We start from the raw sequence: 144,179 nt of genomic DNA, 5'->3' as shown, positions 1-144,179 counted from the left end.
AAAAAAAAAAGACCACGAATGCATTTAAAACAGGGAGGTGTTGACACAATGTGTGTATGCAAGATTTTAAGGTGCACGTGGGCATGCCAGCACTTGCCACATGAAACCAATTTTCAAAATTAAAACCAAGAAAGTCAATGAAAACGTTAAGTACGCCCCCTTTCGTTTTATTTTTTACTCTCTGGGATCCTCTCGGAAAATGGGTCCTTTTACAATCCCGTAGCGACTTTGGACGTGTTAGAAGCTCTCTTGTAGGCACTAACTTCAATCCGTGTAGAAAACGGACCACAAGCGGCCGCACCTAAGAATCCCTGACAGCTTTCATAACATGCAGGTGTCAGCGTCCCAACCCCGAGCCGTACTTCCGTGGTGGGGAGCGGGGTCTGGCGCAGGTGTTTTCCACACGAGGGCTCCAGCGCCGCCCGAGAGTCTGCTGGCGCCCGAGGGGGCGGGGCCGGCGCCGAGCAGCGCTCCGCCCCTCGGGGTCTCGGCTCCGCCATCCGGCCGCTCGGCTCTGCAGGGGAGCTGGCGGGGCTGCGCGCCCTCCCGGGCTTTCGCGGCCCCTCTCCTGCCTCGCGCCCCTTCCCGCCGCTGGTCCCCAAGTCCGGCCCCAGTCTGCCCTCCCCCAGGTGGCCCCGGCGCGTGGCCGCGGCCCACAGGTAAGCTATCCCGCGACCGGTGCGCGCGCGCCCACCCCGCCGCCTCCCGGGCTTCGGGCGCGGCCGCTGCAGCACCAACCTCCCGAGATGCTATCAGGGTCCGGAGGCCTGAAGCTCGCGCGGGAGGCCCGGGGTTCAGCGCAGCCGTGTCGCCGGACGGCATCGACCATTTGGAGCTCTGTGTCTGTGCCTCGTGCAAAATGGGGAGAGGAATACTATGTTTCAGGTCCTTTTTACGTTTGATTTTCTAAAACTACATCATGCACCAAGCACCAAATGGAACCCTGTTTTCAGAATGCTGGTCTGACTTGGGCCCCACGTTTGTCTCCTGGCAAAAGCGTTCTGGGATCCTAACTCGGAGGGGGAGTAGGTAAATGAGTGGTGCCGAGGTGACGAGCAGCTTGTTATTTCTAGGGGGTAAAAGCCGGGAGGCCTGGCGTTTCTGGGGCGTGAGGTTGGAAGCGGCGGTTCTGAAGCAAGCCCCTTGCTGGACGCTAAGCCCTCGCTGTGAGGGGGTGTGCAGGACAGACCCTGACGGCTGAGAAGGCTGGGGTTAGGTCTAAGGTACCCGCTTTACAGAAAGAAAACTCATTACCCACAAACACTGATGATCACAGCTTAAAAATTGTAGTTGGGTGGTTTTTCACAAGACCCATGGCACATGGGTCACTTGGACACTTAAATTGGAAGACTTAAAATCATGTATTTTAACTAGAACGGTTGTACTAGATAGGTTAATGATTGCTAATGAGATGAGGGGAGTCCAAAATTGAGGAGTCCTATTGCTATTCAAAGGCCTGTTGGGAAGAAAAACTGCTCTAATTTAAGCTCAGTGATTAGAAGCCTGTGAGTTAACTGGCAAAAGACAGATTAACAGGAGCTTATTCATATGCACATGAATCCAGCAAAAGAAGTGGCCCATAATTAGAGGTAGGTGTCTATAACCTAATTTAATAGGGGAAAGGAAGGGGGGAGAAAGGAGCTTCTATGGGAAGATCAAATGGTTTCTTATTTTTTTTAAATCAATTTTCCAATGCAATTGTTTTTTAATTAGCAAATTAAAAAACAATTAAAGTATAGTTGATTTACATTATTCGTTTCAGGTGTACAACATAGTGATTCAGTATTTTTATAGATTTAGGAAAGACGGTGGGTTTTTAGGGGAACAAATGGGAGATAAGAAAGTTTGTGATAATGTTTGTTTATGCAGGTGTGAGCGTTTCCTGTGTTCTTTTGGCCAGTGAAACTCCCCAGGAGAGGGCGTTCATTGATTGATTACAGCCTCGCTCTCAGAAACTTCTGCCTTTAGTCAGATAAGGGAAGCTTTGTAAAAGCTTCTTTTGCATCTATTGAATTTCCAATGTCTTCAGTTTAAAATCATCTTAGTGTCAACTCTGGAGGTCCGAGGGGGTCCCCGCAGATAAATGGCTGGAATGACTTTATCACTGGAACAGGTAACTGAAAGTTATCTGTATTCTGTCCCATTACGGAGTATTATGGAGGGGACAAATTCTTTTGTCTGGTCATTGTTTGTGTTTAGATAAAGGACTTGTCTGTAACTGCATGTACATTCACCTCAGTATTTAATTCTGGCCCCGTAAGGGTCAGCCCAAGTCATGGAGTTTTCTTCTTTGCTGTTACTGGTCAAATCTTTGGTTAAGATGGTTTGAGCTGAACTGTTAAGTATAAGGGAAACATTCCAACTTGTCACCTTCAGTGCAGGCCTGAACCAAGTGAGACTCTTTTTTTGTAAATGGAAGAAAGACTCCCCGGGCAAGTTCTGGCCCCTAAGGCGGGGAGTTGTCTCGCGTGCCTGCTCTCTCCTTTCAAAAGGGCCCTTCTGCTCAATTTCATTACTCATTATTAAAAACAAACAAACAAAAAAACGCAGTTCCAATACATACCCATAAGAAGGACTAAAATTTAGAAGACGGGAAATACTGAGTATCAGGAAGGATCTAGATAAGTGCTGATAGAGGTGTCAAGTGGTGCAACCATACTAGAAAACTGTTTACAAGGGCTGAATGTGTATATCCTAGGACTCCGCCTTTCCACTCATAGGCAGAAGCCCAACAGATGTGTAGCATGTTCCCAAAAGATACTACAAGAAGGATCACAGCGGCATATAGCCCCAATCTGGAAGCTACCCAAATGCCCTCCAACATTAGAACGGATACAGTGTAGTATATCCACAAATGGGACACTGTATAGCAATAAGACTGAAGGTCTACAAGTACATGCCACATTACGGAAGGCCATCACAAACTTAATGTTGATCAAAATCTCCAAAGAGTACATAATGTATGATTCCATTTGTATAAACAGGGAAGGAATAACTGAAAGGGGGCATGGAGGCGGCTGCTGGGCTGCGGGTAACTCTTGATCTGGGTGTTGCATACAAGGTGTGTACGGTTTGTGTAAATTCACTGAGCCATACACTGAGATCTGTGCACTTTTCTATGTATTATTTTGTTCATTTGTTTTTTTGCGGTACGCGGGCCTCTCACTGCTGTGGCCTCTCCCGCTGCGGAGCACAGGCTCCGGACGCGCAGGCTCAGCGGCCATGGCTCACGGGCCCAGCCGCTCCGTGGCATGTGGGATCTTCCCAGACCGGGGCACGAACCCGTGTCCGCTGCATCGGCAGGCGGACTCTCAACCACTGCGCCACCAGGGAAGCCCCTTTTCTATTTTTTAATGGAGCATTAAAACCAAAAAAAAAAAGGAGGGGGGCTCTGTGAAAGGTAAAAGCTGATGCTTGGCACAAATGCAGTTCTTTCCAGGCAGCCTCCATGCAATTCACCGTCTTATTCCTGAACCAGACTTCTTTTCTGGCTGGCACTGCTAGCAGGCGCCCATCCAAACTGGCCTGTTTTCCCAACCACCCAAACCTCAGTCTCCCTGCTGCCCATCTTCCCTGCTCCCGTGTCTAGGCTCCTTTCCACTCTTCCTTAAGCTTACCAACATCAAGGAGGATTTGTTTTGTTTTGTTTTAGTCAATTTGGGAGGAGGGGTGGAATCGAGAAACAGAGTTTAAAAACCCTCCATCCACTAGTCTCTGCAGTTGATGGTAAAGCATCAAACATTGAAAGCCAGTTAATCTCACATGTGCATGTGCTGACCGGCTTATGTGATGTTTAACATTTTACAAGGTCTGTTGGCCCCCACTTCCACATTTATAGCCTGACTGACGTTTTAACATTATACCTTTTTTATTTTTAGGTATGTGTAGATGCAGATACTGTTGTAAGAAATAAGACAGATTCCATGTATTCTTTACCCAGTTTCCCCCTAATATCTTGCAAAATTGTGTTAAATATTACACCCAGAATACTGACATTGATACAGACAAAATGAAAAGCATTTCCGTCACCATAAGAACACCTGCTACCCTCCCTTTCCCACCTCCCTAGAGCCATGGCAACGATGACTAATTTGTTCTCCAGTTCTGTAACTTTCTCATTTCAAGAATGGAATATAGGGACTGCCCTGGCGGTCCAGTGGTTAAGATTCCACGCTTCCACTGCAGGGGGAACGGGTTCAGTCCCTGGTCAGGGAACTAAGATCACATATCCTGCATGCTCCACAGCCGGAAAAAAAAAGAATGGAATCATACAGTGTGTAACCTTTTGGGATTGGCTTTTTTCTTTTTTTTTTAATTTTATAAATTTATTTATTTGTTTATTTTTGGCTGTGTTGGGTTTCCATTGCTGTGCGTGGGCTTTCTCTAGTTGTGGTGAGCGGGGGCTACTCTTCGTTGCGGTGCGTGGGCTTCTCATTGTGGTGACTTCTCTTGTTGCAGAGCACGGGCTCCAGGTGCACGGGCTTCAGTAGTTGTGGCTCGCGGGCTCTAGAGCGCAGGCTCTGTAGTTGTGGCACACGGGCTTAGTTGCTCCGCAGCATGTGGGATCTTCCCAGACCAGGGATCTTACCCATGTTCCCTGCATTGGCAGGCGGATTCTTAACCACTGTCGTACCAGGGAAGTCGAGGATTGGCTTTTTTCAATCATTATAATTCTCTAGAGATTCATCTTGGTGGTTGTATTTATAAATAGTTTTTTGTGGTTTTTTTTTGCGGTACGCGGGCCTCTCACCGTTGTGGCCTCTCCCGTTGCGGAGCACAGGCTCCGGACGTGCAGGCTCAGTGGCCATGGCTCACAGGCCCAGCCGCTCCGCAGCACGTGGGATCTTCCCGGACCGGGGCACGAAACCGTATCCCCTGCATCGGCAGGCGGACTCTCAACCACTGCGCCACCAGGGAAGCCCAATAGTTTGTTCCTTTTGATTACCAAGTATTATTCCATGGCATGGATGCACCATGGTTTGTTTAACCACTTGTTTGAAGGACATCTGGATTGTTTCTAGCTTGGCACTATTAGAAATAAAGCTGATATAAACATTTGTGTACAGGTTTTTGTGTGAACATGTCTTCGTTTTCTCTGGGATAAATGCCCAGGAGTACAATTGCAGGGTCATATGATAGTATCATGTTTAGTTTTTGAAGAAACTACCAAAATGTTTTCTAGAGCCCGGTATACCTTTTTACATACTAACCAAAATGTATGCATGATCCAGTTTCTCTGTGTCCTCTCCGGCATTTGGTTTTGTCACTGCTTTTCAGCTTACCCACTCTGATAGGTGTGCAGTCATATCCCATTGTGGTTTTAATTTGCATTTCTCTAATGGCTAATAATGTTGAACATTTTATCATGCTCATGTTTGTCATCTCTATACCCTCTTCAGTGAAATGTCTATTGTTGCCCATTTTCTCATTGGTTTGGGTTTTGGTTTTTTTTTTTATCATGTGGCTCTTTTTTATTCACTTTATTTGATCACATAGTACAGAGTTCCCATGCACCCCCGTCAGTCCTCTCCCCTCAAGTTCCCCCATTAACACCTTGCATTAGGGTGGTACATTTGTTATAGTTGATAGCCAATATTGATAAATTATTAACTAAAGTCCACAGTTTAAATTAGGGTTTACTCTTTTTTAAATTTATTTTTTATTGAAGTATAGTTGAACTACAGTGTTGTGTTAATTACTGCTGTACAGCAAAGAGACTCATATATATATATATACACACACACACACATTCTTTTTCATATTCTTTTCCATTATGGTTTATCACAGGATATTGAATATAGTTCTCTGTGCTATGCAGTAGGACCTTGTTGTTTATCCATTCGATACATAGTTTACTCTTTATGTTGTACACTTCTATGGGTTTTGACAAATGCATAATGTCATGTATCCACCATTACAGTATCATACAGAATAGTTTCACTGCCCTAAAAATCCCATGTGCTCCCCCTTCCCCCTTGCAATCACTCTTCTTTTTACTCTCTTTATAGTTTGAGCCTTTTGCAAAATGTCATAGTTGGAATCATACATTATGTAGACTTTTCAGACTGGCTTCTTTCACTTAGTAATATGCATTTAAGATTCCTCCAAGTCTTCTCATGGCTTCACAGCTCATTTCTCTTTAGTGCTGAATAATATTCCATTGTCTGGAAGTACCATAGTTTACTTATTCATTCACCTACTAAAGGATGTCTTGGTTGCTTCCTGTTTTTGGCAGTTATGAATAAAGCTGCTATAAACGTCCATGTGCAGGTTTTTGCATGGACATAAGTATTCAACTCATTTGGGTAAACATCTGTGAGCACGATTGCTGGATCATATGGTAAACATAATGTTTAGCTTTGTAAGAGACTGCCAAGCTGTCTTCCAAAGCGACGGTACCATTTTGCTTTTTGTGTGCTTATTTGCCGTCTGTATTATTGTTGGTGAGAAGTCTGTTGAGTTCTTTAGCCTATTTTTTACATTGGATTGACTGCTTTCTTATTGTTGAGTTTTAAGAATTTTTTGTATACACTGGGTACAAGTCCTTTATATGTTTTGGAGATAAAGTTCAACTTATTAATTTTGTCTTTCATGAACCATGCTTTTCATGTTGTACCTAAAATTCGTTGCCAAACCCAGGGTCATCTGTGTTATTTTCTAGAAGTTTTATACTTTTGCATTTAACATTTAGGTCTGTGATCTACTTTGAGTTAATTTTTCTGAAAGGTGTAAGGTCTGTGTCTAGATTCACTTTTTTTGCATGTGGATGTCCAGTTGTTCCAGCACCATTTGTTGAAAAGATCATCTTTTCTCCATTGTATTACCTTTGCTCCTTTGTCGAAGATTGGTTTGACTACATTTGTGAGGGTCTATTTTGGGGCTTTATATTCTGTTCCACTGATCTATTTGTCTATTCTTTTGCCAGTACAACACTATCTTGATCACTGTAGGTTTATATTGTCTTAAAGTCAGGTAGTATCAGTCTCACAACTTTGTTCTTTTTCAGTATTGTGTTGCCTGTTGTAGGTTTTTTCCTTTTATATACAAACTTTAGAATCAGTTTGTCAGTATCCACAAAGTAACTTGCTGGGATTTGGATTGGGATTGCATTAAATCTGCAGATTAGCTAAGGAAGAACTGACATCTTAACAATATTAAGTCTTCTTATCCATGAATATGAAATATCTCTCCATTTATTATTTTTTCTTTTATTAGAATTTGTAGTTTTCCTCATATAAATCTTGCACATATATTTTAGGTTTATACCTAAGCATTTCATTTTTGAGTGCTAATGTTGATATATAGGAAAGCAATGAACTTTTTATTTTTTAGCCTTATATCTTGCAACCTTGCTACATAATCTCTTATAAATTCCAGGGTTTTTTGTTTGTTTTGTCAACTCTTTGAGATTTTCTACACATAAAACCCTATGTCATCTGCAAACAAAGACAGTTTGATGTCTTCCTTCCCAATCTGTGTACCTTTTATTTCCTTTTCTTACTGTGTTAGCTAGGACTTCCAGTATAATAGTGAACAGGAGTGGTGAGAAGAGACATCTTTGCCTTGTTTCCAATCTTACGTGGAAAGCATCTAGATTATTAGCCTTAAGTGTGACGTTAGCTGTAGGTTTTTCATAGTTGTTCCTTATCGAGGTGAGGAAGTTCCCCTCTGTTGCTGGTTTTTATAATGAATAGGTGTTGAGTTTTGTCAAGTGCCTTTCCTGCATCTATTGAGATAATGACATGATTTTTCTTCTTTAGCCTGTTGATGTAATGGATTATACTAATTGATTTTTCACACACACACACACACACACACACACACAGTATTTTATTTTTGCAAGAGATAGGTAAACTGACACCAAGCATTGTAAGTGGATGACCACAACAAAAGCAACAATGATTGCAATTACCGAACACGAAACACACTCACACTATGTCATGATATTGACATTCAGTCCAGTAACCCTCCACTGTAACAGCTCCTTTACTTTGCAGTGAAAATTGATTTGTATATTTTTTGCCCCTGAGTCCTTGTGGGATTTTTTTTTTTTTTTTTTCTTTTTGCGGTATGCGGGCCTCTCACTGTTGTGGCCTCTCCCGTTGCGGAGCACAGGCTCCGGATGCGCAGGCCCAGCGGCCGTGGCTCACGGGCCCAGCCGCTCTGCGGCATATGGGATCCTCCCAGACCGGGGCACGAACCCGTATCCCCTGCATCGGCAGGCGGACTCTCAACCACTGCGCCACCAGGGAGGCCCCTGGGATTTTTTTTTTTATTCAAACAGAAAGTCACAAAAATTATAATCATCCTCATCAGTTCACTCAGTCCCATGTAATTAATTTTTTTTATCTTGATTTTTTGTTAGCACCTTTATGAATTCATCAGTTTTCCATTAGAGTTCTGAAAATGCTTATTCATTCAGTTCAGCAATATAGTCAGTTACCAGAAACCTGTACTTGTCAGAGTCTTTTCCATGAATTCCTTGAAGATGAAACCCTTTTATAGGAACATATTTGCAAAAGCATCAGAGTACACCCAGAACTGTCTGTAAATGACAAAAGACTTAAAAATGAGCACGGTTAAAAATTTGATGAAAGTTCATAGTAATGCAATTGGCAAGGAAATTTTTAGTTATTTCTGAGATATACATTTTAAAGTAATAACTAGAATTATGACTTAAAACATTATACCAGAACATATAAGATTTTTAGAAATTTCATGTAATGTCTGAAACATTTATATTAACATATTTCCATACAAATAACCCAAAGAAAGTTTAGTATTAGTTTTTTTTGTTAGTTTGTTTTTTTATACTGCAGGTTCTTATTAGTCATCAGTTTTATACACATCCGTGTCAATCCCAATCGCTCAATTCAGCACACCACCATCCCCACCCCACAGTTTTCCCCCCTTCGTGTCCATACGTCTGTTCTCTACATCTGTGTCTCAACTTCTGCCCTGAAAACCGGTTCATCTGTACCATTCTTCTAGGTTCCACATACATGCGTTAATATACAATATTTGTTTTTCTCTTTCTGGCTTACTTCACTCTTTATGACAGTCTCTAGATCCATCCATGTCTCAACAAATGACTCAATTTCGTTGCTTTTTATGGCTGAGTAATATTCCATTGTATATATGTACCACAACTTCTTTATCCATTCGTCTGTCAGTGGGCATTTAGGTTGCTTCCATGACCTGGCTATTGTAAATAGTGCTGCAGTGAACATTGGGTTGCATGTGTCTTTTTGAATTATGGTTTTCTCTGGGTGTATGCCCAGTAGTGGGATTGCTGGATCATATGGTAATTCTATTTTTAATTTTTTAAGGAACCTCCATACTGTTCTCCATAGTGACTCTATCAATTTACATTCTCACCAACAGTGCAAGAGGGTTCCCTTTTCTCTGCACCCTCTCCAGCATTTGTTGTTTGTAGATTTTCTGATGATGCCCATTTTAACTGGTGTGAGGTGATACCTCATTATAGTTTTGATTTGCATTTCTCTAATAATTAGTAATGTTGAACAGCTTTTCATACTAATTGATTTTTGAATAGTAAACCAGCCTTTTATATTTGGAATAAATCCCACTTGGCTATGGTGTATATAATTTTATTTATACATTGTTGGATTTGATTTGCTAATATTTTGTTGGAGCTTTTTGCATCTGTGTTCATGAGAGATATTGGTCTGTAGTTTTGCTTTCTTGTAATGCCTTTATCTGGTTTGGTATTAGAGTATGCTCTCCTCATAGAGTGAACTGGGATGTATTCCTTCTGCTTCTGTTTCCTGAAAGACTTTGTAGAGAATTGATATCATTTGTTCCTTCAGTATTTGGTAGAATTAATTAGTGAAACCATCTGGGTCTGGTGCTTTCTGTTTTGGAAAGTTATTAATGATTGATTCAGTTTCTTTAATAGATGTGGGTCTATTCAGAGTATCTATTTTTCCTTGTGTGAGTTTTGGTAGATGTACCTTTCAAGGAATTGGTCTGTTTCATGTAAATGATCAAACTGTGGGCATAGAGATAGAGTTGTTCACAATCTTTTATTAACCTTTCAATGTCCATAGACTCAGTAGTGGTGGTCTCTTCTTCACTTAAGATATTAGTAACCAGTGCCTTCTCTTTTTTTCTTTTGGTTAGCCTAGCTAGATAGAGGTTATCAGTTTTATTGATCTTTTCAAAGAACCAACATTTTTGGTTTCATTTTCTCTATCATTTTCCTGTTTTTAGTGTCATTGATTTTTTTTGCTGTCATTTTTATTTCTTTTGTAAATTTTTTATTGAAGTGTAGTTGACTTACGATGTTCTGTTAATTTCTTCTGTACAGCAAAATGACCCAGTTATACATATATATATTCTTTTTCATATTCTTTTCCGTTATGGTTTGTTAACAGGATATTGAATATAGTTCCCTGTGCTATACAGTAGGACCTTGTTGTTTCTCCATCCTATATATAATAGTTTGCTTCTGCTAATCCCAAACTCCCAGGCCTTCCCTCCCCTAACCACCCCCCCTGCACCTTGACAACCACACGTCTGTTCTCTATGTCTGTGAGTCTGTTTCTGTTTTGTAGATTAAGTTCATTGGTGTGATATTTTAGATTTCACATATAAGTGATATCATATGGTATTTGTCTTTCTCTTTCTGACTTACTTCACTTAGTGTGATAATCTCTAGGTCCATCCATGTTGCTGCAAATAGCATTATTTCATTCTTTTTTATGACTAATATTCCATTGTGTATATATACCACGTCTTCTTTATCCATTCATCTGTCAGTGGACGTTTAGGTTGTTTCCATGTCTTGGCTATTGTACATAGTGCTGCTGTGAACATAGGGGTGCATGTATCTTTTCGAATTATAGTTTTGTCTGGGTAAGGGTGTGCCCAGGAATGGGATTGCTGGATCAATATGGCAACTCTATTTTTAGTTTTTGGAGGAACCTCCATGCCGTTTTCCATAGTGGCTGCACCAATTTACATTCCCACCAACAGTGTAAGGGGGTTTCCTTTTCTCCACACCCTCTCCCGCACTTATTATTTGTAGACCATTTAATGACGGCCCTTCTGACTGGTGTGAGGTGCTATCTCATTGTAGTTTTGATGTCCATTTCTCTAATAATTAGTGATGTTGAGCATCTTTTCATGTGTTTGTTGGCCATCTGTATGTCTTCTTTAGAGAAATGTCTATTTAGGTCTTCTGCCCATTTTTTGATTGGGTTGTCTTTGTTGTTGTTGAGTTGTATGAGCTGTTTGTATATTCTGGAAATTAAGCCCTTGTCGGTCACATTGTTTGCAAATATTTTCTCCCATACAGTAGGTTTTCTTTTTGTGTGGTTTATGGTTTCCTTTGCTGTGCAAAAGCTTGTAAGTTTGATTAGGTCCCATTTGTTTATTTTTGCGTTTATTTCTATTGCTTTGGGAGACTGACCTAAGAAAACATTGGTAAAATTTCTGTCAGAAAATGTTTTGCCTATGTTCTCTTCTAGGAGTTTTATGGTGTCATGTCTTATGTTTAAGTCTTTAAGCCATTTTGAGTTTATTTTTGTGTATGGTGAGAGGCTATGTTCTAACTTCATTGATTTTCTTGTGGCTGTCCAACTTTCCCAATACCACGTGCTAAAGAGACTGTCTTTTCTCCATTGTATATTCTTGCCTCCTTTGTCGAAGATTAATCGATCATAGGTGTGTGTGTTTATTTCTGGACTCTTTATTCTGTTCCATTGATCCATATGTCTGTTTTTGTGCCAGTACCACACTGTTTTGATTACTGTAGCTTTGTAGTATTGTTGAAGTCTGGGAGGGTTATGCCTCCTCCTTTGTTGTTTTTTCCTCAGGATTGCTTTGGCAATCCTGGGTCTTTTATGGTTCCATATCAATTTTAGGATTATTTGTTCTAAAACATCATGGGTAATTTGATAGGGATTGCATTAAGTCTGTAGATTGCTTTGGGTAGTATTTTAACAATATTCTTCCAATCCAAGAGCATGGGATGTCTCTCCATTTCTTTGAATCATGTTTCGTTTCCTTTATTAATGTTTTATAGTTCTCAGTGTGAAAGTCTTTCACCTCCTTGGTGAGGTTTATTCCTAAGTATTTTATGTTTTTGGATGCAATTTTAAAAGGGATTGTTTGTTTACATTGCCCTTCTGATATTTCAGTGTTAGTGTCAAAAAATGCAACCAATTTCTGTATGTTAATTTTGTATTCTGCTACCTTGCTGAATTCGTTTATCAGTTCTAGTAGTTTTTGTGTGGAGTCTTTAGGGTTTTTCTATATAGTGTCATGTCATCTGCATATAATGACAATTTTACCTCTTCCCTACCAATTTGAATACCTTTTATTTCTTTTTCTTCTCTGACTGCTGTGGCTATGACTTCCAATACTATGTTGAAGAGAAGTGGTGAGAGTGGACATCCTTGTCTTTTTCCAGATTTTAATAGGAAGGCTTTCAGCTTTTCACCATTGAGTATTATATTGGCTGAGGGTTTGTCATAAATAGCTTTTATTATGTTAAGGTATGTTCCCTCTGTACCCATTTTTGTAAGGGTTTTTGTCATGAATCGGTGTTGAATTTTATCAAATGCTTTTTCTGCATCTACTGAGATGATAATGTGGTTTTGTCCTTTCTTTTGTTGATGGGGTGTATCACATTGATTGATTTGCATATGTTGAACCATCCTTGTGACCCTGGGATAAATCCAACTTAGTCGTGGTATATGACCATTTTTTATGTGTTGTTGGATTTGGTCTGCTTATATTTTGTTGAGAATTTTTGCATCTAAATTCATCAAAGATATTGGCCTATAATTTTATTTTTTGGTAGTCTTTGTCTGGTTTTGGTATCAAGATGATGGTGGCTTCTCATTTTTATTTTTTTCTTCTGCTTGCATTTGGTTTATTTACTTTTCTTTCTCTACTAAAGTGGAAGCTTAGGTTTTGATTTTGTATCTTCTGTCATTTATAATATAAAATATTACAATATTATTATAAAATGATAAGTTGTATTTTCATTTAGTTCAAAATATTATTTTAATTTCTCTTGAGATTTTTTCTTTGGTCCATGTATTATTTATAAATGTGTCATTTAATCTCCAAATATTTTAAGAATTTTCCAGCTATCTTTCTTCTGTTGACTTCCAGTTTAATTCCATTGTGGTCTTAGAGCATGCTTTGTATGATTTCTGTTATTTTAAGTTTGTTGAGGTGTATGTTATGGCCCAGAATGTAGTCTATCTTGGTCAGTGTTCCATGTCAGCTTGATAAATATATATATTCTGCTGTTGGATATTGTTCAGTTCTACTATATCCTTACTGATTTTTTGCCTGCTGGATCTGTCAATTACTGATAGAGATGTGTTGACACCTCCAAGTATAAGAGTGGATTTATCTATTTCTCCTTTCAGTTCTATCAGTTTTTGCCTCAGGTATTTGCATGTTCTGTTGTTAGGTGCATATATCTTAAGGATTGTTATGTTTTTCTTGGAGAATTGATCCTTTTATCATTATATAATGCCCCTTTCTATCCCAGATAATCTTCCTCGTTTTGAAGTCTGCCTTGTCTAAAATTAATGTAACTACTACAGCTTTCTTTTGATTTGTGTTAGCATGATATATCTTTCTTCATCTCTACTTTAAAAAAATTTTTATTTTTAGTTGTGGTTAAAAAAAACACAGATAACAACAGTTACCATCTAAACCATTTCTAAGTGTACAGTTCAGTAGTATTAAGTATATTCAGTGTTGTACAGTGGATATCCAGAAGTTTTTCTTCCTGCAGAACTGAAACTCTATACCCATTAAGCAATAGCTCCCCACCTTCTTCCTCCCCAGCCCCTGGCAACCACCATTCTACTTTGTTTCTATGAAGTTAACTACTCTAGATGCTTCATTTAAGTGGACTCATACAGTATTTGTCTTTTTATGACTGGCTTGCTTCACTTGCCATGATATCCTCAAGGTTTATCCATATGGTAGCATATGTCAAAATTTCCTTCTTTCTTTCTTTATATTTTTAAAATAGATCTTTATTACAGTATAATTGTTTCACAATACTGTGTTAGTTTCTGTTGTACAACAAAGTGAATCAGCCATATGCATACATATATCCCCATATCCCCTCCCTCTTGAGCCTCCCTCCCACCCTCCCTATCCCACCCCTCTAGGTCATCGCAAAGCACCGAGCTGATCTCCCTGTGCTATGATGCTGCTTCCCACTTGCTAACTGTTTTACATTCAGTGGTGTATATATGTTGATGCTACTCTCACTTTGCCCCAGCTTCCCCCTCCACCCCCGTGTCCTCAAGTCCATTTTCTATGTCTACATCATTATTCCTGTCCTGGCACTAGGTTCATCAGTACCATTTTTTTTTAGATTCCATATATATGTGTTAGCATACGGTATTTGTTTTCCTCTTTCTGACTTACTTCACTCTGTATGATAGACCCTATGTCCATCTACCTCACTACAAATAACTCAATTTCGTTTCTTTTTATGGCTGAGTAATATTCCATTGTATATATGCGCCACATCTTCTTTCTCCATTCATCTGTCAGTGGACACTTAGATTGCTTCCATGTCCTGGCTATTTTAAATAGTGCTGCAGTGAACATTGTGGTACATGACTCTTTTTGAATTATGGTTTTCTCAGGGTATATGCCCAGTAGTGGGATTGCTGGGTCATATGGTAGTTTTCTTTTTAGTTTTTTAAGGAACCTCCCTACTGTTCTCCATAGTGGTTTTATCAATTTACATTCCCACCAACAGTGCAGGGTGGTTCCTTTTTCACCACACCCTTCCCAGCATTTATTGTTTCTAGATTGTTTGATAGTGGCCATTCTGACCGGTGTGAGGTGATACCTCATTGTAGTTTTGATTTGTGTTTCTCTGTGATGTTGAGTATCTTTTCATGTGCCTCTTGGCCATCTGTTTGTCTTCTTTGGTGAAATATCTGTTTAGTTCTTCCACCCATTTTTTAATTGAATTGTTTGTTTTTTTGATATTGAGCTCCATGAGTTGTTCATATATTTTGGAGATTAATCCTTTGTCTGTTGTTTCATTTGCAAATATTTTCTCCCATCCTGAGGGTTGTCTTTTCATCTTGTTTATGGTTTCCTTTGCTGTGCAAAAGCTTTTAAGTTTAATTAGGTCCCATTTGTTTATTTATTTTTTTTATTTCTGTTACTCTAGGAGGTGGGTCAAAAAAGATCTTGCTGTGGTTTATGTCAAAGAGTGTTTTTCCTATGTTTTCCTCTAAGAGTTTTATAATGTCTGGCCTTACATTTAGGTTTTTAATCCACTTGGAGTTTATTTTTGTGTATGGTGTTAGGTAGTGTTCTAATTTCATTCTTTTACATGTAGCTGTCCAGTTTTCCCAGCACCACTTATTGAAGAGGCTGTATTTTCTCCATTGTATGTTCTTGCCTCCTCTATCATAAATTAGGTGACCATATGTGCATGAGTTTATCTCTGAGCTTTCTATCCTGTACCAACAGATCTATATTTCTGTTTTTGTGCCAGTACCATACTGTCTTGATTACTGTAGCTTTGTAGTACAGTCTGAAGTCAGGGAGCCTGATTCCTCCAGCTCTGTTTTTCTTTCTCAAGATTGCTTTGGCTATTCGGGGTCTTTTGTGTTTCCATACGAATTGTAAAATTTTTTGTTCTAATTCTGTGAAGAATGCCATTGGTAGTTTGATAAGGATTGCCTTGAATCTGTAGATTGTTTTGGGTAGTATAGTCATTTTCACAATATTGATTCTTCCAATCCAAGAACATGGTTTATTTCTCCATCTGTTTTTGTCATTTTGATTTCTTTCATCAGTGTTTTATAGTTTTCTGAGTACAAGTCTTTCACCTCCTTAGGTAGGTTTATTCCTAGGTATTTTATTCTTTTTATTGAGATGGTAAATAGGATTGTTTCCTTAATTCCTCTTTCTGATTTTTCGTTGTTAGTGTATAGGGATGCAAGAGACTTCTGTGCATTAATTTTGTATCCTGCAACCTTACTACATTCATTGATTAGTTCTAGTAGTTTTCTGGTGGCATCTTTAGGATTTTCTATGTATAGTATCATGTCCTCTGCAAACAGTGACAGTTTTATTTCTTCTTTTCCAATTTGTATTCCTTTTATTTCTTTTTCTTCTCTGATTGCAATGGCTATGCCTTCCAAAATTATGTTGAATAAGAGCGGTGAGAGTGGACATCCTTGTCTTGTTCCTGATCTCAGAGGAAATCCTTTCAATTATTCACCATTGAGAACGATGTTGGCTGTGGGTTTGTCGTATATGGCCTTTATTATGTTGAGGTAGGTTCCCTCTCTGCCCATTTTCTGGAGCATTTTTTTTTATCATAAATGGGTGTTGAATTTTGTCAGAAGCTTTTTTTGCATCTATTAAGATGATCATATGGGTTTTTCCTTAATTTGTTAATGTGGTATATCACATTGATTGATTTGCATATATTGAAGAATCCTTGCATCCCTGGGATAAATCCCACTTGATCATGGTGTATGATCATTTTAATATGCTGTTGGATTCTGTTTGCTAGTATTTTGTTGAGGATTTTTGCATCTATGTTCATCAGTGACATTGGTCTGTAATTTTCTTTTTTTGTGGTATCTTTTTCTGGTTTCGGTATCAGGGTGATGGTGGCTTCGTAGAATGAATTTGGGAGTGTTCCTCCCTCTGCAATTTTTTGGAAGAGGTTGAGAGGGATGGGTGTTAGCTCTTCTCTAAATGTTTGATAGAATTTGCCTGTGAAGCCATCTGGCCCTGGACTTTTGTTTGTTGGAAGATTTTTAATTACAGTTTCAATTTCATTGCTTGTGATAGGTTGTTTTATATTTTCTAATTCTTCCTGGTTCAGTCTTGGAAAATTGTACCTTTCCAAGAATTTGTCCATTTCTTTGTGGTTGTCCATTTTATTGGCATATAGTGGTTTGTAGTAGCCTCTTAAAATCCTTTGTATTTCTGTGGTGTCAGTTGTGATTTCTCCTTTTTCATTTCTAATTTTATTGATTTGTGCCCTCTCCCTTTTTTTCTTGATGAGTCTGGCTAAGGGTTTATCAATTTTGTTTATCTTCTCAAAGAACCAGATTTTAGTTTTATTAATCTTTGCTGTTGTTTTCTTTGTTTCTATTTCATTTACTTCTGCTTTGATATTTATTATTTTTTTCCTTCTACTGACTTTGGGTTTTCTTTGTTCTTGTTTCTCTAGTTGCTTTTTTTTTTTAAACATCTTTATTGGAGTATAATTGCCTTACAATATTGTGTCAGCCTCTGCTGTACAACAAAGTGAACCAGCCACACATATACATACATCCCCATATCTCCTCCCTATCCCACGCCTCTAGGTGGTCACAGAGCACAGAGCTGATCTCCCTGTGCTATGCGGCTGCTTCTCACCAGCTATCCATTTTTTTTTCTGCTTTATAACAAATTTAATCAGTTATACATATACATATGTTCCCATATCCCCTCCCTTTTGCGTCTCCCTCCCACCCTCCCTATCCCACCCCTCCAGGTGGTCACAAAGCACCGAGCTGATCTCCCTGTGCTATGCGTCTGCTTCCCACTAGCTATCTACCTTACGTTTGGTAGTGTATATATGTCCATGCCGCTCTTTCACTTTGTCACAGCTTACCCTTCCCCCTCCCCATATCCTCAAGTCCATTCTCTTTTCTTTCTTTCTTTTTTTTTTTTTCTTGCTGTATGCGGGCCTCTCACTATTGTGGCCTCTCCTGCTGCGGAGCACAGGCTCCGGACGTGCAGGCTCAGCGGCCATGGCTCACGGACCCACCCACTCCGCGGCATGTGGGATCTTCCCGGACCAGGGCACGAACCCGCGTCCCCTGCATCGGCAGGCGGGCCCCCAACCACTGCGCCACCAGGGAAGCCCCTCAAGTCCATTCTCCAGTAGGTCTGTGTCTTTATTCCTGTCTTACCCCTATGTTCTTCATGACATTTTTTTTCTTAAATTCCATATATATGTGTCAGCATACAGTATTTGTCTTTCTCTTTCTGACTTACTTCACTCTGTATGACAGACTCTAGGTCCATCCACCTCATTACAGATAGCTCAATTTCGTTTCTTTTTATGGCTGAGTAATATTCCATTGTATGTATGTGCCACATCTTCTTTATCCATTCATCCGATGATGGACACGTAGGTTGTTTCCATCTCCGGGCTATTGTAAATAGGGCTGCTATGAACATTTTGGTACATGACTCTTTTTGAATTATGGTTTTCTCTGGGTATATGTCCAGTAGTGGGATTGCTGGGTCATATGGTAGTTCTATTTTTAGTTTTTTAAGGAACCTCCATACCGTTCTCCATAGCGGCTGTACCAATTCACATTCCCACCAGCAGTGCAAGAGTGTTCCCTTTTCTCCACACCCTCGCCAGCATTTATTCTTTCTCGATTTTTTGATGATGGCCATTCTCACTGGTGTGAGATGATATCTCATTGTAGTTTTGATTTGCATTTCTCTAATGAGTAAAGATGTTGAGCATCCTTTCATGTGTTTGTTGGCAGTCTGTATCTTCTGTGGAGAAATGTCTATTTAGGTCTTCTGCCCATTTTTGGATTGGGTTGTTTGTTTTTTTGTTATTGAGCTGCATGAGCTGCTTATAAATTTTGGAGATTAATCCTTTGTCAGTTGCTTCATTTGCAAATATTTTCTCCCATTCTGAGGGTTGCCTTTTGGTCTTGTTTATGGTTTCCTTTGCTGTGCAAAAGCTTTTAAGTTTCATTAAATCCCATGTGTTTATTTTTGTCTTTATTTCCATTTCTCTAGGAGGTGGGTCAAAAAGGATCTTGCTGTGATTTATGTCATAGAGTGTTCTGCCTATGTTTTCCTCTAAGAGTTTGAAAGTGTCTGGCCTTACATTTAGGTCTTTAATCCATTTTGAGCTTATTTTTGTGTATGGTGTTAGGGAGTGATCTAATCTCATACTTTTACATGTCCCTGTCCAGTTTTCCCAGCACCACTTATTGAAGAGACTGTCCTTTCTCCACTGTACATTCTTGCCTCCTTTATCAAAGATAAGGTGACCATATGTGCGCAGGTTTATCTCTGGGCTTTCTATCCTATTCCATTGATCTATATTTCTGTTTTTGTGCCCGTACCATACTGTCTTGATTACTGTAGCTTTGTAGTATAGTCTGAAGTCAGGGAGCCTGATTCCTCCAGCTCCATTTTTCGTTCTCAAGATTGCTTTGGCTATTCGGGGTCTTTTGTGTTTCCATACAAATTTTGAAATTTTTTGTTCTAGTTCTGTGAAAAATGCCAGTGGTAGTTTGATAGGGATTGCATTGAATCCGTAGATTGCTTTGGGTAGTAGAGTCATTTTCACAAAGTTGATTCTTCCAATCCAAGAACATGGTACATCTCTCCATCTATTTGTATCATCTTTAATTTCTTTCATCAGTGTCTTATAATTTTCTGCATACAGGTCTTTTGTCTCCTTAGGTAGGTTTATTCCTAGATATTTTATTCTTTTTGTTGCAATGGTAAATGGGAATGTTTCCTTGATTTCACTTTCAGATTTTTCATCATTAGTATATAGGAATGCCAGAGATTTCTGTGCATTAATTTTGTATCCTGCAACTTTACCAAATTCATTGATTAGCTCTAGTAGTCTTCTGGTAGCATCTTTAGGATTCTCTATGTATAGTATCATGTCATCTGCAAACAGTGACAGCTTTACTTCTTCTTTTCCGATTTGGATTCCTTTTATTTCCTTTTCTTCTCTGATTGCTGTGGCTAAAACTTCCAAAACTAGGTTGAATAAGAGTGGTGAGAGTGGGCAACCTTGTCTTGTTCCTGATCTTAGTGGAAATGGTTTCAGTTTTTCACCATTGAGGATGATGCTGGCTGTGGGTTTGTCATATATGGCCTTTATTATGTTGAGGAAAGTTCCCTCTGCCTACTTTCTGCAGGGTTTTTATCATAAATGGGTGTTGAATTTTGCCAAAAGCTTTCTCTGCATCTATTGAGATGATCATATGGTTTTTCTCCTTCAATTTGTTAATATGGTGTATCACGTTGATTGATTTGCGTATATTGAAGAATCCTTGCATTCCTGGAATAAACCCCACTTGATCATGGTGTATGATCCTTTTAATGTGCTGTTGGATTCTGTTTGCTAGTATTTTGTTGAGGATTTTCGCATCTATGTTCATCAGTGATATTGGCCTGTAGTTTTCTGTCTTTGTGACATCCTTGTCTGGTTTTGGTATCAAGGTGATGGTGGCCTCGTAGAATGAGTTTGGGAGTGTTCCTCCCTCTGCTATATTTTGGAAGAGTTTGAGAAGGATAGGTGTTAGCTCTTCTCTAAATGCTTGATAGAATTCGCCTGTGAAGCCATCTGGTCCTGGGCTTTTGTTTGTTGGAAGATTTTTGATCACAGTTTCAATTTCAGTGCTTGTGATTGGTCTGTTCATATTTTCTATTTCTTCCTAATTCAGTCTTGGCAGGTTGTGCATTTCTAAGAATGTGTCCATTTCTTCCAGGTTGTCCATTTTATTGGCATAGAGTTGCGTGTAGTAATCTCTCATGATCTTTTGTATTTCTGCAGTGTCAGTTGTTACTTCTCCTTTTTCATTTCTAATTCTATTGATTTGGGTCTTCTCCGTTTTTTTCTTGATGAGTCTGGCTAATGGTTTATCAATTTTGTTTATCTTCTCAAAGAACCAGCTTTTAGTTTTATTGATCTTTCCTATCGTTTCCTTCATTTCTTTTTCATTTATTTCTGATCTGATCTTTATTATTTCTTTCCTTCTGCTAACTTTGGGATGTTTTTGTTCTTCTTTCTCTAATTGCTTTAGGTGCAAGGTTAGGTTGTTTATTCAAGATGTTTCCTGTTTCTTAAGGTAGGATTGTATTGCTATAAACTTCCCTCTTAGAACTGCTTTTGCTGCATCCCATAGGTTTTGGGTCATCGTGTCTCCATTGTCATTTGTTTCTAGGTATTTTTTAATTTCCGTTTTGATTTCTTCAGTGATCACTTCGTTATTAAGTAGTGTATTGTTTAGCCTCCATGTGTTTGTATTTTTTACAGCTCTTTTCCTGTAATTGATATCTAGTCTCATAGCATTGTGGTCAGAAAAGATACTTGATACAATTTCAATTTTCTTAAATTTACCAAGGCTTGATTTGTGACCCAAGATATGATCTATCCTGGAGAATGTTCCATGAGCACTTGAGAAAAATGTGTATTCTGTTGTTTTTGGATAGAATGTCCTATAAATATCAATTAAGTCCATCTTGTTTAATGTATCATTTAAAGCTTGTGTTTCCTTATTTATTTTCATTTTGGATGATCTGTCCATTGGTGAAAGTGGGGTGTTAAAGTCCCCTACTATGATTGTGTTACTGTCGATTTCTCCTTTTATGGCTGTTAGTATTTGCCTTACATAGTGAGGTGCTCCTATGTTGGGTGCATAAATATTTACAATTGTTATATCTTCTTCTTGGATCGATCCCTTGATCATTATGTAGTGTCCTTCTTTGTCTCTTGTAATAGTCTTTATTTTAAAGTCTATTTTGTCTGATATGAGAATTGCTACTCCAGCTTTCTTTTGGTTTCCATTTGCATGGAATATCTTTTTCCATCCCCTTACTTTCAGTCTGTATGTGTCTCTAGGTCTGAAGTGGGTCTCTTGTAGACAGCATATATATGGGTCTTGTTTTTGTATCCATTCAGCCAATCTGTGTCTTTTGGTGGGAGCATTTAGTCCATTTACATTTAAGGTAATTATTGATATGTATGTTCCTATTCCCATTTTCTTAATTGTTTTGGGTTCGTTATTGTAGGTCTTTTCCTTCTGTTGTGTTTCTTGCCTAGAGAAGTTCCTTTAGCATTTGTTGTAAAGCTGGTTTGGTGGTGCTGAACTCTCTCAGCTTTTGCTTGTCTGTAAACGTTTTAATTTCTCCATCAAATCTGAATGAGATCCTTGCTGGGTAGAGTCATCTTGGTTGCAGGTTTTTCTCCTTCATCACTTTAATTATGTCCTGCCACTCCCTTCTGGCTTGTAGAGTTTCTGCTGAGAGATCAGCTGTTATCCTGATGGGGATTCCCTTGTGTGTTATTTGTTGTTTTTCCCTTGCTGCTTTTAATATGATTTCTTTGTGTTTAATTTTTGACAGTTTGATTAATATGTGTCTTGGCATATTTCTCCTTGGATTTACTCTGTATGGGACTTTCTGTGCCTCCTGGACTTGATTAACTATTTCCTTTCCCATATTAGGGAAGTTTTCAACTAAAATCTCTTCAAATATTTTCTCAGTCCCTTTCTTTTTCTCTTCTTCTTCTGGAACCCCTATAATTCGAATGTTGGTGTGTTTACTGTTGTCCCAGAGGTCTCTGAGACTGTCCTCTGTTCTTTTCATTCCTTTTTCTTTATTTTGCTCTGCATCAGTTATTTCCACTATTTTATCTTCCACCTCACTTATCCGTTCTTCTGCCTCAGCTATTCTGCTATTGATCCCATCTAGAGTATTTGTCATTGCATTTATTGTGTTTTTAATCGATGCTTGATTCCTCTTTAGTTCTTCTAGGTCCTTGTTAACTGTTTCTTGCATTTTGTCTATTCTATTTCCAAGATTTTGGATCTTGGAAATAGAATCTTGGATCATCTTCACTATCATTTTTCTGAATTCTTTTTCAGGTAGACTGCCTATTACCTCTTCATTTGTTAGGTCTGGTGGGTTTTTATCTTGGTCCTTCTCCTGCTGTGTGTTTTTCTGTCTTCTCATTTTGCTTATGTTACTGTGTTTGGGGTCTCCTTTTTGCAGGCTGCAGGTTCGTAGTTCCCGTTGTTTTTGGTGTCTGTCCCCAGTGGCTAAGGTTGGTTTAGTGGGTTGTGTAGGCTTCCTGGTGGAGGGGACTAGTGCCTGTGTTCTGGTGGATGAGGCTGGATCTTGTCTTTCTGGTGGGCAGGTCCACGTCTGGTGGTGTGTTTTGGGGTGTCTGCAGACTTTTTATGATTTTAGGCCACCTCTCTGCTAATGGGTGGCGTTGTGTTCCTGTCTTGCTAGTTGTTTGGCATAGGGCTGCCCAGCACTGTAGCTTACTGGTCGTGAGTGAAGCTGGGTGCTGGTGTTGAGATGGAGATCTCTGGAAGATTTTCGCCGTTTGATATTATGTGGAGCTGGGAGGTCTCTTGTGGACCAGTGTCCTAAAGTTGGCTCTCCCACCTCAGAGGCACAGCACTGACTCCTGGCTCCTCAATTTGGGATGATTTGTTGTCTATTCATGTATTCCACAGATGCAGGGTACATCAAGTTGATTGTGGAGCTTTAATCCGCTGCTTCTGAGGCTGCTGGGAGAGGTTTCCCTTTCTCTTCTTTGTTCTCACAGCTCCTGGGTCTCAGCTTTGGATTTGGCCCCGCCTCTGCGTGTAGGTCGCCGGAGGGCGTCTGTTCTTCGCTCAGGCAGGACAGGGTTAAAGGAGCAGCCGCTTTGGGGACTCTGGCTCACTCAGGCCGGGGGGAAGGGAGGGGCACGGGGTGCGGGGCGAGCCTGCAGCAGAGGCCGGCGTGACGTTTCACCAGCCCGAGGCGCGCCGTGCGTTCTCCCAGGGAAGCCGTCCCTGGATCCCGGGACCCCGGCAGTGACGGGCTGCACAGGCTCCCGGAAGGGCGGTGTGGACAGTGACCTGCGCTCGCACACAGGCTTCTTGGCGGCGGCAGCAGCAGTCCCAGCGTCCCACGCCCGTCACTGGGCTCCGCGCTTTCAGTCGCGACTCGCGCCCGTCTGTGGAGCCCCTTTAAGCAGCGCTCTTAATCCCCTCTCCTCGCGCACCAGGAAACCAAGAGGCAAGAAAAAGTCTCTTGCCTCTTCGGCAGCTCCAGAGTTTTCCCGGACTCCCTCCCGGCTAGCTGTGGCACATTAGCCCCCTTCAGGCTGAGTTCTCGCCACCAGCCCCAGTCCTCTCCCTGCGCTCTGACCGAAGCCCGAGCCTCAGCTTCCAGCGCCGCCCGCCAGACAAGCCTCTTGGGCTGGTGAGTGCCGGTCGGCACCGATCCTCTGTGCGGGAATCTCTCCGCTTTGCCCTACCCAGTATGTGGGGAGTTTCTTGCCCTTTGGGAGGTCTGAGGTCTTCTGCCAGCGTTCAGTAGGTGTTCTTTAGGAGTTGTTCCACGTGTAGCTGTATTTCTGGTGTATCTGTGGGGAGGAAGGTGATCTCCGCGTCTTAGTCTTCCGCCATCTTCCCTGGAAGTTTTCTCATATTCTTTTTAAAAAATATATTTATTTTTGGCTGCGTCGGTTCTTAGTTGCAGCAAATGGGATCTTTTGTTGTGGCGCACAGACTCTCCGTTGAGGCATGTGGGCTTCTCTGTAGTCGTGGCGCATGAGCTCCAGAGTGCATGTGTTGCGTAGTTGCAGTGTGCAGGCTCCAGAGCACGCGGGCTCAGTAGTTGCAGCGCGCGGGCTCTCTAGTTGTGGCAGGCGGGCTCCAGAGCACATGGGCTTTCTAGTTGTGGTTCACGGGCTCAGTAGTTGCGGTGCATGGGCTTAGTTGCCTCATGGATTGTGGGATCTTAGTTCCCCGATCAGGGATCAAACCTGCATCCCCTGCATTGGAAGGTGGATTCTTAACTACTGGACCACCAGGGAAGTCTCTCATATTCTTTTCCATTATGGTTTATCACAGGATATTGAATATAGTTCCCTGTGCTATACAGTAGGACCTTGTTGTTTATCCATTTTATATGTAATAGTTTGCATCTACTAATCCCAAACTCCCACTCCATCCTTCCCCTACCCCACCCTTTGCAACCACAGTTCTGTTCTCTATGTCTGTCTCTTTCTGTTTTGTAAACAGGTTCATTTGTGTCATATTTTAGATTACATATATAAGTGATATCATATGGTATTTGGCTTTTTTTTCTGAGTTACTTCATGGACCTAATCTCTAGGTCCATCCATGTTGCTGCAAATGGCATTATTTCTTTCCTTTTTATGGATGAGTAGTATTCCACTGTCTATATGTACCACATTTTCTTTATCCATTCATCTGTCAGTGAACATTTAGGTTGTTTCCATGTCTTGGCTATCGTAAATAGTGCTGCTGTGAACATAAGGATGCATGTATCTTTTTGAATTATAGCTTTGTCTGGATATATGCCCAGGAATGGGATTGCTGGATCATATGGCAACTCTAGTTTTTGTTTTTTGAGGAACCTCCACACTGTTTTCCATAGTGACTGCACCAATTTACATTCCCACCAATGTGTAAGGGGGTTTCCTTTTCTCCACGCCCTCTCCCGCACTTATTATTTGTAGACTTTTTAATGATGGCCCTTCTGACTGGTGTGAGGTGCTATCTCATTGTAGTTTTGATTTACATTTCTTTAATAGTTAGCAATGTTGATCATCTTTTCGTGTGCCTTTTGACCATCTGTATGTCTTCTTTAGAGAAATGTCTATTTAGGTCTTCTGCACATTTTTCGATTGGGTTTTTGTTGTTGTTGTTGAGTTGTATGAGCTGTTTGTATATTTTGGAAATAAGCCCTTGATGGTCTCATCATTTACAAATATCTTCTCCCGGTCCATAGGTTGTCTTTTCATTTTGCTTATGGTTGTCTTTGCTGTATAAAGACTTGTAAGTTTTATTAGGTTCCATGTGTTTATTTTTGCTTTTATTTCTATTGCTTTGGGAGACTGACCTAAGAAAACATTGGTATAATTTATGTCAGATAATGTTTTGCCTATGTTCTCTTCTAAGAATTTTATGGTGTCATGTCTTATGTTTAAGTCTTTAAGCCATTTTGAGTTTATTTTTGTGTATGGTGTGATGGTGTGGTCTAATTTCATTGATTTTCATGTGGCTGTCCAACTTTCCCAATACCACTTGCTGAAGAGACTGTCTTGTCTTCATTGTATATTCTTGCCTCCTTTGTCGAAGATTAATTGATCATAGGTGTGTGGCTTTATTTCTGGGCTCTCTGTTCTGTTCCATTGATCCCTATGTCTGTTTTTGTGCCAATACCACACTGTTTTGATTATTGTAGCTTTGTAGTATCATCTGAAGTCTGGGAGGGTTATGCCTCCTGCTTTGTTGTTTTTCCTCAGGATTACTTTGGCAATCCTGGGTCTTTGATGTTCCATATAAATTTTAAGATTATTTATTTTAGTTCTGTGGAAAATGTCATGGATAATTTGATAGGAATCTCATTAAATATGTAGATTGCTTTGGGTAGTATGGCCATTAAATTTCTAATATGATAATTCCAAAGTCTGGTAATCATGCTTGCTTTGTCTCTTCAGATTGTATCTTTTCTTGCCCTAGCTTGTTTGTAATTTTTTGTTGAAAGCTGGGCATGCCATATTGGGAAATAGGTAAATAGGCCTTTAGTGTGAGATTTTTATGTCTATTTTGCTGTGAGTTAGGCTCTGTTTAATGTTTGCTGTAATTGTAGGTGTTGGGGGCTTCAGTTTCCCCTAGTGTCTTTGTCTCTCCTCTTTCCTTTGGCTTTCCCTAGAAACTCTTTTTTTAAAAAAATTCTTGAGATATAATTCATATACAGTTTACCCATTTTCAGTGTACAATTCAGTGGGTTTTGATATATTCAAAGATATATGCAACCATCACCACAATTAATTTTAGAACATTTTCATCACTTCACAAAGAAATCTGAACCCTTTTCCTATCACCCACCTATACCACACTCCCAGCCTTAAGTAATCACGAATTTTCTTTCTGTCTCTATATGGTTCTCCATTCTGGATGTTTCATATGATTGTAATCATACACTATGTGGTCTTCTGTGACTAAGTGCTTACACTTAGCGAAATGTTTTCAAGGTTCACCCATATTGTAGCATACATCAGTACTTTATTCATTTTTATGGCCAAATAGCCATTTGTCAAATGTATCCATTTGTCAGTTAATGGACATTTGGGTGGTTAGCGTCCTTTGTCTGTTATGAATAAAGCTGCTATAAACATTTGTGTACAAGTTTTTGTGTGAACATATTTCATTACACTCAGGTAAATAACTCGGAATGGGATTGGTGGGTCATCTGGTAAGTGTATGCTTAACTTTTTAAGAAACAGCCAAACTGGTTTCCAAAGTGGCCATACCACTTCGCTCTGCATCTTCATCAGCAGTTCATATTGTCAGTTTTTAAAAATTTGAATTATTTTCATAGGTGTGTAATTGTAGTGGATATACCACTACACACTATTGGAAAAGATGTTGAACATCTTTTCATGTGCTTATTTGTCTTTCATATATCTTATTTGGTGATGTATCTGTTCAAATCTTTTGCTTGTTTTTAAATTGGGTTGCTTACTGAGTTTTAGAAGTTCTTTATGTATTCTTGATATGTTCAAGATATAAGCCTTTTATCAGATATGTGATTTGGAAATATTTTCTCTCATGCTGTGGCTCTTCATTCTTTCTAGTGTCTTTCAAATAGTGGAAGTTCTTAATTTTTTCCAAAGTACAACTTACATTTTTTCTTCTATGGATCATGTTTATAGTATAATTTCTAAGAAATCTTTGCCCAACCCAACATCACAAAAATTTTCTCTGATGTTTTCTGTTTCTATAGAAGTTAAACGCCTTTGGGTTTATCATGTATGTCCATGTTTAACTTTGAATTAAATTTTGCAGAAGATATAAGGTATGTTTGGAGTTGTGGGTTATTATTATTTTTTTAGCATATGGACACACACTTTTTGAAAAGATTATCTTGTCCATTGAGTTGCCTTAGCACCTTTGTGGAAAATCAATTGACTATTTAAGTGTCAGTATATTTGTAGGCAATCTGTTCTGTTCCATTAATCTGTCTTTATGCCAGTACTACACTCTCTTGACTACTATACATGTATAGTAAGCTTTAAAATCTGGCAGTGTAAGTCTTACAACTGTTTCCTTTTTCATAGTTTTCTTTGATTACTATGTTTCCTTTGCCTTTCCATATAAATTTTAGCATCAGTTTGATATGTACAAAATGTCCTCCTGGAAATTTTGCTTGGAATTGCTTTGTGTCTATAGATCTGTATGGAGAGAACTGAAATCTTAACAATTTTGAGTTTTGAATCCATGAACATAATATGTATCTCTATTTTTAAATATCTTTTTGATTTCCTTCATCAGCATTTTTATAGTTTTCAGCACACAAACCTTTTACATGTTTTCTAAGACTTATTTTATGGATTTTGGTGCTATTATATACAGTATGTTTAAAAATTTCAGTTTCCAATCTTTTATTGCCAAGTATAAAAATACATTTGACTTTTTGTATATTGACTTTGTATCCCAAGAACTTCCTAAACTCAATTCTAGTAACTTTCTTGTAGATTCTTCGGAATTTTCTACATAGACGTTGTAAGTCAAAAGTTTTGTCTCTTATTTTCTGATGTGTGTGCTTTCCTTTTATTGTCATGTTGCACAAGGAAGGACCTCAAGTATATCTTTGATCTATCTTTATGCCAATACTACACTCTCCTGAATAGGAGTGGAGAAAGTGGACACTGTATTTGTGATTTTAATTTCTTAAAATTTGCCAGGACTTGCATTATGGCTCAGCATATGGTCAGTTGTGGTGAATGTTCCACATGAGCTTCCAAAGAATGTATTCTGGAGTTGTTGGTTATATCTAGGTATGTCAACTAAGTCACATTTGTCAACCATATTATTTAAATTGTCTGTATCCTGTTGCTTTTTTTTTTTTTTTTTTGCCTGCTTGTTCTACTGAAAGAGGTGTATTAAAATCTCTATGACCTTGGACCTGTCCATTTCCTTTTATGTAGTTGTCTATTTTCCTTTATGGATTTTGAGGTGTATATCAGTTTGGAGCTGTTATAACTTCCTGGTTAACTGAAATCACTTTATCATTATGAGGTACCCCTCTTTATTGTAGGTAATATCTTTTGCCTTGAGGTCTACTTCTTCTGAAATTAATGTAACCATATCAGTTGTTGGCTAAGGTATCCTTCCTCCTCACTGGTCTTTAAGCTTCTCCCATTGTGTTTGGTATAGAGCAGGAAGTGATCAATAAGTGTTGTGCATGTGACTGTCACTCAGTTTATGTTTCAAATGTGAAATAACCATATATGTGATTTGTTTGTATATCCCTAAACAGTGTTTCATTTTTACCTGTTTTTAGTCTTTATATAGACTGAAACTATACATAGTTTATTATTTTTTTCATTCAACATTGTTTTTGAGATTTATCCATGTTTTACTATAGTCAATGATTTTTCACTGCTGTATAGTACTTCACTATATAAATAACACCACAGGAGATCTCATTCAGTCCCATACATTCCTTAAAAATACTATCTTCCAAATTTATCTCTCTAGTCTTGACCTTTCCTTTGAGCTCTAGATTCAACATCTCTCCTTTGATATAACAAGGATCTCAATTTAACGACCGAAAGACAATTCTTGATTTCCTACTCTCCCCCTTCCCAATCTGTTCCTTTTTCAGTATTCCATATCTCCCCATGATACCATTCACCAAGCTGTACAAGAACCAAAATCGAGATGGAAACACATTTGGTTTTACATTGAGGCATTAGCAGGGGGACAGACCGACTTAACTGGGGTAAATATGGTGGGATATGATGAAAGTGAGAGAGATGGGCAGGGGCCAGAACATGTAGGGCTTGTATACTATGGTAAGGAGCTCAGATTCAGTATGAGTGTCATAGGAAGTCATGGGAGCCTTGGCAAGTGGGAAGACCAGTTAGAATACAGTAGTCCTGAAGAGTCAAGATGATGGTGGGAACTATAGCAGTAGTAGTAGAGATGGAGAATGGTGAACAGACTTGGAATATATTTTGGAGCCAGAGATGGTAGAACATGCTGATAGACTGGATGCAGGGGTGTGTAATAATTAGTTAAGTCAAAGACGACTTCGTCTCTTTTCCCATATCCCATTCCTTCTGGACCCTCCTATGAACTGTATTATTAGGTGCTCTCATTCCATCTCCCATTTTTGCCTGCCCTTTCATAGTTTCTATCAATCCATCTCTGTATCCCATCATAGATTTTATAAGATCAGTCTCCCAATTCACATTCTCTCTTCACCTGTGTCTAATCTGCATTGATGACTATCAAGTTTTCAATTTGTGACTTTTCATTCATTTATGAATGTTTCAAATTTGCCTAACCTTTAAATAATGTTTTCCTTATTTTCATATCTAATTAATGATTATTTTATGGTCTTTCAGATTATTCTATTTGCAGTTTTTATTCTATTTTTTAAAGATTTATTTATTTAATTTTTGGCTGTGCTGGGTCTTAGTTGCAGCACGCAGGATCTTCGCTGAGGCATGCGGGATCTTTCATTGTGGCACGTGGGCTTTTTGTTGCAGCACGTGGGCTTCTCTCTAGTTGTGGCGTGCAGGCTCCAGGGCATGTGGGCTCTGTAGTTGTGGCTCATGGGTTCCAGAGCACGTGGGCTCTGTTGTTTGCGGCACGCAGGCTCTCTAGTTGTGACGCGTAAGCTCAGTAGCTGTAGCGCGGGCTTAGTTGCCCCGTGGCATGTAGGATATTAGTTCCCTGACCAGGGATCAAACCCTCGTCCCCTGCATTGTAAGATGGTTTCTTTACCACTGGACCACCAGGGAAGTCCCTATTTGCAGTTTTGAAATAACGAATTTTCCTATTTATATCTGCTGACTTCCTCCTGGTAGTTCATTGCCTCCTGTAGATTGTGTGTGTGTGAGTTTAATCTTAGAAGCTTTCCCCTGTGGTAATCCTAAGGAACTCTTCCTATAGGGCAGTTTTGTTTGCTTCTGCTAGGGTCCCGGAGTTGATATGTTATTTTCTTAATTTGTGGTTCTTATAGCTATACATTTAAAATAACCCAACCTTACTTACCTTTGGTACAGATATTCTGGGATTCTGATTTCTCAGATGACTTTGTGATTCTGGGCTCTTGGACAGTTCTACTAGTCCTGTTTCAATACATGAACTCTTTGTGGCTTTATGGAGAGGATTAAGTTATAGCTCCACTTCCTCCTGTGAGCCTGAAACCATGGTTGTTGTCCCTACACAGATAGTAGGATCTCGGCCCCTATATTCAACAGAACTTCACTGGTTTAAGGGAATTTACTAGAGACTGGTGGGAACCCTTTCTTTAAGCAGGAGGCCGTTTTTGATGTCTGACACTGATTTGTGTGACTAGCAAATATTTTGTTAATCGACACAACTCAAGTTTTTGCTTTGTAGATTCACACTGAGTACTCTGGCACTTGATAACAGATGTTCCTGCAATCTATTTCACTTAGATTCCACTGATGCCAGCATGTATTCCAGGAAATTGGGAGGTCTATCTTTAATCGGGAGGTATAAGATTGTATTGGGATTAAATATTTGGAACAGATATGTGATGCAACGCTGTTACTTTTCTGTAATTTCTATTATGCTCTTATAGTCCCCCCACTTCTGCCTCTGAGTGGTCACATTCCCAAACAGCTTCACTGTGCTATGTACAATGGATATTCTATATAAAGTCAAGAATTTCCTTTTTGTCTTCCACCAAATTTGACTATAAATCCTAAATAATGAAAAAATAACCATTAGTAAGAAAAAAGATCTTGAGCATTTTTAGACCATATCTAAACTAATCTTTTGCTTTTTCTAGTGATCATTTCCTACAAATAACACACAGTTGCACATATTTTTACAGTTAAATCTTTTTTTTTATTCTCTTGTGGAATGCTATGTTTAATGTTACAGTATGGTTGTCAAAGCTACTGAAATGTGACACATATCCATGTCTAAATGCTGCAGAACAGTATAATTTTATTTTAACAAAAAGTTATTTTACAGCTGAGGTCTGATGGTTTTGAAACCAATGCCTATGTGTATGGCCAGCCACAAACCTGGGGGATGTTTATTTCCTGTACATGTATATACAAATATATCCCATACATATATATGCACACAAGCATGTATTAATTTATGTGAAATATATAAAATTATATACATACACATACATGCATATCTATATACATATACCCACCCTCACTATTGAGCTCACTTTTCTAACACTAACCAGCTTCATGCCCAATTATTGCTGCCCAGTATAACTACATGATTTTAGTGCCAATACCAAGCACCCTTTCGGATGCAGGATAGGTACATCTGTGCATATAGATATGTGTATTTATGTATGTTTGTGTGTATAAAGGAATCATTTCTCCCTTTTATGCTTCAGTCATGCATTACTACAATAAACAGTCTTTTCACCATAGGTTTTGAAATTCTAAACAGTGTAAAATCTACTTCTGGAAAACTGTATAGGTTCATAGTTACAAAAAATATATATTTTATATATATATATATATATATATATATATATATATATATATATGATTGAAACCTATTGAGTAGATATGTTCTCAGAATCTGGCTATATCCTAGCCCTTAGATAAATTAAAAGAACACCCTCTTAATAGGATGTTATGATAGCCTTAAATAGAACATTACCTGTATTTAGAATAGTTGATATATTTTAAAAGTTGACAAGATGATGTTAAAGATTTGAACAACACTATGCCTTTGCATTAAATATATAAAGTTTCCACCAAAGGCTTGGTTCAATTCATTGTCTAAGATTTTCATGTTCCAAGAGTGACCAGTATTGTAGTCATTATTCTTAAAATTATGGCTCATTAAGGCTTTTATACAAAAAAAGCCCTAGTTTTAATCATTTATAAAAACAAGTTCTCTTTAAAAGGAAAAATGTACATGAACACTAACGTACTCATGGATATTATCCTGTACAAAGTGACTACTGTGTACAGATAGGAGGCTTGTTCCCAGTAAGAACACCTCATGGTAGCACATGTAAACCTGGTTTGGTTCCTCTGCTCTGCAGCTATTCAGCATGTAAAATTTAAACCATTTCACATTAACATTTAAAGTTAATACAGTGCAAATGTTTGAGAATAACTTGTTCCCCCCAGTGAAACAAGAACCAGCGTTATGCTGAATATTCTTCAGATCTATTTACACATTGAGCTAAAAAGTTCACCATAAACTTTGAAATTTGCTGAATATCAGCAGAAATGTTACTGAACTAGCAGCAATTGCATTTACAATATCTGATAGTTATTTGAGAGAATGCATGAACTTTTCCAGGCTGTACTCTGACTCGTATTGCTCTTGATCCCAAAGGTCGCTCAGGTTCTCAAGGACTGATTTCATACTTGCTTTTCCAGAAGTAGAGGTGTCAGCTTTTTCTGCTTTGCCATCCTTAAGAAAAATTGGCAGAAAGATAAAATGAAAGATTAATTTCAGAAATTTTATTTTCCTTTAAAATACCATACTTGTTTCTAACATTGCACTTTTTCAACAGTTAAACACTTCAAAATATGGGGAAGTTCGTGAACTCTTAAGATAGCCTATTCTATTTTCCCACAGCCCTAATGATTTATCATTTTATGCTTTTTATTTGAGAAGAATTTTAAGAACATTGCAAAGAACTCACTGTTAACTGTGTCACTTGGCTTTGTCATTCTTCTCCCGTGTGTGTGTGTATATACGCCTGTGTATATGTTAGTATTAGATATATAGTTAAATTATCAGCCTTTCCCAAAACCATTTGAGAGTAAGTTGTAGATATTATGCCCCTTTATCCCAAGAACAAGGACATTCTCTTAGATAACCAAAGTACAAAGATCAAATTAAGGAAATTTAATATTGGTATATTAAGATGATCTCATATGTAGTCCATATTCAAATTTTGCCAATAAGATCCTTCCTTGGAACACCCCTTGAGCCCAGTTTCTGCTTGCTGAAAGTCACCCATAAGAATATTCTTTCAAACGGAATAAAATACATTTGAAGCAATCCATGTTTCTTTGAGCCTTTTTTTCTGGGTTACACAGATCCTGTTCTTTCAACCTCCCTTACATGACATGATTGGAGAACTTTTCTCCATTCTGGCCATCTTTTGGGGATTCACTGATTTGTTACTGTTTAAAATGCAGCACCCAGAACCAGACAGTATTCTAAATGTGGCTTAACACACACAGAGTAGAGTGGAACTACTTTCTCTCACATGTGGACACTATAATTCTGTTATTACAGCTAGTTTAATTGCATTATATAAGGCCATTTCTCACCTTAACTTACACTGAGTGTACAGTTGATTTTCTGAACCTACACAGGACTTTAAATCCAACCCTATTAGTTTTACATTATTAGACCAACCAATATTTCCAGCTCGTGCATCCTCTGATAATGGATTGTTATCTGATATATATTCGTTCCATCATCCACATTAACAATAGCTACTATTTATTATCTTCACAACTCTGTAGTAATATAGGCATTGTTATCCTGCCAAGGCTGAAGATGGTCAGAGAAGTTAATTTGCCTAAGGTCGCCAGTTAACAGGAGGCAGGGCAAGAACCGCACACCCAGGTCTAGCTGGCTCCAGAAACAGCTGTCCTGTAGCAGGTAGGGACTAAGGAAAGAAAACCTGGGGAGGACACTGGAGACATCCATCAGAAAGTCAGACCTTCAAACATCCCCTAGTATCCTGGAGAGTTTTATCTGGACATCAAAAATTCCCTCAAAGGGTTGTCTAGGTGATACTAAAGTGAATGACTTTTGCTGTTCCTTTTAATACTTTTACCAAGCAGTCCCAGGAAGTCTGTGAACACATTAACGATACAACAAATTGTATAAGTTCTTTACCTTATCAAGAGTAAACAGATCAAGGAGTTGATCTGTCCCCATACTCTGCAAACTAGAATTCTCTTGGCTAATAACAGTATTTGCTATGTTCATCTTGAATTTCTGCAAACCCATTATTTTCTCTTCCAACGTTCCTCTGGTTATCAATCGGTACACGTTAACCACACGTTTCTGAATGAGAAAAAGAAGTTAAGCAACTGTAGCAAGAATAAATGGGTAAGTAAATTTTGAGATTTACCAAGTCAGAGGGCTTGCATACTTGTACTAAGTAAGTACTTAACTACCATTGAATTAGGATTGGGTTTTCTTTATTTATCTGTGCCCATGACCTTAAAATGTTTGTAGACGATCACAGAATATTAGGAATAGACAGTTTCCCAGGTTTTCTTAGCCCAAGCACCTCATTTAATGCATGAGGAAATGGTGCCACAAAATTAAGTGACTTGCTTAACGTCACAACACTTAACTAACATAGGAGCAGGAACTTAAACCAAGGCTTCCTGTCTTTTGCAGGGAGTTATTTTTCCCAGTGCACAAGTTAACACCTGTTGAGTGTTGACTTTTTACCTGCCCAATGCGATGGGCCCGGTCCATGGCTTGTAGATCACGCATGGGATTCCAGTCATGCTCCACAAATACCACTGTGTCAGCGCCCGTTAAGTTAAGCCCCAGGCCACCAACGTGAGTTGTAAGTAAGAGAACATCTATGGATGGATCGTTGTTAAACCTAAAAACATAGATATTAAAAAATAAAATTAGTACATTTCTTCCTAAAGTTCAAGTAATAGAAACTGAACTGTTTGTTTAGTAAAAATTAAAGAGCACAAATGAGAACACTGCTTTATAATCCATGACATAGACATTTCTGTGACCACCTGAGTTCAGACCATCTTCTTTTGATCTACATAACATCTTTAGTAGTAGAAAGAAGGTATTCTAGAACGTCAGAAATTTCATACCTAGCAATTAAGTCCAATTGAAAAATGGATGCAAAAATGGAACACTAATTATAATTAAGACAAAACCCAACTATGAACCTTTAACATATGGAGACAGAAGAGTGTAGAGAAAGGTTAGATCAGTCAGGGAAGGTAGAAGATTAGCGTGCTGAGGGTTGCTAAAATTGTACTAGTCCTAGAAGATATTGACAAAGGACATCTGGTAGCTTCTAGGAAAAAGAAAAACTAACATTACTAAGCTACCATTTATTACTCACTCTGAGTCAAGCAATGGGCTTTGTACTTTATATGCTTTATGTTATTTGTTACAATAGCTCTATAGGATATTATTATTATCTGAGAGACTCTCAGGCTGTGTGGATAATAAACAGGCCCAAGAGAACACTGCCTCAATGGTAGAGTCAGAGTCAAACCTGAGTTCAAAGTCCCTTCGTGGGTCTCTGTTTTGTGCCTAAAAATCTCTTAGGGATGCTTGTTAAAAATGCTCACTCTTGAAGTCAGCAGGCCTGGGACAGAACCTAGGAATATGCATTTTTAAAAATGAACCCCTGAGGTTTCCAAAGCAGAGGGAGGAGACCACATGTAAGAAACACTGCACTCAGTGATTCTGCTTCCAAGCGAGGCCAGCTTCCAACTTGTTTTCAGCAGAGACAGAGGGATCAGGATAAAGAGCTTAGTCAAGCCATTCATTTGCTTCCTCCTGCCCCAACCCCCATAAACAGATGAGGGGAAAGTAGTTATCTCTATTTTTTGTTGATGCCTTAAATTTCTTTCATGCCCTTAGGAGTGCTTTCCTAATACAGTCACACTTTTTTCCCCCTAACTAAACAAACTATTCAATTATATTTCTGCAGTTCTGTATTTTAAAAAGGTAAAGATTTAGTTGGGTTGAATTACACAACAAAAAAACACATTTGCAAATATCTAGCCAAAGAAGATACTTCATGAGGCAAACTTCTATGTAAGTAATAATAATAAATTGACTATAACTTGATTTGTAAGATTTTAGAAGCCACTTACCGTGAAACAATGGAATGCCTCTGGCCAGGAGGTATGCTACCATCTAATCTCAAGTAAGTGACAGAGGGTAAGTGAGGTTTGAGAAGATCATGCTCTACTATATCAAGCATGCTTTTAAGCTGACAGAAGATCAGTATCCTGTGCTGGGCTACAACAGACTCTGTGCCACTCTCGGAAGTGCTGCCATTTCCCAAACCACAGTCCAACAGCAACTTGAAAAAAGAATCAACTGTTACACCGATGTCCAATAAAAGTAGGCAGTCAATCTCACCAAAATAAATATTCCTCTTTGTGGTGAGAAAAGGTTAACTTACCTGTGACCTGAAAAGCAGATTAGCATCTGGGGCTCTCATTTATAACATTTTCTACACTAGCCCGTGTGAAATCTAAAATCTTCATCCATTAGTTATTCTCAATAAAATTTAAGGCAGAATAACTACAAAACGCTAAAATAATAAAGTCCAGATTTTACAATAAGATCTTAATTTTTAAGGCTAGAAAAACTAAATGGTATTAACATTTACATTAACTTGAAATTGGTTCCTTTAACCTTTCCAAATTTCAGAATTTTTTAAAACTCCATTTTTAAAAGTTACACCAAGAGTGACATGAACAAATGGCAGAGCAAGCAGTCCCTAGAAAAATTAATTCCAGTGATCCACACTGACACACATTATAATCAAGCTGTTGAAAGACAAAGACAAAAGGCAAAATCTTGACGACAGCAAGAGTAAAGTGACCACCCCACCACCACATGACCTGTGGGATCTTCATCTCCCAACCAGGGATCAAACCCGGGCCCTGGCAGTGAAAGTGCCAAGTCCTAACCACTGGACTGCCAGGGAATTCCCAAAAGTGACTTCATGCAAAAGGGGTTCTCAATGAGATGAACACCTCTTTTCTCATCAGACACCATGGAGGACATGACCAAGAAAGTTAAAAGACCATCTATAGAATGGGAGAAAGTATTTGCAAATCATATATCTGATAAAGGCTTAATATCTAGAATATAAACTAAAACTCAACCAAAAGACAAACAACCCAATGAAAAAACAGTCAAAGGACTTAAACAGGCATTTCTCCAAAGAATATATACAAATGCCCCAATAAGCACATGAAAAACAACATCATTAGTCATTTAGGAATAGCAAATCAAATCAACAATGTGATACCACTTCATACCTACTGTGATGGCTATACTTAAAAAAAGGAAAGGGCTTCCCTGGTGGCGCAGTGGTTGAGAGTCCGCCTGCCGATGCAGGGGACACGGGTTTGTGCCCCGGTCCGGGAGGATCCCGTATGCTGCGGAGCGGCTGGGCCCGTGAGCCATGGCCGCTGAGCCTGCGCGTCTGGAGCCTGTGCTCCGCAGCGGGAGAGGCCACAACAGTGAGAGGCCCACGTACCGCAAAAAAAAAAAAAAAAAAAAAAGGAAAATAAGTGTTGATGAGGATGTAGGGAAATCAGAACCCTGGCACATAGCTTGGGAATGTAAATGTTGCAGCCACTGTGGAAAGCAGCTTGGCAGTTCCTGAAAAAGTTAAACATGGAATTGCCATATAATCCAGCACTTCCACTCTTAGGTCTAATATCTAAAAGAACTAAAAAGAGGGACTCAAACAGATACAAGCTAATGTTCATTGCAGCATTATTCATAATAGCCAGAAGGTGGAAACAACCCCAGTGTCATCAGCACGACTGGATAAACAAAATGCAGTGGTGGTGGTAATAACGACAACAACAAAGGACTATTATCCGGCCGTAAACATGACTGAAGCACTGATATGTGCTCTGACATGAATGAACCTTGAAAACGGGTGAAATAAGCCAGCCACAAAAGAACGACATAATTCCACTTACACGAAATATGTAGAACAGGCAAATTCATACGGACAGAAAGTAGATTAGAGGTTCCCTGGGGTTACAGAAAGGGGAGTGGGAAGTTATTGCTTAACAGGTACAGTTTCTATGTGGTTGATGGAAAAATTTTGGAAATAAATAGTGGTGATGGTTACATAACACTGTGAACGTTACTAATGCCATAGAATTTTACACTTAAAAATGGTTAAAACGGCATATACTATGTTATATATTTTACCACAATTTTTAAAAAAGCTGTATCAGGGCTTCCCTGGTGGCGCAGTGGTTGAGAGTCCGCCTGCCAATGCAGGGGACACGGGTTCGTGCCTCGGTCCAGGAAGATCCCACATGCCGTGGAGCGGCTGGGCCCGTGAGCCATGGCTGCTGAGCCTGCACGTCCGGAGCCTGTGCTCCGCAAGGGGAGAGGCCACAACAGTGAGAGGCCCGCGTACCGCAAAAAAAAAAAAAAAAAAGCTGTATCAAAAATTTAACAAACCAAATTTAAAAATAAAAGAAATAGTAAACACCTCAGTAATCTTTTGCAAAGCAAATTTACCTACTGTTACAGACCAAGAATGTACAACACACATGCAACACTTAAAAGACCTACTTACTTGTTTCAAAGCCGAGAGTTTAGGGGCATGTTGAATATCATGGAGAGAAGAATTCTGCACCACAAGTTTTTCAGTAGTACTCTTGAACTCTGGATGTTGAGGCGTTAAGACTAATGCTGGATGGTTGCACAGTTTACGTAGGTACTGTAATGCCTTTAAGAAAGGGGAAGAAAGTATACACAAGTCTCCTTCACATGCCACCAATGTTCCTATCTCAGGATCTTCCTGTGCTAGTCCATCCATCTAAAATGCCTTTCTTCCCCTTCTCACTACTCCTCTGCTCGTTCTTCAAGGAACAGTTCAAGTACCTCATCTGTGATGTCTTCATCTGTGCTTCTTACACAACTTGTATTTATTTTTGTGACAGCATTTATAACTTGTATAAATTGTACTGTTTATGTCTGTCTCCCCCACTAGACAATGAGCTTCTTGTGAAAGAATGTCTTATTTATTAGCTCCTAGGTAACCCTTTCCCACTCAAAGTGCCTGATAATGCTGATAGATGATTCTAGAACTAGACATCATTTTCTAAAGAAAGGTTTCTCAAACTTCAGTGGGTATAAAAACTTCTTGAGGACCTTATAAATCTGTAAATCTCTCCCCTCTACACAGTATGTTGATTCAACAGGTCTGGTGGTGGGAAGGGTAAGGTGGAACTAGGTGGTTGTGTTTCAAGTGGTTGTGTTTGAGAATCAGAACCCCCTCAGGTCTTTTTTTTTCTTTCTCTGATTCAGCCATACCCTTTGCCTTTTGTCATTTACTTGGCTTATAGTTTGGGTCTCAACTGTATCCGTTAGCACTATGACAGAAACTGTGGGAGAGGTATAAGCCTAAAAAATCACCTTTTCCCATTTCTATCTTTAAAACTGCTACAAGTATTTAATTTATTGGTGACAAGGGGTTTGGAAGGTATTCTACAGTGGAATATTTCAAAAGGGAAAGAAAAAAAGTGAGTTGATACTATCTCTTTTTTCTCAAGCACATTCATCATCTGTCTCAGGACTTCTGTGCTTTACGTATCCTCTGCCTGGAATCACTCCCCCCCACCACATATCTGCATACCTCAATCTTCCTTCAGATCTTCGCTCAAATGTCACCTTCTCAGTCACATCCCTGATCACTCTATTGAAAAGCACAACCTACCGTGACTCCTATACTGTATAACCCCATACTTGCCTTTATTTTCTTTTACATGATATATATTTTTTACTTACTTAATCATTTTTCACCTCTACAAGGGAAGGGGTCTGTTTTGTCCACTGCTTTAATTAACCCCTGAGGTTAGAAAAATTACTGCCTTGTGGTAGATGTTCAAATATTTTTTGAATAGAAAATAAAAGGTTCTCTATTTTAAAACCCTTCTTTTCACGTAATATATAAACATATATTGCGGTTTTTACTTTAATTTTAATATTAAATCACTTATTAATTACTAATTATGAATATGAAAATAAATTAAATTGGTACTTTTACCTATTTTCAAGAATGTATACACGACACTGAGAAAAACTAAATAAATCCGTATTTCAGTGTTCCATGTAAAAATTGCTGCACTGAAGAACATTGTTCAACAACATTTAAAAAGTGGACTGTAATATATACCTGGAATACATGGCCTGTAGCTTTAAGCTTTGGTTTTTCAGTTTCTTCAGAAAGTGCAGCTGAAGAAACTGTTTCATCAACATCACACTTGGCACGAGACTTAGCAAAATCCTCATAGAGCTGAACCTGTAAAATTCCCCCCATGAAAGCAATAAGTATATTTATTTTCAATTGTTCAAAACATAACTAGCAAAGGCCAATAAAAGCAGTAATTTAAATCAGCCCTCATCAAAGAAAATAAATTATGATACCTATATTTCACTACTTGATTACAGATGATCCACTGCATTTTGGTAAATTCCTTTTAAATTACATTTAGAAAACAAGTTTAACACATTGTTTGGCTGCTAAAATATTTTTAAAAATAGTCAAATAGTCCTAGACGCGATTTTTCCACTCTGTTCAAGAAGAGAAATACATTACCAATAAAAGAGAACTTTAACCCTTACAAGTAAATGAGGAAATCTTCCTTAAGTGAAGTTATGTGGTCAAGACCCTAATAGGTATATTTCAAAAGACCAAGTTTAAAAAAGGATACTAACTGCAGAACCCATACCAAGTTCAAAGTATTATCTTGGAGTCTGGGCTCCTGCCTTGTATATGCTAAAACAATGTGAAAGGGAAGAGAATCTAGAGTGCTAGAGAACAGAAGTCAGAGAATAAAAACCTACAGGTGCAAAACGAACCCAAATGTCACTTCCCTCCCCAGCCCCCTTCCTCCAGACTACTTAAATGTGTTTTATGAGGACGTTGTAATACCACCACCAGTATATCATCTCAGGTGTTTTCATATGGCACATTTTCTTTATTATACTTAACTTTAAAAAGTCTTCATTTCATTACCTCTAAAAATTTTTCCTTCAAGAAATATTAATCCAATTTTTACAAATGAGGGATGGAGGCTCAGAAAGATGAGGTAGATAATATAAATGATCACAGAACTCTTAGCATCTAAATTAGTGTCCTGTCCACTAAACTCAAGTTGTATAGATAAATACTAAAAGGTTAAATGTCTATACACTGGAGGGAAAGAAGCAATTTTCCAGGTATGTCTGTATATCTTTTATTCATTTGACCATACTAAATCAACTCTAATACTGAAACAGACTGATGCTCACTAACCTAGAACACAAAGTAAACGTTCAAACAGAAAATTCTGCTTATAGGCCGTATCTTACTAAGACAAGAGACAGTTTCCCCTTACAAAAATACTGCACAAGGAAAGGCATACAATAAATTCCTTTGATAATGGTCTCTATGTACAAAATCAGAACTGTGCAGAAGCCAATACTTATTTTGAAAATTTACTGGCAATACTTTAAAAGGGACAAGGTCCCACTTCCCAACTCAGCCCTGATGTATACACCTATAATGCTGCTGTAAGGATATGACATTATAGGCAGACTCCTGGCCCTTATAAAACATTGGCTTACTTCTTTATCATTTTAACCTTCCAACTTTTTCAATTAATTAGACATATATAACAAAGCAATTATGATACTGGATTTTGTTTTAATGCTATATTCAAAATGCACATACCCAAATGTGTACTTACATATCCAAACAGATCCATTTAGGTTTTACCTACACCTGTCTGAAACTGAATATTCCTGAAGTCTAAGGAAGTAGAAGCTAGATAAGAGTGATAAACCAAAGGCTAAATCCCCTTTATTCAATACTTTTGTGGCTTGTTCAAAACATTCCCCTAATAAACATCCACCATCAACCACAATTGAGATCATCAGATTCCTAACCTGGAGAGTACTAAGAGTACAGTAATAGTCTTGAATAATTTTGGGTGGTAGATCCTGCAAAACATCTTCTTTCATTCTTCTCAAAAGAAATGGCAGGACTTGGCGGTGCAGTGCATCCATCGCGAGAACACCTATTAATAATAAGAGAGTTAACTTTATTCTATTTATTAGTATTATTCTATTAATTTCTCTTAATAAGATTAAATAGCTTCCCAAAAGTTAGATATAAATTATATTCACTTGCACAGAGTATATAACTATATCTCTTTTTCATACCTGCTTCTTGTTCACGACTGGAGCTTCGAGCATCCCTACTTGCTAATATAGGTTTACCATATCGCGCAGCAAACTGGCGTTCAGTCCCCAAAAATCCTGGCATGAGGAAATCAAATAATGACCACAGCTCCAAAACGTTGTTCTGAATATAAGAAAGGAACACCAGTTATCTTGTGTACTAGGATTATTTCCTTATACTTAAAAATGGAACATTAATGAAAGCCCACTGTGATGACATAGATTATCACCACATTTTTGGGTATAAGTCTATATATACAAATATTTTAAAGATTTTTTTGATGTGGACCACTTTTGAAGTCTTTATTGATTTTTTTTACAATATTGCTTCTGTTTTCTGTTTTGGTTTTTTGGCCATGAGGCATGTGGGATCTTAGCTCCCCGACCAGGGATCAAACTCGCACCCCCTGTGAAGGCAAAGTCTTAACCACTGGACCGCCAGGAAAGTCTCTATGAGTCTATATTTTAACGTGTAAAATCTGGAGAAAATACTCTATCCTATTTGGAGGAAACTTTCAAGTCTCTTCCACCAGAATAAACCTTGGTCCATGGTATTTAAATCCTACTGGTAGGTTCCATCAAGTAGTAAATAGAAGAGGAGAAAGATGAATACATGTCTGATTCTTTTGAGACTCAGATTAGCATCAAGATTTAAGAAATCTGGCCAATACCACCATTTCTTCAATACAGGAAAACCTAGAAGAGTTTGGTTATAGGTCAAGTCTACCCAGTATTTATGGGTCATGAGGAACAGGCACAGGTTCTTTCCAATTCTGTTGGAGTTTCATGAAAAAAGAAAAAAAGAAATCAACACTTTTTCATTTTGGATGCTTTCCCACTATGTGTGGATGCTAAGGTACCATCCCATCTGTTTACCCCTTCCAGAAGCCCTCCTCACCGTGCTCAAGCAGTGGCTCACCATGCTGGGCTGCCATTCTATATTGAAACCCTTCTAATCCCACTTAGGCTCTGCCCCATGACTCATGGGCTACCATGGCTATCTGGTGCAGAAACCCACCCACCTTACAGCTTCAGAGCTAAACGACTGAGGTATGGAAGGGGAAAAGAGAGCCTTTAAGCAAACAAATACTTCTTTTGTTGTGAAAGCTATAATCAATTTTAAAATACTGTGAAGTTTCCATATAAGCAAAACAAATCTTGATATGTCAAACCTAAAGAGTGATTTTTTCCCTTATTTATTTAGGCTGTGCCGTGTGGCATGCGGGATCCTAGTTCCCAACCAGGGATCAAACCTGTGCCCCCTGCACTGGGAGGGCAGAGTCTTAACCACTGGACAACCAGGGAAGTCCCCCCCCCACCTTTTTTTTTTGCGGTACGCGGGCCTCTCACTGTTGTGGCCTCTCCCGTTGCGGAGCACAGGCTCCAGACGCGCACGCCTAGTGGCCATGGCTCACGGGCCTAGCTGCTCCGTGGCATGTGGGATCTTCCCGGACCGGGGCACGAACCTGTGTCCCCTGCATCGGCAGGAGGACTCTCAACCACTGCGCCACCAGGGAAGCCCCCCTTTTTCCCTTTTAAATGTACTTTTTCTTACTTCCATTAAATTTTCATGTTTGTAATTACGTTCTCTCTTGTGGTTATTAAAATCTGAAGTGCTTACTTAATAGACAAAACCATAATACTTTAGTAGTCAGTCCATCAACAAAAATAAATTTAAAAGAAAAGTAACAAATACATAAAGAACCATCATTTTTTTAAGAGTCAGAAGCAATCTCAGAGGTCACTTGGTGTCTACCCTCCTACCAACTGGAGAATGATGGAGGGTATCTTCCCATCAGACTTGGCTATCCAAGCTAGATGTGAACATTTGCAACCAATTCCTCTGGAAGATAAGAGAATCTTTCAAAAATATCTAAAGGCATCTACATACTCAGCCATCTCCTTCCTTTTCCAAGATAAATGGTTACAATCTCTTTCCTTCAATTGCTTCCTAACCTCAGGTATTCATACCTCTCCTATATGATGAGTAACCTCTGAATCATCTCTAGCTTTTCAATGTTAAATCAAATTGTATTATACTGCAGAAGGAAAATGGCCAATGTGGAAGAAAATGTGACTAATGTCTCCCATACTTTGGACATAAGACTTATGTTTACATAGCCTAAAATTACATTTTAAATATGAGATTTAAAACCTAGTTTGCTCACATACTGCTACATACCAAATGAACCATTATAAAAGCAAGATTATTGGAAATTATTATTCCTATAAACTAAAAAAACCTCTTTAATTCACTGTCAAATGCCAAGCCTTCTCTCCACATGGCAAATATTAAAAAAAAAAAAAAAAAAAAGGTAAATAATTACCTGGATTGGTGTTCCAGAAAGAATAATCCTATAATTAGCAGTCAGTTGTTTTACTGCTTTTGACAATTTTGTTTTTCCATTTTTGATGACATGGCCTTCATCAAGAATACAGTAGTTAAATTTAATATTTCTGAAGAAAAACAAAAAATGTTAGCATCTTTTACTATATGTCAAGAACAATATGAAGTCTTTGAGGCAGGAAAATACTAAGTCTCTCTGAATTTGATACTAAGTCTTTCTTTAAAAAAGTTTAATTCTTACCTAAAGAAATCTATGTCGTTTCTCACAACATCATATGAAGCCACTATCAGATTGTGCCTTTTCACCTGATGCTGTAACCTGTATTTAAAAATACATAAGATAACAAAATGGGGAATCTGCCAAGTTTGTAATAATGCTTTCAAAGGGAAAACCACAGATGCCATTGTATAAAGTGCTTTCAATCTACCTACTAAGCCCAATATTCCCTTCTGCTTACTCTACATCCATGACCCTGATACCCGAAGGCCATTCTTCTTATGACTTGGCCTTGTTGCCCTAACTCAGTCTGATTAGAAAAGAGACAGGTACCTGACTTAAAATGCGGAGGTCATTTTAACTTTATTTGCCAACACTTCTTCCTTGGAGGCACTCACTATTCCTTCACCATTCCATGTTGTGCTCGGGGGTAGACGGGGAGCTATCAATCACACGTCCCCATAATCACCAAAGAGATGAAGCATTTTAATCAGGTCAAGCCATTCACAATATTTTATCCCCTGACCACAAAGACTGGTTTGGGGGCATGACCCAGTCAAGGCCAGTCAGTCATCTCAAGTACTGATATATTCATGATGGGAGAGAGAAGATTTCTGTTTATTATAGTTGCCAAGCTAGGAGAATGTAGGCCTAAGACTGCCCATGGTCATCTTACCTACCAACAGTAGACTGAAGTCCAGGAGAGATCAACAGAACAAGTTATACGTGGGGAAGAATAGTAAATTAGATGTACCTGAAGCAAGAATTCACCCCCTGAGATTCTCAATTTAATTAATGAATTTGCTATTTGCTTAAGCTAGTCTGAGCTGAGCTTCTACCACTTATAAATGGATGAATTCTTTTACAGTAAATTCTTTAAGAGTACAAGCTGTTGAGCTGCCTGTGTTCCAATCTTCATTTAACTAGCTGAGTGACCTTCTTCCCAGACCCCATGTCTTAGACTCCTCATCTGCAAACTGGGAACAATAATAGTACCCATACCTCATAAGGTAATTATGAGAATACACAATTTTACATAAATGTAAATAAAACTGCTTAGAATAATGCCTAGCCAGTAAGTGCTCAATATATGTTAGCTATTATTAACAGGAGGGCAGCAAATATATGGACTAATCAGCAATCTATGACTATCCAAGCTTTAAAAGATGAACTGAAATCAGGGCTTCCCTCGTGGCACGGTGGTTAAGAATCCGCTTGCCAATGCAGGAGACATGGGTTCAAGCCCTGGTCCAGGAAGATCCCACATGCCATGGAGCAACTAAGCCTGTGTGCCACAACGACTGAGCCTGCGCTCTAGAGCCCACGAGCCACAACTACTGAGCCCGTATGCCACAACTACTGAAGCCCGTGCACCTACAGCCCATGCTCTGCAACAAGAGAAGCCACAGCAATGAGAAGCCCGCGCACCACTACGAAGAGTAGCCCCTGCTTGCCGCACCTAGAGAAAAGCCCATGTGCAGCAACAAAGACCCAGTGCAGCCAAAAATAAATAAATAAATTTATTTTAAAAAAAAGATGAACTGAAATCAATGATATACCACTCTTCAACATTTGTATTTAGGAACAGAGATGTACTAGTTGATAGAAAGAAGGTAAAACTAATAGAACTCTAGTGTTTCTATGGTATCAGGGCAGCTAGAGCAAGCCACTGTGGACCAAAAGCATTTTTGAGGAGAGAGAAGAAGAAAGAGGGAGCACTTAGGGAAAGTGAGTAGAAAACGAGGATACAACAGAAGCACCTAGAAGATTTTATGATCAGAAGACTTCCAAGAAAGGCATAGAGAATGGTTTTGGTTCCTGACAGTTTCCTAGCTCCAAAACTTAGAAAGCCCAACTGATTGTTAACAATGGCTAAAGTCCTTGAATTATGATGAGTCTCACTGATTATATCTTTAAATCCACTCACCTTTCTTAAATAAGTAAGTTCCTATGTCTGACAACCAAAAAAGCTAACTAGAATTCATTTTTCATCGATTTTATTCTTCCAAACTACTTAAAGCAAAAGATAAAACATTTTTTGGTTGTACAGTTCTTACCTTATTCTTTCGGTGGGAGGTCCAGTATAATGCAATGGATTGAGATATTCTCTGGAGCAAAATTTACCTACTTCATCCACCCAATGACCTGTTAATGTTGGCGGACAAACCACCAAGGAAGGAAGTGGCATACATTCTGCCAATTTTGATCTTGCATATTCCTGGGCCCTTTGACAGCAAAACACAATGAATTAACCAGCTTGTTTAAACTGCTCAGCATCTGAAAGCCTTCTTTTAAAATAACATTTAAAATTACCTGTGACAATGATCTCCTGCTAGAATGCAGATGGACTGTAAAGTTTTTCCTAAACCCATGTCATCACACAGAATTCCATGAAGCTTATACTTATTAAGAAATGCTAACCAGTTCACACCATCCTGAAAGGTTGGGAGTAAAAGAAAAATGATAAATGTGAACAGATCATAACAAATTTTTTCTTGTAAAGAACATGTTTACACACACCAAAAAATCTGTAGTTTTACAGGCAATAAGAAATAAATGGGTATAAGACACTACACAGAAGAACTGAATTACTAAATCAATTTTTCAACTCTTCAAGGCACATTTACAAGGAATAGTCACTATTTATAAGTATAAAACTTTACCTGCTGATATTTTCTGAGTTCAGCATTGATTGGTACTGGAATCTTGTAATTTTCTAATTTTTTCCCATCTAACAATTGCTCCAAAAAGTGTCGTTCCTTGGCTTTCAACTGGATTAATTCTTCTGACATATTTGGAGGGTCTGGAATGCCTGCCTAAAATTGTTTTTTAAAGTGTATTAAAACTATTTGCTACTATTTATTAATTTTTCCATCCTCAGATTATGAAATCATTTCGCATCTTATCAAAATACAAATGCAGAGATAACACAATATTGTAAACCAACTATACTTCAATTTTTAAAAATACCAACAATAAAACATATATATGTATATATATATAAAAATGCAGAGAAAAAAGCAATTCAAAAATAGTATGATTTTAAAGACTGGAAGACAAATATTTAAGAATTTGACAGGTATTCAAAGTGCTATAATGAGACTACTAAACAAACACATTTGAGATATTTTAAAGAACACAGCTACAATTTATTTTTTCCAGTACCACGCATTACTTGATAAAGAGGCAAATAAAATTGTATAGCTTATTTTAAGTGAAATCCTGTTACTGGAGCTTCTCAATTTTAGTGTTATGATACCCCAGGGTATTGGTTCTCAAAATATGGTCTGCAGACCCCTCAGGATTTCTAAGACCTTTTCAAAGGGTTATTGACATCAACTATTTCATAACAAAAGAAAGACATTACTTTTTTCACTGTGTTGACATTTGCTCTGATGCACAAAAATAATGGGCAAAACTGCTTGTGCCTCAGAAAGAATCAAGGCAATGTTACCAAGTGTACTGGTAGTCACTGTAGTATTCCTCACAGCCATCCACCAGCTTTTTTTTTTAAGTTGGTTTCACTTAAGAATGTCCTTGAGCCAGTAAAAATAATTTTATTAAACCTCAACCTTCGAATGGCACATCTTTTTAACATTCCGTGCAACAAAATATGAAGTACACATAAAGCATTTCTGCTGCATATCATGCATATGGAAGTACAATATGTTTAGGAAAAGCACTTGCAAGGTTTCTTAAAACTGTGAGTTGGCCTAGCCATTTTTTACAGACATCATTTTATTTGAATGGACTGACAAACTACGGTTATTCTGACTTGGGTATTTGGCTGATATTTTCTCAAAAATAAATTTGTCACTTCAAGGAAAATAACTGACATACCTTGTTGCCGATGATAAAATTCAAGTTTACAAAAGAGACTTAGCACTGCAGGTACTTCCCAATATTTAAAAATAATTTTCTGTTGGTGATATTAATGAGTCTGATTTGTTGCTACTGTATGATGAAATATATCAACCTTTAAAAGATTTACATTTAACATTTACATTTAAGATTTTACATTTTACATTTAAATAAAGATTTAACTCAGTGAACCAATGTTTTCCAAATGACCAATGCATGTTACAAAACGTGTACCGGTAAAAGATCTATTCAAAAGTCTAATGGATTTATTCTTTAAACAAATTAATAAATCTTTCCACATTTCTCAGTTTTAATTTCTATAACAGAAAATATGATAAACAAAAGCTTTTTGGGGTCTTTAATTTTTAAGAGTGTAAAGAGGTCCAGAGACCAGAAAGTTTGAGAACTACTGCCCTATGATTAAGAAATGTAAAGTGAAAGTTAAGAAACGTAAAATTCTCAGAAGAGAACTTCAATTAAATTCAATCAAAATATATGTTCCTTATAATACCAGAAATAGTATCAGGAGTGAGGTGTATACACTGAGTCTTAAAGTGATTGCATGTTATATTTTCAGAAGTTTGTTTTGTTTTGCTGTGCTGTAGGGATCAAGGGATCTTAGTTCCCCAACCAACCATCAAACCTGGAAGCGTGGAGTTCTAACCACTAGACCATCAGGGAATTCCCTCAAAAGATTTTAGAATTAACAACTTTGTCAAGTAAGATAGAAACTAACATTTTAACACATCTAATACCATAATGACAACCATCAAAATGAAGCCTTTCTGCACGGTGCTTTATAAGGAAGTAACAAATCTTCAAACATTTATCCTCATGGACCTTTTAATAAATGACAACCAGATATAAGGCCATACAATAGGGACATTTCCTAACAACGATTAGGATTCATAAATATCGTTTAGTGCCAGGAACCCTTCCTTTGCGTATCTTCCTCACCTTAATTCCCATAAAAGCAGCAAGAGTTACTAATAGTGCAAGGAATTAAAGCTTCTATCAAAACCACTGGTTTATATTCCCTGAATCCTTAACTGAAAAGTACATGATTCTTCCTGTGAAGATGGGGCAGAGCAAATCAAGATAAAGTGGAACAGGAATCAACTTGCACGACATTCTTGTTTCTATTGCTGTATCTTCAAACTCACAGCATCTAATCTGCTATTAATCCTATCCAGTGTGTTTTTATTTGTAATTGTATCTTTCAACTCAGGAAGTTCAATTTGGGTTGTTCTTATGTCTTCCATGTTGCTCCTCATTACACTCATGCTTTCCCTCTATCTTCTTGAACATATGGAACATATTTTAATGTCCTTGTATACTAAGTCTATTATCTGGGTCATTTCAGGGTCTGCTTCTATTGACTGACTTTTCTCCTGGTTAACTTTTTTTTGGCGGGGCGGCGGGGGAGGGCAGAATCTCAGTTCCCTGAGCAGGGATTGAAACCTGGCCATGGCAGTGAAAGCCTGGAATCCTAACCACTAGGCCACCAGGGAACTCCCTCTGGTTAATTTTCTGATGGGCGCTAAACATCCTAAGTTTTACCCTGTTGGGTGCTGAACTTTTGGGGGTTAAACATTTTTTCTTTTTGGGATATAGTTAAATTACCTGAAACCAATTTGATCCTTTTGAGGCTTGCTTTTAAGCTTTATTAAGGTGGGTTCAAATCAGTCTTCTCTCAAGGGTTAATTGGGCCCTGCTACTCAGGCGATATACTTCTAAGGACTGTACTCAGTGCCCTATATGGTAGGTCCTCTGACTCAGCTTGGGGGAAATACCTATTCTTGACCCTGTGTGAGCTCTGGGAGTTGTTCCACCTACTCCTTTCTGATTTTTCCCCCCCCGTCTCAAACATACATTCTCATACATACGCCCAGATGAATGAATACTCAGCCTTTGTGTGGACCTCTGAAGCTTCTTCTCTGTGCAGCTACTTCCTCTCAGGCACTCTGCCTTGCAAATCCTACCCATCTTGTCCTCCCTGCACTCTGACTCTGCTAGCCTCTGTTTAGGTTTCACTTCCCTGTCCTATGGTCTGGAAACTCACTCCAGGCAGTAAGCTAGGGCATTTCATTTGTTCCCTTGTTGTTCAATGTCTGAAATCCATTGTTTGATTCATTTTGTCTGGTTTTCTAAGTTAAGGTAGGAGGATAAATCTGTTTTATCATGGCTGGAAGCAAAATATGCATCACATCCTTGTAATTTTCACATCTATCAAAGGGAATCTTACCAATCTTTTCTCAATCTCTAAAGTTCAAAATCTCTTTTTTTTGCCAATATGTTATCAAGTACTGTTATTCTCCCTTTAAAAAAAAGTAGTTTAGACTCTTTATCACCTCACAGTGGATCTGGGCTCTGTTTGGGGGCACTTACATTCGAATCCACAAACAGCTGTTAAACTGATTTTCCTAAAACACTGCTTTCATCATCTACTCCTTTGCTCAAAGAACACGATGGTTTCTCATCACTCACTGATTTCAATGCCCAAAAAATACCAAGGGGACGAAGCATAATCAACTTAGTTTACAGATAAGATGATGCAAGGCCCCAAAGCTAAAGGATATGAATAAGACCTAGGAAGCAGAGGATGGAAACAATTCAGGAAATGTCACTTGGGTCTTTTGATACAGTAGTCTAGTATTTTTTTAATCACGGTGGTTATTTTAACATATTTTATTGTGGAAAAAATATTCATGCAGAGAAATATATAAACAAATGTACAGATTAATAAATTATAAAACAAACACCTAACTACTGCCAGATTAAGAAAAGCATCCCTGCCATCATCCTGCAAGATCCCGTAAGCTCCCTCCCAGTGATAACCCACTCTCCTTTCCTCAAGAGGTAATCATTTTACTGACTTTCATGGCAATTTCATTTTTACCTTTCTTTATACCTTTATCACCTAAGTATGCATCCCATGTACTTTTGCCTATTTTTGAACGTCATAAAAATAGAATCTTATGTTAAGGACTCACTATTTGTTGTATGTATCTGTACTTTGTTCATTCTTATTGCAGTATAATAATCCACAGTTAACATATCTACTCTACAGATAATGAATATCTGAGTGGTTTTAGACTACTATAAATAATGGTATAAATAATATTCTTGAAGGTATGTCTTGGATGTATTATGAATTTCTCCAGGATATATACCTAGCATAGATTTGATGGGTCATTGGGATGGGAATCTTCAACTTTACCAGATAGCCAAAATTTTTTTTTTTTCAGAGAGGCTATCATCCAACTTATGCTCATACTTTGCTGGTAGAAATATAAAATGGTAGAGTTACTCTGGGAAAATAGTTTGGCAGTTTCTTAAAAAGTTAAACATGATATGAGCCAGTAATTCCATTCCTAAATATCTGCTCAAAAGAAATAAAAGCAGGGACTTCCCTGCCAGTCCAGTGGTTAAGAATCCATGTTCTGGGGCTTCCCTGGTGACGCAGTGGTTAAGAATACACCTGTCAATGCAGGGAACACAGGTTCGAGCCCTGGACCAGGGAGATCCCACATGCTGCAGAGCAACTAAGCCTGTGCACCACAACTACTTAGCCTGTGTGCCACAATTAGTGAAGCCTGTGTGCCTACAGCCTGTCCTCTGCAACAAGAGAAGCCACTGCAATGAGAAGCCCGTGCACCGCAACGAAGAGTAGCCCCTCGCTCGCTGCAACTAAAGAAAGCCTGCGCGCAGCAACAAAGACCCAATGCAGCCAAAAATAAATAAATAAAACAAATAAATTAAAGAAAAGAAATAAAAGCATACATCCACACAAAGACTTTATAAGCTCATGAAGTGCACGTTCATAGCAGCATTACTCATAATAGCCAAAAGCTGGTAATAAGCCAAATGTCCATCAACTGGTGAATGGATAAACAAAATGTGGTGTCTCCATAAAATAGAGTATTACTTGGCCAGTAATACTCTAAACACACCCAAAAGGATAATACATCCAAAAGGAGCTACTGACATACTACAACACGGATGAACTGCATATATACTTACTTCTTGAATTACAAAAATCCCATAAAAATATAGTAAGTGGCTAAGTGGAAGGGTCCTGGCTTTTCCCTTGCTTCAAGCCACTTCTATTTCCCACACTGGCCACATATATTATTTCTGTAGCATGAATATACTCCAAAATTCTCCAACTTCAGCCTTCTAGTCTGCTTTCTCCATAATCCAACAGAGACATCATTTGCTTTTTACACTTTCAATTACCATCTTTCAAATTTACCTTTCACGTAAACTTCAGAACAGAATCTTTACATAGATGTTACCAGGGATACTTAGGAACAATTCTATTTCTAGAATAGCATCAATGAATTATCAGTCTTTTAGGAACCATAGTTTTCGTTTGTTTGTTTTTTAAATTTTTGGCCGTGTTGTGCGGCATGTGGGATCCTAGTTCCCTGATTGAACCCGTGCCCCCTGCAGTGGGGTCTTAACCACTAGACCGCCAGGGAAGTCCCAGAACCATAGTTTTATTTAAAACACTGTGTTAAAAAAAAAAATTACCCATTAAAGCATAAAATTCTTAACACTTGTAACATAAACATATTCAAATCTTTTTTTAAACCTGACATGTTCTTTAAAAAGGGTTACAATTACTATGAAGTTACTGAAAACATTAAGTCCATAAACCAAGTATCTTCAACTTACCTCAAGTGGCATGAGTCTAATTAGCGTTGCAAAGCACTGTGTAGCCATGAATCTTACACTGTCCGTCTGATCACTCATTCTTCCCAACACAGGCACGACTAAAAGGACAATATATGGAACAATACCAACATCCAGTTGTTCCATTACACCTGAGTAAGTTATTAAGGAAATTTCCAACTGGTTCCAAGGTAGATGTTTTCACAAACTAAGACCATGACTTCTAAAACAGTTCCTCATTTTCTCACCTGTATTATGAAGAACTGACTGTCCCTCAAGGTCTATGATTCAACTATAACAGCATTTGTACAGTGTTACTCCTTTGTAAACATTATGTAACTTTCTCATGATTAAGAAGATAAAATGATGTTTTTCATCTGAGGAAGGCTGGAGGTAACTTTATTAATAAGACTTTTTTCCATAGAGAAATCCCTCCAAGTTTCTAGAATTCCCATACCAAAATTAAGTTGCATTGCAGGCAAGGGAACACAACTCAGCATCAAAGATTAATTCCAAATTTCCCACCAATAATATCTTAACAATCTTAAACTGGACCTAGCAGGCTCAGTGAGTTCAGTCCTCCTGTAATCTTCAGCATTTCTGAGCCAGAGTTTCTAACTGATTTGATCTCTACCCGTCTTTCTTGCTCTTATACCGAAATATCTTTTGGGTTATTTCGAAAAAAAAATGTCAGTGGATGCCATACTCTTGGTAAAAACTTGCCTGTATATTTCTAGTTATTTAGTATACTTAGTCATTTTCTACCCAAGTAATGAACAAAGCAAACATAATATGTTTATAATAACTACCTATATAATATCTGGTTAATATTAAAAAAAATTGATTATAAACCAAATAAACAGATAAGTTACTAGATAAATAGTTCATGAGGTACATAAAATTTTTGCCTGTAAAAAGATCTCTTAAAATAGTAATTCTCCAGACTTTGTGTGAATATTTTCATAATCAAATGTAAATATATTTATAATGTATTATAATGTAATAAAAATGCACTTCAAAATAAAATCTAAAAAAGTAGGTTTCTTTTTGGAACAAGGCAGGTTATGTGCGTATTTGTTTTTGTTCTGTTTTGTTTTGTTTTTGCTGCACTGTGCAGCTTGCGGGATCTTAGTTCCCTGACCAGGGATCGAACCCATGCCCTCAGCAGTGAAAGCATGGAGTCCTAATCACTGGACCGCCAGGGAATTCCCTGTGCATATTTGAATAAATTTTATTTTAGTCATCCTTAAATAAAATGAATATAATTTCTGAATAGTTTGTCAAAATAAAAAAGGATACAGGCAAGTGCTTCAATTGCACCCTCTTGTTTGATATTGTCATCAATTGCTCCCAGCCATGGAAGAATCTTCTCCAAAAAAATATTCATTGTTTCCATGGTACCTATTTTGCTCATGACGCCTACACAACGAGCAGCCATGTGCCTCACTGCAGTGCTGGGGTACTGAAGGCACATATAAAGATGAGGCAAATGCTGTACCAACTAAAAACAAAATGTTTAAGATAATCAGAATACTCATTAGGGAATCTACTGTTTAAAATATAACTATAACGGCCCACACTCAGAGGTTCTCAATATTCTAAGTAACTCTAAATCCGAGAATATCTCCAATTACCTCAAAACATTACTGTCAAAACATCCTCAATAAAAATTTAAATCTAAATTGTTATTATAATGCTTTTAAAAAGAACAGAAAGGTGCAGAACTTCTCCCCTGTTCAATATCCTCTTAGGCATCAGGGAACACTCAATTCTTTCCAAAATTAGTAGAGAACGCATCAAAGGCACTTACAAAAATCTCCCACTGAGGTTGGGAAAATGACACCACTCGTCATCAGCCCCCTCCCAATATGGCTTAGTTTTAGGTACATACTTTTTTATTCACTGGGTTGAGTGATCCCGATTTTGTTCTGGGCACTATACTTTGGTTAAGTATTTTCCACTTTAACTTCCTCGCTTACCAAAGGCAATATGATCACAAGAGCACAACATATCCCATTATTAAATGTCTGCTGGACGGAAGCCAGGATTAATGCTCATGAGATCCAGGTACTTGCTGAACAGACTAGCCTTACAGCTCAGCTGAATGCATGCTGTTGATCACGGAGGGTGAGCATATACAGGATTCTGCCCTTCTTTACTAATGATAAATCCGCAAAATTTAACAAGTAAAAGAATATGCTTTATTACTATATAAACAGAAAAATTTCACTCTTCTCTACTCTCTCCTAGATTCTCCCTCTTATATTAGATGTGAATAGAGAATTGGAGATAGCACCCTTCACAATGTTATAAACTGCAGAGAGTTTCCTATTGCAGTTATATGGAAAGAGTAATACTTTCTTCAATGGAAAAACCAGACAATTAATTCTCTAGTCTATGTTCCTCCTCCCTCTGTTCCAATTTTTTGGTAAGAGATATTTTAACAGTTAAAAAATAAACCCAGGTTCTATCTTTGCCATTGACTAGTTTCATCTCTGAGAGGTAACTTCCTTCTACCATTACATTTATCTTGGAAAGGGGTTTTATTACCTGTACTCTTCCTTTCCTAGACTATATTATTAAGATGGTATAGATGAACAGGGATGCGGCTTTCTTTCCTGTTTACACCTGGCTTCTGTGTCATCACAGCCCTGTCCCTACTGCCCTGTATTCTAAGCCCCCAGAGTGGGTTTTCTATCATTCATGCACCCAGCTCTGCCTCAAAGCCCATAAGAGTTGAGTTGCCAGGAAAGAAGGAATCTAGTTATAGCATATAAAAGAAAATGCAATTATAAGGGATGACATCAAAGTTGCACTTTTCATTCAAGCCTTAAGTCTAATAAGACTACTTGTTTTACTAGAAAAAAAAACTACACTTGCATTAGTTAGTTACCAAGGGATGAAGCTCAGAATCCATTGACACTGCTGCTGTTTCAAAAACTTGCAGAGAATTCACCAGTTCTTGGGCAGGGCCATCTCCCTTTTCCAGGAGGGACTTTCCATCTATTAAAACATATTGATTTAAGTGCATATTACCTTGCAAATAATTCTTTAAAATCTAGAGCCCACAAAAAGTTTTAGCACTCCCCCAGGTACTGTGGGAGAGTCTATTTTGCTTTATAATGTGAAATGAAATAACATGCCCTTAATTTAACTGCTGAGGTACTACACCTAAAGCAACTAAAGATGTTTAACATAATGATCCATTTCAAATATCTGTTTCTAAATATGTAATAGAAAAAGTAAAAAGCAAAAAGTATGCAAAATGACATGAAAATAAATTAAATGTTTTTACCAACCTTGCATTTAAAAACTTACCAGCTGGCCTGGGATAAACAGGTATAGGCATTGTTATTTTATAAGGACATACGTAACGGATATATACTGAAATCTGTTTAAAATGCAACTCGGAAAAATATGTACACACCAAAATTATTTATGTCGATTGTATTCCTCAATGGACCAACCATAGCATCCCAGAGATGTGGCAACTTCACTGCCATTTCACCACCAAAATGCTTCACTATAGTTGTCAAGGCAAATTCAGCTCCTCTCCGTTGTACCAGGTAAGGCTTCTGGGCCTAAAGTTAAATGTTAGTTGAAAACGAAATTTGAGAAAAAAGTATAACGCATTTGAAATGTTATTAAGATAATTTAAAAGTCACTACCTAAGAATTCACAGTGTTACCATTAACTAATTAAGCAATTACGGGACATATTTACCATAACTATAAACATTTCTCAATAATTAAACTTACATGGGCATAAAATCCCAAACTAGATTTTCACATCCAAAGTAAAATACTTTCGGGAGTTGGAGATAAGGAATAGACGAATATGTGCTGTTTCTAAAGACAGTTCTAAGTAACATGTTTTTTTCTTCTCTCCACCCCAAAGAAACAGGTAGAGAGAGGAAAAGGAGATAAAATGATGGGCCCTTATTTATATTTGCTTAAGGGATAGAATATGAGCATCTATTTAATTTAACCGCAAGATTAATAACCTCTTACTTAGCAGTAATTTTATAATAATTAAATACAAAAGAAACTGTCCCCCCAGAAAGATACATATGTATTTTTAAGTGAAGGAACTATGTAAACCATGGAAGTATAAATATTAAAACCACAGTAAATTTTTGATTAAAATTATGGTAAGAATATAGTTAGTGAAAAAACCTTCATTCACAGAATATTTTAAAAGAAATATAGACAATAAGCTAAGATTTTGGCTTAAAAAAAGAAACTTTAAATAGGCCTATACTTTATAGAAATATAAACACATGTCTTTTAGCACTGATAGTTTATTGCTGAACTCAGGTTAAATTCCTATGTCTTGCAACCAAAAGAGCTACCTAGAGCATTCATTCCATTGTTAATAATGTGACTGTAAGATTTTCCAAAACCGAACACTTTTTAAAATCATCTTTAAAGAAGACTGTACTGTAGAATAAGTAGACCAATGAAACAGAACAGAGAGCCCAAAGAGATCCTTATATATACAAAGCATGACATAAAACAGAGGTGCCATTATAAACCAGGGAGGAAAAGATTCAACGGTGGGATAAGGCTGTTCATATGGGCAAATAAATTTAGATCCCTACCTCACATCACATAGTTAATAAATTCCAAGTTGACTAAAAGTCAGATAGGTAAAACTCTGACATGTATAAACTTATCCTCTGAATATCAACAGCAATTCCTGACATTGATAGGACTGAGAAAAGTTAGCTTTAACTATTACTTAACATCTCTGTAGTCACTGTTATAGGAGTGAATTAGTTTATATTCATGAATGACTTATGTACCCACTACTGAGAAGGTTTCTTGCCTAGGAAGATAATCATCAAGTTAAGCTGGTAAAAATAATAAGAGGCATGAAAAATTTGAAGAAGTTTTCAGTTTTTCTGGACCCTGTTGCTGCAGTACTCCAAAAAGTTATTAGCCCCAGTTCTTTCACTTAAAAATATTAAAATACAATTCTAGAAGCTGATATGACAATTTAGCTCTCAATCTATAAGATATTTGTTTTAAAATCAGAGTATTCAAAGAAAAAAACTATTTACCTCATCAAGTTCAACAAGGATATTTCCACTACCTGCTGCAGGAAGATCTGCTATTTGAGCTTTTACTGCTTTGGGGGTAGGACCTCGCCTACTTGTGATAGCAAAAGCAGCTTTTTGATGCCTATAGAGTGTAATTATACCCCTGTGCTTGGTAACGGTATGATGCATTCCATCTTTTTCAGAGTTGGATCCTATTAAGGAAAAAAGTTAAATAACTTTTAAAGCATAATATAGGTGACCAAATGTTTCCTGCTCCAAAAGAGATACAACACATTTTAAAATTGTCTTTTAAGTCTCAATTTTTATAGGCCAATGATATTTTCTTTAGACAATGAAATGGTAACAAATCAATAATTTATAACATTGAATGTTTTAATATTTGCATAGGACCATACTTAATACAACCAAATTTGTAGCATCATATTAACAACAAGAAATATCACATGCAAGAATGAATGTACCTTCAGTTAAAAGTATATTAATTCTTTAAAAATGCATGTTTCCAGGCATAAAAGAAACATTAAAAAACAATGCAAGTAAGTTTTCTTTAAAAAAAAAAAAAAAAGTCCATAGTTACCATGAATTCAGAAACACCAACCACTGCAAAATATTGCTGCCTCACATAGCTCTCAGGGACAGGGATAGGGGAAATTTAGGACTAAGGTATGTGAAGAAACATTGGTCCTTGATATTAGCCTACAAAGAGCAGTTACTTTCCATATAAATTTTCTGGATGAAAACAGAAAAGCTGTTTAAGCATTATTTGCTAAAGGTAACAGAGCCCACTTATCTCATAAGACATGTACTAAATTAGAGAAACCAGAATTTTACAGGAAGAACTTTTATTCACCACTGGATATAATTAAGTTTTCTAGCTCTGTTAACAGTAAACCCTATAATTATGGTCTTGAAAGAGAAGTTAAGGGTTAACACCTGTCTCATAGAATTCAGTCATTATATATATCAAGTCTTTTATGAATAACTTATTTAAGTTAAGAGGTTGTGATTTTATTAGCAATATGTGCAAATTCTCTCAGAATAGGAAAAAGCTCCAACATAAACTGGATTGGTGCTTAAATTATACCTGTAAGTGACTATAAACAAATTTAAATGGTTAATTCTTTCTCTACCCCAAATAAAGCTTTAGATATATACCTTTAGAATTTTCCTGGCCACTCTGTGTTGGTACTGGACACGTGACAGGAGGAGTTAGATATGGGTCCGCACAAAGTGAGCTACAGAGATTTTTAATAATTTTTGAATTGGGACAGGGCGCCCTTGTTGTGCACTGCTGAAGTAGTTTGGCTATGCACTGAGCCGCATAGTTCTGCACTAGAGTATTCTCTTCTTTTTTAATTGTCTCCATTAATGGTTTTATAATAGGATTTAATTTCTCCGGAAGTTGCTGCAAGCTTACAACTGCACATGCAGCGAAAGTGTGCACTCTCAACTGCAACACTTGCCACTCCTGGTTGGTCTCTGTAACTGTCATTTGGACCTGCTGTCGTTTACTATCTAACTGCTGTAACACTTGAGGATCTAAATCGAAAGATGATGTGACTTCATTAAAAACAGCAGTGACCTATTAAAAAAGAGAAATCAAAAATCATTAAGGACATCAACCCCAAACAGCCTGTAAACTCCTAAAGGGCAGACAACAAACTTTCTGTTTCAATTTTAAGTTCCATGACATCTAGTACTATTTTAGTATTCAGTCAACTAAATAAATGTCTCAAACCTTCCAAGTAAACTTTATTTTAATCTGACTTGATTTAACATTAGTATTATATTGTTTAAGAAAGACAGTTCATTAAGAGACTTATTATATCTAATAAGTTTGAGTGAAAAATCACACACAATACCCATATAGTACTTTGGTGAAATGAGAACGCTGTAAGCAAATATAAACCAACAGTTAAGAGAGGGTGGTACAATAGTCATTAATTATTTAATTACCAAGAGCTGCTTAAAGCTGTAAGACTATGGCATCAGACTACTTTACAAGCCCCATTAAAAGACTGTTCAATACATCTTTTTTTTTTTTTTTTGCGTTACGCGGGCCTCTCACTGTTGTGGCCTCTCCCCTTGAGGAGCACAGGCTCCGGATGCACAGGCTCAGCGGCCATGGCTCACAGGCCCAGCTGCTCCGCGGCATGTGGGATCCTCCCAGACCCGGGCACGAACCCGTGTCCCCTGCATCGGCAGGCGGACTCGCAACCACTGCGCCACCAGGGAAGCCCAATACATCTTCTTAAAATAACTTTATGAGATATAATTCACATACAATACACTCATTTGAAGTGTACAATTCAATGGTTTTTATTATATCCAGAGTTGTACAACCATCACCACAATTTGAGAACATTTTCATCACTCCCAAAATAAAATTCAATACCTATCAGCAATCATTCCTCATTTCCTCCCAGCCCCATGTAACCACTCATCTACTTTCTATATTTATAGATTTGCCTATCCTGGACATTTCATATAAATGGACATATAACGTGTAATCTTTTGTGACTAGATTCTTTCATTTAGCATAATTCTTTCAAGGTTCACTGATGTTGTAGCATGTATAATTACTTCATTCCTTTTTTTGCCAAATAATATTACACTATATGGATATATCAGTTGCATTTTTCCATTCATTAGTTGATGAATGGATGGGTTGGTTCCACCTTTTAGCTATTATGAATAATGTTGCTATGAACATTTATGTAAAAGTTTCTGTGCACACATTTTTTAAATTACCATTTAAAGACTGTGTGATGGATTACATAACAAAAATAGTCTTCTTGTTTGGTAGGTAACTGCAATCATAAAGAGGCTCCATAAATAGATCCAATCTGATCAATGTTGGTCAGAAAAGCCTGTAACATTAAAAAACCTAACTTTTTTTTTAATGGAGAACCCAATTTTTCAGACTTAGAAATAATCAATTCCCTTATGGACAAGACTGATAATGCCAACCTCTATTACAAAAAGCAAAATAGGCACACAAATAAGATCCTCTTTTATCATTATAAAATACCAAAGACTTTAAATTGAGCTGTATCTGATTCATCTTGATCTGTTCTCTACAAAGGAACATGATCACATACCACTTCTAGCTTATACTCTCCACTTTGCTTTGTCTGTTTTATGTGTTCAAGCTTTGCATAACATTATTTGAAACAGGTTTCACTACTACAAGTTTAAAAACATTGTCCTAAATACACTATGCTTCTGTCAATTTTCAATGATTCTAGGCAACTTAGGAAAAGCTTTCCAATTACCCCAAATTCATTCACTCAACAAATATTTAGTGAGTAATACTAAAAGATGAGTAAAATCAATGTCTTCATACACTCAAAAAATGCTGAGAATAATGTGGGAGACAGATACATAAGTAAACAAGACAATGTAACATGAAACTGAAGTAAGTGCAAGTTGCTGTGGTAGCACGAGGGTAGCTTAACTCTTCTTAGAGGAGACAAAAATAGTGAAGGCTTGCTAGAGGCGGTTAACACTTATGCTAGGTTTTTAAACAATGGATAACTCTGGAGTTATGGGGACATCTTGGCAAACAGTGAGGTAGGGAGTGCAAAGTGAGGCACTGTCCAAGGAACTGACAACAGCTTACCACGGCCTGAGCACAGGGCGATTTGAAAGAAGGTCAAGAGATGAACTTGGGATGAGCATAGAGGCTGGAGGGTAGGGAATTTCTGGCAAAGGAAAGACGAGCTCAGACACCAAAGTGAGAATGAGTGAAGCAAAGAAAGCGGGTAAGGGTGGTGTAATTCTGCAAGAGAAAAACTAACTAGGCTTAAGTGGAGGAAGTTTGAGAAATAATGAGGAGAAAAAAGATGGGGAATTTAGAGGAGGTGTTGAAAGTAAGAAAAAAACTAAAATCAAGGAAAAAGAAAATAATGTTTTTAAGTAGGGGAGGGATGTGTTCAGAGTGGCACTAAGAATTTTATTAGTGTGGCACAGCATGCAGGATGGAATGAACCAGAGACTGCCTGGAGCCTTAGAGATGAGTCAGGACCTAGTCATAAAGTACTAAGGCCTTTGACTGGGTTGTGGTGATGGAAACAGAGAAAGGATAAACATATGAAACTTTCTGAAAGGAAATGTTAACAAGATTTGAGACTGTGGATAAAAAGAGCTATTTTCTGTTAAAAAATAAATCCCAATTTTGGTTGTGTTAAGTTTGAAATGATAGTGAGATACCCAAGCGAAAATGCCTAGTTGAAGAACATAAAAGATCAAGAGAAGATAGCAGAATACATGGTTAAGAACTAAATTGTGAGAATGGTGACAGACAAAGGAAGACCTTCAGGAAATGCCTACGTTTTGCAGGTAAGAATAAAATAGGGATGCAAAGACAGTTACAAAGAGCAGTGGCTCTTAGCCAAGGCCAAGACTAATCTTTTAAAAGTGCTCTTCCCTCAAATATGCTCTTCTAGAGACTCTGATATCCCAGGTCAAAACCACTGGACTAAGGAAGCTGATGAAACAGAATAGGAGTTTCACTGGGGAGTGAGAGGTTTGAATAAGAAAAGCTTTAAGAGTCCATGTAATAGCTTTAAAAAGAAATGTTGTCAGAAACAGTAAGAAGGGAACCCAGACCTTAAAGAAAATTTGAGATTTTATTCCAAGAAGGCAAAATATGGGGGAGGGGAGGCAAAAAGGAGAAATTATAGAAAAACAACAATCAGAAAAACAACTCAGATAAAAAATTGAAGCAATTTTAGCTTTTTTTCACAGGTGAGAACAAAAAAATTTTCAATTATTTTTTCAATAAGAAAGGGGGATAAGAAATGAAGCATGCTCTTTCACAGGAATCAACACAAGTGAAGCAGCTGAGTTTCTGATTCTTTAACTCATAAAAGGAAGAACTCATTTACACCACCTAACCTCAAAGACTTACTAAGTACAAAGATACAGTAATCAAGACACGGGTGCTAGCATGACAGACAAATAGATTGAACAAATAGAGCCCATATACAGACACACACTTACATTTCAATTAATTTTTGACAAAGGTGCCAAAGAAATTCCATGGCAAAAGAAAAATCTTTTCAATAAATGATGATGGAAAAATTAGGTATCTATATGAAAAACAAAACGCAATCTCTACTTCACACTATATATAAACATAAATATGGATGATTAAACAAAAACTAAAACTACAATGCTTTAGAAGAAAATGTGTGTGAATAACTTCACCACTTGGAGATAAGAAAAGGTACGTTAGGTCACAGAACACAATAACCATAAAATAAAACAATTGATAAACTAGACTTCATCAAACTTAAAAATATCTGCTCATCCAAAGACACCATTAAGAAAATGAAAAGGCAAGCCACACAGTGGGAGAAAATATTCGGAAAGCATCTATCTGACAAAGGATTGGTATCCAGGATATATAAAGAACTCCTACAACTCAGTAATAAAAAGACAACCTAATTAAAAACAGACAAAAGATTTGAACAGACATTTCAGAAAGGAAGATCAACAAATGGCCAATAAGACATAAAAAAGTGTTAAACATATTAGTCATCAAGGAAACACAAGTTAAAACCACAATGACACTATCACACAACCACCAGAAAGGCAAAAATTACAAGGAGTGACCATCATCAAATGTTGGTGATGATGTAGAGCAACCAGAACTCTCATATATTGCTGATTAGAAGGTAAAATGATACAGCCACTTTGGGAAAAGTGCAATTTTTTATAAAACTAAATAAACACCTCACCCTATGACCCAGCAATTCCACTCCTATGTACTTACCCAAGAGAAATGAAAATATGTCTTTAAAAAACTTGTACAAAAATGTTTATAGCAGCTCTGAGCTGAGAACTTGGAGTAGCCCAAATGTTCATCAAGCAGAGAAGGGCTTACACTAATTGTGGTATATTTATACAATGAAAGAAAACTCAGCAATAGAAAAGAATGAATTAGTGATACATATAACAACATGTATTATTTTACAAAACATCATGCTGAAAAAGATCCTTACACCAAACAGCACAGAGTGTATGATTCCATGTATATGAAATTCTAGAACAGGCAAAAGTAATCTATGGTGAAGGGAAAACCAGAACAATCGTTATTTGAGGGCAGGGGATTGACTGGGAAGTGTTATGGCACTGTCTGTATCTTGATAGAGGTTTGGGTTTCATAGGTATTTGCTTCTGTTAAAATTTATCATATGTTCCATTGGAGATTTGTACAATTCATGGTACATAAGTTTTACCTCAAAGAAGAACAAAAAAACATAAAAACTGAATTTTAGTTAATGACACAAAAAAAGAGAAAAAAACATAAAAACTGAATTTTAGTTTAAGTGTACTGATCTCTGTCTGTAACTTACTTAAAAATGCATCAAAAATTAAGAAGGATTAATGGTTCAATAGAGGGGCAGAGAGTTGCATATATATGTGATAAAGCAAATTTAGTAAAATGTTAACTGTGTAATCTAGTTGTAGGTATATGAGACTTCACTGTGTAATTCTCTTATGTTTGGATATTTTCATTGTAAGCTGGCAAAGGGGAGGAGAAGTACTCAGGAACTTAGAGAAGCAATTTTTTCTATACTCTGCCAGTCTTAAGCAAAACTGAGAAGTGACAAAAATGTAACAGTTTTTTCTAATAAAGGTATATTGGTTTGTTAAAGCTGAGATCAAAAAAAGAAAAATCCCTTCCCCATTCTCTTATTTCAAGAAAAGTCAATACAATGAAATAACCTTTCTAAAGGGTAGTGATGACAGGCTACCAAGCCAAAAATAGATTCAGCAAATTAGTGTTTTTGTGGTAAACATGACATGACAAAGTTCTTATCCTTATTTCATGCTCTAAAATTAAGAAGGTTACTTCTTTACTCACCAGGTCATTAGCTTGATCAATTGTAAAAACATTGCTGTTTACTCTGTTACCAACTTCAATATGTGCATCAGCTAATGATGAAATAAGCTGTTTACACTCATTCTGCATTCGTGTAAATGGAACGGCAATTTCATCATAATATAAATGTTCTGAAAGGATATCAAGTAAACGTGGCTGCACAGCTAGGGTAACAGCTCTACACTCCTAAAATATAACAGACAACAAATATTCAGGGCAAATATGTAAACATAATTCTAGAAATGCATAAAAATCTTTGCTTGCAAACTACCAAGTCTAAATTTCTATTGATTCTGAATCTGTATTCTGTTATCTTCCAGAACAACATAGTTATTAGTTGCACAGAGAAAAGGTATCACACCCAAACTACTCTAAAATTTTAACATGAATGACTATAGCACATGCACATGGAACTATTACAATTCCATTAAACTTTCCACTTAATTACTCTTATTTTATTCTGAATTTATTCCAAGTTTACATATATATTATATAGCACAGACTTTAAAATATACAACTGTAAAAAGAAATCAGTCAGAAAAGAACACTTAGCATGCACTAAAAATGTTATTTAAAAACTCATTAGATTTCTTAACAGTTGAACCCATAGCTTCACATGCCATACTGTAGAAATGGATATATAATTTAAAGGCTACTCACCTGCCCCCAAATTTAACTAACCCTTCCCACTCTCTCTGGTTGTTGCCTGCCCCAACCAGAGGGGGAATGACCTCAGTGGTGAGCCATGAGGGGTTCTGTGGGATCTGGGTGATCAGCCTGGGCTTCACAGAGTAAGTCCAGAGAAGCTCTGTGAGGGTCCAGAAACCGAACTGTCAACACTTGCTGCTGAGTCTGAGAGGCACAAAAACACAGCATCACTGCCTCTCCAGCACACTGAGTCCTGCCTAAAAACAGATGAGCCTTGCTTCTTTCCAGAGGCAAAGCTGGGGTTTCAGTTGCAATAGAGCATGGCTCAATTACTTTTAGACACAGCTCTGACAAACTGCTAAGAGGCAGTAACAAGCAGCTCTCACAGCAAGTGCAGACAGTTAAATTTCCAGAATTCCAGTCAATGGAATAAACAAAGCCAGCAGGAAGTTTCTCTGATTTACAGAAGCAAGTCTTACACAAAATCATACGTCTTACTAGAAGTTAAAAATTAAAGGGGCTGCAAGGGAATGGCTTATTTGGAAACATAAAGATTTGGGTTTAAATGTGGAGATTTTATTCTTCCTGTGACCAAAAATCTGCCCTTGCTACTTAAAAATGGATTTCTATCACTCAAAGCCTCTTATCTTTTGTAGTTCTCAAGTACAAGACTGGGGGTTCTAAGAAAAAAGTCTAGGGTTAAAGGCAAAAGAGAAACAATGTTGCAATATAATTTGAATACTTTTCTATAAATGTTGGATCTTTATACAGAGAAAATTTTCACTTTTCTGTTTGTAAAATATAATAAAAATAATCCTAACAGCTAAGGAAACTGGTTTAAATTCTCTTCATTTATTTTCGGGCAAAATCTTACCTTCTGTAAAGCAGCCCATTCACAGATTACCAAAGCTACACTAATTCTCTGTAAGGCAGATTTGGAGTTCAAGTGGAAGAGTAGTAACTGGCCAAGGGATTCAGCTGGTTTAATTTCTTGGGTTACCACATTTACACCTGGATCACAAATACAACAACAAAGTGCTCCTAACAACCTAAGAGGGAGAAAAAAAGAAGTTACTATAGAATTGCTTGAAGTTTCCCCTACTGAAGCTATAACTTTTCCCAAGGAAGACATAACTCCTATCTTATCTTCATAAAAATATATAAATCTTACTTTTAAAACTTCAAAAAAATTAGAAACTTTTTCTTATGCTTTTTTTTTCCTACTCTGTAACTAGTGTGATGGAGGAAAGACTGACAGACACATCAGAAGAATCTTCTGGTTAAATGACTTTTGAGTTTATGTATACTTACTTGGCTGCCATCATTCTAGCCCGCATAACAACAAAATCCCTGGTGGCGGGGTCTTCCATGATGGTGTCTGCACCTGCAATGTACTCCTGAAGTACTTCTTTACTCTGGCTTTGGCCTTGACGCACCTTACCACCTGTTTTTTCCTAGAGGGAACAAGGGGGAAGAAAACAATAATTAAAGATTAACCATTAAAATTTAATAGACAACATCAAAACACTCTCATTCATTTGTTATAATCCCAGTAAAATACAGTTCTTTTCACAAAATTTTAATGGATAAAAATTGCTATGCATTTTGTCAAGGTTCTAATGATATAATTTTTCCTTATGTTACAATAATGATAGCATGCTTATAATAAAGCAATACAGATTTCTTACGTGGTTACTGTATTAATAATTATGAGTTGAAAAAAATAGTAATAATTGAGTTGAACCTACAAATACATTATGTCCCTCTACACTTGCCTTGGCTCTAGCTTTTACTTCCAGCAGCATATTTAAATCAATAGGTAAATGAGAAGGCTGCATCATTAAGCAAAGCCAAGCACCCATCCATGGACAAGCAGCTGCTACCACATACTGAACTGAAGCCTTGCTCAACAATTCCATCCAAACCTGCAGAATGAAAAGGGAACAAGAAAGTGAAATTTTTCTAGCAAGGCCTAAAAAAACCTAATACTTATTTTTAGGGATACTGAATCAAAGAAAAAAAAAAGTAGGAAATAGCACAGAGATTAATTTTTAAATTCAATATAGAGGCTTATTTTTAAATACTGTTTTTGGGTAGGTAGGTTCATATACTAAAAAAAGTAATACACGAGAAAGTTTTTTAAAAAAGGAATACAAAGTATTTTCCTCAGTATTTTATTAAAATCACTTAAAAAAAAGATACCCATAAAAATAACAGTTATCAAAATCTCAGTAAGTCTCTGAAATCCTTTGTATGTATCATAAAGCTCAATATGCAGTCCTATATTCAACACTGCTTCAATATATAATAGCTCCTGATAAATAACCTCTGCTAAATTCAGAGGTAGTAATATCCTAGTATAAATTAAGAACAGTATAAGTCTTGATTCACGATCTTACTCAATAAAGCACCTTTTTTGATGCCTAGCATTAAATGGGCTAGGGCCAGCATGTAGAAATAATACCAGTGTTAACCCAAGGCTGTTAACAATGAGCCACCTCAGAGGCCAATGATTCAAGACTAACTTAACAGGTTTTAAAGGTACAACAGTGCCATCTCCTCCCATAAATATTATTAAATACATCAAATGGCTATTCTTTAAAGGTTCCAACACATATGACCAATCTTGCTAAGTAATAAAAAAGTACAAGTCTAAACTATGACAATCAGACTCTATATATTACCAATAAATCCCAAATATACTTGGCAGGATCAATAAGCATGCTGATAAACAGCAAAATGAGTGATGGAGAAAAGCAATCTTTCCTTCATTTTATTTTCTGTATTGAGGCTATAAAGAAAGCACTTAAAACGTTTGCCAGGTAGGTCACACAAGCAGCAGGGCTAACCAGGACTTAACTACCATATTCCATAAGAAGCCTATTTCCTTGTCTCATTTTGCAGATCTCCAGACTATTCAAATCTCTTGGATGATTTCTAATTTCTTAAAATCCCTGATCAACAACAGTACAGAGCTATGAAAAAAATTTTAAATCTACCAAGATACTGGGAAAGGAGTACACATATATTCACCATATACCTTGTGAATGAGGTCCAGAATTTCCTGGCTGCTTTCTAAAACACAAAACTGAAAAATGTGTCGAAGCATATCAGGAAGGATAGGTATAAGCCAAGATGAAGAGTTCTAAAAACAGAAACAAAATCAAAATTATAGCATATAATTCTTTGGTGTTAGCTTATTTAAAAAGTTGTAAGTCAAATAACAGAAGTACTACAATGAAAAGACTGTATGACTTCATCAAAAATGTTCAACTAGTGATAAATTTTGACAAGATTCTGGAGCAACAATACCGCATTTATTATTCCAATGGTTTGGAGAAATTAAATGGCACACAATCGCTAGGAAGCTGGAGAAAGTCTGATTATGATTAACAACACTGAATTGTGCTTCTAATAAATTGAAATCATCTTCTATATGGGAGCAAGCTCTAACCAGCAACAACTCTTTGGTTACATTATATATCACTGCTCAGTCAGGGAAATTTGACAAATGATCAGATTACTGCTGTGCTAGATAAACAGTTTAAGTTCTATGTGCTCACCATTAATGCAAGTAATGAACTGTAAGATGATATCCAACCAAGAAAATTCAACTTTGAGTTCACTACAAAATTAAGGCAAATGTTCTTTTTTTAAATATATTTATTTTTGGCTGTGTTGGGTCTTCGTTTCTGGGCAAGGGCTTTCTCCAGTTGCGGCAAGCAGGGGCCACTCTTCATCGCGGTGGGCGGGCCCCTCACTGCCGCGGCCTCTCTCATTGTGGAGCACAAGCTCCAGACGCACAGGCTCAGTAGTTGTGGCTCATGGGCCTAGCCACTCCACTGCATGTGGGATCTTCCCAGACCGGGGCATGAACCCATGTCCCCTGCACTGGCAGGTGGATTCCCAACCACTGCGCCACCAGGGAAGCCCCAAGGCAAATGTTCTTAATCTATTTTGGGTTAGGGACCCTTTGAAAATCTGGTGAAACTATACACAGAGGAGGAATCAAGATGGCGGAGTAGAAGGATGTGCTCTCACTCCCTCTTGCGAGAACACCAGAATCACAACTAGCTGCTGGATAATCATTGACAGGAAGACACTGGAACTCACCAAAAAAGATACCCCACATCCAAAGACAAAGGAGAAGCCACAATGAGACGGTAGGAGGGGTGCAATCACAGTAAAATCAAATCCCGTAACTGCTGGGTGGGTGACTCACAGACTGGAGAACACTTATACCACAGAAGTCCACCCACTGGAGTGAAGGTTCTGAGCCCCACGTCAGGCTTCCCATCCTGGGGGTCCGGCAATGGGAGGAGGAATTCCTAGAGAATCAGACTTTGAAGCCTAGTGGAAACTGATTGCAGGAATTCGACAGGACTGGGGGAAACAGAGACTCCACTCTTGGAGGGCACACACAAAGTAGTGTGCACATCAGGACCCCAGGGGAGACTGAACCAGACCTACCTGCTAGTGTTGGAGGGTCTCCTGCATCGGCAGGAGTCGGCTGTGGCTCACCGTGGGGACAAGGACACTGGCAGCAGAAGTTGTGGGAAGTACTCCTTGGCATGAGCCCTCCCAGAGTCTGTCATGAGCCCCAGCAAAGAGCCCAGGTAGGCTCCAGTGTTGGGTTGCCTCAGGCCAAAAACCGACAGGGAGGAACCCAGCCCCACCCATCAACAGTCAAGTGGATTAAAGTTTTACTGAGCTCTGCCCACAGACCAACAGTCAGCTCTACCTACCACCAGTCCCTCCCATCAAGCCTCTTAGATAGCCTCATCCTCCAGAGGGCAGAAAGCAGAAGCAAGAACTACAATCCTGTAGCCTGTGGAACAAAAAACACATTCACAGATAGACAAGATGAAAAGGCAGAGGGCTATATACCAGATGAAGGAACAAGATAAAACCCCAGAAAAACAACTAAATGAAGTGGAGATAGGCAACCTTCCAGAAAAATAATTCAGAAAAATGATAGTGAAGATGATCCAGGACCTAAGAAAAAGAATGGAGGCAAAGATCAAGAAGATGCAAGAAATGTTTAATAAAGACCTAGAAGATTAAAGAACAAATGAACAGAGATGAACAATACAATAAGTGAAATGAAAACTACACTAGAGGAATCAACAGGCAGAAGAACGGATAAGTGCCCTGGAAGACAGAATGGTGGAATTCACTGCTGCGGAACAGACTGAAGAAAAAAGAATGAAAAGAAATGAAAGCCTAAGAGACCTCTGGGACAACATTAAACGCAACAACATTCGCATTATAGGGGTCCCAGAAAGAGAAGAGAGAGAGAAAGGACCCGAGAAAATATTTGAAGAGATTATAGTTGAAAACTTCCCTAACATGGGAAAGGAAACAGCCACTCAAGTCCAGGAAGCACGGAGAGTCCCATACAGGATAAACCCAAGGAGAAACACGCCGAGACACATAGTAATCAAATTGGCAAAAATTAAAGGCAAAGAAAAATTATTGAAAGCAGCAAGGGAAAAATGACAAATAACGTACAAGGAAACTCCCATAAGGTTAACAGCTGATTTCTCAGCAGAAACTCTACAAGCCAGAAGGGAGTGGCATGATATACTTAAAGTGATGAAAGGGAAGAACCTACAACCAAGATTACTCTACCCAGCAAGGATCTCATTCAGATTCGATGGAGAAATCAAAAGCTTTACAGGCAAGCAAAAGCTAAGAAAATTCAGCACCACCAAACCAGCTCTACAACAAATGCTAAAGGAACTTCTCTAAGTGGGAAACACAAGAGAAGGAAAAGACCTACAAAAACAAACCCAAAACAATTAAGAAAATGGTCATAGGAACATACATATCGATAATTACCTTAAATGTGAATGGAATACATGCTCCAACCAAAAGACACAGGCTTGCTGAATGGATACAAAAACAAGACCCATATATATGCTGTCTACAAGAGACCCACTTCAGACCTAGGGACACATACAGACTGAAAGTGAGGGGATGGAAAAAGATATTCCATGCAAATGGAAACCAAAAGAAAGCTGGAGTAGCTATACTCATATCAGATAAAATAGACTTTAAAATAAAGAATGTTACAAGAGACAAGGAAGGACAGTACATAATGATCAAGGGATCAATCCAAGAAGAAGATATAACAGTGATAAATATATATGCACCCAACACAGGAGCACCTCAATACATAAGGCAACTGCTAACAGCTATAAAAGAGGAAATCAACAGTAACACAATAATAGTGGGGGACTAACACCTCACTTACACCAATGGACAGATCATCCAAAGTGAAGATAAATAAGGAAACAGAAGCTTTAAATGACACAATAGACCAGATAGATTTAATTGATATTTATAGGACATTCCATCCAAAAACAGCAGATTACACTTTCTTCTAAAGTGTGCATGGAACATTCTCCAGCATAGATCACATCTTGGGTCACAAATCAACCCTCAGTAAATTTAAGAAAATTGAAATCATATCAAGCATCTTTTCTGACCACAATGCTATGAGATTAGAAATGAATTACAGGGAAAATAATGTAGAAAACACAAACACATGGAGGCTAAACAATGTTACTCAATAACCAAGAGATCACTGAAGAAATCAGAGGAAATCAAAAAATACCTAGAGACAAATGACAATGAAAACACAACAATCCAAAACCTATGGGATGCAGCAAAAGCAGTTCTAAAAGGGAAGCTTACAGCTATACAAGCCTACCTCAAGAAACAAGAAAAATCTCAAGTAAACAATCTAACCTTACAACTAAAGGAACTAGAGAAAGAAGAACAAACAAAACCCAAAGTTAGCAGAAGGAAAGAAATCATAAAGATCAGAGCAGAAATAAATGAAATAAAACAAAGAAAACAATAGCAAAGATCAATAAAACTAAAAGATGGTTGAGAAGGTAAACAAAATTGATAAACCATTAGCCAGACTCATCAAGAAAAAGAGGGAGAGGACCCAAATCAATAAAATTAGAAATGAAAAAGGAGAAGTTACAACAGACACTGCAGAAATACAAAGCATCCTAAGAGACTACTACAAGCAACTCTATGCCAATAAAATGGACAACCTGGAAGAAATGGACAAATTCTTAGAAAGGTACAACCTTTCAAGACTGAACCAGGAAGAAACAGAAAATATGAACAGACCAATCACAAGTAATGAAATTGAAACTGTGATTTAAAATCTCCCAACAAACAAAAGTTCAGGACCAAATGGCTTCACAGGTAAATTCTATCAAACATTTAGAGAAGAGCTAACACCCATCCCTCTCAAACTCTTCCAAAAAATTGCAGAGGAAGGAACACTCCCAAACTCATTCTATGAGGCCACCATCACCCTGATACCAAAACCAGACAAAGATACTACAAAAAAAGAAAACTACAGACCAATATCACTGATGAATATAGATGCAAAAATCCTCAACAAAATACTAGCAAACAGAATCCAACAACACATTAAAAGGATCATACACCACGATCAAGTGGGATTTATCCCAGGGATGCAAGGATTCTTCAATATACACAAATCAATCAATGTGATACACCATATTAACAAACTGAAGAAGAAAAACCATATGATCATCTCGATAGATGCAGAAAAAGCTTTTGACAAAATTCAACACCCAGTTATGATAAAAACTCTCCAGAAAGTGGGCACAGAGGGAACCCACCTCAACATAATAAAGGCCATATACAACAAACCCACAGCAAACACCATTCTCAATGGTGAAAAACTGAAAGCACTTCCTCTAAGATCAGGAACGAGACAAGGATGTCCACTCTCACCACTATTATTCAACATAGCTTTGGAAGTCCTAGCCACGGCAATCAGAGAAGAAAAAGAAATAAAAGGAATACAGATTGGAAAAGAAGAAGTAAAATGTCATTGTTTGCAGATGACATGATACTATACATAGAGAACCCTAAAAATGCCACCAGAAAACTACTAGAGCTAATCAATGAATTTGGTAAAGTTATAGGATATAAAATTAATGCACAGAAATCTCTTGCAGTCCTATACATTAATGATGAAAAATCTGAAAGAGAAATTAAGGAAACACTCCCATTTACCACTGCAACAAAAAGAATAAAATACCTACGAATAAACCTGCCTAGGTTTATTGTCTAATTGACCTACCTTGTGTAAAAGACCTGTATGCAGAAAACTATAAGACACCTATGAAAGAAATTAAAGATGATACCAACAGATGGAGAGATATACCATGTCCTTGGATTGAAAGAACCAATATTGTGAAAATGACTGTATTACCCAAAGCAATCTACAGATTCAATGCAATCCCTATAAAATTACCAACGGCATTTTTTACGGAACCAAAACAAATCACCTTAAAATCTGTATGGAGACACAAAAGACCCCGAATAATGAAAGCAGTCTTGAGGGGGAAAAAAAGGAGCTGGAGGGCTTCCCTGGTGGCGCAGTGGTTGAGAGTCCGTCTGCCGATGCAGGGGACATGGGTTCGTGCCCCGGTCTGGGAAGATCCCACATGCCGTGGAGAGGCTAGGCCTGTGAGCCATGGCCGCTGAGCCTGCGCATCCAGAGCCTGTGCTCCACAACGGGAGAGGCCACAACAGTGAAAGGCCCGCATACCGTGAAAACAAAAACCAAAAAACAAAACACAAAACAAAACAAAAAATGGAGCTGGAGGAATCTGACTCCCTGACTTCAGACTATACTACAAAGCTACAGTAATCAAGACAATATGGTACTGGCACAAAAACAGAAACACAGATCAATGGAGCAAGACAGAAAGCCCAGAGATAAACCCACGCACCTATGGTCAACTAATCTATGACAAAGGAGGCAAAGATATACAATGGAGAAAAGACAGTCTCTTCAATAAGTGGTGCTGGGAAAACTGGACAGCTACATGTAAAAGAATGAAATTAGAACACTCCCTAACACCATACACAAAAATAAACTCAAAATGGATTCTAGACCTAAATGTAAGACCGGACACTATAAAACTCTTGGAAAACACAGGAAGAGCACTCTTGGACATAAATCACAGCAAGATCTTTTTTGATCCACCTCCTAGAGTAATGGAAATAAAAACAAAAATAAACAAATGGGACCTAATGAAACTTAAAAGATTTTGCACAGCAAAGGAAACCATAAACAAGACGAAAAGACAACCCTCAGAATGGGAGAAAATATTTGCAAACGAATCAATGGACAAAGGATTAATCTCCAAAATATATAAACAGCTCATGCAGCTCAATATTAAAGAAACAAACAACCCAATCCAAAAATGGGCAGAAGACCTAAATAGACATTTCTCCAAAGAAGACATACAGATGGCCAAGAAGCACATGAAAAGCTGCTCAACATCACTAATTATTAGAGAAATGCAAATCAAAACTACAATGAGGTATCACCTCACCCCAGTTAGAATGGGCATCATCAGAAAATCTACAAACAACAAATGCTGGAGAGGGTGCGGAGAAAAGGGAACCCTCTTGCACTGTTGGTGGGAATGTAAATTGATAGAGTCACTATGGAGAACAGTATGGAGGTTCCTTAAAAAATTAAAAATAGAATTACCATATGAGCCAGCAATCCCACTACTGGGCATATACCCAGAGAAAATGATAATTCAAACATACATATGCACCCCAATGTTCATTGCAGCACTATTTACAATAGCCAGGTCATGGAATCAACCTAAATGCCCACTGACAGACGAATGGATAAAGAAGTTGTGGTACATATATACAATGGAATATTACTCAGCCATAAAAAGCAACGAAATTGAGTCATTTGTTGAGACGTGGATGGATCTAGGGACTGTCATACAGAGTGAAGTAAGTCAGAAAGAGAAAAACAAATATCTATATTTGTTTTTATATTAACACATGTATGTGGAACCTAGAAAAATGGTACAGATGAACCGGTTTTCAGGGCAGAAGTTGAGACACAGATGTAGAGAACAGATGTATGGACACCAAGGGGGTAAAACCACGGTGGGGTGGGGATGGTGGTGTGCTGAATTGGGCGATTGGGATTGACATGTATACACAGATGTGTATAAAATTGATGACTAATAAGAACCTGCAGTATAAAAAAACCAAACTAACAAACAAAAAATAACTAATACTAAACTTTCTTTGGGTTATTTGTATGGACATATGTTATAAATGTTTCAGGCATTACATGAAATTTCTAAAAATCTTATATGTTCTGGTATAATGTTATAAGTCATAATTCTAGTTATTACTTTAAAATGTATATCTCAGAAATAACTAAATTTCCTTGTCAATTGCATTATTATGAACTTTCATCAAATCTTTAACCGTGGTCATTTTTAAGTCTTTTGTCATTTACAGACAGTTCTGGGTGTACTCTGATGCTTTTGCAAGTATGTTCCTATAAAAGGGTTTCATCTTCATGGAATTCATGGAAAAGACTCTGACAAGTACAGGTTTCTGGTAACTGACTATACTGCTGAACTGAATGAATAAGCATTTTCAGAACTCTAATGGAAAACTGATTAACTCATAAAAGTGCTAACAAAAGATCAAGATAAAAAAAATTAATTACATGGGACTGAGTGAACTGATGAGGATGATTATAATTTTTGTGACTTTCTGTTTGAATAAAAAAAAAAATCCCACAAGGACTCAGAGGCAAAAAATATACAAATCAATTTTCACTGCAAAGTAAAGGAGCTGTTACAGTGGAGGATTCCTGGACTGAATGTCAATATTATGACATAGTGTGAGTGTGTTTCGTGTTTGGTAATTGCGATCATTGTTGCTTTTGTTGTGGTCATCCACTTACAATGCTTGGTGTCAGTCTATTTATCTCTTGTAAAAATAAAATACAGTGTGTGTGTGTGAAAAAAAAAGAAGTATGGAGAAAATAGACACTGATAATACAGGTATCTTTGAACAACAACAACAGAAAACTATACACAACCTTTTCTGAGAAAAATACACTTATATACACACTTAGGTATAACATTTTGCTTTCAGTTTCAGGGGGTTCAGGGATTTCCTTAAGCCCAGGTTTAGAACCTCAATCTAAGGAATTTGTCAACAATTCAAAAGCCAACCCAAATCAAGCAATCAAACAGTGCTTAATTAAATATCTATTGTGTTCCCAAAATTCTAAGAAAAGGAATCTCACATATTATCTATTGTTCAAAATTACAAGCTTGTTGAGAGCTAAAGAATCTATTAACTAGTTCACTGTACGTAACATCACCTCCTTCCATAATTTTTTTTTTTTAAAGCAAAAACTATGTTGTCTGGAAGAGACTGAAGAGAAATTTGAAAATTTTAACTGAAATTCCAGAAAGCCAGAAGATCTAGGGATAATGTATAACTCAGAAAGCTACCTATAATTTTCTAGCCAGGGGAAAACTAACAACCCTGGTCCTATCTTTTTAATATGTTTCTCAAAATGGTTTGAAAGAAGTTTAAAACAGACTGTAAAATCATTAGCTGGGGGAGCCTACTCACTGATTTGCTATGCCTTAACTACTTTCCATTGAAAGGGAAAGGGAAATTGGAAAGAAGAAAAGTTCTCTTTCTTTTCTCAGCAGAGAGAATTAGGGACAATCTTAATAGAATTAGGAAAGCTGTAACAGCAATAACCAAATAATTTGATATTACTCTCCCATAATTTCTTTTCATTTCTCCCCGCCATATTTACCAACTCTCTTAATTCTCCCCTAACCCCATCACTGGAAATCCAAATAGTTGCTTGTAGATCCCAAAGCCACACCTATAGAGGAAGATTTTCCCCCTATATTTGCAAACAATGAATATAATATAAATTGTAGTAGGCTTCTCAGGCTATCATCTTTGTTACTGTAGTAAATTCTACTTTATAATTATTAAAAACAACCAGGGGAAGAAAGGGATGAAAGAGCACAGGGGGTTTTTAGGGTAGAGAAACTATTCTGTATGATACAATAATGATGGAGAGATGTCACCTTTGTCAAAATCAGCAGAATGAACGTGCAACATGAAGGGTGAAGCCTAGGGAATTCCCTGGCAGTCCAGTGGTTAGGACTCCGCACTTTCACCACCAAGGGCCAGGGTTCAATCCCTGGTTGGGAAACTAAGATTCTGTAAGCTGCATGGCGCAGCCAAAAAAAAAGAGTGAAGCCTAATATAAACTATGGACTAGCTGATAATGATATGTCAACGTTCGTTTACTGACTGTAACAAATGTACCATTCTGGTGTGGGATGCTGATGGTGGGAGAAGGTGTGTTTGGGGGAGGGTAGGGGGTGTATGGATGGGCACTCTGTTTAATTTTGCTCTAAAAAGTAAACTCAATAAATAAACAGAAAAATAAAATTTAAAAAATAAAGAGAGGGCTTCCCTGGTGGCACAGTGGTTGAGAATCTATCTGCCTGCCAATGCAGGGGACACAGGTTTGAGCCCTGGTCTGGGAAGATCCCACATGCCGCGGAGCAACTGGGCCCGTGAGCCACAACTACTGAGCCTGCGCGTCTGGAGCCTGTGCTCCGCAACAAGAGAGGCCGCAATAGTGAGAGGTCCGTGCGCCACGATGAAGAGTGGCCCCCGCTTGCCACAACTAGAGAAAGTCCTCGCACAGAAATGAAGACCCAATGCAGCTAAAAATAAATAAATAAATAAAATTTAAAAAATAAATTAAAAAAATAAAGAGAAACCAAAAACCTAACCAAACAAAAAAAACCCAAACCAGCATACGCAGATCACCATCATCACAGGAACCAGTATTTTAAAAAACACAGATTCTCCAGTAGCACAACATAAAGTCTGCCTAGCAGAAAATACAAGATACAAAATACAGGTTGGGAAAAGAGCCGTAGGCCAACTTCAGTCCATCTAAACAACTGTGCAAGCATCTCCTCTTAGATATGGTTGCAAAAAGTTACACGCTTTAGCTCACTATTAGTATTTTCTCAAAGTATAGCTAAGTACAATTTGGCCCATCCAGAGTCAACTTGCCTCTTGCAAATCTGAAAGTTGGTCCACCTGCTTTCATTAATTTTGTGCCTGTCTTCCAGTAGACAATGATTTAGGCAGGTAACCTAATGTTGTTTTTATTTATAGTTTATTAAATTAAATTGGTTGGGGAGTGGGGTACAGTGAGGGGTGTAGTACTTTCAGTCCTTTAGACATTATCCACCTTGGGATTTTCCATTCCAAAATTTAAAAAAATAGTCAATTGACTTCTAGTATGCTACTAACTAGGAGTCTACTAGTCAAAAATTTCCCTCCTAATCTTAGGCAAGGTCTGGAAAGTTCTGATGACTAGTATTAGTCTAGCAGAGTGCAATCTAAAATACAGAAAAATTCCTACCACAGACTGTTTACTTCACCAGGTTTAAATGAACTATAACCTGGACTACTACAACTCAAGTTATAAGTAAATTCATGTTTTAAGAGGGCTTTAAAGATTTTTTTTTGTTTTGTGTTAAATAATTAACATGATATTAGCGCTAGTGCTTTACGTTAGTGCTAAATGTGGTCCCCAACATTTCTATAGTGAGGGTCAGATGGAGGGGAGGGCATTTATGGGAATTACTCAGGGGAATGGCAGACAGTTATTTAATTTGATGAGAATGGGGCAGTCTATTTCCAGCTCCTTTATTCAGATTGGTGTTCCCTCCTGTGTTCTGCCTTCATGGAACTAATAAGGAAAGCTGAGGACAAACAAAAATAAGCCTATCAGACACGTCACTGTACCAGAAAATCAAGGTTAAACTTCTAGCCATCTATACCCCCTTACACTCTATCCTTCAGCCGGACCAATTTCCTTTCACTTCCTCTTCAGTGCCGTCATGCTCACTCCTACTCCCAGAGTTTAACACGTGTTCCTTCCTCTGACTGTCACTCTGCTCTTCATCTGGTTACATTCCACTCATCCTCCAGGTCTCAGTGTCAACCTCACTTTTAGCTCGTGGGGATCCAGCAGCGCTGTCTTCTTCCCCTACCAGATACTAACCTCATTATGTATCGATAGTTCTATGAAAGGACCATTATATAATTACAAGGGCTTGTCCAGTTGTCTTCTCCTGTCTTGCTCAGTTTCCTGTCTTAAGGTCTACAGAAGGGCAGAGACCTTGTCTCTTACCAATAAGTATCTAGAAAATTGTAGGCACACGGTAGGCACTAAAATATCTGTTGAATAAATCCACCTTGCTTAGGGGAATGGTCCAAAGTCACAGGGAATAGTTGGTAATATGCAAAATTTTCCACAACTGTAGTTGGCAATAAACCCCTAACTGGCAAAATTGGCATCTTAGGTGGGATAAGATCTTGCCAGTACCATTTTGCCATGCCCCCTCTTTTATCTTCCCCCAAGCACACCCACAAAGTGGGCAGATGTGGGAAAAAAAGCAGCAATCTGATTATCATTACCATGAACACCTGATTCCTGCCTGCAGGCAAATGCATCATCATTTCTATCTCCATATCAAATGATCTGGGGTTGCAGGGAAGAAGATCTGGAAAGAAGCTACAACAAAGTGATGAATCATACTGAGTTGTGTTATTCCACTAATTCGGTCTGAAATCCTATTTTGGCCCACTGCCAAAAACAAAAACAAACCCAATTCTATATTTAGACAATTTATAATGCCTTGTTTTATTTATTTGTCCAACCAATATTTATTGAAAGTCAACTAAATATATAAACTTTGCTCTCCTCTTTTCATACCTTTATAAAACCTGGTCAATACCTAATTATGCTAATGTTCTCAAATGCCAAAGTTTAGTCAGCTCTATTCTTTTGGTCTTTCTTTCCTTCTCTACATATGCATATGTTAAATTTTCTTACATCCTGGACTAAATATGCCCCAGATTCCAACTCAATCTCATGTATGTCTTCATGCTAAATATAAGCGTCATGCTAATGCTTGCCTTTCAAACAAAAATCAATACTGTATGTATTGAAATTCTGGATTGACTCACAAAGTGACTGATGCAAATGGAATGGAAAAGTTGACCCAGTCAACAAAACATGGCTAAACTAGAGATTAATGTCCAGAAGCATATTTTCCTAAATCGTGAAGTCGAGTTCTGGTTAAAACAGATAGTGGTTATCAAGATTAATTAATCTAGACATTCCAGTAAAGTAGTTCGCTGATAGACATATACATTCATAGATAAACTCGCATGAATAAATAGTCTATAGAAAGGAAAAACAAGTAATGACTCATATGAGAATAGAATCTAAAAAAGAGTGAATATATGGGTATGTATAACTGACTCACTTTGCTGTACAGCAGAAACTAACACAACATTGTAAATCAACTATACTCCAATAAAAAATAATTTTTTTAAAAAAGGAAAAGCAAGTGATCAATTACTTCACTTTGTCGAGCTCCTAGTTCAGCAAAAAGAAAAAGTTACATCTTGATTTTAAGTCATTACCAAATGAAATTAATTTGGTTTGCTTAAGAGTTCTTATTTCATACTCCCTGAGAAGCCAGGCTTGCCAATACTTTCATATGTTAACAACAGAGATAAAGGCACAGGGATTAAACAATTTATTTTCACAGATGCCAAGGTATGTCACATGGAAGTCTAAAAGAAATGACATTTCGGGAATTCCCTGGCAGTCCAGTGGTTAGAACTCTGCGCTTCCACTGCCGGGGGCGCCCGGATTTGATCCGTAATCAGGGAACTAAGATCCCGCAAGCTGCATGGTACGGCCAAATAAATAAATAAAAGAAATGAGAGTTTATTATTTCATAAATAACTATATTAACTGTGATTCTACACAAAAACATTTTAGAGATGAGCATATCTGCATACGCACTTTTCTTTTCCCATCTTTACTGGAGTATAATTGCTTTACAATGTTGTGTTAGTTTCTGCTGCACAACAAAGTGAATCAGCTGTATGTATACATATATCCCCATACCCCCTCCCTCTTGAGCCTCCCTCCCACCCTCCTTATCCCACCCCTCTAGGTCGTCACAAAGCATCGAGCTGATCTTCCTGTGCTATGCATACACACTTATGATCGGATAAATTTTAAGATTTAGGATATCTTCTTTATAAAGTCTTCTGGTTTTACAAAGCAAAACAAAACACAAAATTACTAAAGATAATCAAAATACTTCCAATGGAATAGAGGCATCAGTCTTTATGAGGTACTGATGCACTGAGCTACAGTGAGGTTTGGCCTCACCAAATTACCTTGGAATTATTGAGGGGAATAGGCTGAGAAGCTAGGAACTGAAACCAAAACAGAGCTAACTAGTAAATTAGCTCTGAAGTTTTTTTCACTTTGGACTTAAGGTGACTTCATATTCAGAAATGGGAAAGTAACTCAAGAGACACATTCCATTTTGTCTTCTAAAACTAGAAGCTGAAAGTCAGCGAGAATTGGATCTAAATCTGAGCTGAGTCGCTTACTATGAGATGTGTAGCTGTGAGCTTGGGAAGGTTTCTTAATTTTTGATCATCAGTTCCCTCATCTGCAAAATAGGAATGGCAATAGCCACCCCATTTATAGTGCTTACTGAAATTCACAGCATAAAGTTAAGCTCTCAATAATAGCCTGGATTATTATTACTACAATTACATATCATTCTTACACCCTAGAATACAAATAAGATTTTGAAATTATTAGGAGAGATTTCCCAGAAGTGTAAATGTTAATTATTATTGTTATGTCTGTACTATTAATAATTTGTATTTGTACAGAATTAAGGCACTTTCATATACAGTATCTTACTTGGTCAATATATAACTCTGAAAAAGGATCAATAGAGATTATCACCAGAGGGTTAAATAAACTTGATCAAGGTCATAAAGCTAACAAATGGTAGAGCTAAGGTTAGAACCCAGATTCTCTGTTTAGTTAAGGAATCTTTTCATTAAACCACTGAAGAGGAAACAACAGTGATAGAATGCAGCTCAGAAAAAAGTAAGGCAAGCTATATGAAGGTAGATTTTATTGTCACAACAGGCCTAACATCTGTCGTCCAAATTCCCTGGAGCCAAATATGTTTTAAAATTCAGAATTTTTTCAAATTTTAGAACAGTAATGAGGTTGTATATACCATATGTTATGTAATATCCTCAATAGAGTCTGAGGCAGCATCTGAATAAAATATACTAATATTTCTGCAGCAAAATTTGTGAATAGGCACATTAAGTAGGATAAAGACTTATTCAGAATGGTCAGGTTTTTCTGCCAAATAAGTAGCTTTATAAGTTGATCCAACTTACAAAAGTGCTGGATTTCAAAATTGCAGGTAAGAGACCATGGGCTTGCATTACAAGAGTCTGTACATAGCTATTAATCAATCTATAATAACTATCAGGTAATGCCATGGGAGGAACACAATAACAGATAAAAGCATCATACATGGTTTACTCTGCTATCTTCTCAGAAAGCAAATAATGTTGCCAAAATCACAAGATTAACAATAACCATTAAATAAATGCTTTTCACTGCATAATGACTTTATTTAAATAATGTTTTAGATAAAGAAAAATCATAGTGAGTTGTAGAAGTCAGAATAACTTTATGGCCCTAGAGATCTGACCTGCTCCCTGAAGGAGAGTTACAGCGAGGAAGAAACGGAGCGAATATTTAGGAGAGAAAATGTGGGTGTGGCTGGGGGCGGGTAGTGTTGGTGATGAGCCATGTACAAAGATACTCTCATCAAAAGAACGTAACATGGGGCTTCCCTGGTGGCGCAGTGGTTGAGAGTCTGCCTGCCGATGCAGGGGACACGGGTTCGTGCCCCGGTCCGGGAGGATCCCACATGCCACGGAGCGGCTAGGCCCGTGAGCCATGGCCGCTGAGCCTGTGCGTCCGGAGCCTGTGCTCCGCAACGGGAGAGGCCACAACAGTGAGAGGCCTGCGTACAGCAAAACAAACAAACAAACAAACAAACAAAAGAACGTAACATGGTTACAACTGGGATACAGGGGTAGACGTGGACAATTTTCTTAACTCCAGATTACATATTAGGGAATAGCAGAGGAAAAGGCTGACAAGAGCCAAATAACAGAAGAACAAGAAAGACAGGAATTTAATTCTAATGTAGTAGGCAATGACAAATTACTAACAAGTTTGCAAGTAAATGAGGCTATGGTCCCCCAAATTATCCTGAGACTTAACTCAAATTCTCCCCTTTTAGAAATACTATGACTGTGTAGAAACTAAATATACAAAGACTGATTCCAAACCTTAAAGAACCAACTATTAGGGAAAGGACAATAATATTTTTTTATAAATATACAGAAGAAAGAAAATGGGTAAATTAGAAAATAGGTGATGTTCTAAGGGGCTTACAATTTATTCTTTACATTTTTGATGACAAAAACTTGAAACAAGTAAGAATTATAACAAATGCCAAGTATGGATAGTGGATAGATGAATGTTGTTTTATAATTCCCTCTTTTTTCTATTTAAATAATTTCCCAAAATTAAAAAAATGAAAAAGAGGTGGTGGTAGTAAGAAAAGTAATCTGAAAGGGTTTGTCTTTATAGTATTATTTGGGGGAAAAAACAGAAAAAAAAATCAAACAAAATAGTAAAGGATATACGTGGGGGCCAAAAAGTGGAATGTACTGAGAGTGGGTGATATGCGCCATAACTACAGCCTCCAATGGTGAGGCTACTGGAGAGCAAGGCTCGGGGCAGTGATGAAGCACAAAATAATCTACATGCATCAATATTAAGTTTCACTGACAGCTACGCTTTCAGTAAAAAGACACTCTGAAGATACAGGATAGATAGTAACAATGGAAAATTTCATTAGTGACACCATTAAAATTTTTTTAAGAAGAGAAAAAGAAGAGGCATAGATAACAAACACAAAAGGACATAGGAAATACAATAAACATTAAAACCTAGAAAAATAAAGGATTGCGCACATATCAGAATAACTGGACGGAAGATATGGAAGCAGGATAGATTTAAATGTCTAAAAGGAGGAGACTGGAAAAGCTCTTTTGTTCAATACAGTCTGTATAACTTGCCTAATTTGAAACTGACATATTATTCAGAAAAATGAGATGCTTATAGAAGTACATATTAAAGATATTAGATGTTAAATAGGAAGAAGTAAGGGAAGATGACTTTTTTTAACCTTATAACCCAAATCCTCCTGATCTTTCAGCACTTAGTCTAGCCTTCAATGCTGCTTCCTGACACCTATCATATTCTGGTCTTCCATTATTTATTTGCAGAGGTTATTCAACTTATTACATAAGAGTCTTATCACAATCATACCATAAATTTTTTCAAGGTAAGGACCATGTAGGATTTTTTTCTTATTGATAATTTCCCGTAACACCCTGCACTGAATTTTATATAAATTTATTTAACAAATATTGAGGGCCTATGCATAAGTCATGGCTGACGTACCACAAATCACATACAAACACAATAGAGTTCTAGTATAAGAAATGACAGTCATCATCATCAATCTTTTACATATGCTAAGGCCAAAGCATTCATTTACAAGCCAGTAAAGGCAAATTCAAATTTGGTCAAAGGACCTAAATAAATAAAGCCCCGAATAAAAAGAAATCAACATCACAGAACATCGTAGAGAGGTTTTCACAATAACATAATTTTATTTTATTTTTATTTTTATTTTTATTTTTTTGCGGTACGCGGGTCTCTCACTGCTGTGGCCTCACATTGTGGAGCACAGGCTCCGGACGCGCAGGCTCAGTGGCCACGGCTCACGGGCCCAGCCGCTCCGCGGCATGTGGGATCTTCCTGGACCGGGGCATGAACCCGTGTCCCCTGCATCAGCAGGCGGACTCTCAACCACTGCACCACCAGGGAAGCCCGACCACATAATTTTAATAGCCAGTATCAACCATCATTGAGGACTTCCCTGGTGGTGCAGTGGTTAAGAACCCGCCTGCCAATGCGGGGAACACCGGTTCGAGCCCTGGTCCAGGAATATCCCACATGCTGCAGAGTAACTAAACCCGTGCACCACAACTACTGAGCCCACACGTCTAGAGCCTGTGCTGTGCAACAAGAGAAGCCACCGCAATGAGAAGCCCGCGCACTGCAACCAAGAGTAGCCCCCACTCGCCTCAACTAGAGAAAGCCTGCGCGCAGCAACAAAGACCCAACGCAGCCATAAATAAATAAATAAATAAATAAATAAATTTATTAAACAAACAAACAAACCAATCATTGAGGGGCTAAAAAAATTTTGAAGGGGATTTGGAGCAATTTTGGGATCAAAAAATTTTGAAACATGGGAGGAGGAGCCAGATTTTAAGATGGACAAAAGTGAGAAATCACAATTGACAGCTGAGAGGGGAAAAAAAAAAAAAAAAACGAGGAAAAAGAAGCAGTGTGACTCATGTATCTCAATATTCCCACGGTATATGGTAATAAGCAAGCACACTATTGACCAATAAATCATACTGGTGACTCATTCATCAAAAAATATTAACTTATGGGCTTCTCTGGTGGCGCAGTGGTTGAGAGTCCACCTGCCGATGCAGGGGACACGGGTTCGTGCCCCGGTCCGGGAAGATCCCACATGCCGTGGAGCGGCTGGGCCCGTGAGCCATGGCCGCTGAGCCTGCGCGTCCGGAGCCTGTACTCTGCGGCGGGAGAGGCCACAACAGTGAGAAGCCCGCGTACCGCAAAAACAAAAAACAAAAAACAAAACAAACTTATGTTTAATATACTTTAAGATGATAACCAGGTTTGTCAATGATTTTTTTTTTTTTTTTTTTTTTTTTGCGGTACGTGGGCCTCTCACTGCCGTGGCCTCTCCCGCCGCAGAGTACAGGCTCTGGACGCGCAGGCGCAGCAGCCATGGCTCACGGGCCCAGCCGCTCCGCGGCATGTGGGATCCTCCCGGACCAGGGCACGAACCCGCGTCCCCTGCATCGGCAGGCGGACTCTCAACCACTGCTCCACCAGGGAAGCCCTGTCAATGATTTTAATGGGTAACTATTTTTGGTGGCAAAAAAGTATGTTTCAACTATTTAGAAAACTGATTTATATGAAATACCTGATTTCCTAATAATGTAAATAAAGCTGACATTACTAAAGAAATAAAGCCACAAAAGTTAAGTTTAAAAGAGACTGCAGGTGGCTTAATCACCTTATAAAGAACAGAAAGGATTAAAAGAACAATGAGGAACCCGTATACAAAATATACAAAGAAATCTTAAAATTCAACAATAAGAAAACAACCCAATTTAAAAATGGGGGAAAGATCTGAACACTTCATTAAAGAAGAAATATAGATGGTAAAAAGCATATGAAAAGATGTTTAACATCATATATCATTAGGGAACTGCAAATTAAAACTATAGTGAGATACCACTATACACTTATTAGAAAGGCTAAAATCCACAACACTGACAACATCAAATGCTGGGAGATGATGTAGAGCAACACAAACTCTCATTCCTGCTGGGGGAAATGTAAAATGGTGCAGCCACTTTTGGAAGACACTTTCTTATAAAATTAAACATACTCTTACTATATGATCCAGCAATTGTGCTCCTTGGTATTTACCCAAGTGCACTGAAAACTATGCCCATACAAAAACCTGCACATGAATGTTTAAAACTTTGTTCATAATGGCCCAAACAGAAACTAAAATATCCTTCAATAGGTGAATATATGAACTGTGTTACATCCATACAATGGAACATTATTCAGTGATAAAAAGAAATGACCTATCAAGTCACAAAAAGACATGGAGGAACCTTAATTCTGTATTGCTAAATGAAAAAAAGCCTCTCTTAAAAGGCTACCTACTACGTGACTCCAACTATATGACATTCTGCAAAAGGCAAAACCATGAAGATAGTAAAAAGATCAGTGGTTGCTAAGGCTCTGAAGAGAGGAAAAGTAGAAATGCATAGGTGAGGCACAGGCATTTTTTAGGGCACTGAAACTATTCTCTATGATACTCTAATGGTGGACACATACCACTGTACATTTATCAAAACCCATAGAATCTATAATACAAAGAGTGAATCCTGGGCTTCCCTGGTGGCGCAGTGGTTGAGAATCTGCCTGCTAATGCAGGGGACACGGGTTCGAGCCCTGGTCTGGGAGGATCCCACATGCCGCAGAGCAACTGGGCCCATGAGCCACAACTACTGAGCCTGCGCGTCTGGAGCCTGTGCTCCGCCACAAGAGAGGCCGCGACAGTGAGAGGCCCGCGCACCGCGATGAAGAGTGGCCCCCGCTTGCCACAACTAGAGAAAGCCCTCGCACAGAAACGAAGACCTGGCACAGCCAAAAATAAATAAAATTAAAAAAAAAAAAAAAAAAAGAGTGAATCCTAATGTAAACTGTAGTCTTTGTTAATAATTTATCAGTATTGGTTTATCAACTGTAACAAATGTACTACACTAATGCAAGATGTTAGCTAAAGGGGAAACTGTGTGCATATGGGTCGGGGCATATGGGAACTATGTACTTTTCGCTGTTTTTCTATAAACTTAAAACTGCTCCAAACAACAACAACAACAACATGAAGGGAAGAAATTTGATAACTTCAAGAGGTCTACTGAAAGTGAATTTAAGAATATTTACATCAAAAACATTTAGGCAAAACTCACAAAAGTAAAACAGAAATGAAGTGAAAATTCAGAACCCATGCCGGTTTTGTCATATGAACCCGTGCCTGATCAACTAAGGATTATAAAACAGACCTGACAGTTTTTCCTTAGAAGACTGTGGTTAGACAAAAAAGATAATGCAAAACGAAACTTTACATTGATTCATGGTAGTGCAACACAACATCATGCTGTAGATTAAAGTAGGTCTACATGGAATATTCCTAATTCACATATGAATGCATGGTTAGTGAACACAAAAGAGACATTTATCCCTACTAAACTGTCTAAAAATTAATCACTGCTTTTTGAAGACCACTGGCTCAAACTGCAGTATCTATAAATAACAGCATGATAGAAGAATAGATTCCTTATGGTGTTTCCCTAAATTCTAGCATTTTGTTTGACCTTTAGGACTATTTTTAAAATAGGAATGTGAAGCCTTTTACAGACAGGGCAAGGACTCCTCAGCTCATTAACAGATTCCATTCACACAATGATATTACCTGAAGGTTCTCTGTAGGCATTTCATTGTGTTATTCCTAAAGTATACTATCCTTCAAAATATCATGCTCTTAAGATTGAGTAATCCTTAAGAGGAGGTTAAGTGCCTAGCAATTTTATTATCAGTCTTTAGAGTCATACTGCAGAGCTTCAAATGTAGCCTTCTAACCTGGGATGAGCTTTGCCAATCATCCAACTGTCAACCACACAGAGCAAGCAAAGAATGAATAACAAGTCTCTGACAGGAAGGGAATATTCAATCAATCTTTCATTCGACAAATACTCACTGAGGGTCACCCATGTGTTAAGCAATATTCCAAGTGCTGGGAAGACAACCTACAACAAAATATTGAAATATTTCTGCCCTTATGGTGATTACATTCTTATGTGTCTACATAGTCACCATACAATTTTACTAGGCCTAGCATTCTCCTGATCTTTATGTGAAGCAAGGGTAACCTGGTGATCATATTTATTTTACAAAATTAATTTATATAAATTTCAAGATTACTATGGTTATTAGTTCTTACCTGGTCTTGAGTTGATAATAAAGTGAACAGAGTTTCCAATGCTGCTCTTCGAACTGATGATATAGTGTGATGCAAAAAAGGCCAGACTCGTGGAACTAAAACTGTGAGTGACTGTTGAATACTAATAAAGAAGACACAAATTAATCTTACGCATTCTCAGTTGAAGCTCTATTGATACATTATCTAAATATCAATTCCTTGTGGACCTAGCATCTTTTTTGATGAATAAATTCTAAAAAAACAATACAATTTTCATATGAACATTTGCTTAACACCCTCATTCAAAACCGTTATTATAGTACCAGTACAGACAGAGCAAATGCAGTCATAAAGAAGAGTAGAAATATTAACATTAGGTTGTTCTATGGCACTAATGCCATGAATTAACCTTTATCAAATTAGAACTTTCCAATATAACTTCACTTATTCTCAGTCTGTTCTTACTCAGGAAAACGGGGGCATGTATCTTAGCTGGTAGTCAGCCTACACAAAATCAGGATTGCTAATCCTTACTACTTTCCCATGGCTAACCCCAATGGGTAATTAATAGGTGCACATAACTTACAACCCCCTTTGGGGCCATCTCTATCACATATCAAAAGAAACAAGAGATGGTATGGTAGTAGATTTGAAATGTTATCCTGATCTAGCATTACTAAGTTAGGAAAATTCAAATTATCTTCCTTCTCACAGATTAGATTTTATTTTATTACTTTTATTATTTTTTTTTTACTTTTTTTTTGCTGTACGCGGGCCTCTCACTGGTGTGGCCTCTCCCATTGCGGAGCACAGGCTCTGGACGCACAGGCTCAGCGGCCATGGCTCACGGGCCTAGCCGCTCCGCAGCATGTGGGATCCTTCCGGACCGGGGCATGAACCCGCGTCCCCTGCATCGGCAGGCAGACTCCCAACCACTGTGCCACCAGGGAAGCCTCTCACAGATTAGATTTTAAATGGGAAAGCAAGCAAAGCCACGTGTAGGCTAACAACTTGGACTAAGATTCCTGTCACATCCGTGAGTCATTTATAAAAGTTACCTCAAATTAGGAAATTATTTATAACTAGCACTTGAAATATATACCTCTGTAGAAAAAGAAATGAGGAAAAAAGAATATGTCATTGTAACTATTTATCTGTTCTTTTGGTTCCTCTCAGGAGGTCCATCTTTTAATGCTATTTTCATTACTTACAAGTTTGTATGAACATCACTTCTTACATTTATTTACACATTTAGTAAATTTACTTATAAAATTATAACTTAAAACACATGCACACACGGACATAAGACAAAGTCAAATATGTATTATAAAAGCATTATAACAGGTCTTGTTAATAGTGTAACTGTTCATGCTCCAAATACATGCTGCATTTCTTCTTACATAAGCTGGAAAGTATCTGCCAAATATCACAACATATGAAGCAAATTTTCTAAGGCAATTTTGAAAAAAAAAATCAAAAACTACATTATTTCACATTGAATTAACAGAATTTTCACTACATTCTTTTTTTTTTTTTACATTATCTAGATTTCCAGACACTGTCTACTTGATTATTTTTTTTAGAAGTCCAAAGTCTTTATTTAGGGCAGGTGTCAACAAACTAAGGCTCACAGTTCCAATCCACTCTACTTGGTTTTTTTAAATAAAGTTTTATTGGATCGCAGGCATGTTCATTCCTATATGTATTATCTATGACTGCTTTTGTGCTACAATGGCAGAGTTGAGTAGTTTTGACAGAGATCATATGGCCCACAAAGCCAAAACATCACTATCTGGGCAGAAAAAGTTTGCCAATCCCTGATATAGAGTAATTAAGAACTCCTGCATTTTGCAGCTTGAGAAGGGCTTTCATATAGATTAACTGATTTAATCCCTATACCAATGAAAGCACCTGAAAATTAGGAAATGCCATATATGCACTACCACTTCAATTTTTTTCTTCATTTTATAGGCACTTATTTTGCTACTCCAATTTGTGAGCTGTCCTACTAGCCTAAATTTAACATTGAAGGACTACCAGCAGGTCAGTATTATTTGAAACATTTTTCACACATTGATGATTTTCATTGTAAACAGACTCACTCACAGAACCAGAAATCATTTATAATCATAATCACATAAACATTCACTGAACACTCTCACTAGGCTAAGAAGAATAATTAACTTTCTCATCTGTGATTTTTTTTGTTGTTGTTGCATACGATTTTCTTCTTCTCTATCTCCAAGGATACTATTAATAGAAAATAATATTCAGGAGCCAGTCTAAAAGGTAGGGAATACATTAATTAGCTGAGCTTCATTTCAAATATCAGGATAGGAAAATAAACAACACTTTAAATTTTTGGTTTATGTTTTGGCTTCACCCAGACTCTGCCTTTGGACATTATATTACATTATTATGTATGCCCTTCCTGATGACTGATTATTGAAATCAAGAACAAGAGTTGAAGTGAACATCACAAAGAAAAAGTTTACAGAGCAGCAGATTTTGGAAAAAGTAAAACTGATGTTCAACGATAATTCTATTAACTAAATGTCACAAAGGCTAAAATTCCATAGTCTGGGGCTAGAGGTGAAAATAATATGTAAATAATTGTATTTCTAAAGTTAACTATTACAAGATGAACAAATCAAAGAATTATATAAATGAACTAACCCAAGAATATGACCTAAGTTCCTGCCCCAAAAGAGCTGGTGGCTAGACAGTCAAGAAGAAAAGTCCTCCTGGAAATAACTGTCTTTGGCATCCCCAACTTACAGTACTGTTCTAAAAGGTGCTAGACTATTGTATTTTTAGGCTTTATTATCTGGAAATGTATGTACACACTTTTTACTTTATTCCACTGAATAGAAATAATTACCTGCATTGTTGAACCTGAGGATAAGTTAACAAGGATGAAAGAAGAGTCATAATACTATTTGTTGAAGCTGTTAGATCATCTAGTTCCAGAAGAGCATCCCATAATGTATTTATAATGAAGGGTACCTGTAAGATTAGTTATCAAGAAAACAGTTATTAATTTTGCAAGAAATATTCCCGAGCCATGCCAAATTGTATCTCAGGAGTCACTACTGATTCAACAACATATACAATCCCAATGACCTTGGATAATGCCAGTTTTGAGCAAAGTTAAGAAGCCTTTAACAATTCTCTACCCACCTTTTTTTTTTTTTTTTTTTTTTTTTTTCCAGTACGCGGGCCTCTCACTGTTGTGGCCTCTCCCGTTGCGGAGCACAGGCTCCAGACGCGCAGGCTCAGCGGCTATGGCCCACGGGCTTAGCCGCTCCACGGCATGTGGGATCTTCCTGGACCGGGGCACGAACCCGTGTCCCCTGCATCGGCAGGCGGACTCTCAGCCACTGCGCCACCAGGGAAGCCCTCTACCCCTCTTTTTAATGCCACTCAACTCTACTTTGGCACTGCCCTTTCTAATGAGGCTCATAATGGGATGGAGAATTCAGGAAATAAGATATCCAATACTCTATTTTATGTAAAAAACTAAACTTTGAAACCAATACAGTGTAGACACACATGTCAGGACTCTCTGAGTAAAGTAATTTTAATATATTTAATACATTCCTAATCATCATGAAAGGACAAATTTAGTTTCTGAGCTTTCAAAGTACTGCTTGCCGCACTCCCAAATACATGTGTTCCAGTTTTGATAATACAAAGGGAAGTCAGATAAATCTTAAAAGAGGCATTTCAAAGATGAAACCAGATTAAAAAACCAAAAGCCAAAACCAAAATCAAAACAAACAAGAATCTCATATGCCTAAAAACCGGGAATGAAATGAAGAAGGGATGGTTACTTCCTTCTCAAGGAAGTTCCCTACATATTCTGTACATGAAAGGGAAAGATAAATAGACACAGTTCACTCTTCCCAAGGATAATATATAATCGAGATTCCATGCATCAGAGGGTTATTTGTCATAAGAAAAATGGAGAATGGCGAAAAAAGTCTCAGTGTTTTGCCTAACATGCTACACCTCAAATGTAAACAGGCTCTACATGAAGAAAATGCAAAAATATTTACTTTTTGTGTCTGAAGATACACAAGGCTTTCTACCACAGGTACTAATGATGCTGCAGCAACAGCTCTCACATCATCATCAAGATCCTGGAGTCCTTCAATTATTCTAGTTAAAACTTTAGGCAATAAAGTATTAATTACATCCTGGAAAAGAGTACATCAAAATAGATTAATTTTCTATAGTACAATTATTGTGCTTAAACATCTATTATTAAATTTACATATGGAAGCACAAATTCCAATATTTATTTATTTAAAAAGAATCATGTAAATGGAAGTGAAAAATAACATCAACAGATGCCTATGTAACTAATCTCATTTCAAAAAGAACACAACAGTATCAAGTATTTCATTATTCATTGTGACTTGAAACATCAGAACATGTTTTCAAGGCAGGATAATGAATTCCCAGTGTGACTACACACACATACACACCCCTGTGCTAGAACCTTAACTTCTATTTCTCATTCAACACCACTGACAACCAAAGGGAATACGAGAGAAGAGGGAAAAGAAAGCCATCTCTTCCTGCTTCTCATTACTCCAAACTACCCTCTTTTCAATCGCCCCAATAAAGGCAGCTCCCATAGGCTACTCCTGTGATCATACACTAGGAATCTCGCAGAGAACTGGTCTTGCTATGAAACAGAAACAGGTTTCCAAGCCTATCTTTTAATTTGTACTTGAATTCTTATTAGCATCACCTATCTCTATGATACTACCTTAACAAGGCAAATCTTGAAGGACTGGCTTACCTGTAACACTAAGAATCCAGGGCCAATTCGTTTAACTAATGAAAATAAACTAAGAGGGGGAAAAACTCTCCCATACATGCTTCAAAAACTGAAGTGTTTACCTGACGAACTGCCAAAGCATATTTTATTCCTAGCAGACCACCATGTCTAACTTCCCATTGTTCTTGTGTAAGTAATTTAAGCAGCACGTCCACAGTCTTATGAACTCCTGTTTCATTCATGTGTTTTAACACCACACCTAATGTCTGAGCACAAGTTTCACGAACTGGTGCCACAACCTACAAATGAGAAAGTAAGATAACTCACATTTGCAAAAAAACTTATTTTGTAAGAATCTGAAATTTGATTGGGTAAAGCCTCCCTTAGGCGATACTTACTTCATCAGAAACAAAGTCTCCAAATCTGTCTAATGCAAACACACAAAGGAGTCTAATAACCAAGTCTTCCAACCACTCTTGATGCTGTTGAATCATCTGTTAAAATGATCACTTCTTAATAACATATTAAAACATATTAAGGGAAACATATTAGGTCCAAAAACTAAAACTAAACTATTATAGTATAGTAAACTGAAACAAAATACTGGGACAGATTATTTTAGCTGTAGGAACAGTAACCAAAATATGGAATAGTCCCAATTACTATCTTTAATATTAACCACATCCTCTTCAATGATTATTAGATATACTGTACCAAAACCTTTAAAATTCATGAATTCTATTATTTTACTTGCACTCCAAGAGAAATTAAGAAACCACTTAAGTCTGCTCTGATATTAATTATATCTATCATGTATCTATTATCTAGCCTATTACCAGGGTCTCCATTTTAACACCAATCATATTGCTTACTGACCTTTAAACTATCCTTTCATTCATCTTACTCTACATTCTAATCCCTTATATCCTGCTCAAATACTAGTGCTTCTACATATTTTTCCACTCAATATTTCCAGATGTATCTTTCCCTTGAACTCATTCTTCCTGTCTATAAATAATATAAATAAACCTCTTCCTAACCTTTTTATCTTTTTCTTTATGTTCACCTTTCCATGTTTCTTATTATTTACCTCTCATTTCTACTTCATGGCTCTGTTACTTCCCTGTCTTGGAAAAAGTGGCCACCTACTGAAACTTGGTGATAATTATTGATTTTCTACACTTACACTTACCTCTTCTAAAGTGCTGTCTCCCATTTTACCACCACTTTTCCCATGAGCTTTAAGGATTTCCCTAAGTCCAGTGCCTGCACCATGTCGAACCTAAAAAGAATCAAGAAGCAAATATCAGAGGTTAAATGCTTAAGAAACAGTGTTTACCTTTGCTTCAATATGAAAAAGGGATATTAGATTTTTAAGAAATTGGAACAAACTAAGCAGTACTTCACAAGAATGTGTTTTTCTTCTATTGTCCAAGAAGAATTACATATATTTATTTCACAATTTTGATTACGTGGAATTTTTTTTTTTAATCAAGGCAAGAAAACAGCTATTCTAAATTCCTTCTGAGATATTAATCCACCTGGCGGTCACTCCTCTAACGTCTACTTGAATTCAGCATCATCCACAGGAAAGGAGAGAAAAGCATCATATAATGTTCTTTATAGCCCAAACATCAATATTTTAGAAATAAATACATCAATACTAAGTTCCAAAGCTACCAGTGTTAAGCATCAAAGGAAGACAATTCAAATAAAATGTCTCATGACTAATACTTTACTGTAGCCCAGTAGCCTTCTGCAGTGTCATCTGGAAGGGAGGAAACATGCCACTGACACTGCACCCACTTATTCAAGACCCCATTTGAGTTAAGATTTGAATAGCTTTAAATAGAAGTACATCAGGGAGCAGAAAGAGTGCTAAAGGGTATTCCAAAACAGTGTTTTAAAATTACTCAGAGGCCACATGAAGTGAGACAGAATCGTTTTGAGACTACCAACCCTCAATTTCAACCAGAGGAACTTCACGTTCATCTCTCTTACATGAGACCTGTTCAAGGTTTTCTTTGAAGAAATATTTCTGAGGCTAAGCTACTGCTTGGAAACTACTGGTCTTAATCAAAATTGTCCACTTCCAGATGAAATTTTTACTGTCTGGAAGATATGCAACTCTTTATATCATAGCTAAAAGAATGAAAAGAAATGAACAATTCACTAAAGAAATATGTCAAAAGGGGTATGAAAGGTGAAAATCAGTCTATTAAAGCTTTCTATTTAAGAGGTGAGTGATATGAAGAGCCCTGACCAGTGGTTCTGAGAAGGATACAGGGCAAGAACAGGAACTCTGACAAAACAGATTGTGCTTGACATGGTTCCTATCATTAGCGAAGAAAATAGAGCTGAGAGAAACTGTAATGAAGAAATCCTACCTCCCAGGAGGGATTAAAAAGGTCATTGCAAAGTTCTTCGCAAAAGCTTTCCAAAGGCCATTCATTTGTCTGAATAAGAAAAACAGAATTACTACTAATTTAAAAGATCTATCTTATGCTAATAATTTAAGTAATAAGGTGTATTTATTTGTAGGACTAATAATAATAGGCTTTTAAATTTTTAAATAATTAACAGTTTTTACTAATGAAGTAAAGATACTTAGATTTTTAATAATAAAAGTTCTCTCAAGTGACAGATTATTATAGACCATCTAGTAACACATTAGTATGAAAAAATTATAAATAATTTCAAAGGACACTTTAGGGCATTTCAATAGTACCTCTTCAATTAAGGGAGAACTGTCTGGAATATTGTCAATCAGGACTTTGGAATCATTTGCAGACTGATTAATAACAACATTGGCTATTTTTCGTCTCTTTTCTTCTGGTTCCCCATCAGTGCTGTCATTGCTATAAAAAAAAAAGTCACCATTTAAAAAAAGTGAATAAAGGATAATGTTAACCACAATGAATGTAAGAGAATCCATCATTTGAACAAATGTTTTGTCATTTTCTGCTTATATGGTTTACTTACAGTTTCATGTATCAAATAACTAAGATTAACTGCTCTAAAATGTTTGAGCAAACTTTATCTTAGTACTCTTACTGATAAATGTAAAAAGGTCAAAGACGTCTTGCTTTCAGACTGGACCTCAAATTTAACAATGTCTTCTTTTTTCCCCTTCTCTCTACAACCAGCTCCTCTCCTTTTTATTTTAAACTCTTTTGGCCTAACAATCTAAATCTGGCCCAGCATAACTTTTTTTTTTTAGGCTTTTGTACCCTGAAAAAAACTAATATACTGAGCAACACACTATAATCTTACTAGTTCTTGAAAAATATAGAGATAAGACTATTAGAAGATGAAAAATGTGTGCAGAAAATTTGAGGAAAATTTTATGACTAAAAGAACAAAAGCAGAGGCTTGACTAATAATAAAATATTACAAAGGAGAAGACAAGTAACTGCTTTATTGAATTATTAACAGAAAGAAAGAATTAGCATTGTTAAGGTATATACAGCATTATTTTCTATAGATATCCACCCAGGCCCACCTTCCACCTTAATAGCGTAATCTTGGCCAACCATTTTTTCCGTAAGGTGATGAAAGAAATCGGAGACTATTATTATTCTAATTCTTTCTAATTCAATCGCGTCACACTGTTTGGTCATTTTACTGTCTTTGAACTTGTTAAGCATGTTTCTACTTCCAGGCTTTTGTCCTTGCTATTCCCTCTATTTGGAATGTCTTTTTAAGATGTTCACAGGGCTGGCTAGCATCCTCACTTCTTTCATATCTTTACTGAAAAGTAACCTCTGTGAATCTCTCCCTGACCATCCTATCTAAAATTTAAAACTCCCTCCCCACAAAACATTTCACTTGTTCATTCCTTGCTTTACCTCTTTTTTCCTTCTTAGCCCTTACCATTAATATAATTATTTATCTTATTCCTCATCTATCTTTCCCTCTAGAATGTAAGCTCCACGAAGACAGGAGTTCTTACCTATTTTATTCACTACTGTATCATGAGAGCGTAGAACAGTATCTGGCACATAAAAAGTATTTAATAAATATCTGTGTAATGAATGAGTCATGGGCTCTGAAAAATAAGGTCTATTATTTCCAATATTCAGATATTTGGGTAAAAGTCTTAAATGAATAGAAGTCAGTAAAAACACTTACTAGGTTACTACACGATCCTAATGAGCTGTTAACTTAAAAAAAAAAAAACCTGTAGTTAACAAGATCAATAAAGATTTTATACTTAAAAAAACAACTCCAAGAAAAAATTTATGCCAAGTAGACGTTTATTGTTTACCCCACCATATGCTTAGCTTTTAAATAAATGCTGTAAACACGTAACTTTTTAGCTTTATATGAATGGAAAGAACAGAAAGTTCTGTTATCTGCAACAAAACCTTATTTTCATAGGCTCTCATGTGTTTATGAATGCACCATGTCCTCAAACATTTCTTGGACACCACTAAAGATTCTGATTTGAGAGTTAAGTGGGGCCCAAGAATCTACATTTTAACAAGCTTCTCAAAATGTTTATGAAGGGGGTTGTTTTGAACCACTCCTTGAGAAATGCTACTCCAAGCCACACAGGTTATCATTTTTATGAACTCATTAAGAAAGTGAAGACAGTGATTTTACCCACAGAGTCCTTTCCTACAACAGAATTAGGTAAACAAGCCTGGATTATTACCCACTATTTGGCGTAGCTCCCAGCCAGGGAACAGGTGATATAATACCCAGTTTATAAATGTAGTATTCTTAACTTGTAGTCCTCAGGCCATCTCTCTGACTTCATTCTCTACTACTCTTACTTCTGTCTACTCATCCCAGTCATACAGCCTTTCTTCCTGTTCCTTGAATATTCCATGATTACGGCATTTACACTTGTTCCTGCTACCTGAAATGCACTCCCCTTGGAAGATCTTCAATCCTCATTCAGGGCTCATAATTATTAAGAAAAAAAAATGTGCATATGTGGATTTTTCTGGAAAAGTTGTCCTACTCCCTAATAATAGTAAATACTCTCTGACAATTGAGAAAGACAATCCAAATGGTACTCCACAGCCAAAGACAATGTCATCAAAATGTTTTTAGAAATCAAGCAGACCCAGATTTAAGCTAACCAACATTGCTGTTTTAAATAAGCAGAAAAAGATTATTACCTCTTCTCATTAGTTTCCACTGCATCCCTGGATCTCTGTTTTGCAAATAACTTGGCCATTCTTTTAGCTTTGTTCTTTTGTCTATTGCTCATTCCTGTTCGAAACTCTGAGTCAATCAATTCAGCTGCCTGGAGAGTCTAAAAGAATAAAAGAATGCTGAATTTGAACTTCTGAAGTTAGAATATATACCCATAGTCTCAGCCTCAGAAGAGGACTAAAGTCTGTAAATTTCACTATATACAAATTGATTACATTCTTCGACAGCTTCATGCTATTCTGTTGTATGACTGTACCATAATTTCACTCTCTTCTTCCTTCTCCCCTATTCTTTCAATTGCCAGGAAATGCTCATTTGTCACAGATAAGGCAAAAATGTATGATCCTGACCCCAGTGAGGGCTTTGAAGAGGTGAGACTCCAAAATAACCATACTAGGACTTCCCTGGTGGCATAGTGGTTAAGAATCCACCTACCAATGCAGGGGACATGGGTTTGATCCCTGGTCCGGGGAGATCCCACATGCCTGCGGGGCAACTAAGCATGTGAGACACAACTACTGAAGCCCACGTGCACAGAGCCCATGCTCCGCAACAAGAGAAGCACTGCAATGAGAAGCCCACGCACCGCAAAGAGTAGCCCCCGCTCGCCACAGCTAGAGAAAGCCTGCACACAGCAACGAAGACCCAACACAGGCAAAAACAAAAAAAAACCCATACTACCATCCAAAAGTTATAATAAAGAATGTCAATTTTTAAACAATGATAATCATCTTCTACTGAAAAAAATAAAAATAACTATAGCCATATAGTTTTAGTAACTGGGCCAGCGTCCTATAGTTAACTTAGCCTATATGTTTTTTCCCTCTTAATCACTCACTGCATACTGTTTTTGATCTCTTTTGCATTCATGGGAGACATTATTAAGGATGTGAACAAAAATGCTTTGAGCGCAAGCCTAAAAATCCTTTCTGCCCTTAACTGATTAAGATTCAATTGAAGTTTATACTTCTACAACCAATTAGGCTCACTGGTGTGGGTGCCCTGCTACAGACTTGGTCCAGGGACCACTGGCATATACACAAGGCAATGTAGCAGTGATGACCCTATGGCAACAACTAACCACAGCAACTCTTCCCAAAGGTCCGCAACATCTACAGCAACCAAACTTGGATCCTGCAAATCTCAAATTTGCTGCTGCCATCCCATATCCAACTATTCTGTCTATAGCCCATTTTCTCTAATACACCTACCCACTCATTTCCCTACACCATGTCAAAATACCACACTGTGATCACATTACTACATTTTTGTTTTCCTTTATTTTATTCTATTGTCTTCCTTCTTTATTTTTTAAAATTTTACTTATTTATTTCATTTATTTCTGGCTGCGTTGGGTCTTTGTTGCTGCGCACAGGCTTCCTCTAGCTGTGGTGAGTGGGGGCTACTCTTCGTTGCAGTGCACGGGCTTCTCATTGCAGTGGCTTCTCTTGTTGCAGAGCACGGGCTCTAGGTGCGTGGGCTTCTGTGGCACATGGGCTCAGTAGGTGTAGCTGACGGGCTCTAGAGCGCAGGCTCAGTAGTTGTGGCACACGGGCTTAGCTGCTCTGCGGTTTGTGGGATCATCCCGGACCAGGGCTCAAACCCGTGTCCCCTGCATTGGCAGGCGGATTCCTAACCACTGCATCACCAGAGAAGTCTTGTCTTCTTTATTATTTATTTACATCTTATGCGTCCCTTTGTACTTCATTTCTTTCTATTCCTTCCTGGTTGTTATTATATTTTCTGCCTCTGTACTCTTCTTTTTCCCTCCAGAATCTGCCTTTTCTTCCCCCTTGCCGGCAAAAGTTCCATCATCATCACATACCCCTCAATACCAAAAAATTTAGTTTACAAATTCTAATGGTTTAGAGGGCAACTGGTATAAAGGCAAATAGAACCCTTCTCCTCTTAAGCAAAGGGAAAGGCCAAGAGAATGAAAGATATGGGTTTCACGTAAAGCAGGAATTCTTAATGGGACCCACAGATCCCTAAAAGGATATTGCAGGAGCAGGAGGAAAGAGCACTAAACTCCCTGAAAGGTAATATCTCACATGTATGTGAATTTTTCTGAGGCGAGAGCCACAGCTTTTACTGGAGCTTAAAAAGAGTCTATGGTATAAAAAAAAGAAGCATACAGGCATCCATTGGGAATTGGAAAAACAGAGGAACAGGAAAAATACAGAGCAAAATTATGGTACAGCCATATAAACAGCATAAAGCTGTCAAAAAAGAATGTGATCAATCTGTATATACTGATATATGAAGCCATATGAAGTGAGAAAAGGTGGACATGGCTTAAAAGAACTTATGTATACAGAGAAAATTTCAGGGAAAATGCACAAATAACTTAAAAAGGGTTGCTTCCTACTGTGTGCCCTTCTGCATTGTTTGAAAGTTTTCACCATGTTTGTTACTTTCTCAAATAAAAGAATCATAGCTGTAAACATTTCTAGTATCATCATATCTGACTATGATAGCCCTTAGTATCTCCCACCCTCTGAAATATTTTTTTTCTTCATTGAAGAACAAAGAAAGAGCAATTGATGCAACTAGGATTTTTCAACACCAGTGTCTCCTAAAAGATGTACCATACCTTTTATCTAATAGTCCAATGTCTATGAGGTAGGTGGCAACTTCTGTCTCCTAAGAATCTACCACTAGAAATCCAATTTATGAAGACACTAAATTATGGTAACGCTAAGCAACAATGAGCAGAATTAAAAAACGCATGTTTTAAAATTCCAGTTGCATAGCAAAATAAAGCAAATCCCCTGTATTATTACTTGCAATCAACCAACCAGAGGTTTTACCTACAGGCTGTTTGTTTACAAGGGCTGCTGAAGTTGGGGTATAATCCAAATCTTCATCATTAAAGAGTTCTTCAGTGCTCATTCCAATAGCTTCTCCCATATTAAGGCCAAGTTTCTTCTGTAATAGTTTTCGTTGGCGTGCTATCCTCTCTTTAGGATCCACTTCACCTTTAAACAAAGAAGAAATACATTTTCTTCAAATCAGTTAAGCAGTTTTCTAATATGTGAAGATCAGACTCGATTAAAATTTTTTTAAAAAATTTAACCATTAGAATACCTCTCTTGATAATAAAACAAACCACACTCACAACCTCTGAACATGTCATAAACTTTATTACCTAATAGAGTAAATATTTTACTGGATCTTGGAAAACGGTGTTCTAGCTAACAAAACACTCTAGCTAACAAAACACTCTAGCTAACAAAAATTCACTGAGATTACCCCATTGCCCTACTGTCAATTATCAAGTATATATATAATGAGATCTATTCCTATGAAAATAAACCAATCTTATTATTTTATAGCTAATCTCATACATTCTCTGAGAGCTCTAACCAGGCTTTAAAAAAAAATCTAGATTTTATTTTACAGAAAAAGATCTCAACAAATACATGCTTATTCCAAGTGTGGCCTTTATGTATTCTGAGATGACACAGTCCTGATAGCCCAAATAACAAAGACAAAGGCATAAAAGTAGATTTTGAATGTCCCAAGAAAAATCCCTCAATATTTCAGTGGAAAATAGATCAAAAGGTATTATTTTAAAAATAAAAATTTGGGCTTAAACTAGCTAAGTTGCAAGAGATGGTTCTATAATGATTAACTTCCAATAATAGCTGATTAAGTTCTTATTGGACTACTCCTCCACAGATAACAAATTCTAGGTAAAATATAATAAACAACCACCTGAAGGCACTGGAAAGAGATAAAAATTAGGCATATACTTGGAGGAGTTATCAATACCTGGAAGAAGGACATGGCATTAGGTAAGTTTCCCATTTTTGAACGTTTTTAGCCTAAAGGTAGACCCAGTCCGTGGTATGTAGGGCAGCCATGCCCTACATTTAAAAGTTGTGTAAAAACCCAGTCTGTCTGGCTTGCAGAATTAGAGGAGAGTCAGGGATCACTATAGCCACTGGAAAGTAGAGAGAAAAAACCCAGAAAGGAAAGAACCAGAGAGAAAGCCCAAATTCTGTGAACTCAGCCAAATCTCTGGCTGACCTCTGAACTATGCTTGCACAGGGCAGACTCCAAACAGTCCAACTAAAGCTAAAAATTGAATTGGGATTTGAGTTGTTGCCCAATACAAAGGAGACTGAGTTTGCAATTTGAGTTTCACCAAATTAAATGCTTATTAAAACAAGTAAGCAAAAACAACCAACTAAACCAAACAAATCAAAACACTCTTTGGAAGAATATAACAGAATCCAGCCTGCAGTATAAACATTTATAATGTGAGGAATACAATCCAAAATTAACTGACATACAAAGAATCAAGAAAATGTAACCCATTCCCAAAAGGAAGACAATTAATGGAGATCAACACTGAGACAACCCAGATGTTGGAAGTAGAAGACAAGACTTTTTAAGCAGCTAATATAACAATGCTAAATGTAAAGGAAGATATTGTCACAATGATGAATAGATAGAATACCTCATTAGAGAAACAGAAACTATTAAAAAAATAGAATCATACACTTGAAAAGGGTAAATTATAATAGTTTTATTAAGTGAATTCAAAGATAAAGCTATACAAAGTTCCCTCATCTAAAGAACAGGGAGGGGTGGGGCTTCCCTGGTGGCACAGTGGTTGAGAATCTGCCTGCAAATGCAGGGGACACAGGTTCAAGCTCTGGTCTGGGAGGATCCCACATGCCGCGGAGCAACTAGGCCCGTGAGCCACAACTACTGAGCCTGCGCGTCTGGAGCCTGTGCTCCGCAACAAGAGAGGCCGCGATAGTGAGAGGCCTGCGCGCCGCGATGAAGAGTGGCCCCCGCTTGCCACAACTAGAGAAAGCCCTCGCACAGAAACGAAGACCCAACACAGCAAAAATAAATTAATTAATTAAGAAACTCCTACCCCCAACATCTTCTTAAAAAAAAAAAAAAAGAACAGGGAGGGGAAAAAAGATTTAAAGAAACAAACAACTTGAATATAAAATTAAGAAAATAATTCTACTAACAATAACATCAAAAGTAAAATTTAAAACTTATATTCTGAAAACTACAGAATACTGGTGAAAGAAATTAAAGATCTAAACAAATGGAAAAACATTCCATGTTCACGGATCATAATACCTCATAGTAAGACAGTAATACTTCTCAAATTGATATACTGATACAAAACAATTCCTATCAAAATATCAGCTGGCTTTTTGCAGACACTGACAAACTGATCCTATAATTCATATAGAAATGCAAGAGACTGAGAATATCCAAAATAATCCTGAAAAAGAACAACAAAGTTGAAGGCTCATACTTCTTGATTTTATTTTTTTACTTTTAAAATTTTTATTTATTTAGTCAGTCAGTTTCTGCTTTATAACAAAGTGAATCAGCTATACATATACGTATATCCCCATATCTCTTCCCTCTTGCATCTCCCTCCCTCCCACCCTCCTTCTTGATTTTAAAAATTACCAGAAAGCAATGGTGATCAAGACAATGAGGTACTGGCATAAAGAAAGACATCAACTGAATAGAATTGAGAGTCCAGAAATAAAACTATATGTCTACCGCCAACTGGTTTTCATGAAGGGTGCAAAGACAATTCAGTGGGGAAAGAAGAATCTTTTCAACAAATGGTGTTGAGACAACAAGATAGCCACATGTAAAGAATGATGTTGGATCCTTAACCTCACAACATACAAAAATGAATTCAAAACAGATCAAATACCTAAGAGTAAGAGTTAAAGCTATAAAACTCTTAGAGAAAACACAGGGGTAAATGACCTTAGATTTGGCAATAGCTTCTTACATATGACATCAAAAAGCTCGAGAAACAAAAGAAAAAGATTAATTGGACTTCATCAAAGTTAAAACCGTTTATGCTTCAAAGGTTACCATCAGGAAACTGAAAAGATGCACAGAATGGGAGGAAATATTTGTAAATCACATATCAGATAAGAGGTTTATATAAAGAATATATAAAGACCTCTTATATCTCATTAATAAAAGAACAAATATCCCACTTAAAAATGGGCAAAGGATCTGAATAGACAGGTCTCCAAAGAAGATACAGAAATGGTCAATAAACACATGAAAATATGTTCAACATCATTAGTCATCAGAAAAATGCAAATCAAAACTACAATGAGATACCACTTCACAGTCACTGGTATGGATATAGTCGAAGTCAGTTAATAACAAGCAAGCATTGGCAAGGATGTGGAGATCGGAATCCTTGTATCCTGCTAGAGGAATGTGAAATGGTGAAGCCAGTTTGGAGAACAGTCTGGCAGTTCCTCGAATGGTAAAACATAGTTACCATATGACCCAGCAAGTCCACTCTTATGTATCTACATAGGAGAAATGAAAACATACACCCACACAAAAATCTGGACGTGAACATTTATTGGCAGCATTATTCACAATAGCCAAAAAAGTGGAAACAACCCAAATGTCCTCAGCCTATGAATGAATAAACAAAATGTGATATTCATACAATGGAATGTTATTCAGCCAGGAAATAAAATAAGATAACTTCACACCTACCAATATGGCTACTACCAAAGAAGCCAGAAAATAACAAGCGTTGACAAGGTTATGTGGAGAAGATGGAAACCTCATAGATTGTTGATGGGAATGTAAAATGGAACAGCCACTATGGAACTGCCAGTATGGCAGTTCTAAAAAAAAATCAAAAACAGAATTACCATATGAGCCTATAATTCCAATTCTTGGCATAAACCCAAAAGAACTGGAAGCAGGAATTCAAACAGATATTTGTACACCCACGTACATAGTAGCATTATTCACAATAAGCAAAAGGTAGAAGCAACCCAAGTGTCCACTGACGGATGAATGGATAAACAAAATGTGGTATAAACATACACTGGAATATTTTTCAGCCTTAAAACAGAAGGAAATTCTGACACATACAACAACATGAACATGAAAGATTATGTTAAGTGAAATAAGTCGGTCACGAAAGGACAAATATTGTATGATTCCATGTATATGAAGTACCTCGAGTAGTCAAATTCAGAGACAGAAAGTAAAACAGTGGCTGCCAGGGAGTGAGGGGAAAAAGGAATGGAATTGCTGTTTAATGGGTATAAAGTTTCAGTTTTGCAAGATGAAAAGAGTTCTGGAGATTGGCTGTACAACAATATGAATGTACTTAATACTACTGAACTGTACAGTTAAAAATGATTAAATGGTAAATTTTATGTTATCTATATTCTATCACAATTTAAAACTGATACACCCTGTAACAGTAGTAACTACTACTTAGGAAAAAAAATGAAAACAGTACTAATATATATAGTACAATATGGATAAACCTTGGAAATATTCTGCTAAGTAAAAAGAAGCCAGTCACAAAAGACTACATATTATATGATTCAATTTATATGAAATGTCCATAGTAGGCAAATCTATAGCTACAGGAAGTAAATTAATGGTCCTTAGGGCTGGGAAGAGAAGGGAAGGATGTAGGGGGATAGGAGGGTGGTTGCTAAAGGATACAGGGTTTCTTCTTGAGACAATGTTCTAAAATTAACTACACACAATTGTGAATATACTAAAAGCCACTGAATTGGACACTTTTAAAATGGGGATTTCTATCATATGTGAATTATATCTCTCTAAAGCTACATTTAAAAAAAAATTTAAGGCTACTCTACCCAGAGGGAAAAACACTAAGTATCCAAAATGAAGGCTGCTGGATCATAAGTTCAGTACACTTACAAAGAGCCTAAAATTGGTCCTCTCATTCCAGGGAAAGTACTATTGGGGAAAATAACCAACTGCAAAGGAAACTCAGACTGGCACCTATGCAAATCATGTGCGTCATTTATAAATATGTAGAGACCAACACAGATGAGCAGATATTTAAAGAAAACCTAATTAGAGAGTTTTAATGAGCACTCTTCAGCATACTATGACTTATCAACATTAAAAACTGAGTTCCAGGGCTTCCCTGGTGGTGCAGTGGTTGAAAGTCTGCCTGCCGATGCAGGGGACACGGGTTCATGCCCCGGTCCGGGAAGATCCCACATGCCGCGGAGCGGCTGGGCCCGTGAGCCATGGCTGCTGAGCCTGCGCGTCCGGAGCCAAAAAAAAAAAAAAAAACTGAGTTCCAAGAAAATTGGGGTTCCCAATCCTGCTTACATATCAGTCATCTGTGGAGCTTTTCTTTTAATATTCAATTTCCCAAAACTCTCCACAGATCTATTAAATCAGAATCTTTAAGATACGACCCCAAAACATATTTTTTTTTAAGTGACAAAAGTGACACTGACTTTTATCCTTAGATAAGGGCCAATGATCTCTCATGATGTCCATGGGTACACTAGTAAGATCAGTAAACTTACTAATTAGTAAACTTAGAGATAACTTTTTTCAAATTGGAAAGTTTTTGAAGACTTCTACCTCCCTTATTAAAAAAAAAAACCTATGCTTTTCTGGAACTTAAACAAATTCTCCTCTTAATTCTCTCCATAAATAATTACACTAGATCTTTCAATACAAAGTATATTAGGAAAGAAGAAATGGGTATTTGACATCTTTTTAAATGAACAAATTGAAGATCATTTCATTAACTTAGACAGATATGCTTTGACTAATGATAAATTAGCAACAAAACAAAACACTGTTCTGTTTTGGTTTTAGTCAAAAAATCAACTTATTTACTTACAGAAATCCATTAAAAACATCAAGGTTTTTTCCACTCAAGGCATCAATCTTGAATGGCCAAAACATTTATTTATATCCAGATGGATTCTGTAAGTTTAAAGATAATGGGACAATTACCTATCTAAGATAATTTATTTTTCATTTTTAGTTTTTGCTTTGGTCATCAGCCTAAGTAGATCCAATTATTTAAATGTTTAAAACATATGATAAAAAGGAAACTATCATAGCCTCTTAAATTTCCAGAATTGTGAAAACATTACCACAATCTGTACTAATCCTGGCTTTTAAAATCTATTCAACTGAAGCTCTTGGGTACCACTTTACAATTTCTACATTGAAATACTGAAATATTAATATGTATCTATTAATGGTGCATATATATATATATAGTACATATTCAACTAAGGGAAGAAAAATATTCCTATGGTAGCTTTAGACAAAGTGCTTCTGGTTACCTTCCCCACCTGCATGCCCCACATCTCAAACTGAAAACTTCAGTGGATTTGCATTTCATGACATCTATTAGATTTTGTATGACTGATAACATAGCACGCCAGGTAACAAATTGGTCTGAATGCACGCATTTCAGACTTTTTTCTGTAGGACTACTACTACATACCTGATTTTTCATCTTGTACTTCAAATTCTGCACCAGCAGATCCCAAAAGTGATGCCCCATGTTGTAATAATCTACATATATCAAATCTGTCAAAATTCAATCGATCTGTAGTAGACGAATCTTCCATAGCACCTTCTGAAGTAGTTTCTAGATGAGGTTTAAAAACATTTAATTTGATTATATAGCCAAAGTATAGAACGAAAGAAAATAGCATCACTTCAGGGGGGCAGGGAGGAGGGTAATATTTTAAGAAAAGTAAAATGTGGAAGAAGTAGAAAAGCTACTGTGAATTTACTTATAATCAACTCTTATTTATGAAAAAATTATTTAGTAGGTGGCTCCCTTACTACAAAGTATCAGAATGTCAGTGGGTGTGTGTATAACTTTTTGACTATGAAAGCACAATGTCATATGAAGAAATGCATCCCCATGTTGAAATATGTATGTTAAAAATCGTGCTATCTGTTAAACAGTTAAATACCAAGGTAGTCTATCATAGTGATAAACTGGAAGATAAACACACTCATAGATTATAAATAAAACAAGTGAGCATCATCATTCCCTATACCTGAGGAATATCTAGGACATAAAGGAAGTACTCAATCAATAGGACTCATTTCTCATAATATAAAACAAATTACAATCTCCTGGCAAATCGCTAAAATTAAATATCCATCTGGGGTCTAAAACTATCTATAAAATGTTCTGTATTCCTCCCAAAAAGGTTATGGCATTGTAAATTTTTAAATGTACTGTAATTGTTCACTGACTTAATAGTTTGTTTAACTGGCATCTGCATATAATTCATCTGTAAACTAAAGTATAATTGCTAAACTGAAAGGGAACTGCTATGAATATCTTAAAGTTTTCTAATGATAACAAGCAACCTTACTATATATTTTAATGCTGCTGTAACTACTTTAAAGTTTTTTGGGGGATTCTCTGGTGGTCCAGTGGTTAGGATTCCACGCTTTCACTGCAGGGGTTGTGAATTCAATCCCTGGTCAGGGAACTAAGATCCCACAAGCCGCGCGGCAAGGACAAAAAAAAATTTTTTTTAAAGTGTGTTTTGAAAAGAATTTGAGTAATAGGCTGGAATGGAAAAGGCTCTTTTCTAAAACAAGTTATAACTTCTTCTGGTTATATATTTCTTTTGATGAGAGAAGACAAATTAACACAATCCCTCAAAATAATAGGTGAGGCAAATTAAAGCAAAAATTTTAGACGAGCTAAGACATATGATAAAAGTCATGTTATCAAAGTGACTTGAAAATGAAATGCATTTGCACCATATTAAATTCTCACTTAATTAAAATGTATACCTTTATCAATTTGTAAAAGCATACATTCATTTTTAAATGTCATATATAATAGGCAGTCAGAAAACAAGTAATTTCCACTAAAGACATCTAAAAGACACATAAAAAAAACTAAAGACTGACCCCTCCAAATATCCACACATAATCGTGCTTAAATTTAGTAAACAATTACACTATTTTCCCAGCAACAAGAATAAATAGACTGTTTCAAATATTTACACTGTATTGATTTCTTTTTTTAGAACATAAATCCTTGAGGGAAGTAATAATCTCTAAATCAAGCATACTGTAGAATAATTTAAAATATATGTGAGATAATGCAACTATACTCCAATAAAAATTAATTTAAAAAATAAAGAAAAATAAATAAAACATATATGAGAAAACATTGTTTGTCTACTATGTTTTTTAAAACATGGTGAAAAATCACCTTATTCAATATTACTTCCTGACAAGACTGCACCTAAAAGCATGAAAATTGAGTCTAAAAGTTAAATTACTAAAATATAAAATGTGTAGTTTTTACTGCAAACTACTTTTCCACTTAAAAGCACCTTGTTTTGTTCTTGGCATTGGATTCCATTCAGGTACATTTTTCACTATAGCTTCAACAGCTTGTCCTGCTGCAATCCGAGTATCCCAATTTGTACTCCTTAAATATATCAACACCTTAAAAAATTAAAAATTAAATAGTTATGTAACAAAAAATATTGTTTGTTCAAAGTGGCCAAAACAGAATGCTTAAGTGCATTTTAAAAATAACATAGTTTTTAACATACTAAAAAGCAAAGTGCATATTATTCATTAAGTCCCATTACTTAATACAAGAGTTATAAAACTAGTAGAAAAGATGAGTTCAGCAAGAGAGCAAGATGTAACAGCAATATACAAAAATCAACTGTATTTCTGTACACTTTCAACAATCTGAAAATGAAATTAAGAAAATAATCTCATTTATAATAGTATCAAAAAGTATAAAATACTTAATAAATTTAACAAAAAAAGTACAAGACTTGTATATTGAAGACTACAAAAAATTCAAAATACTACTGAAAGAAATTAAATAAGACCTAAATAAACACCTCATGTTCATGGATTGGAAGACTTAATGTCGTTCAGATAGTAATACCCCCTAAATTGAATACAGACTCAACACAATTCCTGTCAAAATCCCAGCTGGCTTTTTTGCAGAAATAGACAAGTTAGTCCTAAAATTTATATGGAAATGTAAGGGACCCATAATCACCGAAAGAACCTTGAAAAAGAATAATAAAGTTGGCAGCCTCACACTTCTTGATTTCAAAACTTACTACCAAAAAAAAAAAAAAAAACTTACTACAAAGAAACAATAATCAAGACAGTGTTCTACTGGCAGAAGGACAGGTACATAGATCAATGGAATAGAATTTAGAGTCCAAAAATAATAATATGTGTCTATGGTCAACAGATTTCAACAACAGTCCAAGACAATTCAATGGGAAAAAAGGTTTTTTTCAGCAAATGGTACTAGAGCAACAAAATAATGACTTAAAATCCCTATCTCACACCAGACACAAAAACTAACTCAAAATAGACCAGAAGCCTAAAAATAAGAGCTAAGACTATAAAACTGTTAGAAGAAAACATGGGGATAAACCTTTGTAAACTTGGGTTAGGCAAAGGTTTCTTAGATATGATCTCAAGAGCACACAAGTGATGTATTTAAAAAAAGAAAAAAAAGATAAATTCGGCTTCATTGAAATTAATAACTTTTGTGCTTCAAAGGATACCATCAACAAAGTGAAAAGACAACCCACAGACTAGAAGAACACATTTGCAAACCCCATACCTGATAAGGGGCTTGTATCTAAAATATATAAAGAACTCCTACACCTCATTAATAAAAGAACAAATATCCCACTTAAAAATGGGCAAAGGATCTGAACAGACAGGTCTCCAAAGAAGATATAGAAATGGTCAATAAACAAATGAAAAGATGTTCAATGTCATTAGTCATCAGGAAAATGCAAATCAAAACTACAATAACACTTCATACTCACTGGTACGGATATAAACAAAGTCAGTTAATAGTTAAGTGATGGCAAGTATGTGGAGAAATCCAACCTCTCAAACATGCTGTTGGGAATGGAATATGGTGGAGCCAGTCTGGAAAGCAGCCTGGCAGTTCCTCATAAAGTTAAACAGAGTTACCATATGACCCAGCAATTCTGCTCTCTGGTATACACCCATGTATGAAAACATACATCCACACAAAAACCTGCACACAAATTTTCATAGCAGCTTTAATAACAGGCCAAAAAGTGGAAACAACCAAGATGTCCATCAACTGATGAAGAGATAAATAAAATGTGCTATATCCATACAGCATTATCCATATCCATACAGTGGAACAATATTTGGCGATAAAAAAAGAATAAAACAAAACATGCTACAATATGAATGAACCCTAAAAATAATACTTTAGGTGAAAAAACCAATCACAAAAGGTCACACATTTATATAAAATGTTCAAAACAAGCAAATCTATAGACAGAGGGTAGATTAGGGGTTGCCTAGGACTGGCTATGGGAGGGGGAGTGACGGAGAGTGACTGGTAATAGGCATGAAGTTTCTTTTGGGGGTGATAGAAATGTTTTAAAATTAGATGGTGGTGATGGTTGCACATATCTGTGAATATGGTAAAAATCACTGAATTGTACATTTTATCTGGGTGAATTGTATGGTATGTAAATTATATTTCAATAAAGCTGTTTTTAAAAAAATAAAACCAAAGGCAATAGGAAAACACGAGGACAGAGAGGGCATAGGAGGTGAGAAGGTGCTAAAAACAAATTTTGCCTCTTTTGGAATTACTTGATGGCAGCCATATGGTGGGGTCTGAGTTAAGAAGACCAGAACTCACTTGGAAGTCTGGAAACCTTTTCTCAGTTCAGCACAAGTTAGTCTTGTTCATTGTTTCTAGTTTCAGCTCATTCAGTCCTCCATCTCTTCCCTCGGGATGAGAAAAAATGGATATACCTCTCTATCCCCACACCTTTCACATGAGTATGGTATTGCCTAATACGCACCCTTCTCCATTCTGAGAATATGGAGCCTGTAGATGTCAAATCACTATCTCTTCATCGACATCTTGGTTAGAAAGTTATGATAGTATCTAAGTGGGAAGTGCGTTGGAATGAGAGTCGCTGTTAGCCCCTATGACAGGAACAATAGAGTGCAGGTTTGTGTATGATGACAAAGGGCTTAGAACTCCTACTCATAGGAAGCAGGGAGGGACAAATCAGAATGAAAGGATGAGATAAGACTGGTGGGAACAGGGATATACTGAGTCTTCCAGTATCTGGGCTATCATACTGCTTCCCACCTTATCCTCTATCCACCGCTCCCACCCCCCTAAACACAGATACAAAGCACTCCTGTTTTTACTTTGCATGTCAGAGAATTAAATACATGGAATTTGCTGCTTACTATCATACAGTCACACTTCCTCAAGCCCACAGAGTTCAGTAAAAATAAAGCATTGCTTAGGGAAAGAACATGGGCTAGGATTATGAAAATACTTATCCACCAAAGCAGAAAGCCTCCACTTTCAAAGAGCTAATAACTAAGAATGTAACAACTAGCTTCTCATATACTTCCACCATTGCCCATGAGTACTCATCCATTTGAAGATTGCCAACTAGTATAATTATTAGCTGCTAAGAACAAGTTAGACCACTAAAAAACTAGATTAACAACTTACTTTGTTACCAAATTGGATCAGATTCAAATTTGTGCCACAGGCCAAAGTTTCTATATTGTCAAACAAACTTGACGCAAAAAACAAAATATTTTAAACCTTGTGACAAACAAAAATGGCAAAAATTTTAAAATATTTGGAGAAATATTGAGATATTTAATGGAATTTGAAGACCACAAAGTGTCACTAATAAGACAATTTCTTTCTCTACTTTTATGTTCCTGCCCATGGATAAATTTCTACAATTGTATTATACTAAAAGAAAAAAAAAAAGAGTTCTTACTTTAGATAAGAGATTATTTAGCTCGTGGGGATGAAGCTTCACCACTTCTCCAAGTTGCTGTGCAGCAGCTTTTCTTGTAACTGGAGTAGTGCCAGTATCCAGTAAGATAAAAAGACGGTCAAGCCTAAAATAACAAAAATATAATGCTTATTCTGAAATGTTTCTTCATATGTATAAGTCTGAGTCAGTAAATGTACATATTAAACACCTATGAAGAAAGATTTATGGTAGGGTCACAGGAGATAATCTAACCTCTACTCATAAGGAACTTGCTATGGAGGTGGAGTGAATGGGTAAGGCAAATACACAATTAGAATATGGGGTTAAATACAGGTATTGTACATGCATGGACACATACAATAAGACACATGTCAGAAAAGATGTACAAAGTGCTTTGAGGAGTGGGAATGGAGGCAACAAACACTACATCCCCAACTGTATAATACTGAGAAGGCTTTCTAAAAGAAATGGTGTATGAGCTGGACCTTAATGGTAGAAAAAAATTTCAATACTGGTGGAGATGAGGCGGTAAAAAGGAAAAGGGGGAGAAACATCTGGAAGAGGGAATAAGAAGAGAACAGCAATAAAATGAGACTATATTTAGGGAAGTGAGTAAAACAGCCTGGTTGTAATTCAGGGTACACTTAAGAGAACAGTGGAAGATTCAGCTAATATTGTGGAGACCCTTGAATTATAGCTCAGCCATGAAAGTCTTGGGTCAAGAAAGCGATGGGACTGGAGCTATGCTTTAGAAAGATTAGTCTGGCAGCAGTGTGAAGCATGAAGTAAAATGGAAGGAAAGTTCTTTTAGAGAACTTTCAGACCTGAACTACAATCTAAGACTAGAAAGAAGTTGGGGAAAACGCTGCAGAAGTAAAACACCACGGTATAGTAATTCCATGAAATGTCAAGGAAATGAAAGGATTCTGAGACTCTGAATTTTAGAAATGAAGATATCATTAAAAGATATGGGAATAACTAGTGGAAGAAATGTTATTGAGAAAAGATGACAAGTTTATTAGTGGCAGGGACAGGAAAGCTGGGGGAGACCAAAAAGGATAGTTGAAATAGAGATCTGACGGTCAGGAGAAATTCGAGACGAAAGGTATATAGATATATGAGTCATTCGTATAGAAGTGACAGATACAGCAATAAGATCTCTGAGGAAAGAGTTTGTAAAGATAAATAGCATAATGGGACAAATTCCAGAGCCACAGCCCCACAATTCAAATCCCAGTTCTGCCACTTATCCAACAAACGGTTTGGATTAAAACCACAATGCCTTATACCTGGAATAAGTGGGGAGAAATGGAAAACTGTGTCCCTTTGTTTCTGAGATACAGGAAAATCCTAAGATTTTAAAAAGGCAAAGAAACCAGTAACTACCACCAGCTGTCCACAGGGTAGAAGATCTAGCCCTTCCACCACAGTACCCACCAGGCTCAATGAGGTAAATGGATGCCACAGGTAATGAAAGGAAGGCGGCTTCATATCCAGAATAAATGGGTACTTTAAACAAGATGAAGGGTGAAAAGGGGCAAGGTTATATTAATTGTGCCCAATCCTATATGAGGGGAGATTTAGAGAATACACCTTTAAATGTCATCTAATGAGGAAAAGAAAGCAAGCAAGGTCCCAAAGTTAAGCATGAGCATTAAGTATTAATAAACTGCAAAGAGGCTCATATTTTACTTCTGGGATTATTTTTCTTTCACAAAGAGCTAAAAAATTAGAAAGCAAAGTTCTAAAAACCTTTTACGAGAAAATATAAAGCTGTAAGGGGGCAAATGAAATAAGCAGGGTTCTTCCTTCTCTTCTTACTTTTTCTTTTCGAAGGGGCAGTATTTATAAAACTAGCCAGTCACTGATAAGCACAAAATCACTGTAACTGGTAAAAAATATATATATAACTAAAATAGATCTTTTTCAGTCAAGAAGGCTAAGGGTACTATGAAAACTTTTCAACTGCTTCAGAACAAAACACTAAGAGGCGAGGTTCAAATTTTACAGTTAAGGGTGTGTGTAAGAAGAACATAGTTCAAGAAAAATATTTGAGGTAATTAAAGCCAGTGAAATAAAGGGGAAAAAAAGAGTAATACAACACATTTTTTCTTCCAATATACTGAATGGCACACAGAGTGATTTTATAGAAATTATTTCTAAAAAACATGCAAAAATCAATTTATTTTATACACTGTGCATAGACACACCCCACCTTTTGACACAATATTTCTCCTTATCTATTCAAGGCTATCTAAATACTTGTCTTTACCCATTCATTCTTCAGGCCTTGCTACAGGATTTGGTGAACAGTGACTCACAGATAATGGGACAAAAGGGAGAAAAAAAAATTTTCTGACAGCTGGTTTTCTTAAAGTTCTAACACTAAGTCAGACCCCAAATCCCTTCCCCATAAAATGACTTTCCTTATACATCCCATACATAACCCTAAGAATGTTCTTTGACATATTTTCATCTTTGTAACTGATTATGATGTTAAAGTTACTGAAACTCTCTCTGAACCTTCACAATAAATAAATGCCTATTTCCATGACTCTGATTTTGGATGCCTCTGCTCAATGAAATTTGCAAAAAGAAATTTTAAATAATCTATAAACAACTTTCTATCAAGGCAAATATTCATTTTAAATCTATATTCTATGGCAGGCAAAATTATCAAAGATTAAATGTTTTATTATAAAGATTATGTCTTAGGTCAAATTCATGCAACAGTGGACTTATATTTGCATATGATGCATGCATTCTTTATAACAATATCGGGCTCTCTTGTATATGTACAGTTCACATAAATCCAGGACTTTCTTACAAGAAAACAGTGGTAAAATGGTAAAACAAACTAGATAGGAAGTTAGGAGACAAAGCACTACTTTTGTCACTTGTTAGAAGACTTAGAGAAGCTCACTTAACTTTGCTTAACCTCTTATTTGGTAGGGTTAAACTAGATTTAGCCATATTTTATAGCTTCACATCATTGCATTTGTTCTAATAGGGTTTTTTTTTTTTCCTTTATATACCACAGTGTTTGTCATATCTTTGAGTTATTTGATGCAAAGTTCCCTAGACTGCACCTCTGGAAAGACTTCAACTACTTCATAATTCCCTTTTTTTTCTGGCTATGCTGGGTCTTCGTTGCTTCACACTGGCTTTCTCTAGTTGCGGCAAGCAGGGGCTACTCTTCGTTGTGGTGCGCGGGCATCTCATTGCAGTGGCTTCTCTTGTTGCAGAGCAAGGGCTCTAGGCACACAGGCTTCAGTAGTCGTGATGCGCGGGCTCAGTAGTTGCAGCGCACGGGCTTAGTTGTCCTGCAGCGTGTGGGATCTTCTGGACCCGGGATAGAACCCGTGTCCCCTGCATTGGCAGACGGATTCTTAACCACTGGACCACCAGGGAAGTCCCCATAATTCCTTTTTTGATGATGGAGTTTCTGCTTTTGTGACTAAAAGCAAAGCTGGCTGCAAAATGAACACTCTAAGGAAGTGACAATACTAACCTGTTTATAAATCCATGTGTAAAAAGTTGAAATAAAATTGACAGTTTTCCCCAATCATTTCCACTTTCCTCAACTCCCAGTTGCCACTCCCTATTCCTTAAAAAGGAATGGACTGAGTAGATATCTAGATTATGGAACAAGAATTATCTCGTTCTCTACTCATTACCTCTAAAGGTCTTTACATTTATCCTCTTTCAATTTCAGATGAAAAGCCAATCCTCTCTTCTTCAAGACTTACATAAAGTCCCGCTACTTTTTTTTTTTTACCATCTCCTTCTACCCTCATTCAATTATCCTTTCTCCAATATCTTAAATCACTGCCTTAGTAATCTATTCCCTTCTATCTTCAAATATCCAGAGGTCCATCTTTAATGAGAAGATAAACTGCTTGACTTCCATCTTCTAGAACACTTTCTTTTTGCTGCCAAGCATCTTGAACAAGTGCTTAAAATCACTTCTTTTATCTCCTCACCATACACAATTTAATCCCTATAAATCAAGTTTCTATCCTTCTTTACTACTAAAATAGCACACCTGAAGGTCACCAATGAACTTCTAAGCTCTAAATCTAATGGGGTTTTTTTTTGTAAATCCAATTTTCATGACTCTTCTATGACATGTGATTTCAGCAAGTACCCCATTCTTAAAATATTTTCCTTCCTAAGTTTTCACAACATTCTGTTACCCTGTTCTTCTCTGAACTCTTAATTCTTTCTGTGGTTTCCCTACTCTTAACACTCTTTTTTTTTTTTTTTTTTTTTTGCAGTACGCGGGCCTCTCACTGTTGTGGCCTCTCCCGTTGTGGAGCACAGGCTCCGGATGCGCAGGCTCAGCGGCCATGGCTCACGGGCCCAGCTGCTCCGTGGCATGTGGGATCTTCCCGGACCGCGGCACGAACCCGTGTCCCCTGCATCGGCAGGCGGACTCTCAACCACTGCGCCACCAGGGAAGCCCTCTTAACACTCTTAATATGAACATTCTCCTAGATTCAATCCTTGGCTGCCCATCTCTCACCCATTTCTCCTGTAGGAAACTGTAATTTGTTTAAACTATAACACAGTAAAAATAATCCCCAAACCTAGCCCATATGGGAGCTCCAGTGCCACACTTTCAACTGCCTGATGAGCATAACTCCATACTAATGTGATCTCATTGCTAAACTTACTTCCTAAAGCACTCTTTGATCAAATTATTACCTTACTCTAAAACTTTCATTGGCTCACCCTTACCTACTAGATAGCAATCCAAAACAAAAAAGTATCTCCCAAACAGGGTCCATTTTGGTTTCCACAATTTTGTCCACCCTGTTTCCTCTACTTGGAATGTCTTTCTTGGTCCAATTCTTCAGCTAGCTCCCACCCATCAAGATTCAGTTCAAGTCCTTTACCTTCTTGAAACCATCTCAGACTACTATACTATTACATCCTCTTCTAAAATCCACAGGGATTCCCATCTTAAATAACCATTTTGGCATTTATTATGCATTTTTTGGCATTATTATGAATTCTTGTGTCTTTAATTTGTCACATGTTGTCTTATGCTCGTTAGGCTTCACTTTCTTCAATGATTCTTTTTGTCCCCCACAATACTTTGCAGTGTCTTTGCACAGTAGTCAAATATTTGTTGAATACTTGGTATTTACTGTAATTAAAATTATAGATAAAGAAAAGTTCAAGTTTCTTGGGGACAGGTTTAAGCACCATTTTTAAGCAAAGAAAGAGGGTGCTATATTACAATTTTTTTTGCTTCCTTCAAGAAATATCCTTCATCTGTCATAGCTATATTACATAAAAACAAGTTATAAAAATAACAGAAGTGATGCTAAGGCAATGTTTCAGTAAGTGAAAAGATGAACACAGCAGTACTTCAGCAATCTGAACATCATGGCAGTTACACTTGCTCCAAAGAGCAAGACGAAAAAGACCGTGCAGTAGGCACTGTATTCCTTCAATGATTTCTACCCTTCCTAAACTTTCCTTTAGTCCTCTGCTACCCAGCTTCATTAGAACCATATCCTGCTCAAAGACCTTCGACTCCTCTCTAACCTAATGCTGACTCTGCCTCACAACCACACAGCTCCTCCTGCTTTCTTCAAAGTCTTTTATCCTGATGCCACGTCATGTCAGCTCTGCTCCCTCACCAGCCAACTGCCCTGAGGGGAGCAGATCGGCTCACCCTCTCATCCAATTCCAGGCTTGTTTATTCTCACATCTCTCACCTTTTGATGGCCAAATATGCCTCCCTGAATAGAGGAATGGGGACCCAAGAATGCTTCTTTAGTCCTCTAGACTCAAAGCCCCTTTTGGAGTTCTCCATTCCTCTCTCCAGGACAACAGATTAGATGCCACACAAAAGGAAGAACAAAGGGATGTGCAGACCAGGATCTCACAAGAGGGCAATCTGACCTATTACTCCAAGATAGCCAGCTATGAGGCAAGGAGGGTAAGCATCAGCGCCAGGCCACAATGGAAAAGGCTGGTATAATGAACTGGTAGGGGACAGGAAAGGGCATGAGACAGAGTATTATGTTGGAGAGCAGACAGGGCCCTTGATGAGGGAGAGGTCTGAAGGCTAGGTGATCAACAGAAAAAGGAAGTTAAAAGAAGGGCTGACTGAGGGAACACAGTACTTACCATGATACTTCTTTTGGCTAAACCTTATGTTGCATAACAGCTAATAGAAAAAAATGACATTCTTCATTCGCCAAAGGATAGACAGATGGAGGAGAAAGAGGTAACAGATGTCAAGCTGAATGGAAGGTACCAAAAACTGTAGATGAATAATTTTAATAAAACATAAGGCAATTATATTTGACAGTATCCACTGGTTATGAATCTACTGATGATGATAATCTGGCCCATTTTCAATTTGGATTTTAATTCACAGAAATAACTATAAAAGATATGATTCATGTTTATTTTACAAACCTGTGATTTCAGAAAACTGCTCTAAAGACTGCCTAGAGGGAAGAGGGAATGGGAAGACGTGTGCGGGATTAAGAGACACAAACTACTATGTACAAAATAAATAAGCAACAAGGATACATTGTACAGCACATAATAACTTTAAATGATGTATAACTTATAAAATACTGAATCACAATGTTGTACCCCTGAAACCAATAGTGTTGAAAATTAATTATACTTCAATTTAAAAAAAAATGTGGTTAAAAAAAAAAGACTGCCTAGAAAAAGGAAAGTACGTGGGAGTTTGTAGAGGTTATGCTGGCAACTGCAATCTAACTTCAGCTGTTCGCATTATGGTAATTCATAAAGTAAAAATATAAAAAGAAATCATATGCATTTTGAACTATAAAATGTGTCCTAGATTACTACTTCATCATTAATAAACATATATATATATTGCATTTCCACTCCTAAGCCATTTGAGGATGAAAAAAAAGTATAAGATATAACTTCCTCAATCTACTTCCAATCTCAATATTCTCAGAATAAATTTAAACACTCTGAAAATTTATGGAAGGTCTACTGGCAGAATACCTCACACGGATGGCTTTGTAATCTTAACTAAAAGGGATTGGTCAGTGAAGTTTGTCCATTTTGTCATACATTTTTTACATTTACTATTTGAAGTTTTACTTTTCTGTGTTACTTAGGGAATAAGAAACTAAATAGCTGATATGAACACTGTACTTAGTCCTACATAATATCATCAAGCAAGGAAGTTATGGTCAAAAGAAACAACTTCCAAGAATTGTCTAGACTGATGTTTTAAAATGTATGCCTTCTAGTTCCTACTGTGGGTTATTTGAAACTATGTTAATGTTATGTTTTTTAAACAAGAAAGTAGATTAATTTGAAATACGACATAGGACACTAAGAACAAATATGAAGATGTGAAACCACACCAAAGCCAGGTGCAAGGGCAGGTGCATGCTAGATAATTTACATTCCCCCCACTCCCACTCTAGAACACAAACTCCATGAGAATGGGAACTCCATTTTTGTTCTTTGCTGTATCTCCAGCACCTAGAACATAAAAAGCACTCTGTAAATACTAGTTAAATGAGTGCTGAAAAAGGACAACCAAGTTGTGCTATGTCCTTCAGGCCATGTTTTTTTCTAATCTCCGCCTCCTGCATGACTTTATCTTAAAGACAAAATCTAGGTTTTGCAGGAAAAATATCTGTGGTTTTAAAACTTCATTTGAAATTATACACTTTAAAATGGTGAATTTTGTTATGTGTATAGTACTTTGAGAAATCAACTAAAACAGCGAGGAATTTACCACAGGGATTAAAATGGATACACTTATATAATGCCTCCTCCACCTTTCCTAGCTTTTTGTCCCTACATTTTTTAAATAACAAAATATTTGATATAATTCAATTTACAACAGTGCCTTCTGTCAATCTTATAATGGATAGAAATTAGCAGTAATGGAGAAATAGGCCTAACAAACATAAGCAACCTGTGCTGTCCTATAGATAAGATTATTTTAGCATTTTCCCTGTCAAGAGCAAGGACCCACTGTAATTTGCCCCCGCATCATGAAACCTCTTTTTACTTGGCAGAACAGGCCATTGAAACAATGTTTATCTGAAGTATCAGCGATGCAAAGAGAGAATTATCAAAACTGAGCAAAGTTCTGCTCACATGTAGCAATTTGTTTCTTCCATAAGAGGGTGTGTTCCCTTTTTTCCCCTGAATCTTTTCTGAACACTGCATCATTTTTAAATGCAAAGAATATGTGTCACAGACTTAAGGCACGACTTCTAAAACAGTCAAGTCATAATTACCGTCTCGACATTTTAGACATGAACTTTATAGCAGAGATCACTCAGGAAAAATTCTCTAAATTATATTTTTACATTTTCTCTATATGATGAAGGAAAAACTAAGTTCATAATAGCTAACAACAGTCAATCAATTGTGGTATAAACAGGCAAAGGTATTAAAAACAATCTTTTTTAAAAATCTGTATTAAGCCATGGAACCCAATATCATCACACACTTCACCCACACCTTCTGTAATAAGCATAAGTTTAAACAATCCCTCTAAGGTTGCCTCTACTATTGGTGACTCAACCCCAGCTAGATGACAGATAATACAGGGAGAGAGGCTCTTGTGAGCCTCTACAAAACAGTATTCAAAGATTTAACAATTATAATTCAAACTGTTTGCAAACAACACTGAAAGCCTGTAATATATACTAATTTGTTTTTTTGCTGAGGTTGATTTTATGGGAGCAAGTCAAGTAGCCAGTGAGTGAGCTTGGCTGACCTTCCAGTATTCACATCTTAAGGGCAACATTGTTCTCCTACATGTGTATGCTCTTTTATTTAGGGTCTAAAGGAGTCATACATTTTTAAGTAGTATTTCACTGCATTTTATAGAGAATTTCAAATGCTATAATTGTATTTGCAATTTTAGAAAGTCACAAAGTTTTTTTTTGGGGGGGTGTTTGTGGCAAGATTTAACTCATCCATGGATCAAGAGTTGACCATACATTTCACGATTTGCTACATTCTTATAATTCAAAGTACATTAAAACTAGGCCTTTACAAAACTAAGTGGGGTCTAAAAATTTTGATTACACAAAATGCAGGGTTACATTATATCCAATTTGCATTATAAAAGACCATGCTATCACAGAAATGTACTAGGTTATAAACTTATAAAACTAGTTCTGACAATGTTTATTATATTTTTAAAATTATAATTCTGGCTAATAGTCAAAGCTATAAAGTTTTTCTCCCTCGGGGAAAACTGTAAAACTCAGAAGCACTCATTGAAAAACACCAGAAATACTCTACTATACATAAATTACAGAAAAATCATGAGAGGAATTAAAACAAGAAACAAAGCACTCACTTATTCCTTTTTTAAAAAATGTATTGAGCACCTACCAGGAACGAGGCACTCTCCTGGGGATAGAAAGATCAAAGACATTCCCTTCTCTCACAGAGCTGATGCTCAAGCAGGGGAGAGAACAATTAAACAATCACTTACAAAGTATGATAAATATGACTGATAGGAGTACACGTTGGTGCAAAGAGCTCAGATGAAGGAAAACCAGAGAAGGTTTCCCAAACAAAGTGATATATGTATAGGCTTAGGGTTTAGACCTAAAAACTAAGGTTGGAATTAGCCAGACTTGGGGGGAAGTGGGGGAGGTAGGAAAAATGTTCCAGAGATAAAGACTTGCAGGTGAGAACAAAGATTCAGAATGAAGGGGAGTGGAGAAGAGAGAGAGAGAGATGCAGAAAACCTGAGACAAGATGAAGCTTAAAAAGGTAAAGTAGGAACCAGATCACAAATGATCTGGTAAGATGTGTTTGTTACGGAATGTGGCCTTTATCTTAAGGCAACAGAAAACTAAAGGGTTTTAAGCAGAAAAAAGGCCATATTAAAATTAGCATATTACGGGCTTCCCTGGTGGCGCAGTGGTTGAGAGTCCGCCTGCCGATTCAGGGGACACGGGTTCGTGCCCCGGTCCGGGAAGATCCCACATGCCGCGGAGCACTGGGCCCGTGAGCCATGGCCACTGAGCCTGCGCGCCCGGAGCCTGTGCTCCGCAACGGGAGAGGCCACAACAGTGAGAGGCCCGCGCACCGCAAAAAAAAAAAAAAAAATTAGCATATTAGCAAACAATAATATAACTGAAATGAAGAATAAATTAGAAAGAGATGCCATGGGAGGCAGGAAGAGCAGAGTGGCTGCTGTTACAGGTATCTCGGATTAGAGATGATGGTGGTATGGAGGAGGACTGTGGTAATTCGTATGGAAAAAAAAAGACTGGCCAGAGAAAGATTAGAAAGGTTGAACTGACAAGATTGGATGTGGGGACTAGCTAGACTGGGGGAAAGGAAGGGAGACCAAAGTCAAATATTATTCCTAGATTTCTGGATCTTGCAATCTGAACTTAATATTTCCCTTCTATTGGAAATACTTACAAGGTTCTAAAAATATTACAGTTTCTTTTCAGTTACACACACTGATATAAACAGTGCAAAAAATATTTTAGATTTGGTTCTAGCAAATATGATTTTTATCTCTTGAGCCATCTTCCACCTTTTCTACAATAAAGTATTAAAATGAGTCTGTATTCCACACCAAAAGGAAAAAGGAAATTTAGTTAATAAAGATAGGTGCTCAGTGCATGGAGAAAGCCAGCTTGAAATTAAAGCTTGCTATCCAAAGTGAATCCTCAGATGAAAAAGTCAAGGACTGACAGTATCCCCAAACCAGAAAGTGTCTCAAAAGTGTTTTCTGTGGGGCTTCCCTGGTGGCGCAGTGGTTGGGAGTCTGCCTGCCAATGCAGGGGACACAGGTTCGAGCCCTGCTCTGGGAGGATCCCACATGCCGCGGAGCGACTAGGCCCGTGAGCCACAACTACTGAGCCTGCGCGTCTGGAGCCTGTGCTCCGCAATAGGAGAGGCCGCGATGGTGAGAGGCCCGCGCACCGCGATGAAGAGTGGCCCCCGCTTGCCCCAGCTGGAGAAGGCCCTCGCACAGAAACGAAGACCCAACACAGCAAAAATAAATAAATTAATTAATTTTAAAAAAAAAGTGTTTTCTGTGAACCTATTATATTACCAAAATAAGCACAGGACTAGCTCTTTCATAAGACCATGACAGGTTTTCTTTTTACAGTAGAATTTGATAGAATTTTGGCAAGCTAAATAAAAAAGATCTATGGAAAAAAAGAGCACCACCCTTTGAAATCCAATGTCAAGAACAAAAAGCACTTGCTTTCAAAACTCACTCATTCATTCAGAAGTTCAGGTGCTCTAAACTTCTGTAAATTAACATTGGCCAAGCAGATTAGGCGCTCTTTAATCTTTCATTTTGTCTCTATAAAACTATAACCAATACTGTGAACATATACCGTCGACTCAGGAACGAAATTTCAAGAGCTACTCATTTCCTTAAACGTTGTACCACCTTATAAACAGAATACCATATTAAGTTTGTATATCAATGTATTTATAATGTATGTATTTATATATTCATATGGTGGGGGACTATCCCCTACTTACAAACACACATGTCCACTAACTTCAAGCCTCTGACAAAATGTACTCCCCCCACTCTCTCATATTGGAGGAAAGGAGAACTTTCCTTCTATAGCTAAACAAATAAATGTCTTGCTGGTCTTTCTACAGTTTCCTATCGATGGGCATCGCTTTAAACTAGTGTAAGACTCGCGATACATCTTTCACGCCTTAGTTGAGAAAAATGATGCTAATACAATAATTTGCTAAAGATTACAGTGCTGACGACTGAATGTGTACTGTCAAACAAAGGGAAGAATTATACTATAATGTAAGGAAAAAGTCCTCAGGAAAGAACATATCCCTAAAGCCGTAAACACAAGATTTTAACATAATTAGAAGGTCACGTAGATAATATTAACTCAAAATCTCCCCGACTTCGACAGTTGCTACCAAGTTTTCCCGTGAAATGGAGGTTAGGGATCGGCCTTAAAATGCTCAGAAAGAGAAGAGACTCTCCTAGAACTCAAAGGGGGAAGAGAAACCAGAGAAGAGAAACATGGTGAGGAAAGAGAAAAACTAGCCCTAACGCGCCAAAGGGTCTATTCAACAACAAAAAAGACATTTTTGAACCGATTTACGAGGGGTAACCCGAGCCCAAACCCCCGCAGACCGAGGGGCGAACCGCGGAGTCTGGGGAGGAAGGCGCCCAAGCCCAGTGACAATGGGAACCGTTCCTTTCTAAGAGTGGGGGCTCCGAGAGGAGACCGTGCCTCGCCCGGGCCGCCTTCCCGTCCGCTCGGGAGAAGCTAGACCCACCTGGAGACCGCCATGGCCGGGCGCCGGCGGTTCGGAGCTCCCCGCGAGCGACGCGCCGCGCTGCCGAGGCGCTAGTTTCCAGGGAGCGGAGCGGCACAGGCCCAGGCCACGGAGCAGACAGGAACGGCCGGTGCAGCGCAGGATGTCCCGGCGCGGGCCCTCGGGCATCTGCCCCGTCGCCTACCAGAGCTCGTCCCTGCCGCGGCCCGGGAGCAGGGGTCTGAGACGGCGGCTCAGGCAACAGTCCTCCGACCCGCACGACTTCAAACCGGGTGCCCCCAACCCCGCTCTTTGCTGACGCAGGCGTCGGCACGCCGGACTGAGCGTCAGCGCGCCGGAAGTGACGCCCGCTCACCGCCAGGGGCTCAGCTCCGCCGCCGAGTAGGAGTATGAACCCTTACGGGCTGGCTGAACGCGCCGCCAAAAAAAGCTGTCTTTGCTCATCTAGAGGGGGTCGGTAGTCTTCATACGAGCCGAGAGAGGAGAAATGAGTCTACTTATTTTCTAGGGAAGGAAAAGAAGCGATCTAGCTAAGGTTCTGGGAGTTAAAACCTTTGCTTCTAATTCCTCACTGCCCCGATCCCCATCTCACCAGACTGCTTCTAGAGAAAGCAGAATCCACAGGACCATAGCATGCTCTAGTCCAGGTGGCGATGCCAGTGGAAGGGGTGAAATCCAGAAAGATCTGCAACGGCACTGAAGACAGGGCTCGAATGTTTGCCATCTATCTGCCATATGTTCTGCCTAGGTATTGGAGGGAAGGTATTCTGTCAACCATTTTGCCATGTCTGATTTCTTAATTGCTTGTGTTGGTACCATGATTGTCTCAACCATATTTGAAAACTCTCAGCCATTTATTTATTTGCTTATGTGGCTGTTCAGTTGCTTAATTTATTAGGCTTTTAAACATTCTTCTGTCACCTAGTGCAGGCCCTTATCACCTTAAACTTGATTTTTTATGATAGTAGTCAAAGTAATATTTCTCCAGCTTCAACTGAGCCCATCTTAAAGGCCTCCAACAGATTAATCTTCATGAAGCACTGCTTTCACCGTGTCACTCCTCTGCTTATAAAACTTATCCATTGGCTTCTCATTATCTGTAGAGGCTTTGCCTCAACCCCTGGGTCTTTTTCATCTATAAAATGAGGCTAATGAGAAGTACTATAGAAATAAAATGAGGTCATGTATCTAGAAAAGCTTACAAGAGTTTATAAAGCATAAAGGGAAAGAAACTAACTTAAGAACCTATGTGCTAGGCATTTGGCATGCATTATCTCATATAATTTGTAGGCCAACCCTGTAAAGTAAGTTTTAATCTTCATTTACAGGTGAGAAAACTAAGCTTAGGAAGGTTAAGTAATTTGCCCAAGATCCAAGCTACTAATAATATTTACTGTTCATTTTTAAACAAATATTAATTTGGCCCCTGCTCTATGCCAGACACTCTGCTCGGCACCGTTGTTCTTTTTTCTTTTTTTTTTTTTTTTTTCGATACGCGGGCCTCTCACTGTTGTGTCCTCTCCCGTTGCGGAGCACAGGCTCCGGACGCGCAGGCTCAGCGGCCATGGCTCACGGGCCCAGCCGCTCCGCGGCATGTTGGATCCTCCTGGACCGGGGCACGAACCCTTGTCCCCTGAATTGGCAGGCGGACTCTCAAGCACTGCACCACCAGGGAAGCCCTCGGCACTGTTTTATACTATTAGACAATATCTGATTAAGCTGATGTTCACATGTCTTCATATTTCACAGCCTCCTCCCACCTGCCTTCTCAGTTCATCTAACACCACTGAAACTAACAAGGAGGTACATTTACTGATTGTACACTACATTCATTTATTCAGCCAAAATTAAGTACTTACCGCATGCTAAACTCTATACTAGAGATTAGGGCTTCTAAAGAAACCAAAAACAGATAAGGTGCCCACTCTAGTTGAACTTACATTCTAATGGGAGGAAAGAGAGTGAACAGATAAACAAGAAAATATCATGTCTGTATGCTATGGAAAGCAGAATGATGGGATAGAGAGGGTGATTAGAGACCCCAGATTGGGTGATTAGGGGGAAACAAAGAAGGAGCTTAATCTGAGGCCTGAAGGACAAGAGGGAGCCAGCTATGTGAAAACCTGGGGAGCCTTCCAGATAGGGGATACAACTAGTGTAAAAACCTAAGAGAAGCTGGCTATCTTGGGAGACAAGATGGGAGAGGTAGAAAGGGGCCATTGTAAGGTATTTGGATTTTAGTCAAGCAATAGAAAGTCATAGGAGGGTTTTAAGCATGTGAGTAAAATGATCTGATATACATTTAAAAAAATCTTACTCTTTAATATCCAAGAGGTAATTAGATATATAGTTCTAAAGGACATATAGAAGAAAAGAAAAGGCTGGTGTTACAGATTGGTAAGGCATAGTGTAATAATCAAATATATTGAAGTAGGACTGACTTGTTTTTAAATCCTTCCTCACCACACTTAACAATTGTGTGTCCAGGGAGTTGTATAACCTTTCTAAGCTTCAGTTGCTTCTGGGAAATGGGGACAATAATAGCACCTTATAGGGTTGTGGTAAGGATTAAATGTTATAATGAATATAAAGCATTTAACCCAGTGACTGAAACTTTAAGCACTCAAAAACATTATTAACTACATTGAGTGTTCTTTTTGTTAACTATGCAACCTTAAGCAAATGACTTACCTTCTATGTCTCAATTTCCTCAGCTGTGAAATGGGGATAATATTAGTACTGGTACACAACCCTTATCTGAGACCCTGGCTAGAGATGGTTTTCTGAATTTAGAATTTTTTAGATTTTGAAAGGTAATCCAGTGCATATTATGTCACACCCTAGCAGCTTCTAGGGCAGCACGCCATAGTCAAGTACATTTATAGTTCTGCAGCAAAACATATGAATAGCCATACCAAGAGGACTAAATAAGAAACTCTAAATAGATGCATGGCAGTTTAGATCAGGTTTTGCTGCCAGGTGAATTTTTTTTAAAGTATCATATTCAGACCATTTTCAATTCCAGAACTGTAAATAATGGATCATGAACCTGTACTTTGTAAAGTTGTTGTAAGGAGCAAATGAGTTGATACATGATACACTTAAGAAATACTAAGTGCTAAATAAATTGTAGCTATTATTATTATTATTTTTTATCACCAGAAAGGTGGCTTCAAAAGTCAATGGCAGGGGGCTTCCCTGGTGGTGCAGTGGTTGAGAGTCTGCCTGCCGATGCAGGGGACACAGGTTCGTGCCCCGGGCTGGGAGGATCCCACGTGCCACAGAGCGGCTGGGCCCATGAGCCATGGCCGCTGAGCCTGCGCATCCGGAGCCTGTGCTCTGCAACGGGATGAGGCCACAACAGTGAGAGGTCTGTGTACCGCAAAAAAAAAAAAAAAAAAATCAATGGCAGGACTTCCCTGGTGGTGCAGTGGTTAAGAGTCCGCCTGCCAATGCAGGGGACACGGGTTCGAGCCCTGGTCCTGGAAGATCCCACATGCCGCGGAGCAACTAAGCCCGTGTGCCACAACTACTGAACCTGCGCTGTAGAGCCCACGTGCCACAGCTACTGAAGGCTGTGCACCTACAGCCTGTGCTCCGCAACAAGAGAAGCCACCACAATGAGAAGTCCGCGCACTGCAAGGAAGAGTAGCCCCTGCTCACTGCAACTAGAGAAAGCCCGCACACAGCAAAGAAGACCCAACACAGACACACACACAAAAAAAACAACTATACCCAGTAGGGTGGCTATTATAAAACACACACATACACACACACACACACACACACGCAAGAGAGCAAACAAAAAAAGTAAATAACAGGGGCTTCCCTGGTGGCACAGTGGTTAAGAATCCACCTGCCAATGCAGAGGACACGGGTTCGAGCCCTGGTCCAGGAAGATCCCACATGCCGTGGAGCAACTAAGCCCATGCACCCCAACTACTAAGCCTGTGTCCTAGAGCCCACGAGCCACAACTACTGAGCCCGCGTGCCACAACTACTGAAGCCCACGCACCTAGAGCTCATGCTCCGCAAGGAGAGAAGCCACCTCAATGAGAAGCCTGTACAACACAACGATGAGTAGCCCCCGCTCGCCACAACTAGAGAAAGCCCACACGCAGCAACGAAGACCCAATGCAGCCAAAAATAAATAAATAAATAAATTTATATTTTTTTAAAAGTAAATAACAAGTATTGGCAAGGATCTGGAGAAATTGGGACCCTTGTGCACTGTTGGTTGGAATGTAAAATGGTGAAGCCACTATGGGAAACATTATGGAGGTTCCTCAAAAAGTTAAAAATAAAATTAGCATATGATCCAGCAATTCCACTTTTGGGTATGTGCCCAAAACAACTGAAAGCAGCCGCGGAGCAACTAAGCATTTAACCACAACTACTGAGCCTGCGCTCTAGAGCCCACGAGCCACAACTACTGAACCCACGTGCCACAAGTACTGAAGCCCGCGTGCCTAGAGCCCATGCTCCACAACAAGAGAAGCCACCGCAATGAGAAGCCCGTGCACTGCAACAAAGAGTAGCCCCCACCCGCTGCAACTAGAGAAAGCCTGTGCACAGCAACAAAGACTCAATGCAGCCAAAAATAAAAAAATAAATAATAAAAATAATTTTAAAAAGAACTGAAAGCAGAAACTCAAATATTTATACACACATATTCATAGCAGCATTATTCAAAATAGCCAAAAGGTGGAAGCAACCCAAGTGTTCATCAACCAATGAATGCATAAACAAACTGTGCACTATACATACAATGGATTATTACTCAGCCTTAAAAAGGAAGGAAAATTTGACACATGCTACAACATAGATGAGACTTGAAGAAGTTATACTAAGTGAAATAAGCTAGTCACAAAAGGACAAATAATGTATGATTCCACTTATATGAGGTATCCAGAGTAGTCCATTCAGGGAGACAAAAAGTAGAATGGTGGTTGCCAGGGGGTGGAGGAAGGGAGGAATGAGGAGTTATTGTTTAATGGGTACAGAGTTTCAGTTTTGGAAGAAGAAAAAAGTTCTGGAGCTGGATGGTGTAGATGGTTGCACAGCCACGTGTGAATGTACTTAATGTCACTGAATTGTACACCTAAAATTGTTAAAATGGTAAATTTGGGGGTGGGATGAATTGGGAGATTGGGATTGAAATCTATATACTACTGATACTATGTATAAAATAGATAACTAATGAGAACTTACTGTATAGCCCAGGGAACTCTACTCAGTGCTCTGTTGTGACCTAAATGGGAAGGAAATCCAAAAAAGAGAGGATATGTGTATACGTATAGCTGATTCAATTTGCTGTACAGCAGAAACTAACACAACATTGTAAATCAACTATACTCCAATAAAAGTTAATTTAAAAAACAAACAAAAAAATGGTACAACTTATGTGTATTTAACCACAACTTATAAAAAGTAACTTCTAGTAAGACGTTACCCCTTTCTGACATGGGCATAGCACATCTGTGTGCCCTTATGTTTGTTCTGGGGGCCATGTTTTTGACAGAAAGCATGGTCTCGAATGTCTCCTTTAATAATTATGACTTTCCGGTAGCGAACTTTTTCACTGTAATTAGTGAAAAATGTCACAAGATGTCACTCTTTAGCTGAAAAACGATTCCAGTTTGGTTCAGTAGCCAATAACTATAAGTAATTCCAGAGCATCAGATAAAAGCCTGTATATAGTGCTTTGCTCATACAAAGACGGTTTTCTGGGAAAGAGAAGGTTTCCACCTGTGAAATGTATTAATAAGCTACTCTGTTCATGAAATTTATGTTAATATTTATTAACTTCATTGGTACTAATTGTTTTTCAGTATAAATTGAGTTGGTGTAATTAAGATATAACTAACTTTGTAAGTGATAGTGAAACACAAAGCTGAAATGTAAAGATCACTGATCACTGAAAGTCAGGTGGCTTTACCACTAAATGATGTGTGACATTGGGTAGGTCCTTTAATCTCTCTGATTTCACCAGAGTGGTAGAAACATCCTTTCTTAGGTCAATATACACTACCGTATATTTACTCTGTGCTAAAACATATTTAAGTACATTCTAATTCTAAAATATTTTGGTTTTTATAGTAGTAATCAAATTGTAACTGTTAAAATACAATACCAATGGGAGTTCAGTAATAGAAAATACTGCCCACAAGAAGACATTAGGAAATATAATGAGACTTCTTGATGTCCTGAGGGAGTATGTTAGGAAAATACTTTTATTAAACAATTATAGTCAGAGGTATAAACTCTTGAAATAAAAAAGATCACATTTATTACTGAGAACAGTTTTTAAAAGATAATGGAATATCCTAAAGTGTAAAAGAAAAATTGCTTTGTTTACCTGTAAAATTCTTAAGATTCAAGAACACATTAATTCTTAAAGATTAACCATTTGGGGCCTCCCTGGTGGCGCAGTGGTTGAGGGTCCGCCTGCCGATGCAGGGGATACGGGTTCGTGCCCCGGTCTGGGAGGATCCCATATGCCGCGGAGCGGCTGGGCCCGTGAGCCACGGCCGCTGGGCCGGCGCGTCCGGAGCCTGTGCTCCGCAGCGGGAGAGGCCACAACAGTGAGAGGCCCGCATACCGCAAAAAGAAAAAAAAAAAAAAAAAAAAAAAGATTAACCATTTGAATTGGTAATATTACACTATAATCAAAATAATTTTTTTTTTTTTTTTTTTTTGCGATACGCAGGCCTCTCACCGCTGTGGCCTCTCCCGTTGGGGAGCACAGGCTCCGGACTTGCAGGCTCAGCGGCCATGGCTCACAGGCCCAGCCGCTCCACGGCATGTGGGATCCTCCCGGACCGGGGCACGAACCCGCGTCCCCTGCATCGGCAGGCGGACTCTCAACCACTGCGCCACCAGGGAAGCCCCAAAATAATTTTTTAAACTTCTAATTTTTGTAAGAAGTTTGTAATTGAGTTATAATACCTAAAAACAATCAAAAGACCAAATGCTCACCGCTGGATGAAATGCTGGACATTATAATGCATCAATAAATGAGGATATTACATTTTTATTAGTAGTAACAGTTATTAGGATTAAGATTATTAGGATGAGAAAAACTATCAGAAATCGTGGGTGAAAATATAGAACTCAGAATGATATAAAAAATAGAGTGTAAATTGCGCCCAGTTAAGGATATTGACAGTTGTTTTGTTTCATTTCATTTTATTTAACTCTTAAAACTTAGATCTTTCTGTTTAACTTTTATCTTCACATGATTAAATGTGTAAAAGGAGAGGGGGTGTAGTACCTAAAGGGTACAGAGTTGCTTTTTGTGGTGATGAAAGTGTTCTAAGATTAACTGTTGTGATAGTTGCACGCATGTGTGAATATATTAAAAACCATTGAATTTTACACTTTAAATGGGTGAATTGTATGGTATATGAACTATATCACAATAAAAAGTAGGTGAAGGAAGCACTATTCAAGCTTTTTTTTTCTATTACTGCAAATTTAGTTATGAATGCCTATTTTTAAAAGAGCATTGAAAACAAGTGGTTTTGGGGGGGAGGGATAAATTAGGAGTATGGGATTAACAGATGCACACTACCATACATAAAATAGATACACAAAGATTTACTGTGGAGCACAGGGAACTACATTCAGTATCTTGTAATAAACTATAATGGAAAAGAATCTTTAAAAAAGGAATATAGATATATACATATATATGTATAACTGAGTTACTTTGCTGTACACCTGAAACTAACACAATATTGTAAATCAACTATAATTCAATTAAGATAAATAAATAAAATTCAAGTAAAAATATGTAAAAGGAAAGAAAATGATTTGTTAAAATTCGCGTGATTATTTTAAACACTGGAAGCAAAAAAGATTTATATTTCATGTTACATTGCCACTTGTATCATACATCTGTGTGTCTGTGTGTCCGTGTGTGTGTGTGTGTGTGTGTGTGTGTGTGTGTGTCACGGTGGTGGGAAGTCTCCCAGGCAGAGAGAGAGAGAAGTCTGGGAGGGGCATAGTCGTGGAGGCCCGTTCTGTTCCATTGATAGCACGTTCATTCACTGGGAGCCGGCTAAAACAGACTAATCCTTGCAGTCATTCCTTCTACCTTAACAAGGCTCCGCCACCTCGCCCAGAACTCGGTAAGTTCAAAGTGCAGTAAAAGTGCGTTTTTCCAAAGAATAATCTGAAATGACATTGTAGATAATTTACTGGAGGGTGCAGAAGGGAGGGGATGGAGGAAGGGGTAGAGGTGGTAATTATCAGGCATCGCTTTGCTATCATATTTGCAATGGGGAGAAAAACCTCAATGCGCAAATAGTTTCAAAAAGATTAGACAGTAATTGGCTTTTTCCCGGGAAACCTCTTCAGAGGGGCCACTCGCAAGCTGCTGCTGCCCACTGAAAACCGACGCCCAGAAAGTCTGGGGAGGGGGATTGGCAGGTGCCTGTGCTTCGGCCAAGGGCTGCGCCCGACTCAGTTAGTAGCCGTCTCTGCCTCTGTCCCCAGGTCCAAGGGATGCTGCTCTCCTGGCCCTGCTACCACTGAAGCGCTCAGGGGTCCCTGGAAAGCCGACCTGAGTGCAGACACCACGAGCCATGAGTCCTCTTAGGCTGCGAGCGTCTCTTTCGTTGCTGCTGCTGCTGGGTGGCTGCCTTCTCGAGGGCGCCGGGAGAAACCAGGGGGCGGCTGGCAGCGCGGTCGAGTCGGCCCCGGGCCCCGCGGGCGGCTCCTCCGGTCGCTTCGTCAGCCCCGAGCGGCACGCGTGCAGCTGGCAGCTCCTGCCGCCCGCCCCAGGGCCCGCGGCGGGCAGCGAGCTGGCGCTGCGCTGCCAGGGCCCGGACGGGGCGCGCCACCAGTGTGCCTACCGCGGGGAGCCGGGGCGCTGCCCGGTCTACGCCGCCAGCCGCTCGCACTACTGGAAGCAGGTGCTGGGTGGGCTGCGCAGGAAGAGGCGGCCCTGCCACGACCCCGCGCCGCTCAAGGCCCGCCTGTGCGCGGGCAAGAAGGGCCAGGGCGCGGAGCTGCGCCTGGTGCCCCATGCATCCCCGTTCGTCAGCCCTATTGGGGCGGACTTTCCCCGGGATCCCAAGCTCCGGGCCAGGAGCCGGAGGCAGCCCCGAGAGGCCGCGCGCGGCCCCACCGCAAGGACCCCGCCTCCCGCGAACGCGCCGCCCAAAGGGAAGCCCTCTGAGAAGACCAAAGGAGGCAAGAGAAAGGCTGCCTGGAACCCAGACGAGGAGCGATCTCTGGGGACCCGGCCCGATCCCGACGAGCTGGAAGAGAACGCGAAGCTCACGGAGACCTACTGTGCTGAGAAGTGGCATTCCCTCTGCAACTTCTTTGTCAATTTCTGGAATGGCTGAGGGTGCGGGCCTGGGGAGGAAAGGGGAGAGGGAGGGAGGGGATCTGTGCGCAGCCCGGGAGGGGAAGCTAAGGGCATCCTCGGCCACGAGATACTGGATAGAGAGTGGGGAAGAGTCCAGGTTCTAGAATGGGTCTGGGGGGTGGAGGTGGGGCTTGGGATGAGAGTATAAAGGCTATGGAGAGTCTCTGAGACAGCAGGGAAGTTAAAAATTATTAAGAGTCGACCCTGGTTAAGAGCAGAAGAACTAGTGGAAACAGAAGTAGGCATACCCTAAATGTGCAAAAACTGTAGACGGGGGAGAGAGACGGGTACAGAGAGGCTGAAAAAATAAGTGGGAAAAACTGACTAAGATGATGTGACTCTCGTGGGGGAAGCAGGATACAATGTACACTGTTTAACACATTTCTATTAAAATATACTCATGAGCAACTGATAACCTGAGCCAGGTTGAATTTTCAGTGTCATCTCACCTACTCAGCTGACAAGGTTACCAATTTTTTTTTCTCTTTAGGAATTAGTATGAACTTGGGTGCTCTCTCCTGTCATAGACGATCGCTATAGGGATCGAAGCCATTCAGCGCTCAAAACTGACTCCAGTGAAGAGGTTTTCAGGATGATTGCCTTTGAATTCTTTTAGAAGTACTGCTTTTAAACAGTGATGCCTAGTGTTCTGAAACTTTCCTATTAACCTTCCAAATTCAGAAGTGAATTATAGAAGTTGAGTGCTCCAGTAGGTTTTAAAAAACAATTCTCTTTGTATTTGATCGTATTTTTTAAAAAAGCTAAAATGTAAGTACATATCTCAGAGTCATTTGGACCATTATGGAAGTCATATCTCTGTTTCACGTAATTAATTGTTAACATATTTTATTTTTTAAATTAGTTTCTGCTTTATAACAAAGTGAATCAGTTATACATATACATCTGTTCCCATATCCCTTCCCTCTTGCATCTCCCTCCCTCCCACCCTCCCTATCCCACCCCTCCAGGCGGTCACAAAGCACCAAGCTGATCTCCCTGTGCTATGAGGCTGCTTCCCACTATCTATCTACCTTACGTTTGGTAGTGTATATATGTCCATGCCTCTCTCTCGCTTTGTCACAGCTTACACTTCCCCCTCCCCATATCCTCAAGTCCATTCTCAAGTAGGTCTGTGTCTTTATTCCTGTTTTACCCCTAGGTTCTTCATGACATTTTTTTTCTTAAATTCCGTATATATGTGCTAGCATATGGTATTTGTCTTTCTCTTTCTGACTTACTTCACTCTGTATGACAGACTCTAGGTCTATCCACCTCATTACAACATATTTCATTTTAAATAAGATGAAATGATAGACTTTGCGTGTGTTAGGTGCTCAATAAAAACTGTATGGCTAGATTTAAAGAACTGGCAGGACAATGAAATTTTGACTGCATTTGATCTAGTTCTGAGTATACCTTGAAGTTAGTTCCTAAAAACATTTATAATTGTTGGGGAAAGACAAGAACAAGTCTGCATAAGGGAAAAATCACAAACTGACAAACCCTGGGTCCTATCATTACTCTGTCTGGCCGGCATGCAGTTCTCTCATTTTTCCACCCTTCCTCCCTCCCTCCCAATTGGGATTTGTTGCTAGCATTTAAAAATTAGATAATTTCATATAAAAAGCCAGATTTCTGAATTCCCTTGTAAAATTAGATCTAATGACATTGGACACATCTTTCCACATTGCAACAACTGGCTGATGCTGAATATTGGCTGACCTCTTTAGATTAGATATATTTTCTTGAGTTTTTCCACTGCTGCTGCACGTCTTATAAATTGACTTTATTCATTTATATTACAGGGCTGAACCCATGAGACATTTAAGCCACCACCAGATATAAGGGTTTTTGGCTGACCTTCTGTTTTTCTCACTCCTCTCCTTTAAAATAATGGTAAATGCAACAATCTTACAGATACTGAACATGTCCTGAACTTTTCCCTCCTTGATCAGCCCCTAGAAAATGTAAACTATCTTTTACCTATTCTGTACATCCTTCACACAATTGGCAAAACATTCAGATTGACCATAGTTTCATGCCACGTTTATGAATCACATTCTGAGTAACATTGACCATTAGATAAAATCCATCTTGGCCAAGGAAAGGAAGCTCAGAGTAGCTTGAGACCACCCCCTAAAGATAGGAATGCAAGGTTTGAGGGCTCTTAATTCCCTGACCAGGGATCGAACTTGGCCCCCCTGCAGTGGACTGCCAGGGAATTCCCCAAAGGGATTCAGTCTTACAGGGCACTTACACAAAATGGTGATCAGAAACTCTCCATCTCAGCTGGGAGCCACATAAAAAGAAATAAGCAAGAAATGTGTAGTTGTAGAAGGGAGAATTATCTGATGAGGAGAACAAAATACAGTGCTCGCATCCCTGACGCGTAAGCAAGAGGGTATGTGTGATGTCCTTCGGTGACAAGGACTTGAAAGGAGATGAGAATGTTTCTGGTCTTGGAGGCTTGGGGACCACAGCTGCCCTCCCAGCTCCATGGCTTTCTTACAACTTCAAAGAGCCTCTCTCCTTACTTCCTGCCCGATGCTTACAGCTGCAGAGCTTTGATGAACTTACCCCAAGTTTGTCCCTCCTGTGACCTCTGGCTCACCACATTCAAACTCTTCCCCATTTCAATTTTTAAAAGCAGGTATAAAAGCAGACCAAAGCCCTCCTTTCCCTTTTGTAAAGCAAGACAGCTGCTTCAGCCCTATTAAAATTATTAGGCGGTCATTATATACAGACAACAGCAGTTAGAAGAAGATAATGTAAGGTGCCATTAATAATAGCAATCCAAGGTAAAATACCTAAGAATAAATTCAATAAAAAATATACAAGAGCTATGCGAAGAACACAGAAATACTTCTGAGGGCAGAACAGAAAGACTTGAGTAAATGAAAACATATGTGGATTATGATTATGATTATGATTAAAGAAGTCTTAACATTTAAAAATGTCAATCTGTAAATAATCTATACATTTAAACATGATAACAACAGACTACCAAAAGGATTTTTTGGTGTGAGAATTGGGCAAACTGATTCTAAAATTCCAAAGGAAAACCAAAACGAATTTGGGGACTGGAGGGGTGCAGGGTTGTATGTTTCAGAGAGAGAGAAAAAAAGGATGCTTTCATTAAGGTTAAGGGTACAATTTGAAATGGTTAAATATAGAATCTCCCAAAGGACTGCTGGCAGCACAGTGCAAAACAATGTAAATGATGTGAGTAGACTGTTTCTAGGTAACCGCAGGGACTCTCCATAGAAGGCCAGAAGCTTCCAACCAGCACTTCAGTTGACTGTTGCCGCCTCTGAGCTGGGTGGTCATGTGATGGTGGTGGGGCTGAGGACCCTAAACCTTTGATCCATATGTTCTTTTGTTCCCATGCGTAACGATCACAATGAGGACGATTCTTCTCCAAATCGAGACAGGGAGAGGGCCCTTATGCATTGATTTTAAGATGTGGGGAGAGAGGCGAAGGGAAGATGGCCAGTGTGGGATCCCCAGGAGGGTTTATGTTTAATCACGTGTTAGTATTCCTTGGGAGTGCCACAGGATGAAATGTTTGCCAGCATTTAGAGGCGGCTCTTTACCCTCTCTCTTTTCTCCCTTCCTATTATTACTTAAGGCTTGGGAGGGCTCTCGATTAAATTTAAAAAGCAAAGCAAAAGAACACACTACACAACAGAACACACACACACACCATACACACACGCACACACACACAGAGGATTGGAGTATTTTGAAAACTTACTGCCTGCAGTGTGCCCAGAGGAAAGAAGTTGATTAGGACAGTCACATCTTTCATTCCTTAGCTCACACCAGCAGTCTCCACCATGTGGGTATGCAACCAGCTTCTCAGATGGGTTTGGATGTTCCTGCAAAGCCCTGTTAAAATCCACAACATAAACCCTCAGGAAAATCTGGAGGGTGAAATCACTTTGAGTAACTGTGAATGGCTGGCACCTACACTGTTATAAAAACTTTGAGTCACCGAGAAAGAAGGAGGACCTCAGTGTAAGAGGACAGCACGTATGCCTAAAAGCAGGTGGGCTGCCTTAGGAAGGTTGGGGGCAGGTTGAAGGCTGGAGAGCTGAAGTTATTTGCAGGAGGGATAATTAGCCTCATGGGACCAGCTGGTAGGATGTAAGAGGGGATGGGCCAGAAGGGGCCTCGACTGAGCCCCTTTGACTGCAGCCTTGAAATTTGGCTACTGTTTAATGGTAAATTGGTTCAAAATAGTAGAGGAGGCCTTCTCTTTTAATAGTCATGAAGTTTCATTTGCGTTAAAATAACTTAGAAAACCCTTTAGACATGACTGGTGTGTTATTTTGGTAACGAATGCAGTTTCACAAAATTCTATATCAATAACATAAAAGTCCCTTTGTTTACCATTCTGTTGTTTATCTCAAAGTTTGCCATTAGATCCTAATTGAAATTCATAGACTTCCTGGTCCTTGTTAAATATTGAAAGTGAGAGCTCAGATCTAAGAGTGAGAAGGGTTAATGAGCTTGTGAACTTCTGTTGGTGGCCTGTTCCCAAGTCTGAACCCCGCATGTGTTGGGGAATAATGGCTGCTTATTAACCTCCCAGGCGGAACAGCTGGTGGGGATCAAAGGCACGCTGCACTACATGGTGTTGCTCAAACTGACTTCCCACCTAACCCCCAGGAAAGCGTGCCAGGTCCCCAGGGAGGGGTGGGTTGCACTAAACCCAGGAGCACATTGAAAGAAGGTCTGTCCCACTACAGTCTCTCTGGGAATGTACCAGGGGACCCCCTGGGAGTAAGGGATTGATTCTCAGAGCTGTAGAAATAGGGGTGGGAATACTACGATTATTGAGGCAGAGACATCACTCCAAGTAGCATTTCCCTCTTTAGGTCCTCCTCCAACATTTGCAGGGCCTGAGGCAAGAGTTCCAATGGAGGGAAGTCCACATACAGTATGTCTAAATATTAAATAATCGTAACGCAAGCTAATAAACATAGTCTATCCTCCTATCTTGGCTATACCTTTGAACAACAGAATTTTAAATATATACGTATGAAAACTATAATTTTTATACGATTGAAAGTTGGTAAAATGTCAAAGACAATGAAATTTTATGATCATGGTGCATGTCTGGGGTCCTCTTGATGGGCCGGGGAATGATGGATGAGTAATAGTGACCTATATAATTCACAAGTTATTATATTGTAATTTTTCGTCTTCATTTCAGCAAAATTGCTAATTATGCTGTCTGCATTATAACGGCAAGATTTGTGCCAGAAATGCCAAATTACGTAATAATTTTTGAGTCATCTTAGTTCTTAGGTGGCTTTTTATTAATTTCGATTTTGAGAAACTTCATTCCGCTGAGGCAGTAGCAACTGAATTTGTCAATGAATTTCTTAGATTCAGAAATGAACCGGATGGCTAGTGGGAAGCAGCCGCAGAGCACAGGGAGATCAGCTCGGTGCTTTGTGACCGCCTGGAGGGGTGGGATAGGGAGGGTGGGAGGGAGGGAGACGCAAGAGGGAAGAGATATGGGAACATATGTATAACTGATTCACTTTGTTATAAAGCAGAAACTAACACACCATTGTAAAGCAATTATACTCCAATAAAGGTGTAAAAAAAAAAAAAAGAAATGAACCGGAAATTTTATAAATCACATTCAAGCACTGTGTTGGAATTGCAAATGATAATTAACATTATCACAGAAAATAGCATAAAATATTTAATGTATTTGTAAAACATTTTAATTTAATCCTATAAATTGCTATCACTTATACTTCAATGTTTCATCTCTTAAAGCAATATCTAGAACCATTCAATATTAAATTCAAAGTTTCCAATTTGTTCAAATCTCTCTTCAGTTGACAGGATACCTTGCTCTACAAAGGCCAGAAAATAGGCTCCATTGAAATTAGTTTAGAATCAGTTATGAATAAATCTTTTCCTTCAAAGTCATGCAAACATTCTGTTCCTTTTGATTTCCTTATGTTTTATTAGAATGTCACTTTTGTTCATATGTCACATGCGGTTTCATTCAATTTAAATAACCAATTTTCACTAAAATTAAAAAAGTATTGTTAATTTTTTGAAAAGTGAAATAGGCAACCTTGAATCTATATGTTGTTCTTATAAGCTTTTGATAACCTTATTAATAGCAAGGGATATACCAAAAATAAGTACGGAGAGAGCACATTTTAAATTAATTTCATTTTCTATCACCAACTACAATTTGCTCTTCATTTGAAGATCTGTTTCACTTAACTCATCTCACACATGTTCTGTCTTATCTAGCTTAAGTCCAATTGCTTTAGCACCATTTCATAGGATCTCACATTGTGTGTCAGAAAGGGCAATTTTAGTATGTACTTCATCAAGATGTGACATCTCTGGGCAGATCCAGAAAATAGAGCATATAATCTTTGAATTGTTCCAAAGAATGACATTGCTCCTAGCACAGTTGAGACCCTGTCTCCTGAAATAAAGTCAAACTATGCACTGCACTGCCCAATATGGCAGCTATTACACACATGAGGTTCTGAGCATTTGAAACGTGGCTAGTCTGAATTGAGATGAGCTGTGAGTATAAAATACATACTGGGTCTCAAAAGCTTGGTACCCCTCCCCCTACAACACAAAAATGTAAGATGTTTCATGAAAAAATTTTATAATATTGCTTGCATGTGGAAGTGATATTTTAGAGATATTAGGTTGAAGAAAGTAAATTATTAAAATTAATTTTACCTGTTTCTTTTTATGTTTTTTTTTTCATGTAACTACTTGGAAATTTAAAATCACATATGTGTGGGACTTCCCTGGTGGTCCAGTAGTTAAGACTCTATGCTTCCACTGCAGGGGGCACGGGTTCGATCCCAGTTGGGGAACTAAGATCCTGCATGCCACATGGTGAGGCCAAAAAAAACTTAAATTAAAAAAAAAATCATGTATGTGACTGGCATTATATTTCTATTGGACAGTGCTGGTGTAGAACACCAAGAATGCTTCTGGATTTTTGTCCAAAATTCTGGTTTGCACATCTTTCCCTTAACCAAGATGGTATAGGCCTATTTTATTTATTTATTTGGTCCTCTTGGAGCGGCATGCAGGGGGTGAGGTGGGGGGGGAGTGGATCTTAGTTCCCTGACCTGGGATTGAACCTGCGTCCACCCTGCAGTGGAAGCATGGAGTCTTAACCACTGGACAGCCAGGGAAGTCCCCAACAACCTTTTAAATCAATACCTACAGTTGACTTTTTTTTTTTTCCATTTCTTCAATTCTTTGAGTGAAAACCTGTGCTTTTTACAACAGGTGTGAAACTAATGAAACATTAGTTCAGACTGTTCTGGCTATAACTTTTGAAATCATTTTAATCAAATCCAGAAATTTGCTGTTATTTTCTGTAAATATTGTGCTGTTAGTGCCATGAAAAATATCATGTCTAGCTGAATACTGGACATGTATTATTATTTTATGACTATTATGTGGATGTTTTATGTTGGTGTTTAGTTGTCCTTGTGAAATAATATTTTTTTAACATCTTTATTGGAGTATAATTGCTTTACAATGTTGTGTTAGTTTCTGCTGTATAACAAAGTGAATCAGCTATTGAAATACTATTAATTGCTGTTTATTCAGCTTTTTTTTTTTTCAGTTCTAGGGTTTGCATGTCTGTGTGTGTCTGTTTTTTTTTTTTTTTCTTTTTGCGGTATGCGGGCCTCTCACTGTTGTGGCCTCTCCCGTTGCGGAGCACAGGCTCCGGACGCGCAGGCCCAGTGGCCATGGCTCACGGGCCCAGCCGCTCCGCGGCATATGGGATCCTCCCAGACCGGGGCACGAACCCGTATCCCCTGCATCGGCAGGCGGACTCTCAACCACTGCGC

General features: G+C 38.0%; 2 protein-coding genes across 3 annotated transcripts; one reads left to right on the top strand and one right to left on the bottom strand.

Moving 5' to 3' along the window:
• Positions 1-32,360: 32,360 nt before the first annotated feature.
• On the bottom strand, positions 32,361-127,028 carry BTAF1 (B-TFIID TATA-box binding protein associated factor 1). 2 transcript variants are annotated; one of them, XM_082601314.1, is made up of 38 exons: positions 126,927-127,028; positions 114,639-114,762; positions 111,171-111,285; positions 109,298-109,444; positions 102,823-102,986; positions 99,972-100,108; positions 97,571-97,700; positions 97,230-97,298; positions 96,035-96,124; positions 95,241-95,336; positions 94,965-95,141; positions 94,112-94,252; positions 92,935-93,059; positions 90,075-90,195; positions 69,527-69,631; positions 68,262-68,411; positions 67,798-67,940; positions 67,361-67,535; positions 65,821-66,024; positions 60,102-60,528; positions 58,947-59,137; positions 57,312-57,465; positions 56,778-56,887; positions 55,184-55,385; positions 53,888-54,036; positions 48,010-48,162; positions 47,660-47,781; positions 47,404-47,571; positions 45,371-45,448; positions 45,110-45,239; positions 42,765-42,906; positions 42,489-42,619; positions 40,735-40,860; positions 39,133-39,285; positions 36,662-36,873; positions 35,250-35,409; positions 34,683-34,853; positions 32,361-33,233 (listed from the first exon to the last, which is right to left on the bottom strand). In XM_082601314.1, exons 1-38 carry the CDS (start codon positions 126,938-126,940, stop codon positions 33,090-33,092), a joined length of 5,550 nt encoding a protein of 1,849 aa, XP_082457440.1. In that variant the 5' UTR covers positions 126,941-127,028; the 3' UTR covers positions 32,361-33,089. The 2 variants fall into 2 exon arrangements, with proteins under 2 accessions (XP_082457440.1, XP_082457441.1); XM_082601315.1 differs by lacking the exons at positions 109,298-109,444; positions 111,171-111,285; positions 114,639-114,762; positions 126,927-127,028 and adding an exon at positions 108,680-108,728.
• An 8,307-nt stretch (positions 127,029-135,335) lies between these two features.
• FGFBP3 (fibroblast growth factor binding protein 3) lies at positions 135,336-136,282 on the top strand (the record flags this gene model as incomplete). The annotated part of the gene is made up of 1 exon (XM_082636499.1): positions 135,336-136,282. The coding sequence occupies exon 1, from the start codon at positions 135,515-135,517 to the stop codon at positions 136,280-136,282; it is 768 nt and encodes a 255-aa protein (XP_082492625.1). The 5' UTR covers positions 135,336-135,514.
• Between the last annotated feature and the right edge of the window lie 7,897 nt (positions 136,283-144,179).

This window comes from Mesoplodon mirus, assembly GCF_964341445.2.
Source record: "Mesoplodon mirus genome assembly, chromosome: 2".
Taxonomy (NCBI): Eukaryota; Metazoa; Chordata; class Mammalia; order Artiodactyla; family Ziphiidae; genus Mesoplodon; species Mesoplodon mirus.
The sequence above is the reverse complement of the archived record's forward strand: the minus strand, read 5'-3'. Positions and strand labels throughout refer to the sequence as shown.

What these genes read in the sequence shown, in the direction of transcription:
- BTAF1 (XM_082601314.1), bottom strand. An exon ending in TTCTGGACCTCATTCACAAG is followed by an intron (nt 68,412 to 69,526) that starts GTATATGGTGAA and finishes TTCATTCTGCAG; the next exon opens with GTTTGGATGGAATTGTTGAG. An exon ending in ATCTGTTTACTCTTGATAAG is followed by an intron (nt 33,234 to 34,682) that starts GTAAAGAACTTA and finishes ATTTTTCTTAAG; the next exon opens with GATGGCAAAGCAGAAAAAGC.